This window comes from Bos taurus, chromosome 9, assembly GCF_002263795.3.
Source record: "Bos taurus isolate L1 Dominette 01449 registration number 42190680 breed Hereford chromosome 9, ARS-UCD2.0, whole genome shotgun sequence".
In the NCBI taxonomy this organism is placed as follows: Eukaryota; Metazoa; Chordata; class Mammalia; order Artiodactyla; family Bovidae; genus Bos; species Bos taurus.
Genome location: NC_037336.1, coordinates 70,877,635 through 71,021,813, shown reverse-complemented (window position 1 = coordinate 71,021,813; position 144,179 = coordinate 70,877,635). Strand labels below are relative to the sequence as shown.

The window sequence follows — 144,179 nt, the reverse complement described above, 5'->3', positions numbered from 1 at the left end:
ATGGCTGAGGGAACAAGGTAAGGCAGAAGGTAGGCTTTTCTGAGCAGTACCTTGTCAGGTAAAAGGCTAACAGGCTTGGAGTGCTCTCCAACAATGAAAGCAGACTGTCACACAGCCAATCCTTCAGTCCCCTGAGAACTGTCACTTAGGTGTTTCTAGCCAGCAAGCCTCCTTTAATGAAAAACTTAAAGTCATTAAAAATGAACATTCCATTACTAAAAATTGTGTTCCACAAGACCCTGATCCTGGAGATGTTTAGGAAAAAAGGATTCTGAGCTCAGGTAAATTGGGAATGTTGCATACCACCCTGGGTTTCCCAGGTGGCTGGCACAGTGGTAAAGAATCTGCCTGCTAATGCAGAAGATGCAGGAGGCTCAGGTTCGATCCCTGGGTTGAGAAGATCCCCTGGAGTAGGAAACAGCAACCCACTCCAGTATTCTTGCCTGGAAAATTCCATGCATAGAGGAGACTGGCAGGCTAAATCCAGAGGGTCCCAACAAGTCAGACACGACTGAGCACACAGACACACACACACACATAGACACACACCTCACACACCATCACATCTCCTGGAGCAGAGCATAAAAAGAATCCTGTTGAACTTTGCCTAATCAGCATTTTCAAAATTTAGTTGACTGCAGAACACTTCCTAGCAATATTGTCTACTAATACACCACAGTTTAAACAGTAGTTCCGCTAAGAACATATCTTAAAAATCACTGCCTTTTTTTGGTTATAATATTTAATGTATTCTTAATAAGCACAGTAAACCATAGCATAGAACTACTTTTGTGGAAATTAAATATTCTAACCTAGAAGCTACTTGAGTACAGGATCCATTGTTTTTCATTCTCCAACACTTAGGACAGCACAGATATTGAAACAGTTCTCAGTGAATGTTTGCTAAATTTTAAAAATTCAAAATAGAATCCATTTTTTACATGAGAAAAGATATTCTCACTGTATCATCAAGGATGTGATGAGTATTTATAATGGGTTTTATGTGATGGGTCTGTACATTCAAATAACCTATTTGGGTTGATGATTTGCTACTTCTATAAGTAAAAAAATAAGGAAACATCATCCAAAACAAGAAATGTATACAAGAATACCATCAACCATCATAGTTTCTCAGCATTTATAAAATACCATGTTTCAATATTTCTAAAGAACCAGAAATTTTTTTTAAAAAAGTCTACAAGCAATAAATGCTGGAGAGGGTGTGGAGAAAAGGGAACCCTCTTACACTGTTGGTGGGAATGCAAACTAATACAGCCACTATGGAGAACAGTGTGGAGATTCTTTAAAAAACTGGAAATAGAACTGCCATATGACCCAGCAATCCCACTGCTGGGCATACACACAGAGGAAACCAGAATTGAAAGAGACACATGTACCCCAATGTTCATCGCAGCACTGTTTATAATAGTCAGGACATGGAAGCAACCTAGATGTCCATCAGCAGACAAATGGATAAGAAAGCTGTGGTACATATACACAATGGAGTATTACTCAGCCATTAGAAACAATACATTTGAATTAGTTCTAATGAAGTGGATGAAACTGGAGCCTATTATACAGAGTGAAATAAGCCAGAAAGAAAAACACCAATACAGTATACTAACACATATATATGGAATTTAGAAAGATGGTAACGATAACCCTGTATGCGAGACAGCAAAAGAGACACAGATGTATAGAACAGTCTTTTGGACTCTGTGGGAGAGGACAAGGGTGGGATGATTTGGGAGAATGGCACTGAAGCACGTATAGTATCATATGTGAAACGAATCACCAGTCCAGGTTCGATGCATGATACAGGATGCTCGGGGCTGGTACACTGGGATAACTCAGAGGGATGGTATGGGGAGGGGGGTTCAGGATGGGGAACACGTGTACACTCGTGGCAGATTCATGTTGATGTATGGCAAAACCGATACAATATTGTAAAGTTAAAAAAAAAAAAGAAAAAAAAGCAGAAGCTAATGTCATTCTCTATAAAATAGTGTGGAATGTGAATTGTAATCCAGATGGTCTACAGGGATTTGGAATCACTATTCAAAATTTATAGTCCTTAGTTATCAAACTGCTAGTAAAGTAGAAAAATACATCCAGGGGGCCTTGATTGCTCTAAATCATGGCTGATGGTTCAGCATCACATCCCAAGCCTCTATCTACACTGTGTCTTGAGAGAGGTGTTTGGGGACTGCAAAACTACCAGGAAAAAAAAAAAAAAAAACAGAAAGGGAGGGCTGAGTGTGGAGGAGAAAAAATGCATTCAAAACTAAAACCAGAAATGTGGATGCTGATGCTAACAGACTTTCCTCAAGGAGAGAGCCCTGGGTAAGCACATGTAACTTTGAAGTGACCCACAAACCTCTCCTCTTAAAGAACCTTCTCCATCTCACCCAGATTGTATTTCCCATAAAGGGAAATAAAAACCCTTTGGGTTCTGCTCAAATGAATGATTTGCCACAGTCACAAGACTAAGTGACTAAATATTACTAGCAAGTTCATGTATTTATTGCATCTTGCTTTTAGAGATTCCCCCCGCCCCCCGCAAAACTTGGCCTTGGAAGGATGAGAGAAATCTAACCTAGGAGCAAAAATCTGGTCTTCTTAGGCTCAGAAAAGAATTTGATATAAATTACTCTTTTAACAAAATGCCCTTTGTTATAGCCCGAAGGGGAAAGAAAGGTCATCCAGTGCAAAAGCATTTTCTAAAGACTGTTGTAAGGACCCCATTGGTTTCTCACTAAATCTCAAGGACTGCCTGAGAATGTAACCCCTCTCCCATTTGTTTAAACATCTATATTATTTTCAAATATTTCTTCATTGCTACTAATAATTGAACATCCTATTTTTAGTCTAAAATTTCAAATTTAGCATTTCTTTAGTAATTTTATATATTATACCAGATTGTATACACTATTTAGAGAAGCATTTATATGAACACACACACACATATTTACACACAATCTGTCAAAGAGTGGTGATGAGAATTGGCTTTGGGTTTTCAGATATACCTATTATCACCATAAATATTTATATAAGACAAACAAAATGCTGAGAAAAAATCCAAAGGAGGCTCAAAAAAATATACTTTAAGAACATAGCAGACATTTAACTTCTCGAAACTTCAGTTTTTCAGATGACATAATTTTGATAACCTGCAACCGTAACGTATTATAAGGATTTAAAAAAATGTATGTTTAAAACAGCCTTATAAATGTTAACTACTGTTATTTATGTTGCTGTTGTTTTATTATCATTATTATTTTAAACTTCTTAAAATTAAAATTATTTTTAGTGAATTCCTATAGATTGTTATTTAATAGAAATTTACCAATTCCAAATATGGAGAAGCAAAAGAATACAGCTAATGTCACAGCCTAAATAAGAACTAGGAACAAGGTGTTCTATCTGAATTCTGAGCCTATTCTGAGTTCCATGCTAACCTCTTTTTACAATGTAATTAACACTGACAACTCAGCATTTTTGAAAAGAGAATATAAAGGAATCCACTAGCAAGTAGGTTACACAAGTTTCCTGGTGACCAAAATTATGTTGTTCATATATGAATTGGATTTATCCAAACAATTGTTTGAATTTGAATATTTACATCAAAATTCATATAAAATACAAATTTATTAAATATGTTGTATGTTTATATCCTCTGTACATTGTTGTGAATTTCAAGCAGGAAAAAAAAAGGGAAAATGTATATATTTCCCCAAAACAAGATCTTTACTTTGTTCTGCATTCTGTTGAGAAAATCAAATAAAAATAACAATATTCCAATCATAAAAGTTTCTCATTTTGCTTTCTTGTTGTTCTAAGATTGTGTCTAAGATTCTGGCATATGGGAAATTTTCACACTATTATTTTGGAAAATAAATACAAAGAATTTTCTGCATATTTGCACTCTAAGTTGCTTCAGTTGTACATGCCTCTTGGCGGCCCCATGAACCTTAGCCCACCAAGTTCCTCTGTCCATGGGATTCTCCAGGCAATAATACTGGAGTGGGTTGCCCTCCTCTGGGAGATCTTCTCAACCCAGGGATCAAACCTGCCACTCTTGCATGGCAAGTGGATTCTTTACCACTGAGCCACTATAAACTCTATTGAATTCTAAATAGGGCAAAGATCATTTAATAATCTTTATCTTTGAATCCCAAGGCTGAGCACAATAAATATTTTCAGATCTACTGAACTTGGAAGGAGATATTTAGTGACTTATCATAAAACTCAGATTTTCAACATTTTTATCTATACCTTAGAGGTTTAAGGGCTTCCCTGGTAGCTCAGACAGTAAAGCGTCTGCCTACAGTATGGGAGACCTGGGTTCGATCCCTGGGTCGGGAAGATCCCCTGGAGAAAGAAATGGCAACCCACTCTAGTATTCATGCCTGGAAAATCCCATGGACCAAGGAGCCTGGTGGGCTAAAGTCCTTTGGGTTGCAAAGAGTCGGACACAACTGAGCGACTTCACTTCACTGCACTTTAGAGGTTTAAGGTATAAAGTTTTAATGTGCAAATGATACATTTGAATGGTTAATAATAAAATGCTATGAATACTTTATAATCAGTAGAGCATCTTAATATGTATTAAATACAGCAGTTAACAGGATACAGTAGCAGCAATATTAAGTGAGTGAAGTCAGAACCATTCAAAACAATTATCCAAAGGTAAATTTAGGAAAAATTGAGTTACCTCCTCTCAAACGAGCTTGTTTCCCCCTTCTATATACCATTTTAATAGGCAGTGAAATTAAATAGATAGTGAAATTTAGGTAGAGTCTAAGTAAAGATATAATATATTTAATTATATCTGATTTTAAATTTTAGGTGAATTAGAAAAACATTGAAAAGGGGTTTGAAAACTTGATCTTAAAGCACATGAAGAGACTATTTCACGACAGCGCAAAAAAAATAATTTGGCAGAAACAACACTTACTGAGCAATCACCAAACAAAATGTGCTGGATGATCATCTAATTTTAAAAAATTGATTGTTCTCCGATGTTGTTAAAATTATAGCAAAAAATAGATTTTGATAGGCCTTTGGCTAGGAATGTTCCAAATTAGAACACTGGCAATTTCTGAACCTTAGTCAGGGCCATGAAAACCAGGAGACTCCACCTTACACTTGGCAGCAGTTCTACTTTGTAAGCACGAGGATCTCAGGAGACTTTTGAATCTGTAGGGTGGTGGGGACCAAGATGTGGCATCTGGGTTCCCTGGCCATGATTCAGCAAAGGGTACCCATTTCACATCACACAATTATCACAGTAGTAAAGATGATGGCCCCAGCTTCCACAATTTATTTTTTATTTAAACAGTTTATTTCCTGCCATTTCCCACAAAATAAAAAGACCTATTCAGAGGTAAATTTATGCCCTAGAAATTTCTGACATATGCAGAAATGTGAAAAGAGTTAGATTCTGACTATGTAATTTTATCCTCTGTCTTCAGCAAGAAATTTAGAATTTTCTCCAAACTCATACTTTCTTTTAAAATATTGTCATCTCAACACAATGGCAGCTTGAAGGAGTAAAAAAATTTGAGGGCAGGAAAATTAAAACATCATTTTAAAAGATTAAGGACTGCTATGGAGCAGTCTGAGGAGTTTAGAAAAATAGTCCAATGACTAGCATTTTGCCAGATCATTTGCCAAAATGTTGACATAAGAGTTCCCTGAAAACTTTGTCTTAGGTTTCCAAAAATTTCACTGAGGAAATTGCTAAAAGAATAAACAATCCATTCAATTGCATACGGTGAAGGGTAAGGTCCACATCCAGTGTGCACATTCTCTGTTTATAGCTGGGAAGAATTTAAATTACTTGCCTAGCATTCCTTTCTTCTTTTCAAGTATAAACTAACTCAAAAAATTAAGTAAAAATTGATGATCTAGCAATGTTTCTCTGGCTGCCATACAGTATGGGCAATGAGTTCTAGACTCCAATTTATTGGTTTGTCAGAAAGTTTGGTTATTTTCATCAATTTAGCTTTACATTTAACATTCCTCTGCTTAATTGAAACCATGCGGACACATTTGGTTAGCATCCACATTCCTACAAAAGGAAAAAGGGTACTTTTTTTCAAATTCTGCACAGTTTAGCAGTAAATTTCATTTTTCTTGCAGTAACGATTAAACACACAATTGGCCCTTAATAGCAAAGCCTTCCTAATCCCTATTGTCCATGGGTACAGCCCAGCTCTAGCAAACATCCGGTCAGGTGGAGGGAAAAGCATCATCTATAACTTTGTTTTAATAATTATTTAAATAAATGGTGTTCCAGGGACTAATCCCAGGGTTTTAAAACATGGCCCTTGGAAAATTTAGCAGTTTATTTAACCCCCATTCTGCACTACTTGCTCTTCTGGGACCCCACACCAAAGTGCTGGCTCTAAGTGAAGGACAGGATCTAAAGGGTAAGCTAGTAAGTGTTACACGTTATTACCAACTGTTCCTCTTGCTTTTTCAGTTGTATTGTGGAAAATGACTTGGGACTGGTTTATGAAGTGAGTTTTGAGAGGAACAGGTTTCTAGGATTTGGACTTTCTCTGCTTTGGCAAAATAATTCCAAAAAGCCAAAGATACAGCAGCAGGATAACAAGCGTCTCTAAAATACAACATTCTGAGATCGACTCCGGAATGAAAAAAATGATGTCCAATTGTCTTTACGTGTTAGGGAATACACAGAGAATAAGGAGGAAAAAAAGAGAAGAAAGTATGATCAAACGGATGAATTAAAATGACTGCTAATTGACAGTGACAAGGTTGTAGCAGTTAGAATTGCCCTTGGGTATCTATGGATGTGTCTCCTGTCTGAGACAGAGCTCTTCTTCTTTCAAGCAAGTATTTAATGAGCACTTACTGAACACTGGGATTCCTTGGTGGCCCAGAAGGTAAAGAATCTGCCTGCAATTCGGGAGACCCGGGTTTGATCCCTGGGTTGGGAAGATCCTCTGGAGAAGGGAATGGCAATCCACTCCAGTATTCTTGCCTGGAGAATTCCATGAACAGAGGAGCCTGGCAGGCTACAGTCCATGGGGTTGCAAAGAGTCAGACACGACTGAGCCACTCACACACATATTGCACCGTACTCTCCTAGGCACGACTGCTACTCGTTACCACTTCTGTGGCCAGAGAGATATGGACATGAAATGCCTTCCTACATCGCACATCGGAGTCACCTCCAGCCTCTCCCTCCTCTTTCTCCCCTTCTTCAGGCACCTATGTGACCAAGCACTGAGGCCAGAGTGTCTGTCTCGCCAGGGACTGAAGCAGGGAGGCCACACTGATGTCAAGAAAGCCAATAAGACTTGAGTGGTTGGGTTAGCCAAGAGCGGTCCAAAGGTCAAGGAAAGAGGAGTCAGGGAGAGAGCCGTGTGCAAGAGTGAGCACAGAGACAGGCCACCAAGGAGACAGTTCTTGCTAGAGAACCCACTGGCTGGCCTCTCACCTCTGACTTGCCCATCATTCTTCCCTATGCACAAAACCAGAGCTCTTCAAGTGTGTGAATACAGTCCTGTCACCACTCCTTAAACTCTGTGAGAAATTTTCTATTCCTCATCCAGGATAAAATAAAGCTCCATGGCTTATGATGCTCTTGTGATCAGAGCCTTTCTCGCTGCTTCCACCCTGTACTCAGTACTGCAGCCATTCTGAACTTCTCTCCATCAACTTCTGAGCCTTTGCCCAGGAAGTTCCCTCAGAGAAGAATATTCTCCTACTCCATCCTGCTCTCACCACCTCCTTGCCTACAGATATTAGAATTTCAGATCTTGGTTTAAATGGTACTTCCTCTAGATGACCTTTCCTGACCCTCCAAATTAGAGCTTCTCAGAGGGCAGCAGTGCTTATTTAAAATATTTCTAGGTCCACACCATGTTAACTGAATCAAACTTCACTGGGCTGGGATCCAGGAAACTACATTTTTGGCAAGCATTTTACTTATTCATGTTTTAGGACAAATGATGTTGACTCTGAGATGATACAAGTAAAAATAAACAACCCATATAACACAATTCCCCATCAATCAAAATTGACCAGTGAAGACAGATGCCATGACAGTAAAAGTGCACTCCGGCTATCAAGCTCTCGTATGTACTAGCCTGTACCAACAAGAACCAGCTGCCCCATGCTCTGTTTCACTGCACCCCATCTTTCCTCTGGACTGAAATATATTGGTTGATATTTACTGAACACTTCCTTTGTGCCAAATGTTGTTCTAAGCACTTTTCTTACATCACTTCAATTAATTTTCAAGATAATTCTATAAATTAGATGCTATTATTATTTTCATTTACAGATAGCAAAATTGAGACACAGAAATGTGAAGTCACCTGGCCAATGTCACACAGCTAGTAAGTAGTAGAGCTGGAGTTCGAATGCAGTCTGGCTCCAGAGTCCTATCTTACACTGCACCTTTCATAGTATGTCTGAGGCTTCATTTTACTCCCAGTCTGGTTATTTGACTTTCTCACTACCTTATGATCTCCATGGGGGCAAACCTGATACATAATAGGCTGTCAATAAGGGTTGGGAGAATAATGAAATCATAATAATTTAGTTTAGGATCAAGAAGAGTGGACAGTAGAAGGCTGACCAATTGCTTGCATTATCTCCTAGGGTTCTGAAACTTGCTTTTAAAGAACTTCAAGGACAAGGAGCTTGGCAGCTTGCAGGAATTAAGTTGTGGCAACCATCTGAGGGCACTGAAATCCATGTACCCAGAAAATTCCAGCTGTGGAATTGACTTTCCTGCTCCAAATATTCTCAGCCAAAGTGATGAATATAAAACTGACATGCTTAGTTTGGCAAGTACAACCATGTCAGAAAGATTAGAACCAATATAGATGCGACAGGCCTCAATACACCATGGAGTTAATTTCTTAGAAAAACCTTTCCAGAATGCCTGTTAGTGGAGCCAGTCAGAGCTCAAAGCCTCGGTAATTAGGCTAGTTGTGTCATGAAGATTTGTCACACAAAATCAAGGCACTGAGTCATTTTCTCCATGTAGAATGTAGGTTTCTTCTCCCGGGGTGGAACACCGTGATTGTCACTTCCCAAAGTTCTGCTCATTCTTAATTGAGGTCCCATGTTCACTCTTCATAATTTCTGCAGCACAAAGAAAGTGCTACTTCACTTCATCCTCTTCTCCTTCTTACCTTTTCTAGGCCTTTGCCACCCTCAGTGAGATTTCCGCTTAATGACTTCCCTGACTCCAGTTCTTCACTCTCCAAGCAAAACTGCATTTCTGCTAGACAAATAACTTTCCTAAAACCCTTAATTTATCAGGATGCTCTGGTTTAAGATTTGGTCCATAAATCAATAGTTCATCATTACCGTCAGTATAAAGTTTATACTCCTCAAACTAACTTTCAAACCCAAATATAATTTTACCCCTGTTTTAGCCAAAGTTCCTCACCATCTCCATTAACATAACTTCCCTGTCATCAGAGAATGTATATGATAAGTACCCCTGATCTTCTCTCTGAATACCCTAAGGTCTAACTAGTGACACTTCTTCCATTCAGGGCCCTTGGTCACTCAAGTCCATGGAGTCCATTCTTTTTTCTGAACTTCCATCACACTCATCCTTTGAAACAATCCATTTTGACACTGATCATAGTCTGCGCTGATTTGCAGTTGAACTGCTCCATTCAGCCCACAGCACTCGATTCAGTGGGGCTCAAGGACTACAATACTTGGTGGGTGTAATTCAACTTGTAATGGTCTAAAAGCATTCTCTTAGTGACTTCTTGCTACCTTAAAATTATTCAGATATTTGGGGGAAATCTGACAGTATTTCTTTACTGTAATTCTTTTAATAAAAAATCAGCATCTCAGTATCCATGTCAAAGAAGAAGTCCAGAAATCAGTGCCCAGAAGAATATCTGGTAGACCCCTCAGTTCAGTTCAGTTGCTCAGTCATGTCCGACTCTTTGTGACCCCATGGACCGCAGCACGCCAGGCTTCCCTGTCCATTACCAATTCCTGTAGTTTACTCAAATTCATGTCCACTGAGTTGGTGATGTCCTCCAACCATCTCATCCTTTGTCGTCCCCTTCTCCTCCTGCCTTCAATCTTTCCCAGCATCAACGTCTTTTCAAATGAGTCAGTTCTTTACATCAGGTGGCCAAAGAACTGGAGTTTCAGCTTCAATATCAGTCCTTCCAATGAATGTTCAGGACTGATTTCCTTTAAGATGGACTGGTTGGATCTCCTTGCAGCCTAAGTGGCTTTCAAGAGTCTTCTCCAACACCACAGTTCAAAAGCGTCAATTCTTAGGTAGACCTCTAGGGCTGCAGTAAGACATGGAAGGAGAGGAATTAACCATGAACAGAGTGAGAAGTTTTGATAGTGTTCAGAAGTTATTGCACATTCTTCCAGATACCCAGGGAAGCCACATTCTTTCCTAACCCATCCAAACATCCTCATGGTTCTTGCGCTGCAAATCTTTGGGATTAGGCCCTATTCTCTTTTTTTTCCAAACTCAGTTTCCAAAAGAAATGCTTGAAGGATCCAGCTCTGCCTCTGCACTGAGTGCTCCTAACCTTAATCCTGGACAGCTTCCATTCTAGTCCTCTGAGAGTTCTCACTGTTTTCCATGGCTGGACAGGACCTGGACTATAGTGTATTGTCCCTACTTGGAGTCAGTCTCATAACCGGCCTCTCCCGGGTGGAGAAACAACTAGGAAGAGAGATTTGAGGACATAGGAGTTAGAGGATCCAATTTCTTAATGTCACTTTGATCTGAGAGTCTATTAACTCCTGGCTAGCTGATTTCTGAACCTCCCTTGCCCACCACCACTCCCTACCCCCAGCCCCCACCATTCGCTCACACCAAACTTTGGTGCCTGTGCCACCCAGAACTGGGATCTAAGAAAATGATGGAAAGAAGCACAGCTGATCTAAATAGAGACCATGAATATTAGGAATAACTTAAATTAGTACATTAAACTGTCATCAGCAAGTACCAAAATTGTAGAATTTTTCATTTTTTTGAAGAACCTCCATATTGTTTTCCATAGGGGCTGCATTAATTTACATTCCCACCAACAGTTTAGGAGGATTCCCTTTTCTCCAGATGTTGGTAATTCTAAGTAAATATTGGTTGTTAAAAAGCAGTAATAATACAATTTAATTTATGATGCTATTAAAGTGCTACACTTGATATGCCAGCAAATTTGGAAAACTCGGCAGTGACCACAGGACTGGAAAAGATAAGTTATCATTTCAATCCCAAAGAAAGGCAATGCTAAAGAATGTTCAAACTGTGGTACAGTTGCACTCATTTCACATGCTAGCAAGGTAATGCTTAAAATCCTTCAAGCCAGGCTTCAACAGTATGTGAACCAAGAACTTCCAGATGTACAGGCAGGATTTAGAAAAGGCAAAGGAACCAGAGATCAAATTGCCAACATCTGCTGGATCATAGAAAAAGCAAGAGAACTCCAGAAAAACATCTACTTCTGCTTCACTGACTATACTAATACCTTTGACTATGTGGATCACAATAAAGTGTGGAAAATTCTTAGAGAGATAAGAGTACCAGACTACCTGACCTGCCTCCTGAGAAACCTTTATTCAAGTCAAGAAGCAACAGTTAGAACTGGACATGGGACAACAGACTGGTTCCAAATTGGGAAAGGAGTACATCAAGGCTGTATATTGTCACCCTGCTTATTTAACTTATATGCAGAGTACATCATGAAAAATGCCAGGCTGAAAGAAGCACAAGCTGGAGTCAAGATTGCTGGGAGAAATATTGATAACCTCAGATATGCAGATGACACCACCCTTACGGCAGAAAGTGAAGAGGAACTAAAGAACCTCTTGATGAAGGTGAAAGAAGAGAGTGAAAAAGCTGGCTTAAAACTCAACATTCATAAAACTAAGATCATGGCAACCATTCCCATCACTTCATGACAAATGGATGGGGAAAAAGTGGCAGATTTTATTTCCTTGGGTTCCAAAATCACTGTTCACAGTGACTGCAATCACAAAATTGAAAGGCACTTGCTCCTTGGGAGAAAAACTATGACAAACCTAGATGGAAGAGACATTACTTTGCTGACAAAGGTCCATGTAGTCAAAGCTATGGTTTTGCCAGTGGTCACATATGGATATGAGAGTTGGACTATGAAGGGTGAACACCAAATTGATGCTTTCAAATTGTGGTGCTGTAGAAGACTCTTGAGAGTCCCTTGGACAGCAAGGAGATTAAACTAGTCAATCTTAAAGGAAATGAGCCTTGAATTGTAATTGGAAGGACTGATGCTGAACCTGAAGCTCCAGTGTTTTGGCCACTTGCTGCAAAGAGCCAACTCATTGGAAAAGACTCTGAGGCTGGGAAATACTGAGGGCAGGAGGAGAAGGGGACGACAGAGGATGAGATGGTTGGATGGCATCACGACAGAGTGGACATGAGTTTGAATAAACTCAGGGAGATAGTGAAAGACAGGAAAGCCTGGTGTGTTGCAGTCCATGGGGTCGCAAAAATTTCAGCCAAAAGCAACTGAACAGCCACAACAGGAAAGCTGAGATAGAACAACCTGGTCAGACCACAGTGGCAATGTAAACCTGGAAGAGATTATTGGAGTCAAAAGATTACTTGGAGGTAATGCTATCAATTATCTTTAGAATTTAAAAAAATTTTTTTCTGCTTCAATTTTCTTTTATATTATACTTCAATAAAATTATAAGGAAAAAACTATAGAAGATTTTGGGGGCTTGTTTTTAAAAATAGGTTGCATTGCTTTTAGAACTAGGAAGAGAGGAAATGTCAAGTTTTAAATGAATCATTCTAACTGGATGAAGAGACTAGGGAAGACTTGTAAGTAGCACATGTCCTCTACCATCCAGAGTTCATACCTGAAGATCATCTGTGGCCTACACTTCAGTGTTTGGTTATTTCTTTCCAGAAAGCAATTCTGTTTCCCATACACCTTTAATATAGACATGCCTTTTTAAAAGCAAATTATTATGATGAGATGGTTGGATGGCATCACCGACTTGATGGACATGTGTTTGAGCAAGCTCTGGAAGTTGGTGATGGACAGGGAAGCCCGGCGTGCTGCAGTCCACGGTTGCAAAGAGTTGGACAGGACTGAGCAACTGAACTGAACTGATAATGAAAAACATATATACACTTAAGGAGTTCTTATGTGACTCAAGTTTCATCTAGCTAGTGTTGTTGACATTGATAAACCACTCGGCTTTGGTTTGCTTTTAGCTTACAAGGTCATTAAACAAGTTCAGTGGAAATACAGTCTATTTGTACAGTAGTGCACATTTGAAGACTCTTATAATTTGTCAATAATTAGACTCCTCCAAAGAAATATTTTACATTTGTTAAGGACTTGCTCCCCAAAGTCTTCTGATTGTATTACCTGCTATAAGAATAAAATCTGGGCACTTTATCATTGTCAATAGTTTTTTCCCAAGAGAATAATCTTTATGAAAAATAATATCACACATCTATTTTTGGTAACTTAGCTAGGTATGTGTGTGTTTGTTAGTCATTCAGTCGTGTCCGACTCTTTCCAGTCCTGAGGACTGTAGCAGACCAGGTCCTCTGTCCATGGAATTCTCTAGGCAAGAATACTGGAGTGGGTTGCCATTCCTTTCTCCAGGAGATCTTCCCGACCCAGCAATCGAACCCCGGTGTCCTGCATTGCAGGCAGATTCTTTACCATCTAAGCCACCAGAGAAACCTTAACTTGGCTCTATACCAGATAAATTAGAATTTCTAATTTCTAAATTATCCACGTTAAATAGAGGTACAATTAAGAAAGTTTTGTCAATTTGAAAATTCCAGAATGAGGGAAGAGGTTGGAATAAAACATAAAATGTAAGACCATTTAAAATCTTAAGTAAATGCCTAATGCATTTGTGAGACAAATATGCAGTATACATTATTGCCACAACCAGTTTGTTTGAATATTTAAATGGAAGTTTTTCTAAACTATTGTTTTCTATATTTTTACTTGTGTTTTTGGCCACTTCACTCTCTATAACCAGGACATCAGTTATAACATTTAAAAGGATCATGCTAAGTCACTTCAGTCTTGTCCGACTCTGCGCGACCCCATAGACAGCAGCCCACCAGGCTCCCCCGTCCCTGGGATTCTCCAGGCAAGAACACTGGAGTGGGTTGCCATTTCCTTCTCCAATGCATAAAAGTGAAAGTGAAGTCGCTCAGTCGTGGCCAACTCTTAGCGACCCCATGGATTGTAGCCTAACAGGCTCCTCCATCCATGGGATTTTCCAGGCAAGAGTACTGGAGTGGGGTGCCATTGCCTTCTCTGTAAAAGGATCATACGTAATACATTTCAAAGTTTACTATCTTGAAAATATAACTCCCATCGGGGAGTTTAATATGGCTTTCTTGGATTCTTGCCTTTATTGATATTGCATAAGGGTTACATCCATGAGTGAGGTCTTGGAACTCTGGTAACCAACGAATTTTTCATGACACAATGTAACTCCCTTAGCAATGTGGTACTAAAACCAAGAAAGTGACATTTCCTCCATTATCTTTGGCTGCAGCTATGAGTTTCCTTTCGAAGAGACCACAAAGCAGGACCCAACCACTTTAATAATCCTGATAGAACCAGAGTGAGTGAAAGTAATGAGCACAGACAGAGAAGTCTGGGAAAAGTGAAACGGTAGGGGAGGAAGTCCATGCTTGGAGGCAAAGACCTTCAGTCACCAGCATCAATTTTACACTGGTTTATAAACCAGGATATTGGGGAGAGGGGGGCTGAGAATAGGAGCTGGGAGGACGGTTGTTTTTAATATACTGTTTTTCCCTTTGGTTTTTCCGTTTAATCCTGTGGTGTTGAAAGCACAGCTTTCTCAAAGACAATTTGACCTATAGTCAACATTATAAATCACTCCCTAACCTCGTAAGCTGCGGGTCTGCAATGAAGATCTGTAATCAACACTGTAACTCATTCTTCTAAGCACAGAAGTTAAAAAAATTAAGAAATCCTCTAACCATAATCCTCATGGTCAATTCTAGAAAACAAGTACAAAAATAAGATAGCTTTTTTCTTTCTCAAAAACACTTCTTATACATCAACACTGCTTGAAGCCATTACTATTTCAGCTTTCTAAAATCAATAAATGTAGGGCACAAAGCAATGAGAATACTGTGAACCACAGGGTTAACGATTGTACTACTCCTCAAAATTTAAAACAGAATGAAAATCTTGGTTTTAAAGTTTCAGTGAATGTAATCATTTTTTCCAGTTATCTGGAACTGTTCCTATGTGTAGGATCACATCACCCTACCAGCTTACTAGTAAACTGTGAAGCAGTTCTACCATCAACCATGATCCAAGATACAGAGCAGCCCAAGTGAGGTGCCAGGAAAGTGCCAAAGATGACAGCTCTAAGTAAGAACATAAATAAGAAAATATATGACAGGAATGTGAAATAACAGTATGGTTCTGGATTTAGGAAACTTTTAGCGTCATTCTACTCTGTATAGATCAAAACAATACTAAATGCTTGGATCTGGGCATTACAACTTTAGATGAACAATACAAAATAAATGTCTACTGGAGAACGATTGGTTTAGAAATCATGAGCTATGAGGAAAAGTTGCACAGATTAATTTTTCTGACAACTTGGCAAAAGAAAGAGGAGGATAGACTATGGTGATATATGTCAAAAACTAGAAGAATAGACCAGTCTCTGCAACTTCAAAAAACACAACCAGGCACTTTTGCAAATACAGTATTTTACTCCACATAATGCAGAAACAAAGTGATAAAAAGAAATAGAGGTGGCTGAGTATTATTACTTTGAGCATCCAAGCAGAGATCCTGTGATCATGTGCCAAGGGGGACGATGAAGAAATTCTTAACTTTTCACCCAGCACTATGATTTTGTGGATCTCAATGCATGATCCTTTGCCAAACATAACTTTTTATTTAAAATTTTTAGAGATCAAAAAGCCAGAAGTCACTTAAAAGTTTCAGTGTACATTAAATACTGTTACAAATTATACACTAAAATAATAGGGAAAGGCAATAGAGTCAGACAGCACTTATATTTTGAAACATGTTGATAACAGCTTAGTAATAATACTTCTAGCAGGTGAAGACTATATTGCATGCAGTATAAAAGGAGAAACAATTTAAATATAAACAGTGGCACAGAATTTGAAGTTGGCATGACTGATGCTATCACTAACATTGCCTAGATTTCCATATGCTGTTTCTGCACGTAAAAAACAGGGTCACTTGTTTGCTTAGGTTGGACCACACACACAGAGGGATCATTCAAATCCTCTTGTTCTTCATATTCTCTTGTCCATGTCAATAATTAATCCACTTACTCATCATTTCTCTAAACATATGTTTGCCCTCCTTATAGAAGGGCATCATTTAAATCCATCTCCTTGGACTCTAAATGCTTTAAAAGCCTTAATGTTCAACTAGAACAGGCTATAATTTTAATAATATTTTCCATTACATTTAAGGAATTACTTGGTGGGAATGGATTAGAAGTTTTGAAATTAGCACGTTCCTTTTGCATGACTTATCTGCAACAGCTCCTCTGTCTGGTCATTACATTTCTTCATCTCCACACTTTAGTGACTGCTCCCAGAGTTGGATGAATACTGAGAACAATAAAAATCATTAATGTTTAGGATCAACAGAGCATTGCCTGTTTGTCTCTATCCTTTTTCCTTGATAATTTTTCTTCATAGCACTTTCACAACCCTGATTACAGAGTTGTAACCTTTATCCAAAATCCTTGGTACCACTTGAACTTCCAAATTTATATTTTTAGACTTTTTATGAAGGCCTTATGGGCATACTCCCATCAGGTTTTGTGATGAATCCTTATAATCAAACACCAACATTCCTTCAATGCAGTGCATGGGCATTCATACCAAGAGGGATAAACAAAGACTACAAATAGCTTCACCTTTCCCCAGGTCACGTTCTGCTGCCAGAGAAGTTCAAGTCAGGTCAGGTTTTGCTGCCAACTGAGTTAGGAAATACCTTTCAGTTTGAAGAGCTTTTTGAATTTCAGAATCACAGATAAAAGATTGTGGAATTGTAAATATTTATTCTTGGTCTATTTTCTATCCAGCCTCCCAACTAAGATTTAAGAGCTTTGGAGACCTGAATATTTTGTTTATCTTTTTCATTGTATCTCCAAAGTCCAGAATAAAGACACACAATCTCAATAAACAGCTGTTGAGTGAATGAATGAATGAATGAGATGGTCTGGCACTAGAGTTCTGTCTCATAGAAGAACTCCATAATTTATACCAGATTCTCTCTCTTAAAGATTTTAAATAATAATACAGAGTTTATTATTATTTAAAGAGTAATACAGAGTGGAATACAGGTGACGGACTATAAAGAACCTGAAAAACAAGACAAAACAAATCAACACAAAACTATCAATGGAAGGCATTAAGCAAAAACAGTTAGGCAATAAAAGACATAAGCAGAAGCCATGAGGTAGAACAGAGGAGAGAAGGTCATTCTTTGGTCAGAAATGTTAGAAATAACAGAGACAGTGAGAAAGATGCCGGAGTCCACACAATAGACTCTAAGACTTGTGATTAGTGATACCATACAAAAAGTCCATTAACTAAATCATTATTGTTTGATATTGTTCCTTGCAACTTGATAATATCTTAGATGAACTACACAACTTCACTGAGCCTCCAACCTTCACTTATGAAATGTGAGTTTGGAGAGAAGATGGCAAAATTTCCTTCTAAATAAAACAATTTCTCAAACATTTGTATACAGAGTCACTTGAAGGGATGTTTAAACTCAGATACTGGACTCCACTTCTCAGAGTGTTTTTGTTTTGTTTCGTTTGGTTTTGTTTTTGGTGGCGCCACACAGCTGGATCAAACTCAGCCCTGGAAGTAAAAGAGCCGAGTCCTAACTACTGGACCACCAGGGAATTCCCCAGAGTTTTTGATTTAAGAAGATTTGGGTAATGATGGAAAATTTGTCTTCTGAAGATGAAGGTGATGCTAGTAGACTGCTGATCTACTACATAAGCAGTATCTATTCTACAAAACACATGTGAGCCATTATCCAAATTCCAGTGCCCTTTGGTGTTTGTCCATCTATAAAGACATCTGCAAGCTTCCCATCTACTTTTGATATTCAATTTAATTTCCAACCCTGAAATGAGAAAAACAATGACAGAATTTCTTTTCAATGTGATGCCTCTTTAGCCATAAAGCTAATGTTTTTGAAATTAGATGAAACTCATGTTCAATATTGTCTCACAGAAACCCAGAGACAGCCTTGACAGAAGAGAAATTTCAGTATTTTTATTCCCTTTGGACCTACTTGTGGCAGCTGCTTATTTTCCAGCATTCAGAAATTTTTAACTTCAAATGACACAGCATGGCCAATCTATGTCCAACTGAGTTTAAGACACTCACAAAGTTGCTCACTTCCCTGGCAAGTTTTTATGAACTCAAAACTTTACGGAATAATTTTGATTGCTCTTAACAGTGCAAAAAAAGAAGCTACACAGCTTGATTTTTTAACACTCAGATCAAAATTATCACTAGAAAAAAACATTTTCAATGTGGCAGACTCAAAAGTAAAGTTTCAGAAAATCTAGAACCACCAAATAAATAGAATGACTTCTTTGGGCATAATTATACTTCAAAGAAAGTAAATGCTATTATTCACTTGAAAAGACAAGGAAATAGGTGCAAATCACTGTAAGTGCTCCATAGCTCACTGGAAAACGTCTTGGAAAAATATTTTATTACCAAATGACACCTTGGCAAAGCTAAGCCACCCCACTTTCCTGTGGGAGGAAAATTGTGGTGGGGGCAGAGATAGCCTGGGGCAATGTTACAGGTGATTGATCCATGGGTGATTAATTACTGCATACAAATATGGGTGTGACAAAGCATTTAAAAGGCACTCAAAGTGCACATCTGGGTCACCTGATGCTCTTCCGGAAATGAACAATGGATCCCTGAAGACTGAACTATGCATGGTGCCATAGCAGGAAAAAGAAGATGGAAAAGGAAGGATTAAAAAGTTGACAATGATCCTTTTTTTCTGAAGCCAATTTATTTTTCTTTGAGCTAAAAGGATTCTGCCTCAAGGCTGGAGTAAAGCAGCCTTTCCAAGAAGCCACATTTATCACACCAAAGAATAGCATCACAAAGGAGACAGCATGATAAATACCTGGTTTGGGGATCCCAGGAGAGAGTGTCCAGAAATGAGGATAAGAATTTATTTATTTCCTTCAAGCCTGGGCTCTAGCTCAAATAATAGTCTCAGCAAAATTTGCTTTAAAATGCCCCATCTATTCATTGGTTTAAGACATTAGATACATTCATTACATGATGCTCCATCATATTCTAAAAAGCTTTATAGAGTTGTCCTCTGATCTAAGACACACATGCAAGTTATTTGTTATGGTGATTGCTTGCTTTGCAGGGTCTCTGCCCTTGACCTGATCCTATAGATCAATGTCAGGCCAAGTGAGATCTCCAGCAAGGGATAGCATGAACCCTCTCGCCAAGGTTAGGCTTTTGAAGCTAAAAGTTGGTCCCTGATTCCAGGATCAAACGGACTTGGGTTTGAATTTTATCTCCAAACTTAAAATTGTATGACCTTAAGTGACTTAACCTCTGGAAGTCTCAATTCTCTGCAGTGTAAAAGGAGACTAACTATAAATCATGCCTCAAAGGATGTTTGTGAGTGAAAATGAGGTATGATATATATATAAAGTATTCATGTCTGGCACATAGTAAGTGTTCAATAAATATCAGTTACATTACTCTTATTTATATCCTTATTTTTTATAGTCTAGCTTCTATCAATGACTGTCCATTAACTCATTTGTCAGATTAATTCACCGTATTAATTATCCATTAATTATTTAATTAATTATCTATCCCATTAATTAATTATCCTTTCCTACTGTTAAGCATATAGACTGATACCCAGGAAATTCTGAATGCTCTCAATAGCAATCTACATCTGAGAAGCCTGTACATTGAGTTTTATGCTTAATAAAATCCAAATAAATTTATTCTCAAACTTGATTGTGACCACTTTAATTCTTATTGAAATTTTGTAACTTAATAAATATTTTATAAACTTATAAAGCAAAAACAAAGAGTTATTATCACTGTGGAAGCTAAGTGAAATGCTTTGGAAAGATAAGGAGAAAAATGATTTCTGCCAAATTAAGTGACAAAACTACAGAAGGTTAGGGAGAAAGATCACAATAATCTAGAAAGTTATGTATGTAAATTGCCTCATATGTTTATTTAAGATCATTCTGCATTTTAAAGAAACAGAAGTGGAAATTGTAAAGAAGGCATTTTGGATGTTGCTTATTGAAAGAAAGATACTAGAGATCTCTAATCAGCAGATAAGTATGTCAAGAAAACCTTCTGGCCCTAAATCAAAAGATTGACATGGAATGTCTATACATATTTTTAAAGTTAAAATCAAATGTTTGGTAAATGAATACATTCTTCCCCCTGACTCCATTGGTATATTTGAAAGCAAACAATACAACACCAAGAGTGAACTCTAATGTGAACTATAGACTTTCGTGATGATGATGTCTCATACTAGGTTCATCAATTAATTGTAACAAATGCATCACTCTGATGAGGGATGTTGATATTGGGGAAGCTATGCATGTCAGACTTTATTTTTTGGGGCTCCAAAATCACTGCAGATGGTGATTGTAGCCATGAAATTAAAAGATGCTTACTCCTTGGAAGGAAAGTTATGACCAACCTAGATAGAATATTGAAAAGTAGAGACATTACTTTGCCAACAAAGGTCCGTCTAGTCAAGGCTATGGTTTTTCCAGTGGTCATGTATGGATGTGAGAGCTGGACTGTGAAGAAGACTTAGCGCTGAAGAATTGATGCTTTTGAATTGTGTTGGAGAAGACTCTTGAGAGTCCCTTGGACTGCAAGGAGATCCAACCAGTCCATTCTAAAGATTGGTCCTGGGTGTTCTTTGGAAGGAATGATGCTGAAGCTGAAACTCCAGTACTTTGGCCACCTCATGCGAAGAGTTGACTCATTGGAAAAGACTCTGATGCTGGGAGGGATTGTAGGCAGGAGGAGAAGGGGACAACAGAGGATGAGATGGCTGGATGGCATCACCGACTCAATGGACGTGAGTTTGAATGAACTCCGGGAGTTGGTGATGGACAGGGAGGCCTGGCGTGATGCGATTCATGGGGTTGCAAAGAGTCGGACATGACTGAGTGACTGAACTGAACTGAATGCATGTGTGAGGGCATACATTATATGGGAAATTTACGTACCTCCCTCTCAGTTTTGCTGTGTGTCTAAAACTGTTCCTAAAAAAGTAAGTAAAATGTCTTTAAGAAAAGGTTAGGTAAATGATCATTGCTGGTCCCAACTGAATTTGATATACATGTGTGCTAAGTCACTTCAGTCGTGTCCAATTCTTTGTGGCCCTTTGGACTGTAGCTTGCCAGGCTCCTCTGTCCATGGGATTATCCAGGCAAGAATACTGGAGTGGATTGCCATGCCTCCTCCAGAGGATCTTCCCAACCCAACCTGAGTCTCTTATGTCTCCTGCATTGGCAGGTGGGTTCTTTACCACTAGCATTACCTGGGAAGCCCAAATCAGATATAGCATTATTCAAATACTTAACTCACTAAGCTGGTTTTTAAAGTTCTAAACTTAAATAGGTTAAGGAAAGGGAACTACTTTAGCAAGTAGATAGGGACTTGTTCTTGTGTTTTTCCCACTACCATAGTCAGTCACATAAAATACTATTTCCTTTAATACATGAGATTCAGGCCAAAAAGTGTTGCCATGAGGTAGCAAAAGATTTGGAGCAGAAGTTCTCAAGCATTGTTCTACTAACTGACATCCTCAAAATTATCAGGAGAGATTTCTAAAAGTACAGATTCCTAAGACCCATGTCCATTATTTGGATACAATAATTGGTAAGACCTAGGAAACTGTGAGGTTTTTTTTAAGTTTCCTAAATGCTTCTCATGGGTAACCAGGTTTGAGGAAGGCCAGTGTTGAGCAGCACTGTCTAATCTAAATACAATGCAAGCCACATTTTCTGGTAGCTACATTTCAAAAGGATTTTCTAGTGGCCTCATTTGAAAAAAAAAATTTCTTACTAAGACATTTTCTTTGAATCAGTAAACTCAAAATATTGCCATTTCAACATGTAATCAACATAAAAATTATTAATTAGATATTTTACATCCTTTTTACTTGTACCAAGTCTTTGAAATAGAGTGTCACAGCACATCTCAATTTGGACCAGCCACACTGCAAGTACTCAACAACCACCCATAGCCCAATACGGTTGCCATATGGGGAAGAGCAGATCTGAAGTGTAACGGGGTAAATCATCTCAGCGACGTGGACTATCTAAGTGATGGTACTTTATTTTGATGTTTCACAACTATTAAGTGCTTGAGGCAAGAAAGTGATTAGAAAGGTCAAAAAGGAGAATGAAATAGTATGGAAAATGAAGGATGAATATGATACTTAGCTCTTTGTTAACTGGAAGGTTTTTGTACTGTAAGTTAAGGAAGAGAACATAAATATTCAGAAAAATGAAATAAAACTAATGTCTATGTAAGGAAGAAGGGGAAGGTTGGAGAATTCTATTAAACAAAAACTGTCTACCATACAACTCTAGTTTTTGAGTCCAAAAATAAAATTCCTACAGAGTTCATGCTCATGTTTCAGAAACATGTGGGACAGTAGAGTATGGAATAGAAATATCTTTATGGGAGTTTCCCTGGTAGCTCAGTGAATAAGAATCCACCTGCCAATGCAGGAGACATGAATTCAATCCCCCACCCAGGAAAACCCCACAGGCTGGGAGCAACTAGTAGTTGTGAGTCACAACTACTGAGCCTGTGCTCTGGAACCCGGGAACCAAAACTGCCGAGCCCACACGCTGCAACTACTGAAGCCTGTGTTCCCTAGAGTCGGTACTCGGCAACAAGAGAAGCCTCCATGATGAGAAGCTTGCACACCAAAACTGGCGAGTAGTCCCTGCTCACCACAACTAGATAAAAGACTGTACAGCAATGAAGACTCAACACTGCCAAAAATAATGAATAAATACGTTTTTAAAAAAGAAATATCTCTACGGAAAAAGTAAACTTCCCAGTATAAAAGCAACTTATAGAAGCTTTTCCAAATGTTTTAAGCTGTGCACACACTTTTTTCATTTATCATGCTATAATGTTAGTGAAAACACATTTTGGAGGCAGAAATAATAAGTCTGAACAAAGAGCTTAACATAGAACTGATGCACATTATCCTTTGGGAATTTAACTAATTTTTTTAAAGATTTCAACAGTAAAGTATTCTAACCAGGAATATCACAGCGAAAAATGCTATAAATCAAACAAAACATTTGTGAAGGAAAGCTCCTTAATTCCTCACCAAACACTTGTATCAATGAAAAAACAATCAGAATAGAACAAATTCAATGTCAAAGGTTAATAGAAATGTGTGAAGTATCGGATTGCAGACGCTTATTTTACAGTGTGTAAAAAATTCTATAGGAGCCCCGTGTTTCATCTGAAGCCTAACACTGCACCTCAATGTATATATGAATCTAACATATGAACTGCATTTTTTCATTTTCCTCTTACCTAGTGACATTCAATGGCACAAAATCAGCTTTTGAAGTAACTATAGAGGCATTGATAAAATTCTAGTAATTTGATTTAAAGCTGAACTCTTTCATTTATGATTCATAAATGCATAAAATGATGCTACTGATCCTCCATTTGCAGACACATCTTTTATTTGTTCACCCAGTAGAGGCACAGGATTTTCACTGGTCTGTACTTTTGATCAGGTTAGAAGTGGCCAAGGAAATACAGGATGCAAATTATAAATAAGCAGTAACTTGACAACATGAGCATCTAGTTTATAAATTTATACACGTAAGTCACAATGGCTGTATATTAATGATTGACAGATTAATATAGATTTTTCTGTAACTCCTTTAGCGGTAGATTCAAAAGGTGTATAAAATCACAGCAATTAACTTTTAGCAAAGTAAACAGATATGTATCTCAATGTATCTATTGGGTAGATTTAATAACTGGCTGTTTTCAATTAACAAATTCTAATCAAGACAGCATTAAATAAGCAAAACATTACACTGAGACCAAGTGTTAACTTACTGGGTTGGTCTGAAAGTTCTTTCAGGATTTTCCATTTGAAGTAACAGGAAAACCCATATGAATATTTTGGCCAACCCAACATTAATATACTATAGTTAGTGCTCATTTTTCAGATTTTTATTTACTCATTCAACCAGTGCTTGTATTTTTAACATGCAAAGCCCTTTGTTAGGTGCTGCACTAAGTTAAAATTATAATAAAAAACACTTTGTTCTTTTATAATTTCTAAAAATTGTTTTATTTGTGGCATGCAGGATCTTAGTTCCCTGACCAGGAACTGAACCCATGCCCCCTGCAATGGAAGCACAGAATCCTAACCGCTGGACCCCAGGAAAGTCCCATAATAAAGAACAATTTGTTCTTTATGTTCAGTCTATGAGCTCTGTGCATACTTGCAAATACAAACACAAGGCCAATACACACGCGGTTGAAAAACTAATCCTATGATCCCCTGAGTGCCCAGCCTCCTGCTTTCCCCATCACAGGTGAATATGAGATTTTCTCCTGAATTTCTCTCTACCCTTGTAGAACTGATATAAAAACCTGCCCCCAGGTTCTGCAGCATCTGGTTTTTTTTCCCTTCTGTTTAAGTTCCTCTGACCATGTAAGTGCCTCTTATTTACCCTCCATAGATGGCTTCTCCTTTAGAGCTCTTGTGACACAGGTGAACTTGTGATAGTCTGTTTGTTAATCATATTTTGCACATAAGTATCATGTAAGTATCACAGGACATGCTAAATAAATTTAACAGTGAAGGCGGTATTAAGGTTGGAGGGTGTAGATGCCAAGAAAATGAAAAAATGATTTATTATCATCACCTCTCCATGAATATTTGACTGGCTGGAGTTTGGTAGTGAAGAAAAAGCAACATCAGTCTATAAACTTCTCCAAAATGTATCCTTACTCATGTTGCTACTTTTGTGATGCTCACCATGGACTTGAACCATGTGACATCAGATTGTTCTGTTCTCTATAGGGACTAAGAGGTGACCACATGTTGTCTGTATCTTGAAAGCAACAGGATATTCTAACAGACTGAATGTGGAGTATATAGGAAAGAAAGGAGGCAAGTTTGACTCCCAACTTTTTAGCCTGAGCAATTAAGAGGCTAAAGTTGTAATTATTTGCAATGGGGAAGAATCAGGAAGGAAGGAGGTTTTTCGAGGAAATACCAGATGTTTGAGAAGCCTGTTACATATTCAACCACAGATGTCAAGTAAGCAGTGTGAGTATGCTTCCAAAGTTCAGGGAAAAGGTCTGCAACATATACATTGGAAGCCCTCCACATCTGTGTGGATGAGACCACTAAGAGTGTGTGTGGACAGAGAGGAGATTCAAGGGATGAAACTTGCATTCTCCAACATTGGGTCAGAGACAGGATGAAGAATTGGTGATTCTTCAGACCAAGAAGAAGGAGCCAATGAAGTAGGAAAAAACAGAAGACTAGAAAGTATTTCAGAGAGGAGGGAGTGGTCAACTGTCAAATGCTACAGAGAAGTAAAAAAAAGATAAGGGCTGAGAAGTGACCATTAAGTTTAACAACAAGGACATGAGTTTGAGCAAGTTCTGGGACTTAGTGATGAACTGGGAAGCCTGGCGTGCTGCAGTCCATGGCGTCCCAAAGAGTTGGACATGACTGAGTGACTGAACTGAACTCACCAGTGACCCTGAGAAGTTTCAGAGAAATTCTGAGTGAATATATGACTGGAGTGATTTTAAGATGAACTGGAAGCAGAACCGAAGACAGGGAGTATAAGCAACTCTTGTGGGTAGTTCTGCTCTAAATAAGAACTGAGTAACAGGGACAATATCTGAAGGGGATTTGGGATCATATGCTTTGCTCGTGGACTTTGTCACTCTCCTCTCACCTCAAATCTTCACCTCACCCCACATGCTGATTCTGGCTGGTGACCTTGTTTATTTCAGTAAGAAAAAAATAGAAACAGTCAGGAAGAAACATCAAGTTGCCACCACAATTTTAACCTCCTACCTGCATTCTTATATATTCAACATGAAACCTGTTGGTTTGGCTGTATGCTTTTCTGCAGTGGTGTATGCCTATGTGGTTCATGGATGGACCAGGAGAAGTACTGTATTAACCAGGGTTAGGGGATTGCTAGGTGAGGATGATGAAGGGTGCTAGGGACAAGAATAAAATACTTATAACTTATACATTCCATTCTTTTTGACTCCTAAAAAACAAGACAGCCTGATTGTCAAAGTCAGGCTTCCCTGGTGGCTCAATAGGAAAGCATCAGCTTGCCAACGCAGGAGATACAAGATATGCGGGTTCGATCCCTGGGTTGGGAAGATCCTCTGGAGAAGAAATAGCAACCTACTGTAGAATACTTCCCTGGGAAATCCCAGTGACAGAGGAGCCTGGAGGGCTAGAGTCCATGGGGTCTCAAAAGAGTTGGACGTGACTTAGCAACCAAACGACACCATTGTCAAAGTCAGGGACCTGCCGGTCTAATAGAATAACTCAATCTTGGTAGAATTTGGCAATAAGGAGTTCATGATCTAAGCCACAGTCAGCTCCCGGTCTTGTTTTTGATCACTGTATAGAGCTACCCCATTTTTGGCTGGTATAATCGATATTTTGATATTGATTTTGATTCTGATTTTGATATTGATCATCTGGTGATGTCCATGTGTAGAGTCTTCTCTTGTGTTTTTGAAAGAAGGTGTTTGCTATAACCAGTGTGTTCTCTTGGCAAAACTCTGTTAGCCTTTGACTTGCTTCAGTTTGTACTCCAAGGCCAAATTTGCCTGTTACTTCAGGTATCTCTTGACTTCCTACTTTTGCATTCCAGTCCCCTATAATGAAAAGGACATCTTTTTTGGGTGTTAGTTCTAGAAGGTCTTGTAGGTCTTTATAAACCATTAAGTTCAGCTTCTTCAGCATTACTGGTTGTGGCATAGACTTGGATTACTGTGATATTGAATGGTTTGCTTTGGAAATGAACAGAGATCATTCTGTCATTTTTGAGATCACATCCAAGTACTGCATTTTGGGCTCTTTTGTTGACTATGATGGCTACTCCATTTCTTCTGAGGGATTCTTGCTCTTAAATTAAAGAAAGTAGGGAAAACCACTAGACCATTCAGGTATGACCTAAATCAAATCCCTTGTGATTATACAGTGGAAGTAACAAATAGATTGAAGGCATTAGATCTGCTAGACAGAGTGCCTGAAGATCTATGGACGGAGGTTCATGACATTGTACAAGAGGCAGTGATCAAGGCCAGCCCCAAGAAAAAGAAATGGAAAAAGGCAAAATGGTTGTCTGAGGAGGCCTTACAAATAGCTGAGAAAAGAAGAGAAGCTAAAGGCAAAAGAAAAAGGAAAGATATACCATTTGAATGCAGAGTGCCAAAGAACAGCAAGGAGAGATAAGACAGTTTTCCTTAGCATTAAATGCAAAGAAATAGAGGAAAACAATAGAATAGGAAAGACTAGAGGTCTCTTCAAGAAAATTAGAGATACCAAGGGAACATTTCATGTGAAGATGGACACAATAAAGGACAGAAATGGTATGGACCTAACAGAAGCAGAAGATATTAAGAAGAGGTAGCAAGAATACACAGAAGAATTATACAAAAAAGATCTTCATGACCCAGATAACCACAATGGTGTGATCACTCACCTAGAGCCAGACATCCTGAATTGTGAAGTCAAGTGGACCTTAGGAAGCATCACTACGAACAAAGCTAGTGGAGGTGATGGAATTCCAGTTGAGCTATTTCAAATCCTAAAAGATGATGCTGTGAAAGTGCTGTACTCAATATGCCAGCAAATTTGGAAAACTCAGCAGTGGCCACAGGACTGGAAAAGGTCAGTTTTCATCCCAATCCCAAAGAAAGGCAATGCCAAAGAATGGCAATGCCAAAGAATGTTCAAACCTCCGCACAATTGCACTCATCTCACATGCTAGCAAAGTAATGCTCAAAATTCTTCAAGACAGGTTCAAAGGTACATGAACAGGAACTTCCAGATGTTCAGGCTGGATTTTGAAAAGGCAGAGGAACCAGAGATCAAATTGTCAACATCTGTTGGATCATCGAAAAAGCAAGAGAGTTCCAGAAGAACATCTACTTCTACTTTACTGACTACAACAAAGCCTTTGACTGTGTGGATCACAGCAAACTGTGGAAATCTTAAAGAGATGGGAATACCATCTGACCTGCCTCCTGAGAAACCTGTATGCAGGTCAAGAAGCAACAATTAGAACTGGACATGGAACAACAGACTGGTTCCAAATCGGGAAAGGAGTACCTTGAAGCTGTATATTGTCACCTTGCTTATGTAACTGCTATGCAGAGTACATCATGTGAAATGCCAGGCTGGATGAAGCACAAACTAGAATCAAGATTGCCGGGAGAAATATCAATAACTCAGATACACAGATGACAACACCCTTATGGCAGAAAGTGGAGAAGAACTAAAGAGCCTCTTGATGAAAGTGAAAGAGGAGAGTGAAAATTTTGGCTTAAAACTCAACATTCAGAAAACTAAGATCATGCATCCAGTCCCATCACTTCATGGCAAATGGATGGTAAACAATGGAAACAGTGAGAGACTTTATGTAGGGGGGCTCCAAAATCACTGCAGATGGTGACTGCAGCCATGAAATTAAAAGACACTTGTTCCTTGGAAGAAAAGCTACGACCAACCTTACAGCGTATTAAAAAGCAGTGACACTACTTTGCCAACAAAGGTCCATCTAGTCAAAGCTATGGTTTTTCCATTGGTCATGTATGGATGTGAGAGCTGGACTATAAAGAAAGCTGAGCACTGAAGAATTGATGCTTTTGACTGTGGTGTTGGAGAAGACTCTTGAGAGTCCCTTGGACTGCAAGGAGATACAACCAGTCCATCCTAAAAGAGATCAGTTCTGAATATTCACTAGAAGGACTGATGCTGAAGCTGAAGCTTCAATACTTTGGCCACCTGATGCAAAGAACTGACCCACTGAATAAGACCCTGATGGTGGGAAAGATTGAAGGTGGGATAAAGGGATGACAGAGAAAGAGATGGTTAGAAGGCATCATGGACTCAATGGACATGAGTTTGAGTAAGCTCTGGGAGTTGGTGATGGACAAGGAAGCCTGGTGTGCTGCAGTCCATGGGGTCGCAAAGAGTTGGACATGACTGAGCAACTGAACTGAACTGAATTGAACTGAATCTTGGTGGAACTGCCAAGATGGCAGCAGCTCACAGTAGCTTTAAAGTTCAAACAAGCAAACAAAGGACCCAAAGTCAAAGGGTTTTCAAGGAAAAGACCAAGATTTTCAAAATACTTATTTTGTTTCTTAGGCAAAAACAACAGAGTAATTCTACAGAAATAAAGTGAACACATTGTGTTAAACATCCAGTATGCTAGTACAGAGCAAAATTTTCTTGTTTGGGAAATACTGTTCAGAATAAAAGTTCCAAATGACCACAACCAATGCTCTTAACTCAACACGCATGTTATCTATGGAGGTACAAAGCCAGTTGAGAGCTGAAGCCAAGAATAGAAGTCTGAACAGACATAAACTCCCACTGGGCAGAACAGTTTTCTATAATCTTTTTAAATAATCTTCAGACCAGCTTCTATGAATCCCTTAGGAACAGGACCCTAATAAAGTCCATGGCCTATGAAAGCTATTTATAAAACTTTTCTGAGAAGGTTACACAAATATATTGTCTCAAGCACTGTGTAACGAAAAGTTATAACCTATTCCTTAGAGGATATCTAAGTTTTTAACAGATCTTAAAGCTATCTTTACGTAGGTTAGGGATTTGCAAAGAAAAAGTAGTCTGATTATACTTTTTATATGTATTCAAATCTGCTGTGATAATTCTTTATCATCATAATAACCACCATCATTTATCTTCTAGACACTTACATATATTTTCTCAGTTAATCTTCATACACACACATACACACAAAACTATGAAACAGTAATAGTATTTCTATTTTAGAGAAAAAGAATGGGGATTTAAATAAACTAAATGACTTTTCTAGCATCTTATTATGATAACTAACCAGGAAAACCAGGATTCACACCTAAGCCTCCACCCCAATTACTGACCATAAAGCCAGTGTGGGCTGAGCAATCATTATATGTGTGTGTGTGTGTGTGTGCGCACGCGCGCGTGCACACTGAAATACCCTTATCAAGTAGATTGGTATGGACACTATAACAACCTATACTGACCAATCTGATGCCCAGACATCAGCCTTACAAAAACCAAAAACCTGTCAAATCCCATTTTTAAATTCTTCATCTGTAAAAAGGGATGAAAATTAGTACCAGTGTCTTTGTTTACAATTATTTAATGGGGAGACCCAGCATATTGAAAAAGAAATGTGGAATGGGTTTTAAAATCAGATATTCCCTCCCTACTAAGTATAGGCTCAGTGGTAAAGAATCCGTCTGCCAATGCAGGAGACGAAGGTTCAATCCCTGTCAGAAAGATCCCCTGAAGGAAGAAATGGCAACCCGTTCCAGTATTCTGGACTGAGAAATCTCAAGGACAGAGGAGTCTGGTGGGTTACAGTCCATGGGGTTGCAAAGAGTCAGACACAATTGAGTGCACACACACTAAGTATGGAAGCCAGGATAAACCTCTGACCACATTATGATTAAATGTCTATGGTTTTCATGTATTCAAATTCACACTTAAGTCATTATTTCTGATAAAGTAATCCTGCCAATGATATTAGCTGCCAAGTGGTAAGCTAGATTTCAAGTTCACCTGCTGAATCCATAAATGCTATATTTATGCATTTGTTAACCCAAGATTTTAATGGAAAAAAATGAACATATTAATAAAATGTTCTATTTAGAATACACAAGTCAAATTTATGCCATTAAGGAAGGGTTGCTTTCTCAAAATGGGGCCGGGGTCGGGGAAAGGCAAGCACTACCCAAAGCAGATTATATGCAGACATGAGGAAATTAAAAATGAAAATGAGCAACAGAAATCCATATTTCAGAGGTAAGGTTTTTGGGAAATATCTCCTAAATGAAACTTTAAATAATATAGAATTTTTAAATGAAAGTTGAGGCTGGAATGCAACTCACCAATGTAAAATAATCCTTTGAATCTTTTCTTTTCTAACCAGAGTAAAGACCTAACATAGGTAGCAAGAAAATTTCTCAATTTCGGCCCTCATTTTCTCCTCTTTTTCTTAAAACCAATACATGGTAATTCGCCATGGTTAAATTTCCTGAAAGAAGCTAAGAAAGCATACAAGTTCTTTACACACATGCAAATTTATGTATATAGGTAGATAGATATAGAGATATAGATATTGATATATGTGTATTTCACCAAAATATATCCCAGTTGCACACTGAAGGCTTGTATTCCCTGGAAGCTGCCCCCTCAAGGAAAGCAAACTGGATACTAAATAGAAGTTGAGGTCTTAAGATCTTGAGGTCCATAGATTTACCAATCTAATCTTTTCTCTCCTGTACTAATATTGCAACAAAACAGATGGTAATAGTTCAGATGCATATATGTAATTTTTTCTGCCTGAGATCTGGGTTCCTTATTCCTTATCATTAAGATCACTTTAGAAATTTGAGAAGAAATAAGGAAGATGAGTCTACTGTTCTTAGAAAATCACGACTCCATAGGAAAAATAAAAATAGAGATTAGAAATCCCCCAGCTGGGGAGTCAAGGTCTTAGTTAGGCATGTACAGCTTTCTAAATCCCATAAAAATCTCAACATCTGACCCATTTCATTTTTACAAGGGAAGGGGCGATTGCTCTGGAAAATATGCGTAAAAATCCGCAGCATTCAGAGGCATTAAACAGTTTTATTTCACATTTGTTTCCTGTGTATCCTGCTTGATAGACACACTGCAGCACCTGCTGCTGTAAGTCTGCTCTTCGTCAGCTTCCAGCCTTCTCAGTTCAGAAAGCACTGGTTTGAGCAGCTTTTCCCACAGCTGAGGTCATGCTGCCCTCTTCTGGTCACTGCACAGAATGTCCTGAAATGACCCTCGAAAGGAATGCAAAGTGGAGAACTAGAGATTGTTGTCTCGTTTATAAAGTGTTTTTCAGCCAGTAAATTAAAACCAATTTTATTCAAGATGGCAATGCTATAATAATTTTAAATTTGGTATGTTTTAGATAGAAGCTATTCCTGAGAAGTTTTGAAGTCTTTATCTACACATTAAATTGATAGCTCTGATGTTTTTGAATATGGTTTTCATATTACCTAAATTTTAATGATCTATTTTGTACAATGTGAACATAAATAAAACATTTAAAAATATTAAAAATAACAATCATGTATGGTAAACTGTAATATTGGCTAAGGCATTCTATTTCTCTCCAATGAATCCAAATTTAGAAACACTCAAAGGGAAGCAAGGAAGTGGAAGACAAAAGCTAACAACAACAGAAATTACACTGGAATTTCACCAAAGCACAAATACAAGAAAATACAGGCACTTTTCAAAAGGTTCTTTTTGTCTCTAATTTTCAGAATCTGAAAACATATCCACTAGCATTCCATATCTCAAAAAAATAGTTTTTCTTCTGCTCTTGTTATTACTACAAATCAATAACTGGCATGTTAATGCAATTGTCTTTCCAGATTTTTGTGGACAGGAACTGCATGTTAGTCTAGCATGAGAATCTATGTCTTAGGCTCATTCATCTTAAAGAGATCTTTAAAAAGCAGGTTCTTCTCTGCAAATATTAGCAACGTTCTGTCAACACTATGGAATGGATACCTAATTCTGGATTATTTTTTAAAAGTCCAATTCCCCTAACAACCAATTATAGATAGCAATATTCCTTTATTTATAACTGCTTCCAAAAATTACATTAATTTTTTACTTTATTTGATGGCAAGGCAAAGAACTAGCTGTAATCTTTTGTAAAATACTCTTTCATGATTTCACCTTCAGGCAGGTTTTCTTCACATCACTCATTTCTGGACAAATGGCTCCCCTCGTCTTTCCTTCTCTTTAAAGGCACATCCTTGAATCTGCTAGTTCACCTGTGTATTAAGGGCCCAGCAAGGATTCTGTTGTTAAGTCCCTAATTCAGGAGACTCCATTGTCCTACATCACTGCTGGTGGCCTAAATTAAAGGGAACAAGTGCAGATCAGGAAAATACTGCACAAACTCAAAGTGTATAGTGCAAATGATGGCCTGAGGGAGATGATGCTTATACATATTGGCTTTGTAAAAGAAATTCTTCCACATCTGTACACACCTCCATGGAAGCTAACAAATTGCCCTTGTTAGCTTATTTTTCAGGCACTAAAAAGCATTTCTGGACTCATAGTATGTTTATGATGCTCATCCCTGATATTCTTCACCAATATACCCGTATCAATTTACAAAGTATATTCCTTCCACATATATTAAACAGAGAATATTTTAATCTTCAACAAAATGACAGTTCCTATCATCAGTTTAGCCACATGTCCAGAGGCTTCTTGGAGCATATCCTGGGATATGGGGCTCTGTCCTCTCAGATGGAAAATAAGAGAACCAAATGAGATCATTTTTCAGGTCTTTCCAACTGAAAAAATTCAGGTTCTAACTGCAAGTAGAGTCTGCAATGGGAGACTTCAGGCCTACATTCCCAGCTCAGTCCTCTCTGGTCAAGACAGAGCATCTTCTCCAGAAATACAGGAAGAAAGTAGCAAGGCCACATTTTGGTTGGCATACACAGTTACTTCTAGAAAATAACACAGCCAGTAATGATTCTACTAACTCTAGAGAATAATTTACCACAGTCACCATTAATGATTATTTTAGATGATCGTATTAAAGAATATCACTTGTGCCATTAAATAGAAGACTTTGTCTAATTCCCTAAACTGTGTATCATTTAGAAATAAGCTGAGAGGTAATCATGATAGATATTATAGAAATACAATTTTTTTACACTAAATGATTCATCTTAAATAGAATCCAGAACCCAGAATTACGTAAGAACCCCTTCAAAGAACTAAAATCAAACAGGAAGCAGTTTGGGAACTGCCTAGGACAGCCAAATGCCAAGATAAAGGAAATGTCTGTATTTCTTTTCACAGTTGTTTAACTTTCATTATCACAGTACCAAAGCAGAAATGAAGGAATCATAGAATTATAGGAGTAAAGGAACAGTTTACATGCTGTTCCACTCAATGCTACATAGGGGTTTTGTTTTTGTTACATGTTGTTTATATGTTGGGGAAATTTTTCTCTGGTTATTTTCCAGTTTAGATAAAGCAATAAATAAGACTTTGCATCTCTTATCCAAACTGGTTGGTAACTGCCAAATGTGAATGCCTTACTAGGAAGGCAGAGTTGAACTGTATAGGTAGAGCAAAATATTTTACTTTGCTGCTGAGAAAAAAGTTCAACACATAAGCACAAGTCTGGGGACTGGCAATGATTAAAGCATACAGATACCATTTCAGTTGAGACCCACCAGGGAAAATAACTACTGGGGCAGTACCCAATGCAATAGAAGTGTGACTGGTCAGCTATATGCAACTAAATTATATTTATTTTCAACAAATGATTTCTAATGTTAAGTGAATGCTGACCTTCTAAAATCAAAGGTGAATGTTGACATTCTTTTTTAACTGAAGAAAATAATGTGTAGAATAAATAAATCTTTTAAACTGTTTCATAATAACCTGATATGCATCATTTCCCTCTCTCCTTCTCTTTCTCCCCTCCCCACATCTCCCTCCTTCCATCTCTCTTCCTTTCTGTCTCCTTCTCCACCCGCCCATCACTCCTCTCCAGTCTTGTCTTTCTCTGCCTTCTTCTCTCCTGCATCCCTCAGAAATACAGCTTGCTTTAAAAATGTTACCTTCACTTGCCACAAATAATCTGTAATCTTACCTGAAAATGGAGAGTCCTGAGATTCATCCAACAGGCAGGTTACTGCTTCATTAAAGACACTGTTGTTGTCCACTGTTCTACTAGCCTGATAGGAGAAAGGTCCTCAGAAGATTTACCAAAACACAGAAATTTCTTTGAAGAGAAGCTCATTTCTTAACCTGTCTTATTTTTACTACCACCCAAAGGATAGTTTCAAACTGTAACTGAATGTTAGCTAAACCTCCATCCGCCCTGTAGTCTATTAGCAAGACTCCACAGGGCAGCAATGCAACCTGGGACCCTTTGAATGAGCCTCACTTTACACAGCAACACTAGGCAGGCAATAATAAAGGTAATAACAAGTGTTATGCCTTGACCAGTTATTTAAAAATCTAAAAAAACCTCACAGGTTCCTCTCCACATAGGGCTTTGAACTTTGCTTCTGCATGTTAACATCATCCACATTATCATTTTCGTATTTTCTTGAAAATAAAATTTCTAGACTCTTTACATGACAGAAATCTGGAATCAAATTTTGAACTGGATTATTTTATTTCAAAATGCAGCTTGTGGATGGAGATGGAAAAGGTTTTATTTCTTCTTTAAAATTATACATGTATACTCCCTACTAAATAATGGCATAACTGTATCACTTTATGATCCACATGTGGGTAGGTACCTCCCAGCAAGACACAACACACACCCATTTAGCCACACATCTGCTGACCCCTGGAACTCACTAAAGTATATCCAAGCATCAAATCTAAAAGAGAAGACAGGATTTTTAATTTGCAGCGTTTTGTATGTTAATTCTTTATTTTCCCCTTATGGATCTCATATTTATTTTTTTATGTGCATTTTGCTCCTTTTAACCCCGTGTCAGCCCTACAAAATGTCACAAGCCTTTGACCCCGTATTTCTCTAACAAGCCAACCAGGTTCAAATGGGATTTTTACATCTGTTTGTAAATTTTAGTTGGGGGCAGTTGAGAGATGGAAAAATAAAGACAAATACTACATTTGTGTAAGGTTTAATTCACATCAGTTGTACAATACTGTGCTGTTGGAATGTGTCTCAATAAATAGGCTTCAAAAAGAAATCACTGCAGTGTAAAAAGTTTCCCTGAACTCATGTGCTTTTTACTGTTCCCGGGTCTCATAATAGCTTTTAAAATTATTTTTTCAGACTCTTAGAGCCATGTACCCCATATTGTGATAGGATATGTTTCTCTGCCCTGCTCCCTAGAGGAGAGTTGGAGACAGGGGAAGTTCAGACAATTTGGCACCATCCTAGTCTAGAAGGGGCCCAACTTGGAGTCATCCTGTTGCCAGAAAAAAATAAGAAGAAGAAATTAAAGTGTCAAAAATGGTTGAGGAATTTAAGCCTATGAAGAGAACTCTCATATTAACTAAACATAAATTGGCAGTTCATATCTACTCATCCGACAGAAAATATTTGAATACCTACCACACCAAGCACTATTCTAGGCACCGGAGATACAGCTCAGAACAAAGTCAGTGCTTCCATGGAGCTATACAGTGGGTTATAATCCAGAGTACAGCTGTGGCTTTGCTGCTTTTGAAATTATGCCCATTTTTCAGAATAGGCCTGCTCTGAAACCTTTTGGCTTTCAGATGGCATCAGATAAATTCTTGGTATAGTGGCAGAGAAAGAGGCTTAATAAGAATACACAATCGACTATCACAGAGCAAAACCTCTTCCTCTAGGAACATGTGGAGTTTCAATTTCTTAGTTGTAGTCAGTCACCACTATTGACTTCCCCAGCTAGGGAGTGTGGATTCTGCAATATCACGACAAAAAAGCAAGCGCAACCAGAAATAGTACACTAAAGCCCAACAATTTTCCAGGGGGTGGGAGAATCTTTTTCTACCGGGAGTTTGCAGTATAGTCTATGCTTGTCTTCACACGGATAGGTCGCTCTGACACTAGCTTCTTACCGCCCTCTGCTGGCCAGGTCTAAATTCAGTCTTTTAAACCTGTCCTGATGCATCCAAATGCTATTTTTATTAGACAAACCACGTGTTTGCAAAACATAAAAAATTGTTAAAGCTTTATGTTAATGCTACTTAAAATTAACCCTAAGAATATCTTGTACCATTCTTTCATTTCTTCAAGAATTTTTTACTAAAAATGCAATGCACATTAAAGCAAAAAAAAAAAAAAAAAGCAGCAAAACACCCACCTTTCCAGAAACAACCATTAAAACCTTGATGTGTAACTCTTTCTTCTGCAGGGATGTGCCCTTATATTCCTTTAATTTTTACAAAATGTGGTCTTACTGTACATTTTCTTAAAAAATAAGCAATATTTTTAAGAAAATGCCCTTCCATTCTGTCCTTATAGCACCGAAAAATCCCACTAAGATGTACCCTTTATCATCAGAAAACGCAAGGTTAACGGAATCCTCCAGGTTGGCGGAGCCATGGAATAACCACCAGTCTTTGTTTCACAACCCAGTTTAGCTCCTTAACAGTAAATTTGAGGCTCAGCTTCTACCTACAAAAACACTTCGGTTTCTTCTCCTGTTCACTCCCTTCCCAAAGCCAATGTGCCACTGAAAACAAATTAGGAATGTATGTGGTGAAGGTAGTCACTGAACATAAGTCAACACTCTTAAGGAAGGTACACTTCATACAAATTAGGAGAGAGCTTAGCAAACAGTTGTCCATTTTAGTGCAGGTCTTAAAAAACTCAGGGTAACCCACCTCCCTCATTTCTAAGTCTTTTCAAACAAAACCCAGGTTGCAATGCAATTCTCATCAGCTGACTGTGACTTGGCTTTGTAGGTTTTGGATAAAAAGCTAAAGTATCTTACACGTGATAAAGCATTAATTTAGGTGTGAGGCCTGGCGTGCTGCGATTCATGGGGTCGCAAAGAGTCGGACACGACTGAGCGACTGAACTGAACTGATGCCATCCGAAGTGTAAGCAGTGCTTTTTAAAAAGGGTTGAAGTTTTTGCCGAGAGCAACATCACCACCAGTCCTTCTGAACACTGATGTATTATTTATATAGCCCAAACTGATCACCCTCTGGGAAATTCATCTTCGACTTTGATCCCCAACTCCTCCTCTTCCCCCAGCACTTGAGCACCTGCAACGATTCAGACTTCACCCAACAGGTTCTCACTGGGAGGTTGGGAAGGTGTGATGGCCTTTTGGGCACCTCTACAGCCCAGCCACGACACCTCCGCTGCTCTTAGATATTACTGCTTCAAATTCTGCCTTGCAGCTTGAGCTTCATGAGGACCCCAGCTGGGACAATGCCCATCCTTCTGTGCCATCAACCTGCCCCATCCTCAGCCTGGAATGAAGGCCAAGATCTTATTTCCCCTCCTTGGTTAAATACCCTCTCTTCCCACCATGGATCAAGTGTAGGGTGCATTCAAATTTTGCTTGTGGCTAACATTTTCCTTGAGCCCAGCTCTTTGTACACTCATCTATATAGACAATTAAAAAAGCAAATTCAAGCACCATATTAAGGGTTAGGTTGGTCTTCAGTAATACTAACAGGTATTTCCATGTTTCCAGGCTTTGTAACACCTCTACCTATATAGTGGTGAAAAGTTGTTGATGAATGAAAAGATGGCCAGGATTCTTGGCCTCCGGAGAAAAATTCAGTCTGGGGCCAGAGACATGCTTGGTCGCTCAGAGCTTTGTGTAATGAAGTTTTATTTAAGTATAATGGAGATAGAGAAAGCTTCTGACATAGGCATCAGAAGGGAGCAGAAAGAGTACCCCCCTGCTAGTCTTCAGCTGGATGTTATAGTCACTAGCAGTCTGTTAATTGAAAGAAAGCAATGTCTTAAAACTCATAATGGCACCAGGCCCTTCACCTATAAGATGCATTTTGGGATATCTTGGCACCAAATGGTTCATCTGGGCCATAAAATGATTAACTTGAATCTTGTAGAAGGACAGATTACCATACAAATAGTTTCGTTTACATAGATTAGGGGAACAATATCTGAATATAACATACTGGTTTGTCAAGTAGGTTCTAAGCCACGAGGCAGAACTGACTTGAAGACAGAGTTTGGGGTAAATGCATAGCACATTAGCATAGTTTAAGACAAACATTTCTACAATAAAAATGCATTGGTTATCACCAGGTTTGAGAATAGTTAACTTCAGGTGAAACCAAGTGTCATTATGGCAACACAGTATTTTAAGAGAAACCTTTTAAACTTGTAGAGAAGGGAAAAAATATCGCTCGTTTCTTTCCTCCTGCCACATAAGAGAGGTAAAAATGTTTGACACTTGCAGGCTATTTCCTCCGTTTGGAGACCCCTGGCCTTCTTGCCTGTTACCCTCAGTGGTTTCACTGCCTCCAGGTCTCAGCCTGATACAGCGTTTTTACAGTTTTTCGATGGATGTCCTGGTTGTTCTCTGTTAAGAATTTGAAGTGGCTTACCAAAAATACACATACTAGAAATTTTAATAAAGTCAGGACCAGACAAAAAATTAGGAACAGGAAAAACACTGCCATGGAGGTTTTCTTGTAGCTCAAGTGAACTGACATCTCACTCTCCCTGGGAGAAAAACAGTATCATGTAATGGACTGGCCAGAATTCCTTTGGTAATGCTATTTTCCCCACTAAAGATACCTGCATCTGCCCTGACATTTTGGATGAGCTCCCTCAGATAAACCTGGGCTTCCCTGTTGGTTCAGATGGTAAAAGTGTCAGTCTTCAGTGCAGGAGACCAAGGTTCGATCCCTAGGTTGGGAAGATCCCCTGGAAAAGGAAATGGCAGCCCACTCCAGTACTCTTGCCTGGAAAACTCCATGGACAGAGGAGCCTGGTGGGCTAGTCCATGGGGTCACAGTCAGAGAGTCCGACCCAACTGAGCAACTTCAGTTTCATATAAACTACAGACAAGTCACAACCAGAAATCACAACTAAAATTCTTAGAGCTGGGTCTTGAAGGATGCACCTCAGGAGAGGTAGAACAGATTATGAAGAACATGACTGCAACTGAGCAGTGCAGATCCAACACTGGGGCCATTGAAACCTGGTGTCTATGGACTGTGAAACAAGGTAGGAGCAGAGGACACTCTAGAGATCTAGCTTGGGGAACACAAGCTAGCTAATTACTTAATGAAGAGCCTAGTAAAGCCACTGTCTAGATCAATAGCTCTTCCTCTTGCTCTGAAAGTCACTCAATGTCCAACTCTGCAACCCCATAGACTGGCCTGCCTTGCTCAATCTATGGAATTCTCCAGGCCAGGATACTGGAGTGGGTAGCCATTCCTTTCTCCAGGGAATCTTCCCAATACAGGGATTGATCCCAGGTCTCCCACAATGCAGGTGGATTCTTTACAGCTAAGCCACCAGGGAAACCCCTTACTCTTACACAAAAAAGGGAAAAAATTCAGTTGTTCATTGAGTCCTGCCCAACTCTGCAACCCCATTTACTGCAGCTTGCCAGGCTTCTCTGTCCATCATTTCTTGGTGTTTGCTCAAACTCATGTCCCTTAATCAAGGGCTTTGTGCCATTATACTGCCCCATGATGGACAGGTCCATGGGGTTGCAGTCAGACACAACTTCATGAACTGAGAATAACAAAGGCCAAAGCAAGCCTTCCTAGCACTAATTTCGAGAGCGGCCAGCGAAATCAGTATGAAAATGCACATTGCAGTAATTCTATTTTTCCTAGCCTGAATTACACTATTTCCCATAAAAGATCAAACATATGGTTTTCCCACTGCATAAACACACTCAAACGGCACCAAATATACAGAGAATCTATTAAGACATATAAAGAAACTGCAATTAAAACTAATTCCTTTTCCCATGTGCCCTGTCACTGCATACTTAGACTGGTAAACGAAGAGAAACTCAAAGTACCCCACTTGGTTATCTATACGGGAATTTCATATTCCTACAATCTCAACTTGACTGAGGCTTCAAGTACACAGATCACCATTGCCTTTCCGTGAGAATTTTGGGGACTTGAGTACATGAAAGCACATGTTTCTGTGACTGATATTTAAACAAGAAACCCTGACCTACCCTAATGGGCTGTACAAAAGCACACCTGCACTTCACGTACCTTCTAGTGCCCCACAGCCTAAATCCAATCCAGTTCCCTTTGCATGTTGCTGATTTGTCCAGTTTACTTTTCTAGGCTATAGATTAGTCTGTCAGTCATAAACACCCACCCAATAAAACCCTGACCATCACCAAGCCTATCTTCACTTGGGCTCTACTTGCCAAATGAAATTACTTACTGGTTGGGAAAAATGCTTTCACTTAGAAAGCAGGACAAACAGCATGCATCCAGTTATTTTACAATCAATCTTTTGTCCTTCATTAACACACCTTAATTTTCCTGCCCCAAATAAAAAGCCAGAGATGGAAAACAAGAAATCAGTTTATTTCATCATTTCTTGCATTTGAAGTACTCCTCGATGACATCCTTGGCCTGAGATTCTTTGCCATAGTCCTAAAAAACAAATGTGATTTTACTAAAATTTACAAACTCCCAAGTTGTTAGCACCAGTTAGTGAAGCTTTACCAAAAAAAAAAAAAAAAAAGCACACCTTATTAAGTATTTCCCACCATTAAAATGCCTTGTAGCCATTTTCAGGGACCTTAATGACTTCAATGTCTTTAAGGCTCGTAACATGGCTTTCCTATTGCCAGCATTTTCTAAATTTCTGCAGAAACACATTCAGGTTAGCAGATTCTTTGGCTGGCTTAATTATGGCTTATTTCCTTTTTCTGTAAGAAAGACTTTATGTCTGTTGAGAATTACACATTTGCTTTTAAGACTTATTACAGGGTTAACTCTGTAATTATTGACCAGGAGATTTTTGCTGAAACTAACACCTGTGGCCTGGCCAAAAATTGTTATTTCATTTACACTTTGAGAACTATTACATTCAATATTTATATCTGATACAACTGTATTATCCAGCACCATGAGTTTCATTTTCACTTTCTATATCAGAATCAATCACTAAGATGTTTTTGCTTGTTTTGAATCTGCCTGTAATGTGGGAGACCCGGGTTTGATCCCTGGGTCAGGATTACCCCTGAAAGAGAATGGCTAGCCACTCCAGTATCCTTGCCTGGAGAATTCCTCGGACAGAGGCTCTTGGTGGGCTACAGTCCGTGGGGTCACAAAGAGTCAGATATGACTGCATGACTAACACACTGAAAAACAATCATCTGACACACTAACGTCACTTGGACAGAAGGTATCTACATAAAACTCATTCAAATATTCACACAAAATTCCACGTTGTGTCATTTCTGACAATTTTACCGTAACTTGTTTGTGTTTGTAATATACACAAGGATAGGACAAAAATCTAACCACAAAATTTAACAGTCATACTTTGTATAATGAACCCTAGATCACTTTTAAGCTTTTAAGTTTTGCATGGTAATGTAACTAGTATTACTTCTCCAAACAGACATGGTTACCCAGTACAACATTTATGCCAGACATAAATATCAGCTTACCTTAACCACCACACAACTGCAACCAACCACTTTACGAGGTTTCCCCTCTCTGTCAATTTTACAGAGGCCTACCCATTCCCCTAGTTTCTTGTTGTCATCAACCTATTAGAGGGAATAAGAACAAAAATAAATCACCACACAAGTAGGCACTAATACTACTGACAATACATTAGATGAAAGGTGGCTGTAGTCAGATAGGGTGACATGGCAGTTTCCTCACCACGGTTCAGTAGAGGGAGCCAGTTGTCATCATGTACAGCCCAAAGAAACCTATCAATACCCTACGCAGGTTATTCTGTATCAACGTAAAGCTAGCATTTAAATCTTCAGGAATAAAAATGCTTCCCTAACTAGCTTTAGCATAGCCAACAAATGCCAAGTTTGTGATGCTTTTCAGACCTGCAGAAGAGTTCTTTACAAACTTTCTCTGGTATGACAAAAATTATGGATAACCTTTATGTGGACACACGTCTGTAACTGGCCTAATTTACAATAAGCTGATTTCTCTTTCACAAAAACAAAATCCAAAGAGTAACTTACCTTAATCAGGTTGATTTGATGCTCAGCACAAAGGGCCTCCACCAACTTGACATACATAGGCTCATCACAGTTGGATGCGAGCACACACAGATGGGCTTGGCGCCTGAAATGCAAAATCCAACAGAAGCTAAAATTTGGGTCTAAACCCACCTGCAGTCTGTAAGAGAATTATCTTTGCACTGGATACACTGGCAAAAACCTAACCAGGCATTGGAGAACACAACTTCAGTTTGAAGTAGCTGCCAGAAAGCATATTATTTCTTTACTTCGATCTGTCTATAGAACCACCTAATCTTCAAAAACTTGTAAAACTCTAAATTTCACATATAGCAACTGTTTAACTGTTACCTGTTACTGGGCCCAGTCTAATATTGCACAGTATTTTCCTGCAGAATAGTAAAGTAGATTCTACCAGCTTTCCAAGAAAGGCTGGTTCCACTGGCAAATTTACCCCAAATTAATAGATTTAAATTCACTCAGCTTGCTGCTGCTGCTACTAAGTCGCTTCAGTCGTGTCGGACTCTGTGCAACCCCATAGACGGCAGCCCACCAGGCTCCCCCGTCCCTGGGATCTTCAGGCAAGAACACTGGAGTGGGTTGCCATTTCCTTCTCCAATGCATGAAAATGAAAAGTGAAAGTGAAGTCACTCAGTCGGTCCGACTCCTCGCGATCCCATGGACTGCAGCTTGGTCCTTAATTTTGGCTTTAAATCTTAAACAGTTGTTTTGCCAAGATAACCAGCCCAAAGACCTCACTGAGTAAATTTACAAGTATTTCTCATCCACATTGACCCCTACAGCTACTACTAACTGCTGCTGCTGCTGCTAAGTCGCTTCAGTCGTGTCTGACTCTGTGCGACCCCATAGACAGCAGCCCATCAGGCCCCACCATCCCTGGGATTCTCCAGGCAAGAACAATGGAAACTTCATGCTAAATCCAAATGTTTCTGCCACAGTAAAGTGGTTTAAGTCTCCAAAGTTCAAAATGAAGGTTCCCATCTATTCCCGAACTAACAGTGAAATTAGTCCCCAAATCTACAGGTTTGTCAGACTATGCGATTTCACTCATAGAAGGAGTGAAGGGGTATCCGACAACTTAAGTCATCATTCAAACACTGTAGTTTTACTTCAAGAATCAAACGTTCATCCCCATTCAAAACCCACACACTCAGCGGGCCATTAGAGTTCTGAGCTGATACCTTTTCCTATGTTTCCTGTAGAACGGATGTCATTCAGAACTTTTGTGCTAACACCATGAACTTCACGCTTTCTTCCCTCGGCTGCAGTTTTGCTCCGGTTCCAACAACCCACAGTATTGAGACTGATACACGTACTTGTCTAAAGCTTTCGCAGCTTCGCGAATTCCACGTGCTAAGCCATCGTGGATGAGGGCGGTCTTCAGTACCTCTTGCAGAGCAGTATTAACGTCCATTACACCTCCAGCAGCAATGCTAAAAAACAAAAATTTGAAGTTTTTTAATGTGGTAAATTCTCGCCCACAATCTAACGCCTTGGACTCGGCAGTCATCAGCAAGGTAGGCCAGATGCGCTTACGGCTCCAGGGCACATCTAGAAACCACGCGACTGGGTCCAGGCCCACGCTTTGCCCGCCCCACCACCCAGCCCTGGGCTCACCCTTCCTCGGCCATGGCGGTGGGTTACGGGTGGAGCCGAATCTTGAATGCACTGCAAAACAAACAGCAATAAGTTAAAGAAATGATCCCGATTAGCCCCACATACTCAACGCCAACTCCAAGTAAAATGCAGCCACACTGCATAACCAACACCCTTACTTTGCCTCACTCACCCCGAGCCTCCGCCTCCGCGCGGCTCCGCGGCGGCAGGGAAAGAGAACGACTGCGCCCGCATGACGGTATTTAAGGGTTTCCCAGGACCCCTGGGCGCGTGCGCACTCCCTTCTATGGAAGAGCTGGCTCTGGCAATGCCGGACCTGGAGAATTTCTGTTTCCGGATTGAGGCGGTCCTGAGACAGGACTCCTACTAACTTTCTGACTCTGCTCGGCCGGTCATTGGCTCACGAAGCAGGCACTAGCGCGGGCAGCTTCTTAACGTCATTTCCCGCTGGAGGCGCGGCCTGCGGAGGCCCAGAGAGCTTCTTCTACGGAGCGCGAGAAGGGCCCGGCTCTGCTGTCCGCGCGATCTTTTAAAGCTCTGGGAGCCCAGGCACCCCAGGCTGAGGTGGAAAACTAATTTTAACCCTTGCTGCTGCTAAGTCGCTTCAGTCGTGTCCGACTCTGTGCGACCCCATAGACAGCGGCCCACCAGGCTCCCCCGTCCCTGGGATTCTCCAGGCAAGAACACTGGAGTGGGTTGCCATTTCCTTCTCCAATGCATGAAAGGGAAAAGTGAAAGTGAAGTTGCTCAGTCGTGTCCGACTCTTCGTGACCCCATGGTCTGCAGCCTACCAGGCTCCTCCATCCATGGGATTTTCCAGGCAAGAGTACTGGAGTAGGGTGCCAAATTTTAACTCTTACTACGCAGTACTTGTAATTTCCTGCCGACCCCGCTAACTGGGCCTCCCTGAGCGGCACACTCTCGCTTCGTTTCTAAGTCACTCTGAATGTTCGTGATTTGTCAGTCTGTGGGTGATTGCGCGCGTGCTTGTGTGTCTGTGTTTTCCTGAAACGACAGCCAACACGTTTTCGCTACTTCTGAAGCGCATCTCAAATTCCACTTTGCTGACCACTGTTAAGTGAAACCCCTGGCCAGCCTAATGATTGGTTACGGTTCCCTAATGTAGTTGGTTCTAAAAGAAGTTTTGGTTTGGGGGTTTTTGTTTTTAGGGTTTTGTTTTGTTTTTAACGCTAAATTGCCCCGTGGATTCGTAATCCCGCCCAAATCGGGATTCAGCAGGTGCATTTGAAACACAGTGTACCAAACATAGGGACAGGGTCTGGGAATACAGAGAAGAAAACGTAGTCTTTGAGAAATCCGGCGTTAATTTCGCCTACCAGGACTGGCGGAGTTAGTGGAATCTTCTCTGAGAAGTCAGTTTTAACTTTGACTTTCTCAGAAAGCAATATTCTGAATTTTGCATTGACTGACCATTCCCCCACCAGCATTTCGAACGCTAATGAAATACATGGTAATGAAATACAGCCTGATGTCATTTCTTGTGTTCTAACTTCCTCTTCTGACAAGTAGCCAAGACAGCAATTATTAAGCGTTTGATAGGTGCTGCTGCTGCTGCTGCTAAGTCGCTTCAGTCGTATCCGACTCTGTGCGACCCCATTGACGGCAGCCCACCAGGCTCCCCCGTCCCTGGGATTCTAGCACCCATGAATCCAGCGAACAACGAAGAACAAACAGATAATGTTAAATTTTTGAGTACTGTGGAAAAAAAAACAAAAACAAAAAACAATGAGTAATGTGTTCAGAGTGTGAGGTAGAATTAGCCAGAGTAATGATGTAATGGAATTTTAATCCATGTTGTTCAATATTAACTTTCAAGCTTTTGTTGTATACATGTTGAACCTACTTATTTCCATCCATAGCTCATCCTAAAAAGTTGTTCACTTATTCACTTAACTATTGAGCTTTTGGGAGGTGAGGAACAGAGTTTATAAAGATGAGTATATTTATTCCTGCTGCTTTCATGTTTGTGGTGAGATTAAGATTTGCGCCAAAGTTGATAACACCTGAAGGCCTCAGGGGAGTTAATAGCTAGAGTCACTCTCATACTGGCAGATTATAACGCTTAAACAATGTATACAAATATGTGTCTGAAATACCTATGAAAAATAAATTCTAAAGTTTGTGTGTTTTAGAAACGTTAATGATAATAGGTCATTTTGTTTAGATGTCAGTTTATGTACTAATTATTATATTTTCTCCCTTAAGTATCATCGAAACTTCATATGGTAGTGGTGGTGTTAGCCCTTTTAATGGGGAAAGAAACTTAGGCTTAAGGAGTTGCCCAAGCTACACAGCTAGTAAATGTGGAAACTGGTATTTGAGCCCCATTGACTTCAAAGCTGATGCTTCTAAGCCTTCAGCCATTTGGATGATTGCCCAAATGTGGGACGGAGATCAAGATTTCAAAGATAACTCTTGACATCTCACATTTGGCAATGATACCACTGGTTCTACCTTCATCATGTAAAAAATCACATAAACAGAGAAGGGGAATATTGCAGTGTCAAGCAGAAAAAGACACAACAGTAGAAATCTGAGTTTCTGAATCGTTTAAGTGTAGATGTACTAGTTTGCTAAGGCTGCCATAACAAAGTATGGCAAACTGGTAGCTTAAACAGCAAAGTTATTTTCTCATAATTATGAAGACAGGAAGTTTGAAATCAAGGTATTTGCAGGACTGGTTACCGCTAAGGTGGGGAATCTGTTCCATGCCTTTCTCTTAACTTCTGAGGTTTGCCAGCAATTTTGATGTTCCTTCGTTTGTGACAGCATAACTCCAGTCTTCACAGGATGTTCTCCCTGTGTGCATATCTGTCTCTGTGTCCAAATTAATTATATATAGAATAATTCTATTTCCAAATAAGGTCTTGATATGGGGTGCTGGGGTTGGGACTTTGACCTATATATTTTGTGGGGACACAATTCAACCCACGACAGATGTCAAAAAAGAAGGGGATGAAGAACAGTTTAAATACTAGGAAAGATGTTTGTGTTGAACTGAAAAAAGCTTTACTTAAAAGACCAAAAGTGGGAACAGAAGCTAAACCAGTGCACAGGAAAGATTTTATATCAGGGAGTGGTGGGGCGTAGCTGAGCTGAGTTCAAATTCTGGCTAACTCTGTGGCCTTTGGCAAATGGCTTATTTTTCTGAGCCAGTAAAGTGATAATACTAGAATATTATGAGGAGTAAAAAGAGATAATTGTTAAAAGTGTTCACCACTGCCTGTGAAGTAGTAGCTGTTGTTCAGTCTCAGTCACGTTCGACTCTTAGTGACCCCATGGACTGCAGCACGCCAGGCTTCCCTGTCCATGACCAACCCCCAAAGCTTGCTCAAAGTCATGTCCATCGAGTTGGTGATGCCCTCCAACCATCTCATCCTTTGTCCGCCCCTTCTTCTCCTGCCTTCAATTTTTCCCAGCATCAGAGTCTTTTCCAATGGGTCAGCTCTTCACATGAGGTGGCTGAAGTATTGGAGCTTCAGTTTCAGCATCAGTCCTTCAGTGAGTATTCAGGGTTGGTTTCCCTCAGGATTGACTGGCTTGATCATCTTGCTGTCCAAGGGACTGTCAAGAGTCTTCTCCAGTGACATAGTTACTTACCTTATAAATAACTTCACAGGAGAATACATGGAAAGGTTCTTAATATAACCTTTCTCCTGTCCTAAAGCATCTGGCATTCAGTACCGTGACTTACATATTGGAGTCACTAAACCAGTGTGTACTAAATGAATTCATGAAATGAAATAAGATTAAAGAAGCATCTGGATAGTCAGCACACCAAAAAGAAAGCCATGTTGACATCTACTGTGACAAATTTATGCCTGTTGTGAGCTAGTTGGAGGCTTTGGGAATCCCAGAAAACCACTTTTAATTTGAAAACTTTTAAATGTTTCCACTTTGGGGAGTAGAAATAAATATAATGGATGGAAATGGAAGCTAAAAACATGAAAACAACTCAAAACTATTATCCTGCTGAAGCTCCAGAACATAGGTCTAGCCTTGGCTTATGTAGCATATGATTTTAAACATATTGAAGAAAAATAATTGTAGCTGAAAAATAGCTCTGGCAGAATCCAATTATATCAAAGGACAAATCAAAGGAGAAAGCAGTTGGTGAGAGGAAACACCATAAAAAAGAATAAAATAGATGAATGAGAGTGGAGTGGAATAGATTAATGAAGTTTCTAAGTAGCAGTTTGTAAAAATAATGTGTAAGTTTTCTGAAGTATTACTAAAAATGTTTCCTCAGCCCTTGTTTTTCTTGCTACCAGATGCTACCCAGAGCTGTCTGGGTGCTGTGGCAGCTCACCATAGGCCTGGTTCAGGATTGGTAGGAACGAAACAATTAGAGGCAATACTTAATATTCATGAATAAACTAATTGTAAACCAGCAACATGGGCAATTTATTCACTTGGCCAACATGGAGAACCTGGGTGTGCAAAATTTCAGCTCCCAATACTGCTTCCTATAGACCAGCTCTGCTGTTATCTGTGTAACTTTTTTTTTTTTTTTGAAAAATGGGTCCTGATGCACTAACATGTACTCGACAACTGCAGTTTTTATTGAAGAATCATTGGAATGAAGGCAGGTCTGCTGCTGTGCTTAAAACTTAAAATATTAAAGGGGTGGGGTGGGGGGTGGGGAGTGGGGACTGCTTCCCTGGTGACTCAGACAGTAAAGAATCTGCCTGCAATTCGATTTCTGGGTTGGGAAGACCCCCTGGAGGAGAGCATGGCAACCCACTCCAGTATTCTTGCCTGGAGAATCCCCGTGGACAGAGGAGCCTGGTGGGCTACAATCCCTGGGGTTGCAAAGGCTCTAACACGACTGAGCAACTAAGCACATACATTAAAGGGGAAAAAAAAAGTCCTTCTTACACAACCAGTTTTAACCCCAACAAAGAAGTTAAAAGGCAGACTGTTAGTTAAGAATTCTTCATATAGATTCCACTCTATACTATTTTCTGACTCTGTAGTCTTGGTCAAAGTACTTCTAATCTCTGGGTCTCAAAAGTGCTTCGGCTGTAAAATGAAGCAGAGAATTGATGAGATGCTCTTTAGCACATGGTTTGGACATTCTATGGCATCATTTAAACACTAATTTTAACTTTTAGTAAATGTTGAGCATCTATGTGGTCTGCCATAGTCATTTTGAGATATTGTATGACTTCAGCCACATGACACTTAGCTGTAGTTGCTGTCAGCTTCCCTCCTTTGTCTCTGATTACAAATGGTTTCTTTATTTGTAAATGACAGCTGTTCCTTTTTTATATTAGGACAAGTAATAGAAAATTTGGATAATATTGTATCAATTATAGTTCACTGCATGCAACAGAGTAACCTATGGTCTACCTAACCCTCCCACACCCCCACCCCCTCCCACTACAAAATGAATATACTTTGTAGCAATGAGTTGGCTCTGAGAATAAAAGGGTTTGCTGAGCAATCAGGTTTAGGGAATGATAGAAACAAGGTAACTCCAGAGATTTTGGTTACAGGAACTTTTACAAATTATTTTAAGTTCAGTTCAGTTCAGTCACTCAGTGGTGTCTGACTCTTTGCGACCCCATGAATCAGCACTCCAGGCCTCCCTGTCCATCACAAATTCCTGGAGTTCATTCAAACTCATGTCCATCGAGTCCGTGATGCCATCCAGACATCTCATCCTCTGTCATCCCCTTCTCCTCCTGCCCCCAATCCCTCCCACCATCAGTCTTTTCCAATGAGTCAACTCTTCACATGAGGTGGCCAAAGTATTGGAGTTTAAGCTTTAGCATCATTCCTTCCAAAGAACTCCCAGGGCTGATCTCCTTCAGAATGGACTGGTTGGATCTCCTTGCAGTCCTCAAGAGTCTTCTCCAACACCACAGTTCAAAAGCATCAATTCTTTGGTGCTCAGCTTTCTTCACAGTCCAACTCTCACATCCATACATGACCACTGGAAAAACCATAGCCTTGACTAGACGAACCTTTGTTGGCAAAGTAATGTCTCTGCTTTTCAATATGCTATCTAGGTTGGTTATAACTTTCCTTCCAAGGAGTAAGCTTCTCTTAATTTCATGGCTGCAGTCACCATCTGCAGTGATTTTGGAGCCCAGAAAAATAAAGTCTGCCACTGTTTCCACTGTTTCCCCATCTATTTCCCATGAAGTGATGGGACCAGATGCCATGATCTTTGTTTTCTGAATGTTGAGCTTTAAGCCAACTTTTTCACTCTCCTCTTTCACTTTCATCAAGAGGCTTTTTAGTTCCTCTTCACTTTCTGCCATAAGGGTGGTGTCATTTGCATATCTGAGGTGATTGATATTTCTCCCAGCAATCTTGATTCCAGCTTGTGCTTCTTCCAGCCCAGCGTTTCTCATGACGTACTCTGTATATAAGTTAAATAAGCAGGGTGACCGTATACAGCCTTGGCGTACTTCTTTTCCTATTTGGAACCAGTCTGTTGTTCCATGTCCAGTTCTAACTATTGCTTCCTGACCTGCATATAGGTTTCTCAAGAAGCAGGTCAGGTGGTCTGGTATTCCCATCTCTTTCAGAATTTTCCACAGTTTATTGTGATCCACACAGTCAAAGGCTTTGGCATAGTCAATAAAGCAGAAACAGATGTTTTTCTGGAACTCTCTTGCTTTTTCGATGATCCAGTGGCTGTTGGCAATTTGATCTCTGGTTCCTCTGCCTTTTCTAAAACCAGCTTGAACATCTAGAAGTTCACGGTTCACGTATTGCTAATGCTTGGCTTGGAGAATTTTCAGTATTACTTTACTAGCGTGTGAGACGATTGCAATTGTGTGGTAGTTTGAGCTTTCTTTGGCATTGTCTTTCTTTGGGATTGGAATGAAAACTGACCTTTTCCAGTCCTGTGGCCACTGCTGAGTTTTAGTGCTTCTCAAACTGGCTTACTATATGACTAAATGAAGATCTTTCACCCTATCCATCACAGTTAAATAATTTAATAAAACACAATAAATATTCATCACTAGTGGTTTTGCAAGACTAACCCTCTTGCAGATAACAAGTGTGAGTCTAAAAAGTTTGGAAACAACTACCTGCAGGTCCTGGAGGATGGCCCAAAGCAGAAGTGGACAGTGGGGTTGGAGACTGACAGCTGGGAAAAGGAGTGGCACTGGCTGCATTCCCATGTTTATGGTTTTCAGTATGAGGGGAGCCTGCAGTCAGCACCACGTGGAACAGCTAATAGTCAGAGGGCCTCAATTTTACTGCCTTGAAAACCAGAGGACAGACTTTAGAGCAAACACAGCTGCCGAAAATGGAGGGGAGGGGTAGTCCCAGAAAGGAGAGAGCCAGAAAGTGAAGACCAGTATTCTGTGTAGTGATTCTGTGTAGAGACTCAGCTAAATCTCTGATTGGCCCCTGTACACACGCGTATTGTTCATTGTTGTTGTTCAGTCACAACGTCCTGTCCAAATCTCTGACACTCTGGACTGCAGCACACCAAGCTCCCCTGGCCTTCACTATCTCCCAGAATTTGCTCAGATTCATGTCCCTTGAGTTTGTGATGCTATCTAATCATAAAGTTTGAGTCAAGGTAGCTTAACTCTGCTGAAATTAGAAAAGAAAAAGCAATCAAAACTCTTTGAAAGAACACAAGAGAATCCAGAGTTTCTACAAAGTATTATTCATGATACATTATTTTTCTCTTATTAATTAAAAATACATACACCTATTAATTAAAAATACATACAACTATTTAAAGCAAAAAATTGTAATACTTACAAAAACTAGAACATAAATAATTGGAAGCTGACACTGGATAACTGGACCTATATGGTGGTAAGGTTCTCATGCTTTGCATAAAGTGCTACAATATTAACTCAAAATAGACCAGAAATGTTAGGAATGTGTTTTGAAAACACTAAGCAACCACTAAAAAATAACACAAAATGACATAGCTAGAAACACAATAGATAAATTCCAATGTAATTCCAAAATTTGTTTTCAATTAGACAAAAAGACCATAATAAAGAAGAAACTAATTAAAAAAAAAAAAAACAGATGGGAAGATATAAAACAAATAATAAAATAGTAGACTTACGGGACTTCCCTGGTGGCTCAGTGGTAAAGAATTCGCCTGCCAATGCAGGAGAGATATGGGTTTGATCCCTGGTCCGGGAGGATCCCACATGCCGCAGAGCAGCTAAACCTGTGTGCCACAACTACTGAGCCTGTACTCAAGCCGCAACTGCTGAACCCACGCACCACGACCACCGAAGCCCCCACGCCTAGAGCCTGTGCTCCGCAACAAAGAGTAGCCCCACTTGCCACAACTAGAGGAAAGCAGAAGCATCAATGAAGACCCAGCACAGCCAAAAACAAATAAGTAAATAAAATTTTTTAAAATAGTAGACTTAAATCCCATCCCACCATGTCAATACTCACCTTAAATGTAAATAAGCTATTTGCTCAAATTAAAAAAATAGAGATCATTAGAATGGATTTTTTAAAAATCATATATTCTGTCTATTAGAGATGCATTTTTAATATCCAAGACATGGATAGGTTAAGAGTAAGAGGATGGAAAAAGATCTATACCACACAACCAATAAACACTGGGTGTGGTTTTAGGCATGTAGTCCCTGAGTGGTGTGTACAACCCTCCTGATGTGTTACCAAATAACTTAGGGTAAATTCATTTTCTGCTCAAATGAACAGAAGTGAGTTATTTTAATAGAAACAGGCAACCTGGATTGATACAGATACTAGGAAGAAAAATAAAGAAGGATGAAGAGACAAAGAGTTAAGGGGCTGTATTTTGGATAGAGGGGTAAGACTGAACTCGAGGTAACATTTAAACAAAGACCATATTATTATTCCATTTTAGTTTGTAAAGAAAAAAAAATGTTTCATATGTGTATATATGTCTAGACAAACATATAAAAACATGAATAGATAGTTGTGGTAGGCTGATAATGGATCCTAAAGATATGTCCAAATTCTAAATCCCTGCAGGTTATAAATGTTACCTTTTGTAAAAAAAAAAGGGGGGGGGGCAGGTGTGATTAAGTTAAATATCTTGAGATTAAGAGATTATTTTGGATTTTGTCTCAGTGAAATTGATCTTGAACTATTGGCTTGCAAGGCTGTGTTATTTTAAGCTGCCAAATTCATGTTATTTGTTACAGTGGGTGCAGAAAAATAAGAACATGATAATATTTTCCATGATAACACTAAGGATCTGGAAGGAGGATTGGAAGGAGTGGTTAGATGTGAGAGGAAGACAGGAGTATGAATATATGTACCACAAAGTCTTTATGTAAATTAAAAGATAGTTGCAAAACAAAAATGTACATTTTATGAAAATATATACAAACAAATTTTGTATTAAACATGCAAGAATTATTGTTGATGGGGAGAGAATGGGACTAGGGATACAGAGAAAGAGATGACAACAAATTCAGTTCAGTTCAGTAGCTCAGTCGTGTCCGACTCCTTGCGACCGCATGAATTGCAGCACGCCAGGCCTACAACAAATTAAAAATTCAGTTGAAGGATTGATTGGAAGATGAAGTTAAGGAAACTTCTTAGTAGAGTAATAAGTAAGAGGACCAGTCTAGCAATCCAATAGCTGCTTAAAGAACAGTCTGGAAAGAAAGAACAAAAAAAAAAAAAGAGAGGGAGAAGGCAGTCATCAAATAAGTAATTCAAGAACATTATCTTCTATGGTTTGATGTTAGATTGGAGCAAGAATGTAGAGTAAAATAAGATTGGAGAAACTGGCAGGGGTTAGATCAAAAAGATTTTGGAGTCCACTTTAAGAAAACTTTGCTAGAGCTAATCCTGTTTAGTGTTTCTACAGGCTCTCCTTACCTACTTGCTTTCCCAGAAATGTTTACATAATCTTCAACACACACTGTAATACAAGTAAACAGTTCTTCCAATGTGTTTCTCTTACAGAACGCATTGCATTATAATAAATTGTTAATCGGTGTCTGTTTTATCTGCTAGAAGGGAGTATATATGTTACCTAAGGGCAGAGACTGGATGGGGCTCACTTATTTTTGAATTCACAATGCCTGGCACAGGATAGTAGCTCAATAGTCCTAAGTTATTGTATTTTATCTTGGCCCCAAATTAAGAATTTTCCATTCCTTAAACTTTAACCCTTCCCAAACAGTAAATCAGTTGAAGATAAGTGAAGCCTCTATTTTTTTGTGCCAGAAAATTGTAAGGGTGAGAATAACATAGCAGGCTTCACTTTCCAGAGCCAAGCCCTTCACATACTTTATCACCAGTGCTCACAACCACTCTCCATGACAGGCGTTACAATCCCAGTCACACAGATGGAGAAACTGACCTGTGACGTAGTCACAATCAGCTAGTACAGTCATCCCTGGATATCCAAGGGTATCTGTTCTGGGACCCCCAACACCCCAACACAGATGCTGAAGTCCCCTATATAAAATGGCATAGCCTTTGCATATAACCTATAGCACATCCTTCTATGTGCTTTAAATCATTTCTGGATGATTTATAATACCCAATGCAATGTAAATGTTATAAATGAAATTTAAATAATTTACGAATAGTTGCTTCTGCTTGGCAAATTCAAGTTTCACTTTTTGGAAATTTCTAGAAAAAAATTTAAAAAATATTTTCAATTTCCTTCCTCCTTATTTCAATCCCAGGAATGCAGAAGGAGGGTATGTCCCGCTGAGGACAAGTGCCTGAACTGAACCTCGAGCCTCTCTTTCCAGAAGTGGTTCTCCCAGCAACTCCACCATGTGTCTTCAACATTCATTATAATTCTTGCAATTTTTTTTTTTAAACTCAGAGTACTTCACATCAGTTAATTCATTTCCAGGTTACTAATGTCTGGCTTCAGTGGTTACAAACACTACGCCATTCACCCATTCTAAAGAATAACTCACTCAATAAAATGTCCTGGCTACTCTTCCCTTCTGAGATGGGCTGCATTCTGCCTATGGAATATGCATCTCTCTAAATAAACTTGATTTTACTTAAAAAAAAAAAAAAAGTCGTTATAAACCTAATTTTCTAATTCACATTTGCATTTTTAAATTTCACAGTCGTGTCCGACTCTTTGCGACCGTGGACTGTAGCCCACCAGGCTCTTCTGTCCATGGGATTTCTTAGGCAAGAATACTGGAGTTGGTTGCTATTTCCTTCTCCAGGGGGCCTTCCCCACCCAGGGATGGATCACACGTCTCCTGCATTGCAGGTGCATTCTTAATCACTGAACCACCAGGGAAGCCAGTTTTTAATTTTATGTACTACCTATCTTTTCTGTGTCTACATAAGCTTCCTTTCTTACTCTTGGTATTCCTAAATTTTACTCATTTTAAGATATGGGGTTCAGTTATATGAAATACAGATTCATTTTTATTTTTCTTTCCCATACAGAAAGAAAATGGACAAGACGTGAGTATTTGTGGACAGAACAGGTCCTGGCTGTTGGTGGATAACAGGCTGAGCCTTAAAAAAAAAAAAAAAAAGTCATTGCTCCGCCCCCTCTCCGCCCCGCCTCCGGGAGCTACTCGCTGTTGTCCAGGTCTGCGTGGAATTCTGAGGCGCGCTGTCCTTAGGCAATCAGGGATGTCTAGGCCTCGCTGAGCGGTGGCCGTCTGCGCTTCTGCTCGTTCGAGGTCGAGTCCCAGGGGCTTGGACCCGGGAGCCGAGGCGCCGGAGACTGCGCACCGCATATGGACTCACCGGGAGACCCCGAAGGCCCACGCCCCCAAGGAGGTGACGGAGAGCCGGAGGCCAGTTGCACCTCTGTGGCTTGGGTTCTGTGTCTTTAACAGCGATTGAATTGCTTTTAGCTTGGTTTGTTTTAGAGAGATTGGAAAAGGCAGGGTCCTGGCCGTGGGTATTTTTTCTCCCTGGAAAGGGTTAAAGTTTGGATACTGGCGTGACAGGATGTGGTCTCTGATGACTTTCTGTGGCTCTACTTTTAAGTAGTTTGTGTTTAAGAATGCATTCAAATAAGAATGCCCTTTGGGAAAGCGCAAATGGTGACATTTCCAGCCCCACTGTTATCCCCCTAACCCTTTTAACTCTTTCAGTTCCTTTCCTCGTCCACTACCAAAATTTTTAAAATTTCTTAAGACTTGCTTCTGTCTCACAGATTTAATGGCAACCTCTGAAAATACAGAAAATACAAAATATATTTTCTTAAACTTCTTTTCTTTCAAAACCATGTATAATTTAAAAATTGCAAATAGATTTACTGGGTGTTTGGAACTGAGTAATTGACCTGATGTCTTTAAATTAAATGGTAATTTAGCCCTGGGAATAAATATTAAGTTAATTGATGCAGAAGACCAGTAATTACTGTAAAACACTACTGATTTATAGATTTATGACGCTTGTTTTTCCAGGAGCTGCCACTGTAAGTATTACTTCTCCAATTGAATGATTTAGTTTGTTTTTTCCTACTTACACTTCAATAATTTTTCTGCTGTTCAGTCAGTAAGTCATGTCTGACTGTTTCAGATTCCATGGACTATAGCCGGCCAGGCTCCTCTGTCCATGGGATTCTCCAGGCAGGAATACTAGAGTGGTTGCCATTTCCTTCTCCAGGTGATCTTCCTGAGCCAGGGATCGAACCACATCTCCTGCTTGGCAGGCAGCTTCTTTGCCACTGAGCCACCTTAATAAACCACTAACAGGAAGTGATTAAAACATGATTGAGTCCATGTAGCATATGAAGCTAGTAACCTGTGCATGTGGACTTCCCTGGCGGCTCTGACAGTAAAGGATCCACCTGCAATGAAGTAGACCCGGGTTTGATCCCTGGGTCGGGAAGATCCCCTTGGAGAAGAGAATGGCTGTCCACTCTAGGATTCTTGCCTGGAGAATTCCATGGACAGAGGAACCTGGCAGGCTACAATCCAAGGGGTCCCAAAGAATTGGACACAACTGGGTGAGTAACACTTTCACTTTCCAACCTGAGAAAGTACATTACTTCAGAGGACAGTACCATTTGGAGAGCACCCTGTGACCTCATCATTCTTGAAAGAATCTATTAAAGGTGAAACAAATAAGCCTTAAGGTGAAGGCAAAACAAAGCAGATGGTTTGATAAATTCTGCACTGAAATTCTAATAGGGAATAGTAATGCAAATGAAAGTGATATGTTTTGAAAATTGCAGTGATATACAAGGATTGTGTTACATTAGACCAAATATGCTATATTCAAAATAGCCTTTAGCTCAGCAGATACTACCTTCAGATACTACCTGTGTACATTGTCTGTACACAGAAATGACATTTCTGTACTTTGATCAGTAGCCCCAATAACCGTATTTAATTGCAGCCTATTTGCTTTCAAGGTGATGGCCCTCCAGCAGGTGCAATGGAGACATCCAGGCGGCTTTCAAGAGAACAGATTTTTGTACTGATATCAGCAGCTTCCATTAACTTAGGTTCCATGATGTGCTATTCTATCCTTGGACCCTTTTTCCCCAAGGAGGTAAGACATTTTGATATTCATACGAACTATTAATGTTTTTAAAAAGCCTTTGACAAATTTCACTTGACAGTATGGAGAATGTGAAAACCTGCATGTAGCAAAGATAATGTATAGAACTTAAGCCAACAGAAGAATTCTTATAGAATATTTGATACTAGAAGGAAAAAAAATCAGTCATAATAACATCATCTTGAGAAGTAATTCACCTAAATATAATTGACCTTCTGAAGATTGCTTTGCTCATCATGAAGTTTGATTCATCTGTTTGGCTTCTGCAACCGATAAAAAAGAAAAAAAAAAGGAAGTGCACTGAATAACTGAGATTTCAATGTTATTGCGAAAGATCTATATTAAGACAGTGACAGTTTCCTGGATTTTGGGTTTATGAATATTTTGGAATTAGGAAGGCATGGTCCACTCCCTTTTCTGAGTTGAATTTTGTATGGAATCTAGTTGCAATATTTGTGCCAAGGAGGAATTCTGATTAATATTGATCAGGTCCTTCTAATCATAGCATTTTATGTGATGTTCGGGTCTATGGATAATGGCACAGACATGAAGGAATAACCCCTAGAGAATCCACCTGAAATCTGGAGGTTGGTGAGGTGTAGTATGGAGGAAATGACACTGTCTTGGCTGGGTGTAGACAATATGCCTGTGTGTTCTGCTTCATGCCGTCTTTGAAAGCCTCAGCTCATGATGCAGGGGTCCTTCCCAGTCCTCTGACTTCTTTGATAACATATGGTCCTTCCTTCTGTGTGCTACAAAAGACGATAAACATGGCTTCTCTGCTAAAAGAACAGTAGTACAACCCTGTACCCATTAAGTTCTTTTTAGTTTTCAGTGTACTTCCCAACATGTTTATCCCATTTGGTTTCTGGAGCAACTCTGTAAGATAGGCAGAATAGTCAGAATCTCATCCTATTGCAAATGAAGAAACAGACCTCAAAGTTAAGTGACTGGCCCAGTTCAGTTCTGTTTACTGAATGGGAGTGGGAGGTTCAACCATTTCCCACCTTAGAGTATGCTAGGTATTGGATGTATTAGGGTTGGAAAAAAATTAGGAAAATGTCCCTCTCTCATCGGTCCATTGGGAGGGAAAAAGTATGAAAAGAAAGTTGCAGAGTATTTGAATCTCCTTGAAGAGGATGTCCAAAGTGTAAGGAGACTCTAGGGACGGGAATGGTTAATTTTGTGATGAGTGAGACTGGCAGATGTGGGAGGGAAGGAGAGAAGGAGTAATACTGAAAGGGACTTGGCAGGGTAAGCCCAAGGTGAGTCTTGAGAAATGTTAGTTCCCAAGGTGAACAAGAGAGGCAAGGGTCCTCTAGGTTAGAAACTCACAGGAGACAGTCACGAAATTAGCAAAGTAAATAGCATGTTCTTAGGGAACCATGGACAATGGTGGGGCTTGTGTCTGGGTGCAGTAAGGTCCATGGGAGCTGAGGATCTGAATAGGCAGGTTGGTGCTCAAAGGCAAGGGTCCTTCTATGCAGGTCAAAGATGTCGTCAGTGAGAAGTCATCAGAAATGTTTGGGCAAGACAGATTAGACTGGACAGATATGGATTTGGGGGGAAGAAAATGAGGAATGGAAGCTGTGGAATTAAGACAGAGAAGAACAGGAGTAGTGGCCAACTAGATAGAAAGGCATGTCTGATTCAGCTGGAACTCAGTGAGAGTAACTAGTGTTAGATTCTTCTTAGTGAAATACAGTGGAGAAGGCAATGAGAACCCACTCCAGTATTCTTGTCTGGAAAATCCCATGGACAGAGGAGCCTGGTAGGCTGCAGTCCATGGGGTTGCTAGAAGTTGGACACAACTGAGAGACTTGACTTTCACTTTTCACTTTCATGCATTGGAAAAGGAAATGGCAATCCACTCCAGTATTCTTGCCTGGAGAATCCCAGGGATGGGGGAGACTGGTGGGCTGCCGTCTATGGGGTTGCACAGAGTCGGACCAGACACGACTGAAGCAACTTAGCAGCAGTGAAATACAGACAGAGGAAAAGCAGGCTGTGGATGTGTGCTTTCTTTCTTTTTTTTTAAGCATTTGATTTAGTTTTTTGCTTGCAAGATGCAGGAGAGAGAGCATTCTAACTTTAAAAGGTATAGACATGAAGAGTGGGCTCTTTTTCATTTTTAATAAAAGCATTAGGGTTGACAAACACACTGGCAAAACTTGCTCTTCCCCCTGTGTATTCTGTTTTTCTTTCCTGTTTTGTTTGTGTTTAGTTGCTAAGTTGTGCCTGACTCAGTGCAATCCCATGGATTGTAGCCTGTCAGGCTCCTCTGTCTATGGGCTTTCCTAAGCAAGAATACTGGAGTGGGTTGCCATTTCCTCCTCCAGGGAATCTTCCTGACCCGGGGATTGAACCCTCATCTCCTACATTGGCAGACCATTTCTTTACCACTGGGCCACCGGGGAAGCCCCATCATGTTTCTTATTAACGAGCTAATTAGGTCAAGGAAAAACAAGGTCCTTCTTCTTAATTTGTGGTGTAGAATTAATGTTTCTACTCATCCTTTTCCTGGCCCCCTCCTCCTTTGGCAGAGGATAATGAATTTTGCTTTTGACAACCGTTCTTGCCATCCTAACATGCAGCAGGATCCGCATGTCAAAAGCAGTATTCAGTTGCTGCTGTGGTGTGTGATTCTCGAACATGCTAAGTCCCCATCCCACTTTCACAGAGAATGTGGGAACCTGTGCAAGATGGAAACGGACAGGACTACTATGACCATGACACAAGTAACTTTTGCAAGTCTGTGTCCTCATCTATAAAAAGGGGCCAGCTAAAAGTACATCCCTTACTTGTTTGAAACCATACAGATCAGCATGGCTCATAATGAGGGGCCAATAAATGTTAGTTGCTGTAACTTCTATACATTTTCAGCCAGACTTGAGAACTAATAACTTTCAGATCTATTAAGCAAACAACATGGATATAACTTGACCAATGAATGTTCTTTCCTCATCTATTTTTTGGCCACATCTTGGCCATTGGGATCTTAGTTCCCTAATCAGGATCAAACCTGTGCCTCCTGCATTGGGAACATGGAGTCTTAACCACTGGACCACCAGGGAAGTTATTGTTTCCACATCTCAATCGACCCCTTTGATAACACCTTCCCTTAGAGTTACCTGTTCTATGTGACTAGGGCTGCTATGACAAAGTACCACAGACTGGGGACAACAGAAATGTATTGTCTCACAGCTCTGAAGTCCAAAATCATTGTCATTGGTAGGGTCAGTTCCTTCTGAGGGTTATAAGGAGAGGATCTGTCCCAGGCCTCTCTCTTTGGCTTGTAGGTGGGCAACTTCTCCCTGTGTCTTCTCACATTATCTTCCCTCTACACGTGTCTCTCTGAAGGCACTTCCCCTTTTTACAAAGATACGAGTAATACTGGGTTAGACTCCACCCTTCGTGACGTCTTTCAACTGGTTACTCCCGCAAAGACTCTCTCCAAATAAGGTCACCTTCTAAGTTGCTATGAGAAACCTAGACAGTGTATTTAAAGCAGAGATACCACTTTGCCAACAAAGATCCATATAGTCAAAAGCTATGGCTTTTCCAGTAGTCATGTGAAGATGTGAAATTTAGACCATAAAGAAGGCTGAGTGCCAAAGAATTGATACTTTTGAACTGTGGTGCTGGAGAAGACTCTTGAGAATCCCTTGGACAGTGAGGAGATCAAACCAGCCAGTCCTAAAGGAGATCAATCCTGAATATTCATTGGAAGAACTGATGCTGAAGCTGAAGCTCCAATACTTTGGCCACCTGATGCAAAGAACTGACTCATCGGAAAAGACCCTGATGCTGGGAAAGATTGAAGGCAGGAAGAGAAGAGGGTGACAGAGGATGAGATGGTTGGATGGCATCACTGTCTCAATGGACACGAGTTTGAGCAAACTCCAGAAAATAGTGAAGGACAGAGAAGCCTGACATGTTGCAGTCCATGGCGTCACAAAGAGTCAGACATGACTTAGTGACTCAACAACAACAACAGCTGAAGTACTGAGAGTTAGGACATCGGCATAAGAAGTTTGAGGGACACAGTGAGCCCCCTGGCACCCCCTGATGCTTGGTGTGGTAGAAACATGGACTCCATGTTCCTGTCTACATACAGAATAACCTTTGGCTAGGATGCCAGTGAAGACATTTTTAATAGTGAGAGCTCTCTTTTCTCTATACCGTTATCTCATATGATGATTAGTGATGGAAGATCAGATCAGATCAATCGCTCAGTCGTGTCCGACTCTTTGTGACCCCATGAATCGCAGCAGACCAGGCCTCCCTGTCCATCACCAACTCCCAGAGTTCACTCAGACTCACGTCCATCGAGTCCGTGATGCCATCCAGCCATCTCATCCTCTGTCGTCCCCGTCTCCTCTTGCCCCCAATCCCTCCCAGCATCAGAGTCTTCTCCAATGAGTTAACTCTTCACATGAGGTGGCCAAAGTACTGGAGTTTCAGCTTTAGCATCATTCCTTCCAAAGAACTCCCAGGGCTGATCTCCTTCAGAATGGACTGGTTGGATCTCCTTGCAGTCCAAGGGACTCTCAAGAGTCTTCTCCAACACCACAGTTCAAAAGCATCAATTCTTTGGCACTCAGCCTTCTTCACAGTCCAACTCTCACATCCATACATGACCACAGGAAAAACCATAGCCTTGACTAGATGAACCTTTGTTGGCAAAGTAATGTTTCTGCTTTTGAATATGCTATCTAGGTTGGTCATAACTTTCCTTCCAAGGAGTAAACGTGTTTTAATTTCATGGCTGCAATCACCATCTGCAGTGATTTTGGAGCCCAGAAAAATAAAGTCTGACATTGTTTCCACTGTTTCCCCATCCATTTCCCATGAAGTGATGGGACCGGATGCCATGATCTTCATTTTCTGAATGTTGAGCTTTAAGTCAAAGAAATGGTTAATCCTGAGTCTCATCAAATTATGGGCCAAAATGCCACCCAAGCAGTTTCTAGAATGCTCTAGGTTCAACTTCTCCACTCTCTCCCACAACCAGGCGCTTAGGGACTGCACTTCAGGGGTAGGTAGTGCTTCCCAGAGTGAGAGGGCCTTTCCTTCCTATAGTTTAGCAATGAAAAGTAGAGTTCACCTGGACTTCCCTGGTGGTCTAAGAGTTAAGACTGTGCTTCCACTGCAGGGGATACAGATTCAATCCCTAGTCTGGAAGTTTCACAAGCCATGTGATAGGCCCAAAATTAGAAAAAGATAGAGTTCACCCATCTGGTTTCCCGTGGTATGATGCTTTGAGAAATGTAGGCTTTATTTAGAAACACAATGTAAGAATATATATTTTTAAAGACAAGGATTGAATGGTTATCATAACTTACTATAGGAAGTGATAAACTTATTTTTTATCTTAAAAAATGTAGTTAGAGTGAAAAGATAAATAAATAGAATTAAGGCTGTTGTGGATGACAGATTTTAAAGGGAGTATGTGTGTACACACACATTTCTGTATTCAGAGTAGAGTGATTTGTGGAAGAGCTGAAGCCCTGGCAACGGATGAATCTAAGTCACATCTTCTAATTATAAATATTCACTGCTGGCTCCTATGTGATGCATAGAAGGTGCTGGATAAATGACCACTGACTGCCCAAGAGGACAGATGTGTGTTTCAGACTTAGTGCTTCATGGTTTGCCAAGTTGCCAATCTTATCTCAAAAAATTAAACTCATATTTTAACCTCTTAAATGGTTATAGCTAGAACCTGGTCTAAGGATCCACCATAATTCCAAGGTTTTAGAAAGGTTTTCAAACCTCTGTCTGTTCAGTTGTACAACACAACTAATAGTAGCATTTGAAGTTCAAAAGAAGCAGTTTTAGAATAAACACTATATCATCTATAGTAATTAGAGAATGTAATGGCAACCCACTCCAGTATTCTTGCCTGGAGAATCCCATAGATAGAGGAGCCTGGCAGGCTACAGTCCCTGGGGTCATAAGAGTCGGACACAACTTAGTGACTAAAGCACCAGCAGCAGCAGCACCACCACGTGTAGCAAATTTAGGAGCCATGATAGAGTAGTCTATAAACAATCATAGGAATCATTGATGGGTGATAAATTACTCCAAATGTTTCAGCAGCATGTTGGGAGGAGAGGGAGCTTCTTTCATCTGTGTCATTGATGTCAGGAAAGGAAACTTTATCTTCTATGAACTGTTAGGTAGTTGGTATTAGAAATAGAGAACTGAATGGTCTGAACGGTCCTTGGGATGACTCATGTACTAGCTTAAGGAACTTTCTGTTAGATTTTTTTGACCAGCAAAGTAAAGTGGTTGTTTGGGGGTTTGGGGTTTTTTTAGTGGCATTTGATCCTGTAACTAAATGTGATACTGAGTTGGAAAACCTTCCTCCCATGTGTTTCACCTTTATGCTCACACTGCTACCACACTCACAACACATTTGACACCAGATGTGTAGGTCTTGGAGAAGGCAATGGCACCCCACTCCAGTACTCTTGCCTGGCAAATCCCATGGACAGAAGAGCTTGGAAGGCTGCAAGCAGTCCACGGGGTCGCTGAGGGTCGGACATGACTGAGCGACTTCACTTTCACTTTTCACTTTCATGCATTGGAGAAGGGAATGGCAACCCACTCCAGTGTTCTTGTCTGGAGAATCCCAGGGACGGGGGAGCCTGGTGGGCTGCCATCTATGGGGTCGCAGAGTCAGACACAACTGAAGCGACTTAGCAGCAGCAGTGTAGATCTTTTCCCCACACCAAGCAATTCTCTGTGACACCAGTTGGATGTCCTGCCATTCAATTCAGTTCTAATGCTGATCTGTATTAGGCCAGACCCCACAAATTAAGAGCTCAGTCCCACAAGACTGCCCTCCACTTCAGATGCCAATTGCAAGTAATAGGTCTCCATGTTACCCCCAGCTTCCATCCAACTTGGCTACAAGTAACAGGTTCCCATGTGTTGTGTGTGTGTGTGTGTGTGTGTGTGTGAAGCTTCTTCAGTCATGTCCAACTCTTTGCGACCCTATGAACTGTAGCCCGCCAGGCTCCTCTGGAGAATCCATGGGATTCTCCAGGCAAGAATACTGGTGTAGGTTGCCATACCCTTCTCTAGGGGGTCTTCCCAACCCAGGGATTGAACCTGTGCCTCTTGTCTCCCTCCCATGTGTTAGGGAAATTAAAATGGAGGAAACCTTGTTCAGGCTTCAGAAGCAGGAGAGTGGGCCTCTGACCTACTTCTGACCTGCCTGGACACCGCGGATCCTGCCTCCAAGCACAGCTAGTGCTTAGATAAGAAAAGGAGTGGGTCTTGGAATTCTCGAGCCTCTGAAAATCTGGCCAATCCCTGGGGTCTAACAAAATCCTATGACTCACAAAGTGAAGCAAGCTGCAGTATAAAAGTTAACAAAGAACCCCAAAGCCAGAGCTGCAGCTTTGCATGCAAACTGATGATGATATCAGTTTGAGGCCTGGGATTATAAGTGGGAGACCCCTAACCACAATTTGAAGCCTCACCCATGGGGTGGACACACCACTCAGGACCCTTTCCCATTGTGACTCCAGATTGCTATTAACAAGGGACTTCCCAGCACTGTTCAAGTCTGGATGTAGGTTGTTGGCTCAGTTTGGTGGTGTATTGTCTGTTAGTTCTCTCTCTTGTTTCTATTTCTTTTGTTTTTTTTTTTAATGACTGCATGTTGAAATTAAGTCAAATCTAAAAAATTGAAATTATTTGTGTGTAATGAATGGTTTCTTTTGTTAGCAAATCCTTTGAACTTACAGGTAAAACTTTAGGCAAGACACAATGACCCTCCCACCTCTCCACCTAGGATTCAGTTACTTGCTGGAATGGCTTCCACAACTCAGGGAAACACTTGCTTAACACTATTATAAAAGGATGTAATAAAGTATATAGCTGGGCATGTAGATGGAAGAGATACAGAGCGGGAGGTATGTGGCAGGGGCATGCAGCTCCCATGTCCCCTGCAGGTGAGCCACATTCCCAGATCCTCCATGTGTTCACTGACCCCAGAGGTCCCCAAGTCCCACACCTTAGGGATTTTTATGGGGACTTAATCACATAGGCATGATCAATCATTAACTCAGTTTCCAGCCCTTCTCTGGAGAATGGGGTGTGGAACCAAAAGTTCTAAACTAATCATGGCTTGGTCTTTCTGGTGACTAATCCCCAAGCAGGAATCACCAAGAGTCACCCAGAGATGCCAAGGGACTAGGAGCTTGGTGTCAGGAACCAGGGTCAAAGACCGAATATTAGAACATTATTACTCCTAGGGCTCTTATCGCTAAGGAAGTTACAAGGATAGTCAGAGTTCTGTGCCAAAAACTGGGGGCAGAGATGAATAAGTATATATTCTATGAACTCAAATATACCAAAAAGAAAGCATTTCAAGATCAACTGTTGGCTTAGTTCTACAGGAGAAGCAGAGCTTACCTTTCCTCAACCAAGGCTTTTTGTTTTGTTTATACTCTAATTCTGATTTTGGCCTGCTAAAGCTAACAATTCTTATTTTGGTTGGGGGCAGACTTTATTGAGGTATAATTGTTATACAAAAATTTACACTTATTTAATATATCTATCTTGATGAGTTTAGACACATGCACACCATCTATGATGTCATCAGTTCAGTTCAGTTCCGTTCAGTTGCTCAGTCGTGTCCGACTCCTTGAGACCCCATGAATCGCAGCACACCAGCCTCCCTGTCCATCCCCAACTCCCGGAGTTCACTCAGACTCATGTCCATTGAGTCAGTGATGCCATCCAGCCATCTCATCCTCTGTCATCCCCTTCTCCTCCTGCCCCCAATCCCTCCCAGCATCAGAGTCTTTTCCAATGAGTCAACTCTTCGCATGAGGTGGCCAAAGTACTGGAGTTTCAGCTTTAGCATCATTCCTTCCAAAGAAATCCCAGGGCTGATCTCCTTCAGAATGGACTAGTTGGATCTCCTTGCAGTCCAAGGGACTCTCAAGAGTCTTCTCCAACACCACAGTTCAAAAGCATCTTCGGTGCTCCGCTTTCTTCACAGTCCAACTCTCACATCCATACATGACCACTGGAAAAACCATAGCCTTGACTAGATGGACCTTTGTTGGCAAAGTAATGTCTCTGCTTTTGAATATGCTATCTAGGTTGGTCATAACTTTCCTTCCAAGGAGTAAGCGTCTTTTAATTTCATGGCTGCAGTCACCATCTGCAGTGATTTTGGAGCCCCCAAAAATAATGTCTGACACTGCTTCCACTGTTTCCCCATCCATTTCCCATGAAGTGATGGGACCAGATGCCATGATCTTCGTTTTTTGAATGTTGAGTTTTAAGCCAACTTTTTCACTCTCCTCTTTCACCTTCATCAAGAGGCTTTTTAGTTCCTCTTCACTCATCACTGCAATCAAAATACTAAACTTATTCAGCACCTCCAAAAAATCCCTTGGGTTTTCTTGTGGACTTTTTCTTTCTTCTTCTTCTTTTTGTGGTGAGAACATAACATGAGTTTATCTTACTTAACAGAAAATTTATATCCAAAGAGCTATAATTCCCCACTTCCTCCTTCCCAAAGTCCCTGACAACCACCATTTTAAGCTCTGCTTTTATGAATTTGGCTATTGTAGATACTTGATACAAGCGGAATCATGCAGTGTTTGTTCTTCTGTGAAGGCTTACTTCGTTTAGCATAATTTCCTCAAGTTTCATCCATATTGTTGCAGATGCCAAGATGTCCTTATTTTTGAGGTGAATAATATCCTGTGTTATGTATATACCACATTTTCTTTGTCCATTCATCTGTCGATGGACATTTGGGTTATTTCTATATTATCTTAGCTATTTCTTAGTTGTTTCTGTATTATCTCAGCTAGTGCCACAGTGAGCATGGGATTGCAAATATCTCTGAGACGCTGCTCTCAATTCTTTTGGGTATATACACAGTAGAGGGATTGTTGGATTATATGGTAGTTCTGTTTTTAATGTTTTGGGGATCCTCCATATTGTTTTCCATAGAGGCTGCACCATTCTGCATTCCTGCCAACAGTGTATAAGGGTTCTGATTTCTTCACCTCCTCACCAACACTTGTTATCTTCTGTGCTTTCAATTATTGCTGTCTATCCTAACTGCTGTGAGATGATATCTCATTATGATTTTAATTTGCATTTCCCTGATGGTTAGTGATCTTGAGCAGCTTTTCTTATACCTGGTGGCCGTTTGTATGTCTCTTTTTTAGAGAAATGTCTGTTGAAATCCTTTTCTCATTTTAAGTCATGTTCTTTGTGGTGGTTTTTTATTAATAGATTATTGAATTGTAGGAGAGTCTTACATATTTTGGATATTAGCTACTTATATGGAGATGGTTTACAGATTGCTTTCTCCCATTCTGTAGATTGCCCTTTCACTCTTTTGATCGTTTTCTTTGCTGTGAAGCTTTTTAGTTCAGTGTAATTCCATTTGTTTGATTTGTCTTGTTGCTTAGATTTTTGGTGTCACATATAAGAAATCATTGCCAAGACCAATGTCATGACCTATATGGAAAAATAAATAAGAGTAGACATGTGTATATGTATAACTGATTTACTTTGCAGTACAGTGAACTAACACAACACTGTAAACCAACTATACTCCAATAAAAATAATTTTTAAAAAGTCCCGCATCTGCCATTTTCTACAAAAAGTTTAACAGATTTTATGTTTAAGTCTAGTTTGCTTTGAGTTTAGTTTGTGGGTGGTATAAGATAGGGATCCAGTTTCATTCTTTAGCATGTGGATGTCCAGTTGTTCCGATATCATTTGTTGAAGAGAATATCTCTTCCCCATTCTGTGTCCTTGGCACCCTCATGGAAGATGAATTGACCATGTTTGTTTAGGTTTATTTCTGAGCTCTCTGTTCTGTTCCATTGAGACATATGTCTGTCTTTAGGCCAGTATTGTACTGTTTTAATTATTACACCTTTGTAATCTATTTTCAGAATCAAGAGGTGTGATACCTCCAGTTTTGCTCTTTTTTTCTCAAGATCATAAAGTTAACAATTTGTTTAAGGCTTGGTGAGTGAATTATTTTCATGTCAGAGAACTAAGTTTTACTACAGTTTCCTTTCCTTTCTTAGCCTGTTTATTCTGAAATAATAATCTTTGAAACTGCTTTACAGATAAGATTACAGGAGGATGATCCTCTGATCTAGTAGCTCCATTTTTTCCCCATACTGTTGCTAGTTTATCCTTCAAACTTTTTCTTTTCTGTTTTTTTTTAAAGGCTGAAAAGAAAGGAGCCAGCAATACAGTTATTGGTACAATCTTTGGATGTTATGCTTTGTTTGACTTTCTGGCATCTTTGGTATTTGGAAAATATGTAAGTATTATTTTTTTTAAATGGTGTAATGAGTTATTCTAATTTACAAGTCTAAAATTTCCACTGATGCAGAAATAACCAGCATCAAATGTTATGAACTGTGCTTCAGTTGACAATTCCCTTCTTATGGTTGACTGATTTTTAACTTCTTCCATGTTTGTAAGAATGTGTGTTGTCATTCCACTAAAGAATTACCTTTTGTTAACTGTATATATCTTCCCCAAATCTTCTGTTTCCTGATACAGTGGATATGTTTATGTCAGTATAGACTTGTAGCAGTCATCAATTTACCATTTTCTTTTACGTTTATTATAGCTTGTACATATTGGAGCAAAATTTATGTTTGTAGCAGGAATGTTTGTCTCAGGAGCAGTTACAGTTCTCTTTGGGTAAGTCATGTTCTGATATGTTTGGGAGCCTGAACAGATTTCCTAATTTATCTTCAGTTTAAAATGGTTAATGGTTAATGGTTTCTTTAAATCAATCATTACCATTGATTATCAAATGCCTGGCATATGACTAATGGTGAAGGGAGTTGGATGGTGTGGAGAATGAAATGAATGACATTGATCTTAAGAAAAAAAATCCTCTAGGGGATCACCATTAATTTGGCTGCTGAATCTGTTCTTTAGGACTTCTGTGACTTGAGTGACAGAAACTTAACTCACTTTTCTGAGTCACAAATTTTTTTGGCTCAAGCAAAAAGATGAGTTTCTTGTCTAAACAATCAGCTAAAGAAGATCAGAATATAGATGTTAAGCTAATGTATCAGAAGTCTTTCTCAGGTTCCTGATTTTGCTTTTTTTGTTGTTGTTGTTTGGGGAAGACCTAAATCTAAGTCTTTCTGCATAGGTTCTTGTTAGATTGACTCTACATTTTTCAAAAGACCTATTTAGTATTATTATTTAAGCCATCAAATATGTCAGTAGAAAAGGACAATCAGGCTGTTATTATGACTCAAATTCCTCCTACTAAAAATATAACAAAGAAACTCTTAAAAATTCATATTCTAAAGTGACTTACTTTAATAACTATGATTGAGGTGTTACTGTTTTCAGTGAGTACAGTTGAAAAAAAATAAAATCAATTTGGCATTTGAGGATTGTTTTATTCTCTTTTAGTCTCTTGGACCAAGTTCCAGAAGGACCAGTGTTTATTGCTATGTGCTTTCTACTGAGAATAACTGATGCAATAAGTTTCGAGGCAGCAATAACTGCCTCTTCTTCTATCGTTGCAAAGGCTTTTCCAAACAATGTGGCTACAGTATTGGTAAGTATTTTATACACTGTTCCTGTTTTCCTTTTAGTGTAGCTAAAATGTTTGCTTGACCTTTCAAGCCAAAGCTGGGGCCCATTCTTCTAGACCTGCTTTTTTTCTACTCTCTCTGTTTGTTACCTTTTACCCCAGTTTCTACTTTCAGTAGCAGGCTGTCAATAAATGTACCCTTAGTCTTACTTAGGTGCTTTTCCTGGCCTTACAAGCCCTTAAATGGCAAAACCAAATACTCCTTTTTACCTCTTAAAAAAAAAGCCTCCATAGTAATATTTGCTATCTCTCTGTAGCCTAGATTGTGGCTGGACTGCCTGAAGCAGATTTATACTAGAGTCCTGTTTCCACTTTTCCCAGAGTCATGGAAAGGATGACCCCATGAATCGCAGCATGCCAGGCCTCTCTGTCCATCACCAACTCCCAGAGTTCACCCAAACTCATGTGTATCGAGTCGGTGATGCCATCCAGCCATCTCATCCTCTGTCATCCCCTTCTCCTCCTGCCCCCAATCCCTCCCAGCATCAGAGTCTTTTCCAATGAGTCAACTCTTCGCATGAGATGGCCAAAAGTATTGGAGTTTCAGCCTCAGCATCAGTCCTTCCAATGAACACTCAGGACTGGTCTCCTTTACGATGGACTGGTTGGATCTCCTTGCAGTCCAAGGGACTCTCAAGAGTCTTCTCCAACTTACTTTACCATAAAAATCCAGAGCCTGGTAGCATCATATTGACATACATTCTCATATATTGCCCAAGTGCCTTGACACGGAGTATTGGTGACATAGCAGATTCTTGTCCCAGCTTTTATCTGCTGCCTTCTCTCCTCTGGAACCAGGCATTCCTGAAGGACTCCTGGTTTGTATATGAGAATAGGCACCACCCTCACCTTTCCTGGTGGCTCAGAGGTTAATGCCTCTTCCTCCAATGCGGGAGACCCAGGTTCAATCCCTGGGTCAGGAAGATCCCCTGGAGAAGGAAATGGTAACCCACTCCAACATTCTTGCCTGGAGAATCCCATGGACGGAGAAGCCTGGTAGGCAACAGTCCATGGGGTCGCAAAGAGTCAGACACGACTGAGCGACTTCACTTCCTTTTCTTTCTTTCTTTCACTTTCAGAGACCTCAGATCTAATCAGCTCAGTACCATGTTCCCTCATTTACCTGTATTAATACTACAGTTTGAAAGTTTTGACCATCAGGTAAACTATTTGCTGCATAAATATAAATATCCACACTTTTATTAAGTATATACCCATATGTATTTATACAATTAATGTAAGTACATATATCTGTATATGTATTGTATAACTGGATAAATTCGCTTTAGGTTCTATGGCAATTTGTCATGCCATGGTGGCCACTGTAACAGATACACTATTTCCATTTCCATAAAGTATATTTTTCAGAGGGGTTCAGAAAGATGCTAGTCAGTTGACATGCTCTGTAAAACAAGGTTTTGTGGCTGAACATATTTGGAGTAGGGCTTTGCTGTCCTGCAAGTTAGAGGTGGTCAGTTCACATTAGCGTGAGTTGTTTTCATTTTATGTGTGAACAGACTATAACATCGGAGAAAGCAATGGCACCCTACTCCAGTACTCTTGCCTGGAAAATCCCATGGACGGAGGAGCCTGGTAGGCTGCAGTCCATAGGGTCGCTAGGAGTCGGACACAACTGAGCGACTTTACTTTCACTTTTCACTTTCATGCATTGGAGAAGGAAATGGCAACCCACTCCAGTGTTCTTGCTTGGAGAATCCCAGGGACGAGGGAGCCTGGTGGGCTGCCGTCTATGGGGTCGCACAGAGTCGGACACGACTGGAGTGACTTAGCATAGCATAGCATAGACTATAACATTTGCCCATTTTCCCACAGTACTGCTGATTTGCCTCATTCATTAACAGTTGCTGTCATGGTGCTTTTGGGAAATTAGTCTTTTATCAGTACTTTTTCCCCATTCTTTGTTTGTCTTTTTTTTTTTGCTGTCCATAGTTTTTCATATATTCATGTAATCAGAGTTATCAGTCTTCTTTTGTGTCTTCTGAGTTTTTATGTCATAATTAGAAAATTTGGTTCACTGTAAGGATTAGGAAAAAACTCTCATATTTTATTTTTCTAGTACTTTAATAATTTCAATGTGCATGTTTAAATTTTTGGTCTATCTTGGTGGGTGGTGTGTGTATAAATTGTAAAGTGGATAGAATTTTTTTCAGAACTTTCTATTCATTTTTCAAATGAAACATATTAACTCAATTTTCTTTTGTTTTCCCATTTTTAGGGAAGTCTTGAGACTTTCTCTGGACTGGGACTAGTGCTGGGGCCTCCTTTGGGTGGCTTTTTGTATCAGTCCTTTGGCTATGAGGTGCCTTTCATTTTTCTGGGATGCATAGTTCTGCTGATGGTTCCCCTCAACATGTGTATTTTACCCAATTATGGTAAGACCTAATTTATTGCTCATTTTAAGAATCTTAAATTTAAGTATTTTTATGCCTTTGTAGGAGACCAATTTAACATATACTCACTTTCATTTTATATAATCACTAATAGATTTGTAGTGCATGCTGAAAGAATCAATTCTCTTTTCAGAAATGTTGCAGTGGGCAATTAGTTTATATAAATTGTCATAAACTCTTTCTGACCTATAGAATTAGCAAATATTAAATTTCTTATCATAAAACATATGCAATGCCCACCAGATGTCTTCCTGAATTCTAAATTAAAGATTCTTTACATCTTTTAATGTAAAGAATCTTTCCATTACAAGGCACTATGCTGCTATGTCACTTCAATCGTGTCCAACTCTGTGCGACCCCATAGACGGCAGCCCACCAGGCTCCCTCGTCCCTGGGATTCTCCAGGCAAGAACACTGGAGTGGGTTGCCATTTCCTTCTCCAATGCATGAAAGTGAAAAGTGAAAGTGAAGTTGCTCAGCCGTATCTGACTCTTAGCAACCCCATGGACTGCAGCCCACCAGGCTCCTCCATCCATGGGATTTTCCAGGCAAGAATACTGGAGTGGGGTGCCATTGCCTTCTCCAAAGGCACTGTGACAGGAGGACAAAGTTAGACCTTCCTTCCGAAGGTTTCTTGTAGCTGTGTGTGCAGCATAGCTCAAGTGTGAGGACTCAGGGCCACATCAGGCAGTAATGGAAATCGTCTTGGCTCCGAAGCTTCATGCCCTGTAGGAGTCAACCTATCTCATAACAACTCCATAGGCACAGCTGCCTGGGTCTCCACAAGGCACGTTCTGCGTACAAGAGTCCCCAAGCTCAGGGAGGCACAAAGCGTCGAGTACTGATGGCTGGTTTATAGTTCTTTCTGTACAGATGAAATTTACGAGTCAAGGATTATTTTCATTATAAGCCAGATTGCCTAGTAATGGAATCGGTATTTTACCATTATCAGATTCCTACTGTGACACAGCCACCGAGTTAGCTCGAGAGCTGGAGGAGAGCCTGTCGTCTTTCTGTGCATAGTGATAGTTGTTTCTCTAGTCAGGCATCCCGGACTGGCCTCCTATTGGGTTCACAGGTGAACACTTGGCTGTCAACTAAGAAACTGACACCGGGTCAGATTCTCTTGCAATAGGGGAAAGAGTTCTGTTTACTCTTTATCAATAACATCATATAGGGAGAAAAGATGGCTTACTAGTTAATTGTGAGATGTGGTATTTAGAACTTCTGTGATTAGGTGCCGGACTGGCCCCAGCATCAGTAATTCTTTGAGTCCTGGCCTGCTCTCCTCATCTCTTCCCCTCCCTCCCACAACATGGTATCTTTTGAAGCCCCTTTAATCACTGTCAGCCTAGTTACTTGGTACTTATTTCTCTTTGTTCCTGTTATTCCTCAATTAAAAATTTCCTGCATCTTTAATTAATGTAAAGCTCCAGTTGTTCATTTGCTCAGTCGTATCTGACTCTTTGCAACGCCATGGAGTGTAGCATGTCAGGCTATCTCCCAGAGCTTGCTCAAACTCATGTCTATTGAGTCAGCAATGCCATCTAATCATCTCATCCTCTGTCGTCCCCTTCTCCTCCTGCCTTCAGTCTTTCCCAGCGTAAGAGTTTTTTCTAATGAGTCAGCTCTTTGAATCAAGTGGCCAAAGAATTGGAGCTTCAGCTTCAACAACAGTCCTTTGAATGAATATTCAGGATAGATTTCCCTTAAGATTGACTGGTTTAATCTCCTTGCAGTCCAGGGGACTCTGAAGAGTCTTCTCCAACACTACAGCTCAAAAGCATCAATTTTTCATTGTTCAGCCTTCTTTATGGTCTAGCTCTCACATCCATACATGACTACTGGAAAAACCATAGCTTTGACTATATGGAGCTTTGTCAGTAAAATAATGCCTCTGCTTTTTAATACACTATTTAGGTTGGTCATAGCTTTTCTTCCAAGGAGCAAGCATCTTTTTATTTCATGGCCACAGTCACCATCTGCAGTGGTTTTGGAGCCTAAAAAAATAAAGTCTGTCACTGCTTCCATTGTTTGCCCATCTATTTGCCATGAAGTGATAGGACAAGATGCCATGATCTTCATTTTTTGAATGTTGAATTTTAAGCCAGCTTTCTCAACTCTCCTCTTTCACTTTCATCAAGAGGCTCTTTAGTTCCTCTTCAGTTTCTGCCATTAGGGTGGTGTCATCTGTGTACCTGAGGTTATTGATATTTCTCACATAACCTTGATTCTAGCTTGTGCTTCATCCAGCCTGGCATTTCACATAATGTACTCTGCATGTAAGTTAAATAAGCAGGGTGACAATATACAGCCTTGATGTACTTCTTTCCCAGTTTGGAACCAGTCAGTTTCTCCATGTCTGGTTCTAACTGTTGCTTCTTGACCTGCATACAGATTTCTCAGGAGGCAGGTAAGGTGGTCTGGTATTCCCTTCTTTTTAAGAATTTCCCACAGTTTGTTGTGATCCACACAGTTAAATGCTTTAGTGTAGTCAATGAAGCAGCAGCAGATGTTTTTTCTGGAATTCTCTTGCTTTTTCTATGATCCAACAGATGTTGACCATTTGATCTCTGGTTCCTCTGCCTTTTCTAAGTTCAGCTTGAACATCTGGAATTTCTCAGTTCACGAACTATTGAAGCCTGGCTTGGAGAATTTTGAGCAATACTTTGCTAGGATGTGAGATGAGTGCAATTGTGCAGTAGTTTGAACATTCTTTGGCATTGCCTTTCTTTGGGATTGGAATGAAAACTGACCTTTTCCAGTCTTGTGGCCACTGATGAGTTTTCCATATCTGCTGGCATATTGAGTACAACATTTTCACAGCATCATCTTTTAGGGTTTAAAATAGCTTAGCTGGAATTGCATCACCTCCACTAGCTTTTGTTTGGCCCACTATGCTTTGTTTTGCTTCCTAAGGCCCACTATATTTTTATGAACAAAATGGTTTGGCAAACTTTCTGTTTATCCAAGTAAGGATCTTGTATTTAGATTGAATGGGAGAAACTGATATATATTTTTTTAAATCTCACAATTTATAATGTTAAAGCTATAAATATAGATTTAGGTGTTCCCATTAAGGAGTACCTTTAAAAATTATTGTTTTAGGAAAGCTTATAGGTAAGGCTGGAAAGTTAAATTTCCTTTTATTTTGATGATATTGGCAGAATTTTGTGTTCTATAAGTTCTACTCCACTCGTTTACTTCCTTTTAAACCCATAAACACTGTGGATTTGGGTTACGAAGAGTCGATTTCAGTCCCTCGCTGTCTCTCATCCTTAATTTTTGCTTGCCAAGTCTCCTCTTCTGTATTGTGCTAAAGAAAAATCCTGCACAGCTCCCCCCACCCCCAAACACCACCCCCCCTGCCCCTGCCAGCCATGCTATTTGGCATGTGGGATCTTAGTTCCCTGACCAGGGGACCAGGGATGAACCCATGCGCCCTGCAGTGGCAATGCAGAATCTTAACCATTGGACTGCCGGGGAAGTCCCTAAAGAAATATTTTTAAAACACAGTCATGTACATGACAATCCTCTTTTTTTAATTTAATTTTTTAAAATTTATGTTTTTAACTGGCGGATAATTGCTTTAGAATGTTGTGCTGATTTCTGCCATACAAAAACGTGAATTAGTCATTAGTATACACATATCTCCTCCCTCTAGAGTCTTCCTACCACCACCACTCCCTCCTCCCACCCCTCTAGGGATGCCTGTGTGTGGCGCTCAGTCCCTTCGATCATGTCTCACTCTTTGAGACCCTGTGGATAGTAGCCTGCCAGGCTCCCCTGTCCATGGGATACTCCAGGCAGGAATACTGGAGTGTGTTGTCACGGTCTCCTCCAGGGGATCTGCCCTACCCAGGGATTGAACCCACATCTCCTGCGTCTCCTGCGTTGCCAGTGGATTTTTTTTTTTTTTCAACCACTGAGCCACTGGGGAAGCCCCCTGTAGGGATGACAATCCTCTTAATAAAAATGCCTGAATCCATGAATTGTGAGCTTTACCTTGAAAGCCACTAAAAGCTGTTGTTAGAGGTTTCTCAGGCAAGTCACATGAGCTGGACTGTCTCCCACTTCCACTCTACCAAACTCCGACTCACCCTTCAAAACTTAATTGTATGACCTCTTCTGGAAAGTTTCCCTGAACCCTCTCAATCGTTGATCTAAATGCTGAGTCAGTAGTGCCACAGTGCTCTGCGTTTTTCCTGTCCCTTCACACCTGAAGGCCTCTCAGCTTCCTTACCTCTCAGAGCAGCTTCCTGTGGCAGGCATTGTCAACTATGGAGTCATGTCCTCCAAGAAGAATGTATCAGAATTGGAGGAAGCAGAGAGATTTTTAAGGAGGTTGGAAAAGCTCCCTGGGTGATTCTGCTATGTGTCTCTGGAAACAGGTATCACCCTAAGTTTTCATTACTTGGGCTTCTTCAACAGCTTAGCTAAACTCATGATGTGTTCATTTTCATGGACATTCCCGTATGTTCTTATGGTGATAATCCCCTTTCCCACCTTGCATTCAGAGAAAGGGACTATTTATTTCATAATAGTTTGTCTTATGCCATAGACCCGTAATACTTCTATATACACAATAAATGTAATTGAGTAAAGTTGATCCTTTATCATTGTTATTTTATACATTGGTAATACACAATCCAAAATCCATAACCAGTGAAGTCTCCCTACTGGCCTGCCTCACTGAGCCACATGGTGGGCTTAGCCCTTTTCTAAGTCAAATCTGTAGTGAAACAGGTTGGGTTCGCGTTTGGTTCATCATTGACTATTTGGCTAATAATTAAGAAACCAACACCACAGTTTAACTGTATCCCTCTTATCCTGACAAATATAGCTGGACCACACTTGATGCTTCTTTTGTACTTTGCTTCCTACCAAATCATTATTCACCAAGAATTTATTACATAATGAGTTCTGTTGAAATGAGGATGTGTCAGTGTTGCTCTGGCCCTCAGAGCTTCCTGGCCTAGCTCACTGCACAGTCTCCTAACTCGCCTCCTGTCTCTATTTCCCAGGAGACCACAGGTGTAGCTCTTTGAACTGCAAATCTGATTCTCACTTCTTGTTTGAAACCTCTAGTGATTTCCTGGGCTTCTTAGCCTACTTTACAAAGTCCTGCATCATCTTATCACTACATCCTTCTGCAGTATGATCTCTCCTCCTGACACTCCAAGCTCCACCCTCCTTCTTTACTTTTGCTCTTCCATTTCCTCAAACAGAATACTTTCCCTTCACTTTCAAGTCTCACAATGAGCCATTCCTGGATAATATGCCTGGGTTATTCTTTCCTCCTTCTTTCCTTGCTCATCTCAAGCTCATCCTTTAGACAGTAATTTAGATATTACAACTTTCATAAATTCTCTCTTAAACAGCTTTCCCTCTTTATTAGGCAACCCTCTCGTATGCTCCAAATGCTACCCTCCATCCTGGCTCTCAACCACACCTTTTTGTAAGTTCTCTGTGAGATCAGGATCTGAGTTTGTCTTCTTTGGCTTTGTGTGCCCAGTGATTTGGCATGATATCTGACTCAGCAAAGATTTTGTTGAGCACATTAGGTGGAAGATAGGAAAGTGATCAAACAATAAACCATGGAAGATGAAACGCAGTTTAGGCTGCTCAATTACATGATAATGGAGGTAAAATTTGCAGGATGCTTAGGACCAGAATGAGGCTTTACAGAGTGGCTAGAGATTGAAAAATTAGCAGGGAAAGAAGAAGGGAGTTATAGGATATGATTGGAGGCTTGGGAACAACCATGCCTGGTGCTTGGGACAGTGCAGAAGTTGTGTTGCTGTTGGGGAAATGACAGCACCTGAGGTTGGTGCTTCCCTATAGCTCAAAGGATTTCCTGTAGCTCAAACAGTAAAGAATCTGCTTGCAATGCAAAAGACCAGGGTTTGATCCTTGGGTTGAGAAGATCCTCTGGAGAAGGGAATGGCAAACCACTCCAGTATTCTTGCCTGGAGAATCCCATGGATACAGGAGCCTGGCGGACTAAAGTCTGTGGGGTTGCAAAGAGTCAGACACGACTGAGCCACTGACACGAGGTTGGCTCTCAGCTGACCTTGATGCCAAATTGAATGTACTCGTGATTCACTAGCATCCCTTTCAATCCAGTGTTTTTCCATAAGCAGAAAAAAATTGTCTTGTGTTCTTTGATTGACTCAGATTCCTCCTCAGCACACACACATTGTTGCCTGATAGAGCGTCTGGTTTTTCCTACCACCAAGGGCAACTTTATATGTTCTCTCTCCCATCTGGGGAAAGCCTTCTAGATGATGACCTGTAACCAAGACCACTTCTCCTCATACTCTGATTCCAGTTGATTTTTTTTTGAATCTGAGAAATTATTTTTTAAGTACCTGAAAATGGCCTCTAGGTTTGAATAACTTATATGCAGATGTTGATAATGTGCAATTTTAGGCAAACTCAGAGGTATGGTTGTTTTGATTACTGGATAAAGATGGCCTTACCAATTTTACTTTTGAAAGTAGACTGAAAGATTAAGTTCAGCAATGTTAATTAGTCTAATTTCTTTTTAAATTTTTACCCCCAAAGAGTCTGATAAAGGGAAACACTCATTCTGGAAACTCATCACTTTACCCAAGGTTGCCTTTTTATCCTTTGTCATCACCTCATTCAGCTCCTGTTTTGGCTTCCTTGATCCTACACTGTCCCTCTTTGTTTTGGAGAAGGTGAGTAGCCTGGTGATGAAAACTCCCCATTGTGGTAGATGCACATAATTGCTTGTTCTTAGGCCCTGCTTGCTAGAAAGTCCCGGGTGTGGCTGCAAGGAGGAGGCAGAATGAAATCTATACATCAAGATAGCCTGTACCTTCCCTCTGTGATGTCCCTATAACTAGGGGTCTGATTTGTGTAAATGGTCTCTTTCTCCTAGGCCTCGCTCTAGTCATCATAGATCTGGCTTGGACAGCATCCTGACTGCTTAACAAGGATACTTTCCTCTGTTTTAAATTCCATTGAGGCATATGAGGTTCTGAGTGGCTCATTTAATGTGAGGTGTCCTTCTTTTCTAACAGATCCCCTCTGGGTCCATTTACTTCTAGTCTATTGCATATATGTGAAAGACTATGAACTATACTGATCTGAAATGGGAGAAAGGAACCAGGAGTCTCTATTTTTTTAATGCTAAAAATGACTGAATTTTAAAGTTTGATGTCATACCAATTTGTTCTTTGATATTTTTGAAAAAAGATTATTAAGAAATAATGCAATAGAGTATATTACTGGGCCTGATAGTTAATTATACTAGAGAGTTAAGCTGTGTTTATAAAGACAGAAATCTACTAGCTGCAGCCCGTGTTCACTTTGAGGCCCTAGAATGAAGAAAGTACCATTATCAGAAACACAACCCCTTCAAGTCACTCGACAGTTTAGGGTATTCTACGGGTAAACTTGGGGACTGTAATTTTACTGTCAGGCCCAAGTTTTGGAAAATAATATAATATTACAATTAAGCAGTGAGCATCTATGAGGTAATGCATAAGAGAAATATCTTGTGTTTTCAATGACACATTCCATTCATATTATCAACAACAAGTCTGCTTAAGAGTCACTTTTCTTCCTTTTAAGAACTCTGTCCAAACCTTGAAAAAAATTTTAACAATCTTTCCTAAACCCAGGTTGCTCATGTCTAACTTATAAAAACCTTTAGAAATGTACTTCCCTGTTTTTCTATCACATTTTTTTTTCCTGTTGCCCTTCTTCTGCCTTATCGGTTGTTTGAATTGGCTTTTTACTGTCCCATTATTGGTCGACCAGTCTTTTAGGGAAGGAAGGGGTCCACCCTCTTTTAAAATCAGAAGAGGATATTTCTGACTTTTATATCTCACTACTGTCTTTAAAAGGCTAATTTTTAGCTTGAATTACGTGATAAAAATTGTTAAAACATATACTGACCTAAGTAGATCCCATGTGCTTAATTAAAGAGTAGTATTGTACACGAGAGAGGGATCAAGACCATCCCCATGGAAAAGAAATGCAAAAAAGCAAAATGGCTGTCTGGGGAGGCCTTACAAATAGCTGTGAAAAGAAGAGAAGTGAAAAGCAAAGGAGAAAAGGAAAGATATAAACATCTGAATGCAGAGTTCCAAAGAATAGCAAGGAGAGATAAGAAAGCCTTCCTCAGCCATCAGTGCAAAGAATAGAGGAAAGCAACAGAATGGGAATGACTAGAGATCTCTTCAAGAAAATTAGAGATACCAAGGGGACATTTCATGCGAAGATGGGCTTGATAAAGGACAGAAATGGTATGGACCTAACAGAAGCAGAAGATAGTAAGAAGAGGTGGCAAGAATACACAGAAGAACTGTACAAAAAAAGATCTTCATGACCCAGATAATCACGATGGTGTAATCACTGACCTAGAGCCAGACATCCTGGAATGTGAAGTCAAGTGAGCCTTAGAAAGCATCACTATGAACAAAGCTAGTGGAGGTGATGGAATTCCAGTGGAGCTATTTCAAATCCTGAAAGATGATGCTGTGAAAGCGCTGCATTCAATATGCCAGCAAATTTGGAAAACTCAGCAGTGGCCACAGGACTGGAAAAGGTCAGTTTTCATTCCAATCCCAAAGAAAGACAATGCCAAAGAATGCTCAAACTACCGCACAATTGCAATCATCTCACACGCTAGTAAAGTAATGCTCAAAATTCTCCAAGCCAGGCTTCAGCAATATGTGAACCGTGAACTTCCTGATGTTCAAGGTGGTTTTGGAAAAGGCAGAGGAACCAGAGATCAAATTGCCAACGTCCACTGGATCATGGAAAAAGCAAGAGAGTTCCAGAAAGACATCTATTTCTGCTTTATTGACTATGCCAAAGCCTTTGACTGTGTGGATCACAATAAACTGTGGAAAATTGTGAAAGAGATGGGAATACCAGACCACCTGACCTGCCTCTTGAGAAACCTATATGCAGGTCAGGAAGCAACAGTTACTGGACATGGAACAACAGACTGGTTCCAAATAGGAAAAGGAGTATGTCAAGGCTGTATATTGTCATCCTGCTTATTTAACTTCTCTGCAGAGTACATCATGAGAAACGCTGGGCTGGAAGAAGCACAAGCTGGAATCAAGATTGCTGGGAGAAATATCAATAACCTCAGATATGCAGATGACACCATTCTTATGGCAGAAAGTGAAGAGGAACTCAAAAGCCTCTTGATGAAAGTGAAAGAGGAGAGTGAAAAAGTTGGCTTAAAGCTCAACATTCAGAAAACGAAAATCATAGCATCTGGTCCCATCACTTCCTGGGAAATAGATGGAGAAACAGTGGAAACAGTGTCAGACTTTATTTTTTGGGGCTCCAAAATCACTGCAGATGGTGATTGCAGCCATGAAATTAAAAGACGCTTACTCCTTGGAAGGAAAGTTATGAATAACCTAGATAACATATTCAAAAGCAGAGACATTACTTTGCCAACAAAGGTCCATCTCGTCAAGGCTATGGTTTTTCCAGTGGTCATGTATGGATGTGAGAGTTGGACTGTGAAGAAAGCTGCTGCTGCTGCTGCTGCTTAGTCACTTCAGTCGTGTCTGACTCTGTGTGACCTCATAGACGGCAGCCCACCAGGCTCCCCCGTTCCTGGGATTCTCCAGACAAGAACACTGGAGTGGGTTCCCACTTTCTGAGTGCTGAAGAATTGATGCTTTTGAACTGTGGTGTTGAAGAAGACTCTTGAGGGTCCCTTGGACTGCAAGAAGATCTAACCAGTCCATTCTAAAGGAGATTGGTCCTGGGTGTTTTTTGGAAGGAATGATGCTAAAGCTGAAACTCCAGTACTTTGGCCACCTCATGCGAAGTGTTGACTCATTGGAAAAGACTCTGATGCTGGGAGGGATTTTAGGCAGGAGGAGAAGGGGACAACAGAGTATGAGATGGCTGGTTGGCATCACCGACTTAATGGACGTGAGTTTGAATGAAGTCCGGGAGTTGCTAGTGGACAGGGAGGCCTGGCATGCTGAAATTCATGGGGTTGCAAAGAGTTGGACACGATTGAGCGACTCAACTGAACTGAACTGAACTGAAGGAGATTAAGGAAAATGAGAATGACTCAGATAACCAATAAAGGCATTTATATCATGTTGGTAACAGTAACAGAGTTATGAGGTAGCTTACTATTATAAAAGTCTTTTTAAAAGTGTCATACCATCTAATTCTTTAATTAGATATTAATATCCCTTTGAGATGGATAGAATAGATATTATCGTCAGTGCTTTTTACAGCAATGCACTTTAGTCTGTGGACAGACAGCATACCTGGGATTGTTGTTTGACATGCAGATTCTCAGGCCTTCTCCCAGACTTTTTGAATTAGAAATTCTTGGGCTGGGGTTCACGAACCTCTTGTAACAAGTTCTTCAGGTAATTTTTTGTGTATACTAATGTTTGCAAAGCACAGGTTGACATGTAAAAATGCTGTGTTTCATAGAAGGGTAATTATACAATATTTACTATCAAATGCTAACAAAGCAAAAACATCCTGTATTTCTGACCTCTGGTTAGGTTTCTTCTCCCATAATGAAAAAATAATCCATTTACAAGCGTAAGACAAAAATCATGAAGGATGCTAAGTGTTAGTCGTAGCCTCATGGCAGGTGATAAGAGCTGAAGAGATGTAGAAGGAAAAGATAGATGTTTATTTTTTTTAAATGACTTAACCATGTAACTTTAACACGGGATTTCTTTTACAGTTTAATTTACCAGCTGGATATGTGGGACTGGTATTCCTGGGTTTGGCATTATCCTATGCCATTTCTTCACCACTGGTGGGCCTACTCAGTGATAAAATGCCAGTATGTACACTTCATTGATATTTACGAATGACTTGTGTATGTCTAGACTGGTGGTTGTCCAACTGTACTTCTGGAGTTCTGCAGGGCTACTGATCAGAATGAACATATTCAAATTTTTTTAAATGTTATCTTTATTGAAGTATAGTTGACAAATAAAACTTTAAGATATTTGAAGTATACATCATGGGGATTTGGTATATCTATACATTGTGAAAGGATTCACTCCATCTAGTTAATTAATATATCCATCCCCACAGTTTATCTTTGTGGGGGAGGGGGGGCAGTGAGAACATTTAAACTCTTAAATATTCATTTTTTTTGAGCTGATGGAGACGTTTCAGTGTGAGTTCTCAGTATCTTCCAACTTGTCATCACCCTGAGCAGATTCACTTTTTAATTGCTTCAGCTGGGAAAAGGGGAAGCTTATGCCAAAACTGTTGAAAAACTCCTGGATTAGATTTTCTAAAGGAAAAAATTCCCTTGATGAAAAAAAAAATGGATTGACGTTAATAATCAGGACAGAGCTCAAAGGTACTTACGACTTGACCAACTTGAAAAGATAAAATGTAGTTTTTCTATGAGAATGAAAGGACTGGTCATGTCAATATGCATCGTTATCCCAGAGCCATCCTGAAAGAAAATTTCTTCTATTCTCCTTTAACTAGGTTTAAACGATTCAGTCTAGATGACTAGTATAGAGGCTTAGTACTATTCACCAAGTCTCAAGCTTCTGTGATACTGGTGCTTATTTTCATGTTTCCGCTCTTCGTTGCACATGGGTATATATTTATGAAGACTGATTATGTGGAGATTACTTGGTAATCCAGGTGACAAAAAGCAAGTGTCTTAAGGTGTTTGGAACTTAGTTTTAAGATGTAGCCATATATATAACTGAACGGATATCATACCCTTGTAATGTTTAGCCTGCATTTCAGTAGTTTATAAGAAAACATTTTATTTGATACTTGTTAAAATGTGAATTTTTCTAGATAATGCATCTACTTGGCTGTTTCTTGTGGTGACTGCTTCTTTAAAATTCTTATATTTGAAACAGCTCATCATTTGCAAAATCCAGAATATACTCCCATTCCAAGGGATCTTGTCCTTTGCTCACACCCTGTCCTGAGGTATACTGATTGCACTTGCTTTTGTGTTTACCATCTACCCTGTTTTCTCTTACATGTAAAATTTTGTTTTCTTCAATGTACTGATTTTTTTTTAATATCATGACTTGTATTCCTTGATGATTTCTTTATATTCTTGGATTATGGGAGGTTTTTACCTCTAAGTCTCTTTGGACTTTCTTTCTCAGCACCTGAGGAAATGGCTTCTGGTTTTTGGAAACTTAACCTTAGCAGGTTGCTACATGCTCTTAGGACCTGCCCCATTCTTGCACATTAAGAGGTAATCTTTTTTCTTCTTTGAAATTTTTGGCCAAATACTATTAAGAATTATTTTTAAAAATTTTGGTATAACACTGATATGCTTAGTATCTTTGAATCTTATTATTTAAACAATTATCAGATTTCGGACTATACTGAAATATTTGTTTTACTGACAGTATTACTGGATGCTAGCAATGGTCTAAGCAAACATCAGTGCATAAAATCTATATCAAATGAGAAAAATGCTTATTTTTCCTTTGTGTTTCAGTTGCAATTTGTACTTTATTTTAAAAATAGCATTTGTTATCTACCTTTAGCTGATTGTTCTTAGAATATGCCTTTTCTTTTTTTTTTTTTCCACAACTTCTTGCTCCTTGAGGTAGGAACTAATTTTTTTTTGTTTCTGTGTCATCGTTAGTATGTGGTAGCTGCTTACTAAAGCTTGTTTATTATAATTTCTTTGCTAAAATAAAGTGAGCTACTTAGAGATTTTTAGGTACCTCTGGGACAAAACATGACATGGAAAAAAGCAAGGATTTCAGAGTCCTTCATGTTTGGGTTTGTATTCGGACTTTCTGCCTTTTTTGGTGTGTGAACTTGGGTAACTCATTTAACTTCCAAGAGCCTAGGTCTTCTTATCCACACACACACACACAACAGGTGATAATTGTGCCACTGGAATAACTTTCTAGGCTCAGGATGGAGTGACTCCAGCCCAGGGTGCCATATCAGCAAACCAAAGCTTAGAAACCTTTCATGTCCCTGTAAATGTCCCTCCTGACCAGAAAGCAGTATATCCAGTCAGCCAGTCACCCCCCAGTCGCCAACCCTGCTCTGGCTTTCTCACCCTAGACAAGATAGACTGTGTGGCCCTGGCCAATCAAATGTTTTCTGATTTTCTCTTCCTTGTTCTTTACCCTTTACCTGTAAAAGCTTCCTGCCTTCCATCCCATTTTGCAGTCCTCTGAAAGGAGACCATACACCTCATGAAGTGTTAAGTAAAGTTTGCTTCTATCACCTAGATTGTCTTCTTTAATTGTTTTAACAGACTCACATGGCAGGGTCGCTGCAAGGATTCAAAAGAGCAGTGGATATGAAGTAACTGACATAGGGCCTGGCATAGAAGGAATAGCAGGTTCCTGTCACTTCCTTTACCACATCCCTTTTGTGCCCTTTTTCAGTCAATGGAATTTTAAAACTAAGTGCTTGAAGGAGGGATGTTAATATTGACATTTTAATCAACTTTGAAAGGATTTTATATGGTGATAAGGCAAGTTGACTCCAGGCACGTGACATGTGTGGCCAAAGACCTTGGGATAACAGAATGAATTGATTTTTTTCCCATCAAAATGTAAAGATCAGATGGGAATAAGAATCAGACTAGTCTTGTAATCTGTGAAAGAAACTTCTCCCAAGATCCTGCCTGCCCTTTTTGATACGAAGCTTTGTTGTCTCTTTCAATGTTAATTTTTTTTTTTTTCTCTAAAACTTTTTTGCAGTCAGCTCTGGTTGTTGGTGCTGATATTAGTCATAAATGGTATCTCTGCTGGAATTGGCTTGATTCCAACTTTCCCAGAGATTCTCAGTTGCGCACAGTAAGTTACTTCCGTTGCTTGAACTGTTGTAATTAGCAGTAAACATCACAAGCTTTCTTGAATTTCTCAATTTTGTAGGATTTTGGATTTTTTTTACATTACTAAATCTTCATGATTTCATGTCACACAATATTGTTATAAATATTATAAGCAACTATACAATAATATAAATGATGATATAGAGTAATATTAATACAGTGATAGGTAAAATGGGTTATGGATAGAAGCTTGGCTTGGTTTACACCTTGGTCCAGATTTACTTTTAAAAAGTCAAAGCATATATATATATGTATATGCATAACTGAAGTCCTTTGCTGTACAATAGGAATGAATGCTGCTGCTGCTGCTGCTAAGTCGCTTCAGTCGTGTCAGACTCTGTGCGACCCCATAGACGGCAGCCCACCAGGCTCCTCTGTCCCTGGGATTCTCCAGGCAAGAACACTGGAGTGGGTTGCCATTTCCTTTTCCAATGCATGAAAGTGAAAAGTGAAAGTGAAGTCGTCCAGTCATGTCTGACTCTTAGCGACCCCATGGACTGGAGCCTACCAGGTTCCTCTGTCCATGGGATTTTCCAGGCAAGAGTACTGGAGTGGGGTGCCATTGCCTTCTCCAGTTAGGAATGAATACAACATTGTAAATCATACTTCAATAAATTTTAAAATAAAGCCAAAGCACAGTGGAAAGACCTCAGCATCATTTCCTTCTCACAGTGGAGGTCCATGCAAGGACACAGAGTGACCAGGTAAAATGATTTTAGCACCAATTCCAGTGTGTGTGTTTTCCTCCCTCACACCGCCAAGCACGTCTCTGAAACCAGGTGGGTGTCCTGCAATTCAATTGATTCTGTGGATTCATTTTGATATTTGGCAAAACTAATACAATTATGTAAAGTTTAAAAATAAAATAAAATTTAAAAAAAATTCAATTAATTCTGAAACCACTTAGCTGGAGATAGCAGCAGATCCCACAGGTTAAGGGCTCAGTCCCACAAGACTGCTCTCTGCTTCAGAAGCCAATTTCAAGTACAAGTTGTTACCTGTGCTTCTGACCCACTGGCTGTAAATCAGCAGTTCCCATGACTTGGATTTGATTAATTTACTAGACTAGCTCATAGATCTCAGGAAACCAGTCAGATGACAAGACACAAAGGGCAGTGAGGTCCCAAGCAGTGGAGCCTCTGTCTGGGCCCAGCACTGTGGCACGTGGAAGCATTCTGGCTACCCAAGCTGGGAGCATTCTGAACTCAGTCCCTTTGGATGTTTATGAAAGCTTCATTACGTGGGCATGGCTGATTAAATCATTGGCCAATTGGCAATTGATTTAATCTCCAGCCCCATTCCCATCCCTATGAGGAAGGGGTTTGTGGGGGCTGAAAGTTCCAACCTTCTAATCCATATTGATTCTCCACGCAACCTGGGTGCTGGTCCCAAAATCATTTCATTGATACAACATAAGACACTTTTTTTTTTTTTAATGGCTTTCATCTTTTAGGAAAGTCCACAAATTTTAGGAGCTCTGTGCCAGGAATGGGGAAGAAGACCAAATATATCTTTTTATTATGAAGTACTATGAGTTTGAGTGAACTCTGGGAGTTCATGATGGACAGGGAGGCCTGGCGTGCTGCAATTCATGGGGTTGCAAAGAGTCAGACACGACTGAACGACTGAACTGAACTGAACTGAACACCACATCAGGCACTTGTCACTTGGCCGTCGGTCTTTAGTAGATGTGATGATGAAGAACACAAAGTGAACTTGAGCAGGAAAATAACTGTTGGTTCTGATGTGCCAATTCAACAATCCTCATAGGAATAAGGAGCTGCTTCTGTACTTTCTGAAAGTTGCCCATTGCTCTCTTTACATGTTCATTTCATTTTAAGGTTTCTTAATTGTAAACTTTCATAAACATGTAATGTATGTGGGTCATGATTCTTAATATTATATCCTATATATACAGTAGAAGCATTTCTAGAAAACCCTGGAGTAACCATAACTAGGAGAACATCTTCAAATTAGGTTAACTTTTTATTTTAGAAATGGAGTGCTCTTGCTGTTGGGTTTGTCCAGATTATCCCTGGTTTGGTTTAATTTATCTACCATACGCTATTCCTTTGTTTCATGAAAGTTTCCCTTTTAATCATGAATATACTCTTGTTTCTTTTTGCAGTGAAAATGGATTTGAAGAAGGATTAAGTACCCTGGGACTTGTGTCAGGTCTCTTTGGTGCAATGTGGTCAGTTGGGTGAGTAGCTTTGGAATTTACTTCACGCTTGTCAGTTGGAGACCACTACTCCCACTTTACAGATGGAGAAATTCAGACACTGAGAGGTCAGATGAGCTGCAGGAAGGTGCATAATTCTCTTAGGGCAACTGCTGCAGTTTTGACCCATGCTATCTGACTTCAAGATAAGTGGTTATACCAACAGTTTTCTCATATACTTTGTCTTATTTAAGTGATATTTTAAAGTTCTTTTAACAGGAGCATGTCTCAGGTTTAAAAATGTATTCATTTATTCATTCATTTTTTAAAAAATTTTATTTTATTTTTAAACTTTACATAATTGTATTAGTTTTGCCAAATATCAAAATGAATCCACCACCGGTATACATGTGTTCCCCATCCTGAATCCTCCTCCCTCCTCCCTCCCCATACCATCCCTCTGGGTCGTCCCAGTGCTCTAGCTCCAAGCATCCAGTATCGTGCATCGAACCTGGACTGGCATCTCGTTTCATACATGATATTTTACATGTTTCAATGCCATTCTCCCAAATCTTCCCACCCTCTCCCTCTCCCATAGAGTCCATAAGACTGTTCTATACATCAGTGTCTCTTTTGCTGTCTCATACACAGAGTTATTGTTACCATCTTTCTAAATTCCATATATATGCATTAGTATACTGTATTGGTGTTTTTCCTTCTGGCTTACTTCACTCTGTATAATAGGCTCCAGTTTCATCCACCTCATTAGAACTGATTCAAATGTATTATTTTTAATGGCTGAGTATTCATTCATTTTTGTATCTGTTTTTTAACTCTGTACTGTGTTGTTGTTCAGTTGCTAAGTCGTGTCTGACTCTTTGCAACCCCGTGGACTATAGCCTGTCAGGCTCCTCTGTCCATAGGATTTCCCAGGCAAGAATACTGAGTGGGTTGCTATGCCCTCCTCCAGGGCATCTTCCTGACCCAGGGATCAAACCCACATCTACTGTGTCTTCTGCATTGGCAGGCGGATTCTTTTCCTTTGAGTCACCAGGGGAGCCCACTCTGTACTATACCAGAGAGATAATTATATGCTAGCTGCATAGCTATCATCAATCAGTATGTACTGAGTTATTTTAAATACAAATACCTGGAGAGAATATAATAAAAACTCTTTTGAATGCATGCCATCTTTTTAAAATTCTCATATAAGGCACCAACTTTTCAGAAACAGTCATAATTTTAGGATTGTTTAAACATTTAAAACATCATCCTTTTCAGGTAGAATTATTTTCTTACTTCCCTTGTGGCTCAGCTGGTAAAGAATCTGCCTGCAATGTGGGAGACCTAGGTTCAATCCCTGTGTTGGGAAGATACCCTGGAGAAGGGAAAGGCTACCCACTCCAGTATTCTGGCCTAGAGAATTCCATGAACTATACAGTCCACGGGGTCAAAAAGAGTTGGACACGTCTGAGCGACTTTCACTTTCTATTTTCTTACACCTAATGCCTTGTTCTGGAGAAGGCAATGGCAACCCACTCCAGTACTCGTGCCTGGAAAATCCCATGGACAGAGGAGCCTGGTACGCTGCAGTCCATGGGGTCACTAGGAGTTGGATACAACTGAGCGACTTCACTTTCACCTTTCACTTTCATGCATTCGAGAAGGAAATGGCAACCCAATCCAATGTTCTTGCCTGGAGAATCCCAGGGACAGGGGAGCCTGGTGGGCTGCCGTCTATGAGGTCGCACAGAGTCTGACACGACTGAAGCAACTTAGCAGCAGCAGCAGCAGTGCCCTGTTCAGGGCTTTCCAGGTGGCCTAGTGGTAAAGGATCCGCCTACAAAGCAGGAGACAAGATGAGGGTCTGATCCCTGGGTCGGGAAGATCCCCTGGAGGAGGGCATGGTGACTCACTCCAGTATTCTTGCCTGGAGACTCCCATGGACAGAGGAGCCTGATGGGCTACAGTCCATGGGGTCACAAATAGTCAGGACTGAAGCGACTTAGCATGCATGCACACGTAGTTTCAATATAATGAATTGAAGAGGTCATGTAGTCCGTAAGAAGTAACTTTTTTTGGCTCTATTTAATTCTCTTTCTTTTTTCCACTGTTAGTGCTTTTGTAGGACCAACGCTGGGGGGATTTCTCTATGAGAAAATTGGTTTCGAGTGGGCAGCTGCTCTACAGGGTCTCTGGGCTCTGACAAGCGTGAGTAATTAGTCTTTTCCTTTCATTTTTCTTATGTTTATGGAGAAACATGACTTGGATAATTGACGTTAACCATATCTTTCATTTTGTTAAAGGGACTAGCGATGGGCTTGTTTTATCTGTTGGAGCACTTGAGGAGAAGGAGGAGGTATGGTCAACTCTGGACCTTTTTTCCTCCCTTTAAAATTTGGCTTGTGGGAGATCAAAACAACATTTTATACCCATTCTTCCAGTCTGAAGATCTCTGGGTACTCTGTGCCTCATTACTTGATAGACACATATATGGAAATAGTTGGGTAGTGACGTAGGTACTGAGTTTTTTTTTAAGGTGAGAAATATTGAGATTGGCTTCTTTTTTCCTTCAATATAGATCTGAACTTCAAAATATCCTTGGCACAGAGGAGGAACGGACTGCTCTCTTGTCTGATGAAAGGTAGCCTTAGGAATTTCAACCAGTACAGGACTGGAAGATGGATGCTCCTGGCCTTGAACATTAGTGTTGGACTTTCTTAATTTTTATGCACAAAACTCCGTGGACTCCACACGAGCATCCTGGAAATGTTAACATAGTTTTGGGTGATCCTGTGTTGGGCTACACATCCTGTCGTCCTGAAGAACTGGCCTACTGAACAGTCATATTTGAAATCTTAAAGATGAGAGGAGTCATTGAAAATGAACAGAAGTTTGTGGTTTTGAGTGGCTAGACTTGGCCTTGAAGATGTGTTGACTCTAGGTGTCCTGTTTCATCTGTTTACTTTATTGAGTGCACTGATTCTGTGAATGTACCTTTTTTATTAACAGGAAAAGAAATGAATTTATTTGACATGCCTATAAGTAATGTAAAGATAACTCAAAATATACAGAATAATTACTGTGAAATCAGTTTTTAAAGTAGTTGCTTTCTCTGTGTCCTGAGTTTTTGTTTGTTTGTTTGTTTTTGTTCAAAAAGCAATTTCCAGCCTATGGTATAAAAACTATTGTATATCATGGCCATCAGCTCTTCTAAAAATTTTGCTTGTGTGAAAGATACAAGAATAATATTACTTAGCACTTCCAATTTTGTAACATACTGTGAATTAGGATCTTGACTTATAAATAATGCTTGGTTTAATATTATTCATTTCTCTTAATGTCTCTGTTTTAGTTCTATACTTTAAAAAATTAAATATTTCCAATAGATGTATCCCATTTACAGAGCAAGTGAGTCCACAGGAATACCTATTCTGTGTTAGGGAAGGGGTTCCTCTGACTTCATGTAAAATCCATGTCGTTATTTTGAGTGAATCTCTGCTGAGCAACTCTCATACCTCCTGATCCATTTTCATAGTGTAGTAGCCACATTTACCACCCCCCCCCCCAATTTTTTAGTAGACTAAATGGTTTTTCATCTATTTAGTAATTCAAACATATTGAATGCCTTCTCTAAGCAGACATTGTGCTTGGTATTACAAAGTTAGCCGTGATCAAGATAAACAGTCTAGCCTTTATGGAACTAATATTTCAGTGGAAGGGATAAACAATAAATAAATACCAGAATCTCTATCTATGACAGAAAAACCTGGTGATATGAAAGAGTAATTGGCTGGAGTTGATTAGGTGTGAGGATCCTCCTTTAGATAAGGCCTGTCTGTGGAGGGGCTTTTGAACTGAGATCTGAAGGATGACAATGAGGCAGCCATTGACAGGGAAGAGCCCTTCTCAGTTTGCACAAAAAGGCTTGACATGGTCAGAGAGAAGGCGGCTGTGGTCCACAAGGCTGGAGACCAGTAAACAGACGAATTTGGAGAGGTGGGGAGGGAGTGGCTTATGAATGGAGGATGCCAGAATTTGATTCATATTTCAGAAAGCTCATTGTGTTTGCATACTAGGGATAGAGGGAAATCTTGGAAGCTTTGAGAAAGTCATTAATAGTACCAAGCAAGAAGGTGATGATGTAGAGAGAAAAGGATGTGGTCCAGGGAGTGCCAAGCCAAGCACAAATGGCCTATTACTCCTCCCCCGCTTGCTGGAGCGGCTCTAGGACCACTGTGACCCCAGCCCGCTGCACTCGTGTGCCCAGGCCCGGAGCATCCTGGCTCCATTCCAGTGCTTTTCTTCCAGGGGCGAAGGCTAGAGGAAAATACGGAGCTTCTGCTCCTCCGCGCAGCGGTCAAGGATGCCGCCGAGTGCCTGCAGTTCCCAATTCTGCCACGTAGGGCCGCTATTAAAGCACCGCCGGGATCCGTCAGCGGCTCAAAGCAGGGCAGTGGCGCCGCAGCTTGAAACGCCCCGATCTGGCGTCCAGACGTCACTCAGGACTGTCGGCCTATTACCGTTAGTGCGCTGCTGACTGTTGGAGAGAAGTTCAAAGTCAACGCAAAGATTCCAGGCTGTCTGGCGAGAGAAGTTTTTGTTCCGACTCCCCAAACACCGCTGTCCATACGTGCTGTGGGTACTGGTGTATTTAAACCCACTTTGTACCAAACCAACTTTGCACTTTCCTTATGTTATGATTTTGAAATATTAAAGTAAATGACAGAAAGGTTAGAAGTATGAGAAATGATAGCAGAACTTTGAACAATGAAACCAAGAAGTAGGGCAAAACTATCAAGGGGAATCTTTGTGTTTATGGTTGGTTGGTTTAGTGGCTAAATCATGTCCGACTCTTGCGACCCCATGGATTGTAATCCGCCCGGCTCCTCTGTCCATGGAATTCTCCAGGCAAGAATACTGGAGTGAGTTGCCATTTCCTTCTCCAGGGGATCTTCCCAACCCAGGTCTCCTGCCTTGAGGCAGATAATTTATCAATTGAATTGTGGTCTTCTAAATGTAACAAAATGTAACAAAAGTACCCAGTTTAAAAGAACTCCTTTTTTTTTTTTTTTTAATGAGGCTGAATGTAGAATATAAGTAAAAAATATTTTTATGTTAAGATCATATTGCACCCTATATACATATATGACATAGAGTAATCCAAAGAATAAACAGGACAGATAAAATAAAAATCACAGATTTTTAGAAATTAAACTTAAAAAAATTTGTGATAATTGTTGATTCACATGTAGTTATAAGAAATAATACCCAGAGATCATCTTATTCTTTATCCAGGTTCCCCCAAAGGCAACAGCTTGTAACACATATAGTACAATATTATAACCAGGTTATACTGGTAGATTCAAGATAAAGAAAGATTCCCAGTCTTCAGATTGCCCAGGCTGCCACTTTTCTTTCACATCTACTCCTTCCTTAATCTCTGGCAATCACTAATCTGTTCTCCATTTCTGTAATTTTGTCATTTCAAGAATGCTGCATAAATAAAATCATATAGTATGTTATCTTCTGGGATTGCCTTATTTCACTCAGCATAAGACTCTTGAAACCCATCCACATTGTTGCATGTTTCAGTAGGTCATTTCTCACTGAGTAGTAGTATATGATATGGGCATACAGCTGGGTTGTTCACCCACTGAAGGGCATTTGGGTTGTTTTCAGTTTTTAGGTAAAACAAAGCTGCTATTAACATTCATGTACAGGTTTTTGTGTGAAAATGTCTTCTCTGGGATAAATGCCCAGCAATACAGCTGTTGAGTTGTAAGGTAATTGCATGATTAGTTTTTCCCCCAAATAACCCATATATTTTACATAGGAAATTAGATTTGGACAATAAATATTAAATATTACACATCAATGAAATATTCTATTTACTTGCTTATTAAGTTATCCAGATTTAAATATGTTAAACATACCTTCTCATATCTAGCTGGCAAGAGAGGTGGGTAAACAAATACTGAACTGCCAAATGATTTTCACTAAATACAATTAGTAAGTGAGAAGTAAAGAGCTGGTATCTTTTATTTATAAACAATCATTGCAAAAGGGAATGATTTAAAGACAGTTTTGATGGTTTTTTTCCCTTTGGTATCAGTATCATATGTCTTCAATTTATGAAATAAACATGCAGGAGAGTAAGACTCTGAAACAGCATACTTAGAAAAAGTAAAATGTTATCTAAAGTATTAACAAATGAAACAAAACTTTACATATTCAGTTTTCCATTAAGAGCAACCTGCAACTCTTAAAATATTTGCACTATTTTCTGTCAACTACAAATTGGCACTTGCCATGGGCACTTACCCTCTATCTCTATGAAGATTAAATTATTTGCTGCCACCTCTACTGAGTTTCAGCACCCTCTGGAAGGAGTTCAGTGTGGAGAGCAAAAGTGAGGCACTCTGTGCTCAGGGGGAAAAACTAGCAGGACAGGTCTTCACATTGTTAGACATTTTCAGGAGCCTATTTTATGAGGCCAACTCTTGTATCTCCTCATATCTAGAAAAGCACTAAAATCCTTCATGGTGGAAACTGTTCCTCCTGACTAGCAGCAACTTCTGGAAAAATATGTGCTTGATTGCATGTATTTCCCCCTTCACCAAAATCATAGATATACTGACCTTCCTCCATCTGTCTCTTTGAAGCAGTTTCTCAGAGCTATCTGAAGTGCAGTCTTCCAGGCTGCAGTCCTCATTTTGCCCAAAATAAAACTTAACTGGCAACTTCCATGTTGTGTGTTTTCTTAAGTTGACCTTTCTTTCAGAAAATCGACAGATCTACTTTGAATCCCAGTTTATTTGTAGGTGACAATCTAAGAAACATGATGTTCAAAAATAGCTTGTGGTTTATAGTTTAGTGCCCTTGCATCAGCAGTACAAAAATAATCTGGAATGTTATTTCTTACTGATCATGGTCAACAGTAGCACAACAAATACAAAAAGCAGTACATGATTATCATTTTTAAGTTTTTGTCATTCAAGATAAGTTTGAACACCAAATCAGTTAAGTCCCATTGTTATATGTTTCAAAAATTACAGCCATGAAATCAGTTGTTGGCTGATTTCAGTTTCTTGTTGGCATGAAATCAGTTTCAAATCAGAATTTGAAAAGAGCTTCTTTTTTTCTTTTAAAAGAATTAAAGCCATTGTAGGTAAATATTTTGTTTGAATACGTTGACCTGAAACAAATAGATGGCCAGATATTTCTTCAACAAAGATGGGTTTATTTGGAATCAACAGAGAACTGCAATTCAGGGTTCGTAGCCATGGTGAGCCATGTACAAGTCCCCACACAGCAAGGGAAGGAGAACACTTTTATAAAGGGAAAAAGGAAGTTGGAAGGCCACTGGTAAACAAACAGGCCTTAGGATTTCATTGGGAGAGTCCTTGCCAGGAAAGAAGATGAATTTTTCTTTTCCCCATTGGTCGCTGCTATCCTTGCAGGATATGAGAGCTTCCCCTCTGATCTCCCAACTCTATTTAATTGAGATTTCTGTTTACTAAATTTTTGCAAACATCATATTAATACTTTTCATTCAAACATTTTCAGAATGAAAGTGAAATGAATGGTTATATTCATTTCCTCTGTTGTTTTCTATTGCTATTACTGGTTTGCTGTTGCCTCTTTTATTTATGTATCTGATGACCATCAGAGTTACCTGGTTGTCGGTGTGTCCATTCCTAAGAGCTAGGTCCAACCTGCAGATCTTGAACACGAATAGTATGAGGACAAGGATGTTCATTATGTACCAGTGCCATCTGGTAGTAAGGAAGTTGCAAGATTTAATTGCATGCATGCCACTGCAAACTCTCTGAAAGAAAAAATATACTTGAGGTCAAACACGTTGTTAATTGGAAAAAAATAACTGCACAAGAAAGATCTCCTCACACTTTTTCATTCCTGTGCCTGGTGAATTTATCTTGATTTGTTCTCAGGACTCAGAGGAGCAAGAACTCCCAAACAGATACAGTATATTAATTGATCTTCCATATAAATAAATTTCACTTAGCAAAGCCTAAGATTTGGATTCTGGGTGGGTCAAAGCAGACAAACACAGACTTCAGCTTTTCTTCTCTATCTTTGAATATAGTCTGGTGAATGGCCCAGCTTACAAGAAATGGAAGCTGCTGCTCATAAGGAAATTCCTTCCTCACTGAGACCTTTAAATTCTCCACAAACATTTGTCTGACCTCTTCTAGAACAGGGAACAAGAGGCTGTGGGAGGTACTGTGACCCTGCCCTCCTTCCAAGTATGACTGTCACTCAGGAGGGGTGGGGCTGTGACTAGTTTTTAAAGCAACCCCCAAGTGGTTTTCCAGAGCAGTTGTACCATTTCACAATCTTCCCAACAGTAACGTATGACTAACCCAGTTTCTCAGTAAGTTTTTTTTGTGTGTATGTTTAAATAAATAGGTTTAAATAATATAAAATAAAATAATAGAGTGATGCATGAAATAGGGAGAGTTTATTGATAAGAGAGCAAATCTGTGGGACTGCTAGAGGAAAAACCATCCAGATGAGCTCATAGAAATGGACTTTAAGTTAATAATTCCAAAAGAAGCCATTCAGGTCAGGCTGACTTTAGAAGACAGGAAACATGAACGATTTTGAGAAAATGAGAAAATAGAGAAGTGAACTAATTGACATTCTTTTAGCAAATTAGTTGCCAAGAACAGGTAGGCATCTGACCTGAGAGATTTAAAGACCCATGTCAAAGCTGTACTGGACATTACCCTCACCAAAGGGCCTCCACCTTTTGAGTGTGAGATAATAATAACAGCAAAAGCTATTCAGCCCACTTATCAACACTTTGCAGCTGAGAGAAATGTAAGGAGAGGACGTGTAACTGGCTCATGGCCGTACACACAGGGAGTGGTTCAAACCCAGGAATTCTGTCTTCAGGGTCCATACTTTAGCTATTATTTGATATGATCGTGACACTCAATACAGTGGGAAAAAATTCATGCCATGTAAGCAAATAGTAATTAGATGCAAGACCATGCAGAATTTAGTTATCTCTACCTGGAGGAAGTCCAAGACTGGATATGTTTTACAATAGAAGAAAAATATGCTAAAGAGAAAGAATATGGAATAAATGTAGGAGTCAACTGTAGTTAGGCCTTGAAGGCTAGGAAGTGCCCAGCTTCTATTGTTCTATTACCTCTCCTGGCTATTTTGTCATTGTTCAGTATAAATCATGTATTGAGGTGACCAAAAAATTCATTTGGGTTTTCAGTAACATCTTATGGAAAAAACTCAAATGAACTTTTTGGCCAACCCTATAGTTCCATCTGGCCTCTATGACTGCTTGAAAGAAAAACCCAGTAATCAGAGTTGCCACACTAGAATAATATACCACCTCCTTTTCCTGGTGCCTAAGGTGTCAGCCTCCCCTGGTCACCTGCTCTCTATACAGAAAGTAAACCAAAACAGAAACTCAGAGGTGACTGAAGGAGCTACAGGTCATGGAAAGAAGAAAGCAGATGGGATCCAGCCAGGCGTGGGTGGCGGATTTCACGTAGACCAAACTTGTAAGTAGTTACCTCAGGCAACAAACATGCTTTTTCACATCCTTGCCCATGAAGAACAAGGTAAATTATTGGTGAATTATTGTGGTGCCCTCATATTGCTCAACAAAACAGTAAATGTACCACTGGTTGATGCTTTTCTATTTTTAACCTATCTTTTCATTTTTTTTTCCCCGTGTAAGTACCTGAGATTTCAGTTTTATTTTTATATCCTATCAGATCAGATCAGTCGCTCAGTCGTGTCCGACTCTTTGTGACCCCATGAATCGCAGCACGCCAGGCCTCCCTGTCCATCACCAACTCCCGGAGTTCACTCAGACTCATGTCCATCGAGTCAGTGATGCCATCCAGCCATCTCATCCTCTGTCGTCCCCTTCTCCTCCTGCCCCCAATCCCTCCCAGCATCAGAGTCTTTTCCAGTGAGTCAACTCTTCGGGTGAGGTGGCCAAAGTACTGGAGTTTCAGCTTTAGCATCATTCCTTCCAAAGAAATCCCAGGGCTGATCTCCTTCAGAATGGACTGGTTGGATTTCCTTGCAGTCCAAGGGACTCTCAAGAGTCTTCTCCAACACCACAGTTCAAAAGCATCAATTCTTCAGTGCTCAGCCTTCTTCACAGTCCAACTCTCACATCCATACATGACCACAGGAAAAACCATAGCCTTGACTAGACGAACCCTTTCAAATACAAAAAAAAGGTCTTAATGACCCAGATAGCCACAATGGCATGGTCACTCACCTAGACCCAGACATCCTGGAGTGTAAACTTAAGTGGGCCTTAGGAAGCATTACCATGAACAAAGCTAGTGGAGGTGATGGGATTCCAGCTGAGCTATTTCAATTCCTAAAAGATGATGCTGTTAAAATGTTGCACCCAATATGCCAGCAAAGTTGGAAAACTCAGCAGTGGCTACAGATCTGCAAAAGGTCAGTGTGCATTCCAATCCTAAAGAAAGGCAATGACAAAGAATATTCAAATTAGCATACAATTGGACTCATTTCACATGCCAGTAAGGTAGTTTTCAAAATCCATCTAGCTTGGCTTCAACAGTACATGAACGTAGAACTTCCAGATGTACAAGCTGGATTTAGAAAGGCAAAGGATCCAGAGATCAAATTTTCAACATCCATTGGATCATAGAAAAAGCAAGGGAATTCCAGAAAACAAATCTACTTCTGCTTCATTGACTATGCTAAAGCCTTTGATTGTGTGTGTGTATTCATTTGCTTCAGTTGTGTGCGACTCTTTGCAACGCGATGAACTGTAACCCACCAGTCTCCTCTGTCTGTGGAATTCTCCAGGCAAGAATCCTGGAGTGGGTTTCCAAGACTGTGTGGATCACAAATTGTGGAAAATTCTTCAAGACATGGAAATACCAGACCACCATGCCGATCTCCTGAGAAACCTGTATGCTCTCCAAGAAACAACAGTTAAACCCAGACATGGAACAGCGGACTGGTCAAAATTGGGAAAGGAATACAAAAGGCTGTATATTGTCAGCCGGCTTATTTAACTTACATGCAGAGTACATCATGCAACATGCTGGGCTGTATGAATCACAAGCTGAAGTGAAGATTGCCAGGAAAAATACCAACCTCAGATATGTAGATGATACCACTCTAATGGCAGAAAGTGAAGAGGAACTAGACAGCCTCTTGATGAGGGTGAAAGATGAGAGTGAAAATCTGCTTAAAACTCAACATTCAGAAAACTAATATCATAGCATCCGGTACCATCACTTCATGACAAATAGAAGGATAAAAAGTGGAAACAATGACAGATTTTATTTTCTTGGGCTCCAAAATCATTGCGGATGGTGACTGCAGCCATGGAATTAAAAGACGCTTGCTCCTTGGAAGAAAAGCTAGACAGCACAAACCTAGATAGCATATTAGAAAGCAGACACATTACCTTGCCGACCAAAGTCTGTATAGTCAAAGCTATGGTTTTTCCAGTAGTTTTGATTTTTCATGTACATATGTGAGAGTTTGACCATAAAAAAAATGGATGAACTGATGCTTTTGAATTGTAGTGCTGAAGACTCTTAAGAGTCCCTTGGACATCAAGAAGATCAAACCAGTCAATCCTAAAGGAACTCAATCCTGAATATTCATTGGAAGGACTGATGCTGAAGCTGAAGCTCCAATACCCTGGCCACCCAATGCAAAGAACTAACTCATTGGAAAAGACCCTGGTGCTGGGAAGATTGAGGGCAACAGGAGAAAAGGGTGACCAAGAATGAGGTGGTTGGATGGCATCACCAACTCACTGGACCTGAGTTTGAGCTTGGCATACTGCAGTCCATGGGGTTGCAAAGAGTTAGACATAACTTAGCAACAAAACAACAACCCCTTCAAATGCAGGCTTCTACATCTGCCTATCTAAATAAACAAGTGACTTTGATTCAGGTGCTATGGATTCGTGTCATTTGTGGCAATCATCCTGACCTTACCCAAAGCATTGAATCCATCTGTCTTAGTTCAAGAGAATACCATCAACTGGGTAGTTTAAAACAACAGAAATTTCTTTCTCACAGTTCTGAAGGCTAAGTTCAAGAACAAGGTGCTGGCAGATTCCAGTCTGGCAGGACCCATTTGCTGGTTCACAGATAATGATCCCTGTGTCCTCATGTGGTAGAAGGGGTGAAGTGGCTCTCTGGGGTTTCCATTATAAGGGCAGGGATCACATTCATGAGAGCTTCACCCTCATTGCCTAATCACCTCTCAAGGGTTTCACCTCCTAATGCAATCACACTGGGGTTTAAATTTCAACATATGAATTTGTGAATCTGTTTGTGGGGGGAACACAAACATTTAGTCTATAGCACCAACGAAGAGACATTTCAGAAGTTCCTGTTGGTGAAGTCAATGAACTTCTGGCAGAGTTGGATTAGAACAAAATAAAGGATTTGCAAGTGAAATCATTAAAAATAGAGCTTGTAACTCTTTTTCTTTTGAGGACAGTGTGGGAGCATACTGATAGAAGCCAGATCAAAGAGACTTCTATAGCTTGTCATACCATGGTCCTAAACTTTTGAGAGCAAGAAAACAGAAGGGTAGTTTGAACCATGTGAAATCGCTGTTGCCAGAGGTCAAAAACAGGTGGCGATTAGCAACTTCCTATGCCCAACCCTTCCATCCATTCTAGGAGAACCAGGATGGAATCCTTACTCTTTAAGATTCTCTCTTGGTTTGAGTTGCTTGAACTGTCTGAACAGTTGAACACCCTTTCAAGTCCAGAGCTGGAGGAGCACCTCATTTGGGTGGGGTATAACTCCAAAACATAGTTAAAATTCAGGCTGGTTCTGCTCAAGTTCAGGCTGATTTGGCTCAAGCAGCATTTTCTTTCTCAGAGACTGAGTCAGAGAGGCATGCTGAAGACCAAAGCACAACCCCAGTGAGGACAAAACGTTGTCCTTTACCACTAAATACTTTTTTGGGGGTACAGTATTATCTTTTTTTATTTCCTTTTGGTATATAGTATCAAAAGAAAGCAATTTTAAAAGAAGGGTCTGGTTTTTCTGTTTTGTTTACTTATTTTTGATGCTATCCTTGCTACCTATGAGGAAATGCCATCAATGACTGTACATGATATTTACAAGTCTTTGTTAATGTTATTTCAACCTTGGAAACCAGGAAGTGCTGAGGCTTGAGTCAGAGCCAGGAGCTACTCCTTGCCTTTCTGGGCCTTGGTATTCTTATTGTGCTCTCACTGGCCCATGGATGTGCGTCTGCCAGGTCCAGCTGTGCATGCTCCAGGAGTTGGTGCCCAGGTGCTGTGTTCCTAATTTCATCCTCAGCACAGTGCCCCAAATGGACTAGATCTTCAATTGAAAAATAGTGGTTCTGTGGCCCTAACATAAATTGTCTCCCCTTTTTGTTAATTACTGTCATCCCATCATAATCTTGCAGAGGACTTTCACGTGTCTTTGACTCTCAGGACAACTTTGTGAAAATGATAGAGCATGTATGATTACCTGAACTTTTAGGTGAGAAATAGAGGTTCAGAGAAGTGGAATACAAAGCAGAAACTACATTTCTAGGGAATTCCCTGGTGATCAAGTGGTTAAGAATTGGTGCTTTCACTGCAGTGAGTCTGGGTTCAATCTCTGGTTGGGGAACTAAGATCTCACAAGCTGTGTTGTACTGTCAAAAATGAGAAAAAGAAGAAAAGAAAAGAAACTACATTTCTACTCTTCTTACTTATTAGAGCCAGAAAACCAGGCTCAGTTGAGTACTATTTTGAGACGATCAGATCCCAGTTAGAAACAAATATTTGAGCTCTTGTCTAGTTTTTATAGTGACTCTTCATACAAAACTTTGAATTGATTGGAACTTTTCACCCTTGTAATGAATTACATTAATCACAAACTGGTAATTAGGGAATAGATCTTATTAGCAATAAATTATAATTGATCACTGTTCCCCATGGCCAGGTAACATTATTTTATAGCTGAGTTAAACTAAAGAAGTTAATTCAGCCTTACTTAAGCAATCAGGTTTATGAAGATGAAAATGTAAACTCTTAAAGTTCTCGGTCCTGAATTTAGTGAAGATTTAAAAGTGTATCACCTACTGTATGGCAAATGTTTGTAAAACTCATTCTCTTTTTCTTATATATTATAGATCTTTCCATATTTAAATTGCTGTTTCATTTACTAGTTTCTGACTCTTCCAATATTTTGTTATTCAAATTCTCAATTTTTATGAGACAATTTTGAAATGCTACAGAGAAAAAAGGGAACTTCATCACCCTGACTTTGCATCAGAGACCATTTCCCCTTTCACCCTCCAGCCAAAAACCTCTAATAAACAAAACACTATATCTCTTCTGTATAGCGACAAAGAGAAAAACATCCAGGAAATTTGGAGACACTGAGATTCGAAAGACAAATAAGACTGTTTCTGTTCCTACCCTCCAAAAGTAAGGATTGTTTGTGTATTTTCACCAGCTTACCTAAATACTACTAAGCAAAAAAGATAATGAAGTATTACCAATTGGATGAAATGAAATGAAATTAATCAATTAGATTAAATGACAAGGAAGTAGATCATGACCCAAATTATACTGATAAAAATGCAAGGGCTTAAAGGCCTCAACTATATTGTGGTTTTTTTTTTTTTTTTTTTTTTCAGTATATAGTATCAAGAGAAAACAATTTTAAAAGAAGGGCCTGGTTTTTCTGTTTTGCTTCCTTATTTTTGATGTGTCATCCTTGCAACCTATGAGGAAATACCATCAATGACTGTACATGCTATTTCCAACAGCTACATCAAGTATTTGTGCAATATTTAGATTTACCTGTGATCTTCCTAAGATGGTCATTTTGAATAGGACTCCTTAAAAGATGCAACTGAATGTTCAGACACCTGGATACAGATGTCAAACTAGAGTATGGATGTATGCCTGATGTCTTAGTTATCAGGAAAAGATTCTGGAATAAAGAGTGAGAAGTTCTCCACCCTTTTTTAAACCACTGTCTCTCTATGCCTCCAATTCCTGTCCTATAAAGTGTTGTTTGTGTTACACACTCTCTAGACTCTAAAGGCACTCATGATTTACTGTATGAAAATAGATGATAAAAAATCTCTTCACATTATCCATTAAAAGACTTGAACATTTTTCTAAAAAAATTATTTTCAGTATTCTATTCTATATAGGTAATAAGTTATTTCTTTACTAAACATTTCTATTCAATGCAGAACATTTGGGCAGACCTGGTTTATAACCTTTAGACCTCACCTATATCAAGAATTTTATTTATTTGTTTCTACTGTTTTATGCTGTTTAAAAGTATTTGAAAGAAAGACAGATTAAAAACCAAAATCAAACAGACAAATAAACAAAATGCACTAAATCCTTGTGTGATAGAATTGGACTGGAGAAGGGAGAATATGGATGTCCTAGGAAGGGCCAGCTTCCCTGGTGGCTCAGATGGTAAAGACTCTGCCTGCAATGCAGGAGACCTGGATTCAATCTCTGGGTCAGGAAGACCCCTGGAGAAGGAAATGGGAACCCACTCCAGTATTCTTGCCTGGAGAATCCCATGGACAGAGGAGCCTAGTGGGCTACAGTCCATGGGGTCGTGAAGAGTTGGACATGACTGAGCGACTAACACTTCCACCTCTTTCAGAAGGTTATCAGTGGTCACATAATGTATGTGAATGTGTGTTTTAAAGCTCATTTTTGTGGTCATTTGCCCCTAAAAAAATGAAAATTCCATTTTATCTGAGTTTACAACAGAGATGATCTTTGTAATGACTAGCCCAAGTGAGATACTTCCCCTTCCCTTGCATCTATTTCCAAAGAGAAAGGAAGGAAGGAAATGAGTGGGGGAGGAAGGAGGCTTTGCTCCCTAAGGACAGAGGCTCCCTAAGGACAGAGGCTCCCTAAGGAGAGGTTCTTGATTTCTCTTCTGGCCAAACACCAGGGACCAGCTCCGGGAGGATCAGTGCTTTGGGCACTAAGGTTGCAACAATGAGCAAACCAGACACAAAATCTTGTTTTTATGGAGTGAACATTCAGAGTCTTTAATAAGTAAGTCAGAGTGTTGATCTGGGTGAATTTTGCCCCCAATATCACCCTGTACTGCATTCTCCTAGTAGTAAATATTTTTTAAGTTTTCTCATCTTCTGAAAATAAACACAATGTAGATCCTTCAACAGAACAGAAAAAAAATTATTATCTGGTTTTTGTAATTTTTAAAACTGATATTTATTGTATCATGGTTTTCACATGAGAGTTAATTCAGTTAACTATTTTCTTTCTATTAATAACAGGGTACAATTGTGTTATATTTGAATTCTTCTTTTGAAATGTGTCATTACACTTTATCAATAGTACATGTTGTACAGTCCTTGTAATACTTTTTGATTGTATTCATGGAACTGAAATTTTTTTCCTCCAAAATTATGAGACATAATATTCATGAGATTATAAGATAAGAGCTGGCAGTCACATGTTACACAAATGTTCCTTCCTCTATAAATACTACATGAATGTTACTTTCACTTGCAGAACTCAGGATACCCTGGCCATGATCACTTCCTCTTTACAAACCTCTGTGGCAGTTTTTGCCCTAGTAATTCTACATGTCAGCACTCTGGATACTTTTAAAGCTGCAGTGTATGAACATGCTGTCATACTGCCAAATGACACAGAAACACCTGTTTCTCCGGATGAGGCCTTGTTCCTCATGAACAAGAACATAGATATTCTGGAGAAGGCAATTAAGCAGGCAGCTGAGCAGGTATTCTTTTATTTCTGCTAATCATAATTCATAAGACAGGCATGAGAGCTGATGAAGACTGGAGTGTTGAATTGTCTATATACACAGAGAAATAATTTTGATTTAACTTGTTTTGAGCAGGGTGCTCAGATTATCGTGACCCCAGAAGATGCACTTTATGGATGGAAATTTACCAGGGAAACCATTTTCCCTTATCTGGAGAATATCCCAGATCCTCAGGTGAACTGGATTCCATGTCAAGAACCCCACAGGTATTTGAAACATCCTATTTTTAAAAAAATATTTGCTTATTTATTTAGGCTATGCTGGGTCTTTGTTGCAGCATGCAGACTTCTCCAGTTGTGATGCCTGGGCTTCATTGCCCCACAGCATGTGGAGTCTTAGTTCCTTAGATCCCAAACCAGTGATAGAACCTGCACCCCCTATACTGGAAGGTGAATTCTTAATCACTGGACCACGAGGGAAGTCCCAGTCATAGTTGTTTGTACAAAGTACTGTGATTCTCTAAAATGCATATGCTTACTACAGAAAATGATGGATCCTAACTGTTCATGTATGTGGTATAAGTTTTATATATATATATATATATATATATAGACATTCATTTGATTTTTTAAAATTGTACTTAGATACCATTTAACAATTATTTATAATCTAATATGCTTATTAAATTTGGAGAAATATATAAATATTTATCATTGGGATTAGAAACTAAGGGGAAGACAATCTCATGAATATAAATAGTAAATTAATTTCTGAAGTAGACAGTGGGTTGTGTTCAGAAAATATTCCAAGGTCTCTTGTTGGGGTCCTTTAACGGACCAGAACCTGGTGGTCCAGAGTCGATGATAAGAAAGTGAAAGAGAGAAAGAGGCTGATATTCCCTGGTTTATGCAGAGAACCAATAAAGCCCTTGACACAGGGTTTGCATTGCTCACAAAGGCACTGGGCACCCTCTTGAGGGGGTGAAGGCACAGGGTGCCTTCTTGAGAGGGTCTTAGAAGCCTGGAGAGTGAGCATGACGGGTTTCTATGCTCCAGAGAATTAGCCAGAAAGAGAGAGAAACAAACAACACGAGGACCTAAGCTCTGATGGAGCAAAGGTGCTTTAATAATTTTTCTGTGAGTATATATAGGCTGGGATACAAGAAGTTTCTTTCGACTATGATAAAGATCAGAAAACCAAAAGTACAGTAACCGTTACCAAGGGAACAAGGGATTAATAATGGTCACAAGGTCAGGAGACAATCCATATGTCAAGAAAGGGGATCGAGACTAAGCAATTCTGTCATAAAGAGAATGTTTACTAAAGGAGATTCAAGCCTGTCTCACACAATGACCTCAGTTCCTGGGAGCAGCGTGCTGTTCTGCTTAAAAAGAAACAAAGGACTTGTGAGAAACAGCACGTAGGAATCCTCCTGTTAAACATTCCCTGATAATTCCCCCTTATTTATTTATAATATTTGTAAAAAGAGTTCTGACCATTAGAGTTTGTTTAGTTTTAACAATTTTTGCGTGAAGGCAAAGGTAGATGACAAATATAATTGTCAAGACAGTCACCAAAATTACAGTTCCAGACCCAATGCTGTGAGTAATGCTTTGAAACCATCCGCGTGGGTCTAGCCCAGATAATTGATCAGCTAGTTGTTCAGCTAAAGTTTAAAAATTAGTGGAAGAGGGCAGATTGCTGGAGTCTAGCCCTGGTTGGATCCAGGAATTCCCTCAGGATGACGGCATCGGCGATTGAGGGATAGCAAAGGCTGAGAGATTTATTAGATGCTCAATAATAACTGGTTTACACGGGAAAAAAATAAAGTTCTTGACACCGAACTTGCTCTGACCACGGAGGCCGCAGGCGCCCTCTTGAATAGCGGAAGGTGTCTCACTTTAGGCACCTTCTCGAGTGGGTCTTAGAAGCCCAGGCAAATACGTGGTCGCAGAGGACCCCCTGCGCTCCAAATCATTTTGGCATGAAGGAAGAATAGAAGAGAAAAAGAGGAAAAGGAAACAAGAAAGAATGACACGGGGAGACCAAGCTTCGGTGAGCAAGGCCCATAGCTTTATTTTCAACAGGGGCTTTTATACCCTAAGTTGCACATAGAGGATAATAGGGGATGTGAAATCATGCAAAGTCAGCAATCTTTGATCCTTATCAAAACCAGGGTTTCTTTCCTGCAAATTTATTGTGTACAAATGGTTTAGGTGATCTACATCATCTTCTGGCCAGAAGGCCTATTAACATTTTATGACTCTTGACAAAGGTTTGTCAATCCATAAGACTTATTTTCTCTAAGAGTAATTATTTTAAGGTTTGGTGCCATCCTCCGAAGGTATTAGATAAAGTTGCATTCCTACAGGGCAGAGGTGCAGTGGGTTTACAACAAAGGAAAGAATTTATTACCTTAAGGGTCTAAAGTTGCTAACACCAAGGCCACTACTTATTTTTTCTACATTCCAACTATATTAATTAATACACATTCAAGGATACAATACAGAGTATGTGGAAACTTGGCAGCAAGCATTGGCTCATCAATGAAATCTTTTACTAGTTTTATTCTGACAGTTTCTAATTCTCTGAGAGGCTCTAAGCTATTTGAATATCTTAAGCTTCCCATGCCTCTCGAGGCTGAGAGACTGTAAACAATCATATGCATAGCTGTAGGAGTCCGGGTAAACTTGTCAGGCGAGTTAGAGAGCTATCTGAGGGGTTTGGATTTAAACACACCTAATGCCCAGGAACTCATTAACTGGAGCTGTAAGTTAACTCTTTATCAGAGAGAGCGAGATGGTGGTGGAGACAGCCCCCAGTAAAGTCAGAGGTGAGAGCACAAAGCAGTAAAGTAGGCAGACTCTGGTTTTTGGGGGTAGATGCTTGAGAATATCCAGGGGGACTCCTGAGGCTCGATCCTGCCTTTGCATATGCCAAGCCTCCTTTTTCATGACCTTTGCCACAGGTGGAGCTCCTCACGCTGGCTCCCGACAGCAGATTATTGGAAAAGGTTTCAAATATTTCTTTTTGTAATAATTGTACATTCAGAGAGGCATTATCATGTATGCTTTGTAAATGAAATTTGATTTGTTCCCAGTTGTAGGCACTATTATTGAAATGAACAGGAGTAACACAAAATTGAGTAGAATTCCAATCACATTTTAGCATCACCTGTTTTTGTACATCTGTTAATTGATCTCCAACCAATTTGATGGCTGTTTTTAGTTCCTGTATTTCCTCTTGAATATCCTCATCTATCTAAGCCTGAGTGGCCCACCATCTTTAGTCCAATTTTGAATAAAATTATGTGTTTGAATTGAGGTTTGTAAAGCAACATCAGTGACAGCAGCAGTGGTGCAAATAGCTGTTAATCCCAAAATGCCAAAAATCAGCCATCCAATGAATCGTTTAGATCGTAGGAGCAATTTAGTAAATAACCTGGAAGCAAGTCCAGCCATGGGACCTTCTTTCCAGGGACGCTGGAGATTTATTGGTAACCACAGACTATGTCGAGATCGAAGAATCAAAACGGAGTCATTTCGCAAGGAAATAGAGGAGTTAAGACAAGTATATAACTTACAATTTATGCAAGTTTCAGAACGTAAAGTCTTATTGAATTGTAAATTTCAATTTACAATTTTGTATAGCTACAACAAAAGTAAGTGGAACACAGGTTTGTATACAATATGATTGATTATAGCGAAAGAAATAATTGCTATGGCTACGACTGGTCCCTGTGAAATGTCCCGTCCAAGTCCCAAGTTCCTCGGTGCTTGCAGCAAGTTTCCAGATGTCCCATTGTTCAGGCCCAATCTGTTTATCAAGGACAATCCAAGGACGAGGGGGGGGCACTCCACCGTCAAGCCACCCAAGAAGTCCTCTGTCATGGTAATGCTCCATTGTAGTCTTAGTAACCTTCTATGCTACTTGAGTAACATAATCACACACAGGCTGTTAATATCATCTGAGCAGTTAGATAACCACATACCATCGGGTCCCCAATAGTCAATTGTATGATTAGCCATAAACATTAATTTTCCTAATTTGGCCTGACATTTGTCCCAATGAACAGGAATATATTTAAAGTTCTTATTGGTAAACCCTTTGCATAGTGTTCTTTGTTCTTTCTTTAATTCTTTCCCTAAAGTTTCAGTAGTATAAACATGGTTCATGGACAAAGAAAGGGCAGTAAATAATCCAAGCAATGAGTGGAAGTTCTTTTTTGGAGGCAGGACGAAAGCCCAAGTTTGTTGATTAACATTAATACATAATTGTGTTGGGCCCATGCATAAAGGAAGGATATCATGGCAAGAGAAATGTTAATTAGTCTTCCTTCTTTCTCAGGATGAGACAGCCCCTCCAAGCTCCAAGGAGGGGGCACGTATCATTAGTGGATACGATTGGTCCTATATCTGTCCATTCAATAAAAAAGGGGGGTTAGGTGTATAAGCCCAATAAATGTGATGAATCAAGTCAGCCTGAACAGGGGAAGCAAAAGCAAGCAAAGCAAGCATAGTGGGGGGGGGGGGGGAGGGAATATATATATATATATATATATATATAAATAATTCCAAGGCATTCCCTGTTGAGAAACCAGATTTTCAGCTTGATTAGTAAGAGTTTTTATCTGTCCCCAAGTAGGGAGATCATAAGGTCAATGACGTCGAGTGCGGTGTTTTTTGGAAATTTTTAAAGCTGCCATGGCTTGTATTGGAATTTCTTCTTCCTAGGGTTTTTGTTGTTTTGTCTCTAGTTTGAATGTTGGGGGCCCCCTTAGGTTGAATCTTCCGAAGAGGAAGCCATCTGAGTTCGTTGGATCCATCTGGAGAAATAGAAGCATACCCTTTTCCCTGTAAGATTAGTTTCTTAGATTTCCATTGATTAGTTAACCCATCTTGATACCAAACAGGCAAAGGAATGGAGGTGTCCTTCAATGTCTTGAAATGTTTTTCTGCTTTTGTTAAAATATTTCCTTGTGGTAAGTTTAAAAAATTTAAAACAAATAAAGCTATATTAACAATAGTTATAGAAAGAAAGGAAAGCGATAATGATGAAAATATTCCTAGGAAATATTTCTGTCCAAAAGAAAAAAAAATCATCTAGCAATCTGTTTGGGGACTGGTATTTGGCTGTGGTTTTGAATTATTGGGTTGATTGCCTCAACATTTCATGCAAAGATGGGCTCGATAAAGGACAGAAATGGTATGGACCTAACAGAAGCAGAAGATATTAAGAAGAGATGGCAAGAATACACAGAAGAACTGTACAAAAAAGATCTTCACGACCCAGATAATCACGATCGTGTGATCACTGACTTAGAGCCAGACATCCTGGAATGTGAAGTCAAGTGGACCTTAGAAAACATCACTACGAACAAAGCTAGTGGAGGTGATAGAATTCCAGTTGAGCTATTCCAAATCCTGAAAGATGATGCTGTGAAAGTGCTGCACTCAATATGCCAGCAAATTTGGAAAACTCAGCAGTGGCCACAGGACTGGAAAAGGTCTGCTTTCATTCCAATCCCAAAGAAAGACAATGCCAAAGAATGCTCAAACTACCACACAATTGCACTCATCTCACACACTAGTAAAGTAATGCTCAAAATTCTCCAAGCCAGGCTTCAGCAATATGTGAACCGTGAACTTCCTGATGTTCAAGCTGGTTTTAGAAAAGGCAGAGGAACCAGAGATCAAATTGCCAACATCCACTGGATCATGGAAAAAGCAAGAGAGTTCCAGAAAAACATCTATTTCTGCTTTATTGACTATGCCAAGGCCTTTGACTGTGTGGATCACAATAAACTGTGGAAAATTCCAAAAGAGATGGGAATACCAGACCACCTGATCTGCCTCTTGAGAAATTTGTATGCAGGTCAGGAAGCAACAGTTAGAACTGGACATGGAACAACAGACTGGTTCCAAATAGGAAAAGGAGTATGTCAAGGCTGTATATTGTCACCCTGTTTATTTAACTTATATGCAGAGTACATCATGAGAAACACTGGGCTGGAAGAAGCACAAGCTGGAATCAAGATTGCTGGGAGAAATATCAATAACCTCAGATATGCAGATGACACCACCCTTATGGCAGAAAGTGAAGAGGAACTCAAAAGCCTCTTGATGAAAGTGAAAGAGGAGAGTGAAAAAGTTGGCTTAAAGCTCAACATTCAGAAGACAAAGATCATGGCATCTGGTCCCATCACTTCATGGGAAATAGATGGGGAAACAGTGGAAACAGTGTCAGACTTTATTTTTCTGGGCTCCAAAATCACTGCAGATGGTGACTGCAGCCATGAAATTAAGAGACGCTTACTCCTTGGAAGGAAAGTTATGACCAACCTAGATAGCATATTCAAAAGCAGAGACATTACTCTGCCAACAAAGGTCCATCTAGTCAAGGCTGTGGTTTTTCCTGTGGTCATGTATGGATGTGAGAGTTGGACTGTGAAGAAGGCTGAGCATTGAAGAATTGATGCTCTTGAACTGTGGTGTTGGAGAAGACTCTTGAGAGTCCATTGGAGTGCAAGGAGATCCAACTAGTCCATTCTGAAGGAGATCAGCCCTGGGATTTCTTTGGAGGGAATGATGCTAAAGCTGAAACTCCAGTACTTTGGCCACCTCATGTGAAGAGTTGACTCATTGGAAAAGACTCTGATGCTGGGAGGGATTGGGGGCAAGAGGAAAAGGGGACGACAGAGGATGAGATGGCTGGATGGCATCACTGACTCGATGGACGTGAGTCTAAGTGAACTCTGGGAGTTGGTGATGGACAGGGAGGCCTGGCATGCTGCAATTCATGGAGTCGCAAAGAGTCGGACATGACTGAGCGACTGATCTGATCTGATCTGATATGGCTGTGGTTTTGAATTATTGGGTTGATTGCCTCAACCAGTATATACAATTAATAATATACTGTAACTACAAAAAGGAGAAATTATATTTTTGACACTGAATGGCCATGATATTCTTTAGACTCCAGAGAAAACTGATTAAAATAAAATCTTTTTTGAATTTGCAAAGTTGGTTCTTCTTACACATGCAGTTAGGAAAAGGTTAACTTGTTAAAATACTTTTTTGGAGTTCCAATTCTGCCTGGGAAACAAAAACAGGCCTAAGAAAAAACCTAAAGTTAACTCTTATCATGTCCTTGGGATACACAGCTCACTCTATCTAGGACTCCAAATCCTGTCACATTGGATGTAAAATTTTGGCTATAAAATTTTGAGAAATAGTAGGACTGTTAAGCATACCTTGAGGTAACATAATCTACTGAAATCTTTTATGAGGCCCAATATGATTAGGATAAGGGAGAGAGAAAGTGAATCTCTCCTGGTCTACAGGATGTAAAGGTACATTAAAAAAGCAATCTTGTAAATCAGTAATAATAATGTGCCAATTTTGAGGAATAGTAATAGGTGATGGGATCCCTGGTTGTAAAGCACCCATAGGTTTCACAGATGCATTAACTTTTCTAAGGTCTGTTAAGAGACGCCATTTGTTAGATTTCTTTTTTATAATAGGAATAGGAGGGTTCTAAGGAGAGTAAGATTCCTCAATATGTTTAATTCTAATTGTGTGTCTATAAGTTCTTTGAAAGTAAAAGAAGTCGCTCAGTCGTGTCTGACTCTTTGTGACTCCATAGACTGTAGCCTACCAGGCTCCTCTGTCCATGGGATTTTCCAGGCAATAGTACTGTAGTGGATTGCCATTTCTTTCTCCAGGGGATCTTCCCAACCCAGGGCTTGAACCCAGTTCTCCTGCATTGTAGACAGATGCTTTACTGTCTGAGCCACCAGGGAAGTCCTTAGTAGCCTGTAATTTTTCTTTCATAAGGGGCCATTGCTCTGTCCAAATAGGCTCGTCATTTTTCCAAGTTATTTTAATAATTGCTTTGTTTGTTAAATGAGCAGTGGCCCTAAGAGAAAACGTGGAATGTATGTCTGAGTTTGCCATAGCATAAGTAAGTCCCTTCCTGTTAGATTAAGGGGTGCATCTATCACATAAGGTCTTAATGTTGCAGGCTGGCCTTTTGGTCCTTCGTATGGGTAGATTTGAACATTTTGATAAACTTCTTGTGCTTTGGTTTGAGAAATTTCTGCAGTTTGGCAAGAGATTTTTTGTATAGGTGCCCTCTCAAGGGGGTAGAGGCACAGGGCGCCTTCTCGAGAGGGTCTTAGAAGCCCAGGCAGGACAGTCAGCATGACAGGTTTCTACGCTCCAGAGAATTAGCCGGGGAGAGAGAGAGAGAAAGAGAGAGAGAGAGAGAGAGAAACAAAAATGACATGGGGACCTAAGCTCTGATGGAGCAAAGGTGCTTTAATAATTTTTCTGTGAGTATATATAGGCTGGGGTGCAAGAAGTTTCTTTGGACTATGATAAAGATCAGAAAACCAAATGTACAGCAACTGTTACCAAGGGAACAAGGGATTAATAATGGTCACAAGGTCAGGAGACAATCCATATGTCAAGAAAGGGGATCGAGACTAAGCAGTTTTGTCATAAAGAGAATGTTTACTAAAGGAGATTCAAGCCTGTCTCACATAATGACCTCAGTTCCTGGGAGCAGCGTGCTGTTCCGCTTAAAGAGAAACAAAGGACTTGTGAGAAACAGCACGTAGGAATCCTCCTGTTAAACACCTCTCTGACAGTCTCTACTGATGGTACCAGACTTCAGTTTCATAGTCTCTCTGCTCTAGAATCTGTTTCCCTTTGCAGAAAGACCTGAATCATAAGACTTTATGCTTTGACATTTTGCAGTTTCCTAGGCTCATAAAGCTAAATTTCCTGGGGTAAATTAATTTAGAAACTTTCCAACATAAAATATTTAATATATATGTATATTAATATATAACTTCTACTATCTACTAAGGCTTGAATTATTGAGGTACAGGTTGCACACTTCTATACTTCATACTCATTCTTTCTCAACTCTCAGATCCTCTCACCATCTCTTACCCTTTTATACTTTTTTTTTCACTCTGGTACCTCAAATTAAGTTTATTAAACATTCTTCTGCCATGCTTTTGCTGGCGATTATGGAGACCATGCTTTTTGAGGCACTACTGATAAGTCTGAAGCTTATGTAAGGGTTATCAGAAAACGGCTTTTCTCAGCTCTAAAGAGCTTAACCACACAACGAGGAGACTATTGGGTTCCATGACAGTCAGCAGCTCCACTTTCCTGTTCTTCTTGTTCTGAGCTGATGCTCCCCATGGTGTTTGTTGTGGAAGAAAAGGGGCGACAGCTGGACAGTCTTTCTGACTAGAAGTTTTGAGAAGGGGACAATCCATTTATTTTTCATCTCACAGTAGGATTCTGAGATGGATTTCTTAGTTAAAAAAAAACAACAACATATTTTGCCAATGTATGGGCTAGTCAAATATCACAGTAGCTATGAAAACTGGTGAAGGTTGGCATGCTAAGTTGCCTCAGTTTATCCAACTCTTTCTGACCCCATGGACATTAGCCCACGTCCTCTGTCCATGGGATTCTCCAGGCAAGAATACTGGAGTAGTTTGCCATGCCCTCCTCCAGGGGATCTTCCTGATCGAACCCACATCTCTTATGTCTCTTACATTGGCAGGCTTATTCTTTACCACTAGAGCCACATGATGAAGGTTGGAGGAAAGGTCTATTCCAGGTGGAATAGAGGTATTTACCTCTATTCCTCGTTCATAGCTCTATGAAATAAAGCATTGAAATATCTCTTTCATAGCTCTATGCTACAAAAAAGAAATTTTGAAAGAAAATGGGTTTGCACTGTCATCCAGTGTTCAGTTCAGTTCAATCGCTCAGTCGTGTCCGACTCTTTGCAACCCCATGAATTGCAGCATGCCAGGCCTCCCTGTCCATCACCAACTCCCAGAGTTCACTCAAACTCACGTCCATTGAGTCTGTGATGCCATCCAGCCATCTCATCCTCTGTCGTCCCCTTTTCCTCCTGCCCCCAATCCCTCCCAGCATCAGAGTCAACTCTTCACATGAGGTCATCCAGTGTAGTCACATTTAATTCAATGGCAACCCACTCCAGTACTCTTGTCTGGAGAATCCCATGGAAGGAGGAGCCTGGTGGGCTGCAGTCCATGGGGTCGCTGAGAGTTGGACACGACTGAGTGACTTAACTTTCACTTTTCATTTTCATGCATTGGAGAAGAAAATGGCAACCCACTCCAGTACTCTTGCCTGGAGAATCCCAGGGATGGAGGAGTGTGTTGGGCTGCCATCTATGGGGTCGCACAGAGTTGGACACGACTGAAGCGACTTAGCAGCAGCAGCAATGCCACTTATTGAGCACCTGCTATATACCAGATACTATTTTAAGAATAGGAGATATAGCACTTATTAAAGCAAAGTCTTCGCCCTTCCCATGGCTTATGAATATTCTTGGGGGGGAAGATAGATGTAAACAAATTCATTTATTATGTAGAATGTCATTTGGAGATAATAATGGGGTGTTGATGGAAGAAAACAAGTACAATCTAAAATCATATTTTATTTGGGACTTTACCAAGGCCTTAAGCCTGGGATCCAGTGGCTCAGATACTTCTTTGGACTGTTCCAAAGAGGTAAGGGAGGAGCCAAGATATATAGGGGTTTTTGCAACACCCCCCACCTCCAAGAAAAAACCAAACAAATAAAAGTAAACAAAGTAGTCCAACACCAAAGATTACTGCTAATGGTTAGGACTATGAACTTCTACTTTAGGGGGCTAGCTTCAATCCCGGGTCAAGGAACTAAGATCCTACAAGCCATGCTTCATAGCCAAAACAAAATTCTCCAAACAAACAAAAGAGTGACTCCCAAATGTTTAGCCTAAGCAGTTGGAGACACAAACTTGCCATTTATGGACATAGGGAGTGTTGGTGAACCAATTGGTTCCTCTTGTCCAGGCACTGGAAAGCCAATCTACTGATACAAGGTTGTGGTGAAGGAAAGCTCAGTGTCCAGCCGGGAATACCAGTGGCTAATGCTCAAAAGAACCAAACTCCCGATGGATTTTAGGGAAGGGTTTTTAAAGGCAAGGTAAGGGAGAGAGTTGCAGGGCATGTGATCAGCTTATGCACAATTCTCTGGTTAGCTAATGGAGAGGTAACAGGATGATGTCACAGGGGTTAACATCATCAGTCTTCAGATTCCAGCCAGTCTGGCTGTTACATGCTCATGGCCTTCATGCACTTAGCTTTTTCCGTCTGGTGAGGGTTTTAGTGTCTGCAAAACAACTAGGAATGTGTGTCAGACACTGGTTTTTATGTCCTCAGGGGAAGGCCTAACATTCTGTGCTCCTGTATGCCTGATCCATTGTTTAAATTGTTACCAGTCCTCCTGGCCCAACTGCTATTTTTTTGTTACTATGTCTTTACATTCTTACAATCATTTATTCTTGAATTAAATTTTTGTGACTCAGGGGAGGCCTAGGAGACTAAAGTTTTTCTACAAAAAAGAGGCAGGTAGAGGATATGGCAGGGTGGGGGTGGGGTGGGGAGTCTGTCCTGGTTAGGTGGCCTAGGGTCCTGGTCGGTTACAGGAGCACTGAAGGAATAGCAAGTCTGGGATGGAACTATGGAAATCAATTTTGTGCATCTGAAGTTTGAGCTTTAATTTAATAGACATCCAAGTGGAAACGTAACCCTGGCGGATATATATTTGAGTCTGGCATGAAATACAAGGTCAGGGTTGGAGGTAGAAAATCAGGGAGAAAAACATTTTCAAATTAGATTTATTAACATGGATAAGAGTACTTATCAATCCATTCCTTTTCATTTATTCATTCACTCATTCACCCATGTAACCAGCAAATGTCTAGAGATCTACAGTAAGGAAGCAGAAATGCAGTCATGAGAAAGAGTCATCTGGTGTTTGAATTTAAACTGCCTGTTAAATGCAAGCTTCAGAATACTTGCTGCTGCTAAGTCACTTCAGTCATGTCCGACTCTGTGTGACCCCATAGACGGCAGCCCACCAGGCTCCCCCGTCCCTGGGATTCCCCAGGCAAGAATACTGGAGTGGGTTGCCATTTCCTTCTCCAGTGCATGCAAGTGAAAAGTGAAAGTTAAGTCGCTCAGTCGTGTCCGACTCTTAGCGACCCCATGGACTGCAGCCTACCAGGCTCCTCCATCCATGGGATTTTCCAGGCAAGAGTACTGGAGTGGAGTGCCAGAACACTTAATTGTGCTTTAAAAATCAAAAGTGAATCTTATCAGATTCTTATTGGTGAGGTCATGAATGTACTTTGCCAGTGGCAGTTCAAATCAGGAACCATCTATAAATATCTAAGTAAATCTGGGTCCTCCATAATCTCACTTTTTTTTCAAATCACATTGTGCTCAATGAAACACATGTCATAATGTAGTTTATAGGATGGATAAATAGGTAATTATTTTGAGACATGCTTTTACAGATTTCCTCTTATTTGCTTTCTACAAATAAAGTTCATATTCAAACCTACAAAGCTTTAGGAAATAAAATAAAATATCTATCATCTATAAAAGAATAGTAGTTGCATTTTTAAATATTGATAATCATACTTAGTTTAAAAAAGATATCCTAGCATGGCGCTCACTCTATTCCTTTCACATTTAGTGTGACTATTCTCAAGTAATATTAATTACTTATCAATAAAGCTATGCTGGGCTTCCCCGGTGGCGCTAGTGGTAAAGAATCTGCTGGCCAATGCAGGAGATGTAAAAGTCATGGGTTCTATTCCTGAACTGGGAAGATCCCCTGGAGGAGGAAATGGCTCCCCATCCAGTATTCGTGCCTGAAGAGCCCCATAGATAGAGGAGACTGTCAGGCTACAGTCTATGGGGTCGCTAAGAGTCAGACACAACTGACCATCTGAGCACACACAAAGGTGTGCCAACTCCACACTGGTCAGTAATGTTAAAGAGCAAAACTCTTGGTCCTCAGAGGAGGAAGAACTGTCTCAAAGAATGATCTGTTCACAGATGTAACCGCACGTCTGCATATTCTTTATTCTGGGTAAAACAAGAGACCTGTCAAGTACATTTTTTTATGTCCTTAATCGTCTACAAACTTTGGGAAAAAAATGTATTTCTATAGTAAGAACAGAAACATTAGTTTCATCATGTAGAGTTATTCTGTTCATTGTAAAGACACAGTAGTCAGATTTTTTCAATAAGCCATGCAAGCATTCCTTTTTACACTCATTTCAAATCCAAAGATAAGAATTATAGACTATTTTGCATAACTGCTACATGAGGCCACAGAGTCACAGCTAGAAAGAAAGGCACAAATGGAAAAATCATGTCCCTTCTTTTTTATTCTGCTGTTTGTCACTTCATTGTCTTGGAATCTCCAGAGTCCAAAGGTCACGGCCCTCAGAGCTGTGGTGCAGCTCTGCTGCTACCATTTCCAGGGGGTTCCAGTGGCGTTCCACCACCCAGATAGTAAATGTAGCTTTGGATTGCACCACTAACAAACTGAGACACCCTCGCCTCCACGACCCAGAATGAGAGCTCATTTGCCTATTTCCAAACTACCAAGAACCAAACTCCCCAATACATCTTAAATTCAAGACTTTAGGAGCTGGATTATTGTTGGAAATAATAAAGGAATAAAGTTTCCTTAGAAAAAGAAGAGAAACTTACCTCTAATAGAGAGATAATATTTAACACCAAAATGGCTTCACCTATGGAATGAGTTAGAAGAGAAGAAATCTAATGCTTGAGCCACAGGAAACTTCAGTGTTTAGACTCAGGGCAGAAGAGGAGGAACCAGAAAAGGAGATGGAGAAAAGCACCCAGTGAGTAGGAGAATGAGAGAGTGGGGTCCAATAAGTGGGGTGAAGTGTTGCCAGGAGGAGAGTGTAACTCCATCAGCTGATGCAGAAGTAGTACAAGATAAGGTAAGATGTGGCTGTCATCACTTCACTAGTAGGGGTTTTCACGAGGGATGATAGCAACGAAGCCTGATCTGAGCACTTCCAAAGGGAATGCGAGAATATGGGCTGATCCAGGAAGAGGGCCAGCTCTTTCAGGGAGTTTTGTTGTAAGAGGGACCTAAGAACCTAGGGACCTAAGAAAAAAATAAATTAGAAGGGCATGTGGGGGTCAAGAGAGGTTTTTATTTTATTTATTTTCCACAGATGAGAGGTACCAGTGTATATGTGTGTGTTGATGAAATGATCTCTTGAAGAGATGAAAACCGTTGCTACAGGAGAGTGAATAATGAATTGCTGGAGTAATAGATAGAATTTGGAAAAAAACTCAGGTTTAACTTGTGACTTCTAAATATGATGTCTATAATGTCACATAATTAGTATTTTTTGTGTGTATGTGAGAAAATTCAGACTTAGCTTCATAGCAACTTTAAAGTTTATCATACATGCATATATATGAATATAAGCACTATGTTATGCATTCAGTCTCTGGGATTTATCTATTTATTAGTAACAAGTTTGTACCCTTAAACTACATGTCCCCAATTTCCCACAGTCTAACCTCCAATATCCACCATTCTATTTTCTGTATCTACAAGTTTGACTTTAAAAAGTTCCATATATAAGTGATATCATACAGTATTGGCCTTTCTCTCTTTGACACTGAAATGTTTTAATTAAAATTTCATTTAGATTTGGTCATACACCAGTACAAGCAAGACTCAGCTGCCTGGCCAAGAACAACTCTATCTATGTCGTGGCAAATATGGGTGACAAAAAGCCATGTAATTCCCATAATACCACTTGTCCTTCTAATGGCCATTATCAATACAACACCAACGTGGTGTATGATGCAAAGGGAAAGCTGGTGGCGCGTTACCATAAGGTAAGAGGGGGTGACTGTGTAAAATGGAGCCTCCTTTGAGAAGGGTATATTCTATGTTTAGGAGATAGAGCTTCATTTCCTTATAATACGATGTTTTATTGTTGTTCAGTCGCTAAGTCATGTCCGACTCTTTGCAACCCCACAGACTGCAGCTTGACAGGCTTCTCTGTCCTTCACTATCACTTGGAATTTGCTCAGACTCATGTCCATTGAGTCTGTGGTGCTATCTAACCATCTCATCCTCTGCCACCCTCTTCTCCTTTTCCTTTCAATCTTTTCCAGCATCAGGGCCTTTTCCAATGATTCATCTCTTTACATCAGATGGCAAAGTATTGGAGCTTCAGTTTCAACATCAGTACTTCCAATGCGTATTCAGGGTTGATTTCCTTTAGAATGGACTGGTTGGATCTCCTTGCAGTCCAAGGGACTCTCAAAGTCTTCTCCAACACCACAGTTCAAAACCATCAATTCTTTGGCTCTTAGCCTTCTTTATGGTCCAACTCTCAAATCCATACATGACTACTGGAAAAACCATAGCTTCGACTAGATGGACCTTTGTCAGCAAAGTAATGTCTCTGCTTTTTAATACACAGTCTAAGTTTGTCATCTAGGTTTGTCAATACAATGTTACCAATATTTTTTTAAAAAGAGCAATAAAAAAATGACATTTTAGAAGTGTGGATTAAATTGTAGACTGAGATCTGTAAGAAAGGTTTTGTAAGTCCAGAATCAAGATAAAGTTTTTGCATATATAAAACAAATAATTTTAATATTGATACAAAGGATACTGAGATGACTGCCATCTGGATACCAGTCAGTTCAGTTCAGTTGCTCAGTCATGTCCGACTCTTTGCGACCCCATGGACTGCAGCAGCCAGGCATTCCTGTCTATCACCAACTCTTGGAGTTTACTCAAACTCAAGTCCATTGAGTCAGTGATGTCATCCAACCATCTCATCCTCTGTCATCCCCTTCTCCTCCTGCCCTCAGTCTTTCCCAGCATCAGGGTGTTTTCAAATGAGTCAGTTCTTTACATCAGGTGGCGGAAGTATTAGAGTTTCAGCTTCAACACCAGTCCTTCCAATGAATAGTCAGGACTGATTTCCTTTAAGATGGACTGGTTGAATCTCCTTGCAGTCCAAGGGACTCTCAAGAGTCTTCTCTGACACCACAGTTCAAAATCATCAACTCTTTGGCACTCAGCTTTCTTGATAGTCCAACTCTCACATCAATACATGACTACTGGAAGAACCATAGCCTTGACTAGACGGACCTTTGTTGGCAAAGTAATGTCTCTGCTTTTTAATATGCTGTCTAGGTTGGTTACAACTTTTATTCCAAGGAGTAAGCGTCTTTTAATTTCATGGCTGCAGTCTCCATCTGCAGTGATTTTGGAGCCCCCAAAAATAAAGTCAACCACTGTTTCCCAGTCTATTTACAATGAAGCGATGGGACCAGATGCCAAGATCTTAAATTTCTAAATGTTGAGCTTTAAGCCAACTTTTTCACTTTCCTCTTTCACTTGCATCAGGAGGCTCTTTAGTTCCTCTTCGCTTTCTGCCATAAGGGTGGTGTCATCTGCATATCTGAAGTTATTGACATTTCTCCTGGCAATCTTGATTCCAGCTTGTGCTTCTTCCAGCCCAGCGTTTCTCTTGATGTACTCTGCATATAAGTTAAATAAGCAGGGTGACAATATACAGCCTTGACGTACTCCTTTTCCTATTTGGAACCAGTCTGTTGTTCCATGTCCAGTCCTAACTGTTGCTTCCTGACCTGGATACCATTTAACACTAAAATGATAAAAGATGTTTTCATATTGTATGAATTAGTTTCACAGAAGCTAATTTCTTTGCTTTCTATCAAGTTACAAAAATGATCTTTCTTTTTTAGATTCTATACCAGTTGATTTAATTATCCTTTTATTGATTTAAGGTCAAATTATAAAATTTTTACTTTAAAATCTGAGTAAAATAACCTGAAGGAATAAAATAACTTAATGTCATAATTTTGTACCAAGTTGGGCAGGGAGAGAGATTGACCTTTTACATGAATATGGGGTGTGCAGGTCAGTGTGAATGTCCCTTTTCCTGTCCCATATTCTTTTTTCTAATCATCTTATATTTGAACCACAGAATCTTCTGAGTGGAGAAATTATCTCCTGGAAGTCCTAGGTAAAAAATAAATTTTAGTCAAGAAGAAAGATATGGCATCAATGATTTTCAAATGTTTTTGATCACATACCTATATGGAAAAAAAATTAACACGAGTCCTTAAAAATATGTTTATATTTATTTATGCATTTATTTGTGTGTTTATAAATAAGACCCAAAACTTTCAAAGAGTTTTCTATGTGATCTTATGGGTCTGACAACTTGTTTTCAATTGTAATTAAACTTTTATGTTCTCACAAATGTGTCTCAAATTGGGAATAGGAATGTCATTTTTGTTATTTTGGAGACTGTGTTTACATTGTTAGTATCATTTTAAAGGCTAATTTTGCAGCTACTCTTCTATTCTGTAAGTGTTTACCTAGTTAAACTGATAACATAGTTGATCAATCCACTTAACCAGACCCAGTAAATGGCAGGATGGCATAGTGTACAGGATGTGGGCAGCTAGTGAGGACCTGAGTCATCCTAAAGTGAGAAGCTCTCACTCTTCCATCAGGGTACCTCAGAACAGTTCGTGACCCATATCCTCTGACATATGGATCTGACAAGAGAACTTTGTCGACTGATTCTTAAAATGCTAGTAAATTTCAATTACAAATTTTTTAGACCAAAAATAAACTTTGAGAGGAGTTTTAATAATCTTGCTTCCAACTCTCAGCTTTTCCTGCTTTGCAAATGATTTTATTAAGCTATTGATCCTGATTATCAAATTAGACTAGGTTTGTTTCTCAAGCTGACTTGGAAGAAATCAGAATGAAATAAAACATCTATGTTTAACAACACTTTTCAAAACTGGGTAACAGTCCCTGAGATTACTTTGGAAGGGACATGGTGAAGAGGGATGGGGCCTCCCTTACCTGCTTAATAGATATTTATTGTGTATCTATTACATTTCTGCTTCTCTGGTGACTCAGTGGTAAAGAATCCACCCACCAATGCAGGAGACTTGGGTTCAATCCCTGGGTCAGGAAGATCCCCTGGAGAAGGAAAAGACAACCAACTCCAGTATTCTTTTCTGGGAAATCCCATGGACAGAGGAGCCTGGTGGGCTACAGTCCATGGGGTTGCAGAGAATTGGACACAACTCAGCGACTAAACAACAACAACAATTTTATTTTTAGGTATCAGGGACTCAAAGAATAGTGATGTATATCTTCAGCTTTCAAGAAGCACATATTGTTTGCAATTCATGGGGAGCTATTTGGCCCCTAATTGAGAGAGGGAGGAAGGTAAGGAGGGATAGGAGTGGGGAGAGAGAAAGAAAAGGAGAGCAAGAGAGACAGAGACAGAGAGAAACTATATTTCTCCATATTTTTCTTTGAAAATTAGCTTCCAATCACAGTGGCATTCATCTTCTATATATTTCCCACTGTTGAGCAGGTAATTACTAACTTGGAGGGTCTTCATGTGTCATCTCTTCAATAAATAAGGCTTTTCTGGTTTTATCCTGTGTGTTTGTTACAGTACCACCTCTACCGTGAGATTCAGTTTGATGTCCCCGAAAAGCCAGAGTTGGTGACTTTCAACACCACCTTTGGAAAGTTTGGCATTTTCACGTGCTTTGATATTCTCTTCCATGATCCTGCTGTGACCCTGGTGAAAGATTCCCACGTGGACACCATATTGTTTCCCACAGCTTGGATGAACGTTTTGCCCTTTATGACAGCTATTGAATTTCATTCGGCTTGGGCAATGGGAATGAGAGTTAATCTTCTTGCAGCAAACACACATAATGTCAGCCTAAAAATGACAGGTAATCCCTGACCAGATGAGGTTTGCAGATTATATTTCTAAATGGGGAGAAACTCATGCTTTGGATACGACCAGTTGTAATTTTTTTTAGTCCTTTGTTGGGACTTCTCACTAAGCTTGTATTCATTCACCAAAAAAAAAAAAAAAAAAAAAGAAGAAGAAAAGAACAGCTACTGTTGGTCATAATAGCTATGTCTGTGTTAAGACTTTTATGTGTATTATTTCATTTATCCTCACAACTCTATGTGTGGGCTGAGTATTACCAATCTGGTTTTATGGATTAGAAAACTGATACACACAAAAACGCAAGTAACCTACTAAAGGCATCAGCTAGTAGGTAGCAAGAGCTTCCTTGGTAGCTCAGTGGTAATATGCCTGCAATGCAGAGACCTGGGTTTGACACCTGGGTTGGGAAGATCCCCTGGAGGAGGGCATAAAAACCCACTCCAGTACTCTTGCCTGGAGAATTCCATGGACAGAGGAGCCTGGTGGGCTACAGTCCATGGCATCTCACAGAGTCAGACGTGCCTGAAGTGACTACTCAGCAGCAGTATGTAGCAAAGTAGGAAACTAAACAAGATGTGCTCTAAAACTGGTGAAGGCAGAGCAGTGTATTATTGACATGTTGCTGTACAATAAATTACTCAAAAAGTAAAAAGTGGAAGTGGCTTAAAACCACAAACGTTTGTTATCTCACAGTTTGTGTTGGTCAGGAACTTGGGAGTAGCTTGGGTGGTCATGGCTCAGGCCATCTCTTCAGGTTACATCAAGGTTTTGCCTGGGCTAAAAGTCACTTGAAGACTTGACTGGGGCTGGCAGGTCTGCTTTCAGGATGGCTCACTCATATGGCTCTTGGTAGGGTTCCTCTCTTTTTCAGTTGCTGTTGACAGGAGACTTTCATTTCTTGTCACGTGGGCCTCTCCATAGGGCTATGTGATGTATCCTCATGATATAGCAGTTGACTTTCTCCAGAGCTAGTAATGAGAGAAAGATGGAGAGAGACAGGGGAAAGCTACACAGCTTTTTATGACGTTTCTACCATCATTTCTACCACGTTATATTCATTAGGAGTATGTCACTAAGCCAAGCCCACACTCAAGGTAAAACAAATTAGATCCACCCATTGGAGAGAGGAATGATGAAGAAATTTTGGACATATTTGAAAACCACCACAATGGAGAACAGGAGGGACTGTTCTTTTATATTACCTTCCTTACCTCTCAAAGGGCTAGTGGTAAAGAACCTGCCTGCCAATGCAGGAGACGTAGGAGATGCCAGTTCTATCCCTGGGTTGGGAAGATCCCCTGGAGGAGGAAATGGCAACCCATTGCAATATTGTTGCCTGGAGAATCCCATGGACAGAGGAGCCTAGTGGCCTATAGCCTGTAAGATCTCAGAGGATCAGACACTATTGTAAAGACTTAGCATGCACATCTCAGACACTTCAGTGATTCAGTGGTTTTAATATTTGGCTTAATTTTCTGTTATGGTAATAAATTATGTTCAAAGTTTATTGAATGAGACCATTGATCATTCAATTTAATCTCCTCCAGTGGAGAATAGGAGAAGTACTTAGGTGTTCAGTGCCTTGTGTTATCTTGTAACTAATCTTGTGACATGACCATATGCTCAGTTTTGATGGGGAAACTGGGGGTGTTGGGTTTGTTTTTTGTTTTTTATAAAGACTTGTCTTCCATTCACAGGCAGTGGTATCTATGCACCACACTCTCCCAAAGTCTACCATCATGATATGGAAACAGAGTCAGGAAAGATCCTCTTTGCAGAGGTGGATTCCCATCCCCGAAACTCCTCGACCTACCCACCAGCCATGAATTGGAGTGCCTACGCCACCTCCATCACACCCTTTCCAGGACCTAAAAATTCCTTCAGGGGATTTATTTCCCGTGATGAGTTCAACTTTACAAAACTCTCTGAAAGTGCAGGAAACCTTACAGTCTGTCAAAAAGAGCTCTGCTGTCATTTAAGCTACAGAATGTTAGCAAAGGAGGGGGATGAAGTGTATGTTCTAGGAGCTTTTGCAGGACTTCATGGGAGAAGGAGAAGAGAATATTGGCAGGTAATCTCAACTCAAGTGAAAACGAGTGTTTGGGTGTGAGTAAATTCCCAGGTTAACTTTTCATATTTGTCCCAGGGAATCAAGTGCTTTTTCTTGGCTTGACTCCATGCATTGCCAGCATCACACACATACGCTTTGGGATTAATCATATGATATTTGCAGGGGAGCTAAGTATCATCTGATTGCTTGCTTTGAACACATTAAAATATTAACCTGATTTTCTAATTGACTAATGAACTAGCTTGCATATTTAAGTGGCTTCCTTAAGTAATTTTGCTGACATATCTAAATATAAAGTCTTATTTTAACTTTTAAAACTAACAATAAGTAGGGATATCATTTTTATTTTAACTGCTCTTGTAACCATATTCCTAGTCATTTCCTGCCCTTCCAATGACAAATTTTAAAATGCACATTTTTTGTATCGTGATGGCTATGCATTTGTATTTTATTATTATACTCTGTGCCTCATTGCTTTCTTCTAAGGAAACAGATATGAAAAAAAAAAAAGGTCAAAATTCTAACCATCCTTTTGACTTTAGTATTTCTGTTGCCCAAAGAGTTCCACTTTCTTGGACCAAATGCCATTATCTGACATGCCAGATGAATGGTTTATATCTGATACCAGTTCAAGCTTGTACTGCTCACTGTGGGACAGGCCAATAAATTGAGATATGAGTTGTTGTGGAAAGGAACAGTGACCTTATTTGGAAAGCCAGCAGACTGAGGTGGTGGACTAGTGTCCCAAAGAACCATCTTTCCGGAGGTAGAAGTCAGGCTTCTTTTATATTGAAAGGGAAAAAGGTAAAGTCCTGGTTCCAGTCAGACTCTGGAAGGGAAAGGTACATTTTTTTCTTCTTGTAGTCATTCATAAGTGGACCTAGTCTAGATATTCCCTATAAGCTAAACAAAAGTATTTTAGCTTATTGCATGAAAGGCACTATTCTCAGAGACAGTTCATTATGTATAATTTAAGCTTATAGACAACCTCCATTTAAGCTTACAGGTGACACAGTGGTAAAGTATCCACCTAGCAATGCAGGAGATGTCTGAGACTTAGGAAGATCCCCTGGAGGAGGAATTGACAACCCACTCCAGTAATATTGCCTGGAAAATTCCATGGACAGAGAAGCCTGGCAGGCTACAGTCCAAGGAGTTGCAAAGAGTTGGACATGACTGAATAACTGAGTGCACCAATCTCCATTTAGTGATGGACTTATAGCAAAAACAATAGAATACAAAGGTTAAAGTAAAAGAACCAGATCCAATATGGAGTCGGATTTGTTCTTTCCTATTATGAAAACTGGCTTCTTTCTTTCAATCCACTGGTTGCCCAGGATGTGTGGGTTGGCTCTTAATCATTTGCCATTTCCAATAAATCAAGTAATTGTATGATCCAAATCCCTTTAGCAAATGGAGAAAATATTTTCTTTGCTGTAAACTGAGTCAACAGTTCTAGTACAAGTAACTTAGATTCAAGGTGTTGGATTTTATCTGCATCTCTTCTACACAGGTATGCACAATGCTGAAATGCAGATCTACTGATGTGACAACTTGTGGACAGCCAGTAGAAACTGCTTTGACGAGATTTGAAATGTTCTCTCTAAGTGGCACATTTGGAACAGAGTATGTTTTTCCTGAAGTGCTACTTACTAAAATCAAGCTGGCACCTGAAAAATTTGAGGTAGGAGAATTTTAAGAGTTTCTTCATTTTATCTGTTTTTTGAAGTCAAACAAAACAGGCTAAGAAAACAGTTTCTGTTAACCTTTGCTGTGTAACAAACTTCCTCAAAATTTCATGGCTTTACGCAATAACCATTTCTTTAGCCCTGATAGTGTGGTTGGTGCTGTGAACTGGGTGTAACTAAGCTGTTCTACTGGACTAGAAGGGGCTCAGTTGATCTTGGCTGGGCTCATTCATGCATCTGCTGCTAGCAAGTGAGTTGGCTGGAGTTGGTTGGTTTGTGATGGCCATGTCTTGAAATGACTGGAGGCACATTCTGTGGTCCCTTATCTTCCAGAAAGCCTGGGCTTGTCCACATGTTAAATGAAAAAGTCCAAGAGCATGAATAGAGAAAGACACAATAGGCAAGTTATTTTCAAGTCTCTGCTTGGACCATGTTTGCAAGTATTTCATCCACCATAAGCAAGTCACATGACCAATGTAGATTCAAAGGGTGAAGAAATAAATGATGCAGAATTCTCAATGGGAAGAGCTATGAAATCATATTGTAAAGGGTATGGATAAAGGGCCGGGGCGGTTTGTGACCATATTTGTAACTTACAGCAACTAATTCTTATGTGATGACACCTTGTTGGAATAAGACAATAAGATACCTAAGGCCTATGAGTCTGAGAAACCATTCATTGCAGAATATTTACCTACAGAGTTTTAGTTTCTTTTTTCTAACATGTGAAGACAAACAGAAAATCAAATATTTATTTCATAAACCACAGTGGTCATAGCTAGTTCATCCACAAATTAAGCTGGTCTCAAATTAAAATTAAGATTCTGCAGGTTGATACCTGCTACTTAGTACATGGTGCATATACACACATGTGCATACACACACCCCACAAGTTTGGAATTTAATGTCTTCATCGAACTGTGACAAATGGTGGCAGAGTTTTAGAAACTAAAATGGAATCACTGCATTTTTTGTTTTTACAAAAGAAAAATAGGATCTACGCTAATTAGTCCAAAGCATCAAGCAAGGGAATCTTTAAAATTGCAGACTGCTTATGATAATATATCTGTGTCTGCTTGTATTATCAGATTGGAATATGTCATATTTTGTAAAAATGTTTAATTCTGTGACACCAACAGTTTAACATACAGCGCAGCCTTAAGGCTGGGAAACTCAGGGAACTGGAATCCTTGGCTGCCATAGAACCCAGTAAGGCAGAGAATCTCAGGAGCACATTGAGGCTGGAACAAAAACTTTGGTGCCGCCTGTAGAAAACCATGATCAGATCTGATGTAAGAGATCTGGAACTGAAATCCAATTGTTAAAAGTTGATAGCCTGGCACAAACATGTGTCGATAAGTTGAAATTATCTGCAAATTCAAGGAAGTGAAAGGAGGGAGGGTAGGGTTCACTCAGGTAAGCTTAGGAAGACATGGGATCTAGCGGTATGTGTGCACTGTATCTTGCAAGCCTTGCCATTCATTTCATTTTTTAATTACAGCATAATTATTTTACAATGGTGTGTTAGTTGCTGCTGAACAACGAAGTGAATCAGCTATATGTATACATACATCCCCTCCCTCTTGGATCTCCCTTGTCACCACTCATCCCACCTAGCTAAGCCTTGCCATTTCAACTGAGCACACAATCTAATTTTCTGGGTACTATTTTGAAAAATTTTCCCCATGCCATGTACTCTTAGACTTGTATCTCTTTGAGGAATTACTCCAAAAGAGGACAGAACATTTATCTCACAGAAGAGTCTCATCCATGGGAGAAAGACAAAAAACTGTTGGCGTTTTCCGGATCACGTTAAAGTTCCAAAGTCTGAGATGCCATGTGACTATCACTCTGAACCACATCAATATACTTGAAGAAGCAGGTGGTGCTAGCTGATGAGAATTTTAAACTTTTCCTCACAAATGGTTTCAGGCAGTAGGAAACAATGAGAGAATAAAACAAAATAGTAACTGGTTAAGCACTTAACTCGATACTGTTTGTTGATCTCAACTCAAAATTCTCAGAATTAGTCATGCTACCTCCCATCCTTGGACACTGGCCCTTTATTTTTGGATAGAAGGAGGAAGGAGAGGGAGGGATTGTATCTACCCTGGCTCAGATGGTAAAGCATCTGCCTGCAATGCGGGAGACCCAGGTTCCATCCCTGGGTCGGGAAGATCACCTGGAGAAGGAAATGGCAATCCACTCCAGCACTCTTGCCTGGAAAATCCCATGGACGGGGGAGCCTGATAGGCTACAGTCCATGGGGTCACAAAGAGTCGGACACGACTGACTTCACTCTTTAAATTTAGCACTTACAGAGACTCCCCTGGCAGTCCAGTGGTTAAGACTTTGCACTTCGAATGAAGGGGACATGGGTTTGATCCCTGATCAGGGAAGTAAGATCTTGCATGCTACATGGTATGGCCAAAAATGATACTAAATAAATTAGGCACTTACATTATATTTATCATTTGGGGCATATCTCATCTACTGCAGCTCATTTGCAAAAGGAAGAAATGAGATACACTGTGTGTTGACTCCTCAGAGCAATAAAAGAGGCATTTGTCTGCTGGCAAGCAGGGGTTTGGTATAACAGTTCCTTGGAGGATGTTTCCTAGTTAGGGTACTGGTTTTCGTTTCACAAGTGTAGATTCTCTGTGGCATGACTTTCCCTGAAGTTCATCAGGTTCTAAGGAATAGACACTAAGTAAACACATAAGATAGACAAAAGGAAGAACCAACTAACCAAATGAACAGTAAAAAAAAAAAAAAAAATATATCAATGATCAAGAATTTTATTTTTTAGTTATTCTTTCGCTGGAAACTTTGCAGATCATGTTAACTTGCTGATCTGTTAACTTGCTGTTTCTAGAGATATCAGTTCTAAAACCATAGATGACAAGAGTTTTATAAGAGTCACACCAACCGTGTTTTCCTGAGTGTTTCCCCAGTTTCCCTGGTTATGGACTCTCCATTAACATACATTTTACACATTATCTTGAAGATCACTTCTGCAGAGATTTCAACACATTTACTTCTTATCTTTTCTCCACCCCTAGTCCTAGCTAAGAGAATGAAGTGTTACTAACCACGACTCTGGGAAACATTGCTTTACTATTTGGCTCAGATGGTAAAGCGTCTGTCTACAATGCGGGAGACCTGGGTTCGAGTCCTGGGTTGGGAAGATCCCCTGGAGAAGGAAATGGCAATTCACTCCAGTACTATTGCCTGGAAAATCCCGTGGACAGAGGAGCCTGGTAGGCTACAGTCCATGGGGTCGAAAAGAGTTGGACAGGACTGAGCGACTTCACTTTCACTTTTTCACTGGTATATTATCAGAAGTCTGGTCTCGGAAACTAATTATATAAGTTTGTGCAAGTCAGTTCACCTCTGAATTTGCTACCTATAAAGTGGGGGAATATCTTCCTCACTGATTTGGGAATGCATGTGAAAGCACTTGTACAGTGAAGCATTGTACTAGTATCAGGATGTATTTTTAGTTAGTTACCTCAGAAGGTTTCCCTAGTTAACCATTTATCAACAACTAGAGGAAAATGTTGCCAGAATTAGGCCACATGTACTGAACATAGTGTAAGTATAGGTCAATGTGCAGACAGACTGGAGGAGTAAGAGACCAGGTCCCATTGTAAATCAGAGTCTCTGGGGGTGAGACCTGTATTTTTCCATAGTCCCACATTTTGGTGGGTTGCTTGATTGATTTGATTTTGGTGGGTAAGAACTACCAGTGTAAGAGAATAATCAAAAAGATCAAATTATATTGAGTATATACTACTTAGGAGGTCAATTAATTATACAGTATATTTTAGGAAAATTTGTAACAGGAAACTAGTAAAAATGCTAAGTTCTAGCTAGAACCTAAGAGACAATCACTGATATGGAAAAGTTAATCCCAAGGAAGTTAACATAGACACGATTTTACTATATTAATGAAAAGTCACAAGAAAACTAAATATTTGTGTTTAACTTGTTTCAAACTTTCACCCAACTATAATTTGAAATATACCTTTGGTATTTCATTTTTGTTCCTTTAACGAACAATTTAGTAAACAAGGAACAATTTAGAAACAATGAAAACTAACTACCAACAGTTTGTGCATTTGACAGCTTGTTAGTGAGCTGTGTTTTTATGTTTATGTGTCACCACAGTAATTATCTTTGAGGATATTTAGCTATTTTCTACTTCTAGTTATGAAGCATCTAATTTCTTACCCTCTAAGTTCTTCCCCCATCCAAATTGTCCTTTCCACAACTGATAAATTCATTTTCTTTATTTCTTGTTCTGTTGTCTGTCTATTTGTGTTTCTTTCTATAAATTCATTTTCTTTATTCTTGTTCTGTTGTCTATTTGTGTTTCTTCTTGTTCCATTATTTTCCATACATTACTCCCTTACAGAGAAGCCTCTGTGACTTCACAATTTTTGCATATCTAATCCTTGCTCTTCTTTTAGATCATATGGTTTAGTCTTCTCTTCACTAACCTTCAACTAGTGATGCACTATAAATTGTAACAAGCCACTCTCTAAGGGAGAAACAAAGCTCTGATTTGTGGGATTTGCCAATTATCATGGTATAAATACTCTTACCATGATCAATTTCAAGAACAGCCATGCTTAACAACCAGCTGTCAAAGTTCCTGGAGATTTAACAGTCTGTTGTTGTGAGCTTACATACCACTGCACTGGTCTCTGAAACTAATTATGCAAGTTTGTGCAAGTCAGTTAACCTCTGAATTTCCTACCTATAAAATGGGGAGAATATCTCACTGCTTCTAACCAAATGGCAATGAGAAAGCATGCACGTTGTTTAGCACACTGTGAGTCTGGGGAAGGCCACCCACCTCACCCCTCCCAGCCCCTGCCACACACACATATTTTTATTTATTTATTTTAATTTTTTAAATTTTATTTTATTTTTAAACTTTACATAATTGTATTAGTTTTGCCAAATATCAAAGTGAATCCACCACAGGTATACATGTGTTCCCCATCCTGAACCCTCCTCCCTCCTCCCTCCCCATACCATCCCTCTGGGTCGTCCCAGTGCACTAGCCCCAAGCATCCAGTATCGTGCATCGAACCTGGACTGGCATCTCATTTCATACATGATATTTTACATGTTTCAATGCCATTCTCCCAAATCTTCCCACCCTCTCCCTCTCCCATAGAGTCCATAAGACTGTTCTATACATCAGTGTCTCTTTTGCTGTCTCGTACACAGGGTTATTGTTACCATCTTTCTAAATTCTATATATATGCGTTAGTATACTGTATTGGCCTATTATACAGAGTGAAGTAAGCCAGAAGGAAAAACATATTTGTTTTAGAATGAGCCTTTGCTGCTTGATTTCCACTTGGCACAGTCTTCCATAATACAACCCCAGGGAGAAACTCCCAACTGCTCCTCCTTGTAGCAAGTTGTTTCCCAATTTGGGAAGCTGACCAGTTCAGCTATTCCCTCTCAGACTTCCTAAGCACATACCTACTTCTCTTGCCAAGATACTATTATACTGATTTCTCTCTTTATATTTGGAATCTGCTCAGTTTTACCATTAACTTTTAAGCTTCTTGAGGGAAGAGTGCTATCTGTACTCTTCTGGCTCCTGGTTATCCTGAATATAATTGGACTTGATAAATTTTTGCTACTGATGATTTCTGACTCTGTTAAAGGTTGTGTTACATTTGATTGTGTAAACTCAATTATTGAACCTTATAGAAAGGCTCTAGTCTTCCTTACATATAAAATAGCTGTCCCCTACCCTTCCCACCTGCTCCCCAAGCCCTGGCCCCAGGCCCTTTTCCTAGTAACCTACTTGATCAACTGTGATATCTAGGATGGTTTCAGAATCATGAGTCTGCTTGTAATGTATATTTTAATTAAGTTGGCTATACTCTTCCCACTTTTTCTTTAGGTACTAGAAGATGGGCGTTTGGTAAACAAGAATGGATTATCTGAGCCTGTCCTAACAGTGTCGCTCTTTGGGAGATGGTACACCAAGGACGCACATTCCATCTCAGGCGGGACCAGCAACTCAGCAACAGCGTACCTGATGATACCCACATTATTAATGATCATAACCTTGCGGGATGCTGTGATGGTGTAGAACATTGCTTTATCATATTCATTGATTCATCTCAGATTTACTAAGAAATATTGAATGACTAGCTCACTAGTATAGACCAATGATTTCCAAATATTTTTTCTTCATCAAGGATTATTTTTAAGGGCTACAGTAATTTTGCCTCTTTTTTTGGCTATGCTGAAATGTCACAGTATGGTATAATGGTATGATTGATGTTTGGGCCAGATGGATGTGGATCAGATCCTGGCTCCAGCCTTGTTTGCCATATAACATGTGTCTACTTGTGTGTCTGTTAGCAGGAGCAGAAGAGATTCAGGGACATTTTAAATGTAATGATGGCCTTGGAAGAGAGCAGTACTGATGGGAATGAGGGGAACTGAGAGATTTATGACTGAATTCCATTTGACATTAAAGACAATTTGAATTTATTCAGTTTTCTGTGCTAATGATTGTGGGGGTGATTTGCTTTCTAATCAGATGGAAACAAACCCATTGGAATTCCACTGGAAACATAAACTCCAATGTTTAAGTTTATCTTAACAAAAAAGTTGTTTTGAGATGTTCTAGAAAAACTAATACCCAGTCCAGTTTCTTGGGTAGTCATAGCTCCAAATAGTCCTACTTAACAGCTATGGTTTAATTTAAAGTCACAAATACCATAAAACAAAGACCATGACAGTTAATAGTAACACTATTTTCAACATTGAGTAGTCTGTTTTTAGTGATGGGGAATGTACATGTATGTAAATATTCCAAAATCATCAAAACTGTATGCTCTTTTATCTCTTCATAAAATATAGACCATTTCAGATTTGTCAATTTTGCTTGAGGAAGTTAGACATTATGCAATGGTTTTGTGGTGTGCTTTATGATGCATGCACAATCATATTTCACTTTCAGAAGTTTCAGTGTTGACTGGTAGTCAGCCCCTGAAGTTAAACTCACTGGTTGGAGAAAGATATAAACAAGGATTTCCTCACAGATTCTAAGGGACAGTTCTTCCCCTGATTCACATTTAGAGTTGTCAGCTATAGTAGAATTCATTAAAAGCGAAAGCAAAAATGAAAAACAAATAGCACCAGTCCCAAGGAAAACTAAGAGCACTTAACTGTAAATTGTTTGCATTACAATGTTTTAATCCGTATCTCATCAGTGGTTTTCACATGCACATTTTATTTACCAAACAACTCAAGTGTAGTTGCATTTGGCCTTGATTCAGGGAAATGTACCTAAAGGAGTAGCTCTTTAGAAAGAGCTACTTTTTAAATAAAATGTGCATGTGAAAAAAAATTAAAGTACTAAGAATGGATTAAATTTAATTAAAAAAATTAAATTACTAAGATTGGATGCCCCAGATGGATGTCTGTCTGTATTTGGGACATGACAGTTCTGTAGATCCTACTGTAGGAGATATAAATCTTTCATTGGCCAGACCATACTCCCAATATGACCATATATGAATTCAGATTTACGTGTCTTAGGGATGTATAGAACATATCAGTGAATTAGTGAGAGCAGTGTCACTGGGACATGATGTAAAAGAAATTGCTTATAATTTACTCTTGCTCAGAGACATCTAGTATAAATACGCTCTTGACCCATGAAAATAAAAATAGGAAGTGTGTAGATGGAGAGTAGATGTGTGCCTTATCAGTCAGTCCTAACTCATGCCTCATGACTAGGAACCTATTCGTAAATTGAATATCTTATTAATGTAAAAGAAATCCAAATATACTAGAAAAAATAATAAAGGGATAGTACAAGACATTAAGTGAAAGATATGTACCTTCTGCCCAGTTTATGGAATAAGATGCTACGAACAGAGTGGATACTTTTTGTATTTCCTTCCAAATGCATTCTTCTCCTTGCGTTGTCTGTTTTTATTAGAGGAAGTCATTATCCTAAGATTATTTTCTATCATTCTTATGACTTCTTGGTAGTTGATTACATGTGCATAAAAATATCTGAGTACTATTTTTCATCTTTTTAAACTTTGTATATATGGCATCAAATTACACATATTCTGCGTATTTCTTATTTTTGCATAAGGAATTATGAATTTAATCTATGCAAGTGAGCATCAGTTTACTTCATGCATTTTCACAGTGTCTGTTGTCCAGTTACATTAGTGTGCTAGTTAGCTATTGTCTCGGCTCCAAACCCACCGCCGTATTCTTCTTTGTGATGATGAGGTTGAGGGTAGGCAAACACATTTCTCCTTTGCCCCCTGGCTCCCTGTTAGGTTCTGCCAATAGGCGGCACTAGAGGGACACCAGAGACTGGACAAGGAGTAGAGGAACTTCTGTTTGCCCACATGACAGTACAGTGTACCTGCGCCTGACAGCAGTCATTTGTTCCAGTGCCAGTTGGTTCTAGTTTTTAGTTCTGCTTTTTTTTCCCATACCCAGAACTGATGTCATTGCCCTCCTTCAAAAATAACAGCAGCAACCATTATCCCCTTAAGAGATGAGTCCCAGCTCTGTTGGGGCCTTCCCCTGAGGAGGTGGCTTATTACACCAGCTGCAGAGCACCCCACCCTAGGGCTCTGAGCCTCAGCTCCACAGGGTTCTCTGGAAAGCTTCTAGCTCCTACACTCTCCTTTTCCTTTTGTTCATGAGTGCCAGGAATGGTAGTTATTGCCTGTGTTACCCCAGTGTTCCTTTTTGTCCTTCAGTCACCAAATACCTGTTTAACCAAATCCCTACATTAAATTCTCTTAAAATAGCTGGTGCAGATTCTGTTTTCTTGGTTGTATCTTGTCTGATACAACAGATAAGACAATATTCATTTGTTTTCTTTCCTACTGATGAATATGGTGGGCATGGCAAACCTGCTGCCCTGAAATCTTGGGTAAGTTTGATAATGTGCGTATATGCTAAGTCGCTTTAGTCGTGTCCGACTCTTTGCGACCCCATAGACTGTAGCCACCAGGCTCCTCTGTTCATGGGATTCTTCAGGCAAGAATACTGGAGAAGGTTGCCATACCCTCCTCCAGGGGATCTTCCCAACCCAGGAATTGAATCCGAGTCTCTTTAAGTCTCCTGCACTGGCAGGTAGGTAGGTTCTTAACTACTAACTCCACCTGGGATAATGTAGTAAAGAACAAAATGTGGAAGCGGTCAGTGGTGATACAGTGGTTGTCCCAGGCATGTTCTCATGCCCCCTCACCCAGACCTCGGTAAAAAAAAGTAACAGGCCCATCCTCTGGCTTCTTCTGAGCTGCCATGTTCTTCACTTACAGGAGGGTTGCTGAAACTATAAACTTTGGGTGCTCCTGTGTGAGAACACAGGCTTTGTGGCCACATATCTTTGACTTTGAGTATATACTTTTTGGGATTTACATGATTTTTCAGTGACAAACTGAATCAAAAGGTAAAGTCAGCTGACTCTGAATCATCAGTTTCAATAGTCTTTGTCCCTACATTTGTTTTTGTGGTTTTGCTTAGGTTTTTTATTTTGGGGATATAGACTTATTGGAGAAGAAAATGGCACCCACTCCAGTACTCTTGCCTAGAAAATTTCATGGACAGAGGAGCCTGGTGGGCTACAGTCCATGGGGTCACAAAGAGATAGACACGACTGAGTGACTTCACGACTTCACGATACTTATCATTAATATTATTTCACATTATAAATAAAGGTTCTCTGATCATTCTTGGGGATGTCTCTCTGTGCCCTTTAAGAAGTCCAACAATGTTTTTTTAGATTCCTACAGCTGACTGGGAAGATCCTGTGCTGGGTGGTAATGAGGAATAAAACAAAAGCTACTTTTCCAAGAATCAGTCTAGAAGAGGAGACAGAGCATCATCTTTATCACTCATCATAATAATCAAATATTGAGCAAGTGGAATATGCCTCACACCTCACACTGTGTCATGCATTCAAGCATCTTATTTAACACATATGATGAAAAGTATAGAATGTAATGATGGATTAATTTTTCCTTGGGAGACAAGAGAGTTGTCAGCTACCAGCTGGGTAAGTCAATCATGACGTTCTAGGCAGAGTTAGTCATGCCAGCAAAGACGAGGAAGAATGGCATGCTGTAAGCAAAGACCAATATATTGAGGCTGCTGCTGCTGCTGCTAAGTCGCTTCAGTCGTGTCTGACTCTGTGCGACCCCATAGACGACAGCCCACCAGGCTCCCCTGTCCCTGGGATTCTCCAGGCAAGAATATTAGAGTGGGGTGCCATTGCCTTCTCTGTATATTGATGCAGGGGAGGGTAAAAAGAGGAAGAATAAGGAGAGATAATGAAAACATATGAGGCCAGGAAGATAGGCAAGGATCATATCATTGAAGAACAAATGAAGTCTGAACTTTATTCTGAAGCTAAAAGACCCATCAAGGGATTTTAGAGTATCATGACGAACTAAATAGTTTTAAAAATTACTTTGCACTTTTATATATAGAATGGATAAGCAACAAAGTCCTACTGTAAAGCATGGAGAACTATATTCAGTATCCTACAATAAAGCATAATGGAAAAGAATATGGAAAAGAATGTATATATATATATGTAACTGAATCACTTTGCAGTACAGCAGTAATTAACACAACATTGTAAATCAACTAGGCTTCAATTAAAAATTATTTTGCTAGTGGTTTGGAGGATGGAGAAGAAGGGAAAACCAGGAGATTGTGGGGGAAGAAAGTGTTCTAAGAATGAGGTAGCCAACATGGCAATGAAACTGGGAATGAGAACTGAGCAACTGATTTAGTAAAGGAGAGGTCAATGATGACCTTGACAAGGTGATTAAGTCAGAGGCAAAATCCTGATGGGAGGGAAGGAATTAAGACAGAGAATCAGATCAGATCAGTCACTCAGTCATGTCCGACTCTTTGCGACCCCGTGAATTGCAGCACGCCAGGCCTCCCTGTCCATCACCAACTCCCGGAGTTCACCCAGACTCACGCCCATCGAATCAGTGATGCCATCCAGCCATCTCATCCTCTGTTGTCCCCTTCTCCTCCTGCCCCCAATCCTTCTCAGCATCAGAGTCTTTTCCAAGGAGTCAACTCTTCGAATGAGGTGGCCAAAGTACTGGAGTTTCAGCTTTAGCATCAGTCCTTCCAAAGAACATCCAGGGCTGATCTCCTTCAGAATGGACTGGTTGGATCTCCTTGCAGTCCAAGGGACTCTCAAGAGTCTTCTCCAACATCACAGTTCAAAAGCATCAATTCTTCAGCACTCAGCCTTCTTCACAGTCCAAGTCTCACACTCATACATGACCACAGGAAAAACCATAGCCTTGACTAGACAGACCTTTGTTGGCAAAGTAATGTCTCTGCTTTTCAATATGCTATCTAGGTTGGTCATAACTTTCCTTCCAAGGAGTAAGCGTCTTTTAATTTCATGGCTGCAATCACCATCTGTAGTGATTTTGGAGCCCAGAAAAATAAAGTCTGACACTGTTTGCACTGTTTCCCCATCTATTTCCCATGTAGTGGTGGGACCAGATGCCATGATCTTCGTTTTCTGAATGTTGAGCTTTAAGCCAACTTTTCCACTCTCCACTTTCACTTTCATCAAGAGGCTTTTGAGTTCCTCTTCACTTTCTGCCATAAGGGTGGTGTCATCTGCATATCTGACATTATTGATATTTCTCCTGGCAATCTTGATTCCAGCCTGTATTTCTTCCAGTCCAGCATTTCTCATGATGTACTCTGCATGTAAGTTAAATAAACAGGGTGACAATATATAGCCTTGACGAAATCCTTTTCCTATTTGGAACCAGTCTGCTGTAATTTTGTTGTACAATGGAGCCAGAAAATGAGGCAGGAACTGGAAGGTGATGTCAGATCAAGAGAGGGTAGTTTTTTTTTTTTTTTTTAGGGTAGGGGATACAACAGGATAATTAACCCAATAGACAAAGAAAAATTGATGGTGGGAACAAAGAGAGAATTTCCAAAGCACTGTCTTTGGGATCTGGTGGACAAAGACAGGGAATGGACTTAGAGAGGGGCATGAGCAGTCATTGATAGTGAGAGGATAGGAGACGGAATTGATAGGTATGGATGCTGGCAAGTGGACTGATGCTTTGTAGGAGCTTGTGGAAGTCTATTTAGTTGGATAAACAATCCTGGAGTTCAGGAAAGAAGTTGAGCTAAAGATAGGGGCAGTAGTTATCAGTTCATAGAGGGAAGTTAAAGGTATGAAGTAGAAAAGGATCTGCTGTAGGGGCTAAATGATAGAATAAGGAATGGAAACTAATTAACACTGTGGCTATTGACCATGAGTGCATTCGAGTTCAGAGAAGTGAGCAACAACAAAGGCAAGAAGTGAGAAATTTGAGTTGGAAGGGCAGGGGTTAGTGAGGAATCAATCCAGGATCAGAGTGGTAGTATATGTATTAAAATATAAAAAGAAGAGTGGTCTTGGCTAAGACTAGGAAAGATAAAATGGATCAGAGTGGGAGAAGGCTCTGACTGTCTGCCTTGATTTGATATACACATGGGGAAGCATTTTACTTAATGAAAACAAGGGTTAAGGAAAGTTTATGGTTTGCAGGATTGATGGAAGTTTAGGTTACTAGGAGTTAAATCAGAAGGGCTGATGGTGAGCCTGGTAGAAACGGTTGGCCACAGAATCAGGATTTTGACAATAAAAATGGAGAGCAAGTTTTGTAATGGATATCGGAACTAAAGACCTGGGGAGAGCCAATGAACTCTCAGAGACATTATTCCAGGGGTCCTTCTCTACTTTAAAATTTTGCGACTTAAATATTTATTAATAAAAACATAATTATATTTATTTAATATGGAACTTTAGATTCTAAATATCCTAATGCCATAATAATTTTGAACTGGCATTCAAGTTAGGTACTTGAATATTTAAGTTCAAACCTTGTTTAAACAACTTGTATCCATAATCACTTCCTACTCATATATATATGAGGCAAGACATTACTAACCATACTTGGTAACAAAATATTTGAAACATGTTTCTATTGATTTCAAAATAATAAAAAGTTGGTATACTTCCTGGAATTAGGGAGTGTGAAGGGAAATTCCTTTGTTTCTTTTTGATTCTATTCAGAAAGTCAGGTCAACTGAAGCAACAGGTAGAATTTCAACTTGACATGAAAATAAGTTCCTTCTCATTATAAAGCAATCCATCTGTCTTATGTAATTCTAATACTGTCCTCGATTATTTTTTTCTGTAATGAATTTGTACCTGATTGATATTATTATTTCAGGACATAAAGTTACATGGAAACTCAGTAGAGGACCTGGGAAAATGAAAGCATATTCTGATAATGAAAAAAGGTTATTTGAATTAAAGGGTTTACAATTATAGAACTGAAGCAACCAAAGAAACAAAAAAGACACAAATATCCAAAACTTGCCAGTTTCCCTACATCAGATGAAGCATAAGGAAAAAACCTCCTGAAGATTAGATTTTGAGTCATGTATAAATATTTAGGGAAGAAGGCCTCCCTTGAACAGTGAGCAGATCCTATAAAGAGGAATAAATTGTATGCCCCCAAAGCCCAGCTCTTTGGTTTCTGCACATAAACTTCACAGCATTGGCTGGGTCCCAGAGAGGCCCAGAGACTCAGCCAGGTGGGCACTCACCATCACTGACCATATTGTCATCTATATATATTTTACACAGTGTTCAGGTAAAGTTCCAATATTTCAGACTATTAGGCAGGCTTTCCAAGAGAAATCGTCAACTGCGGTTTCTGCTGATAGCTTCTTATAGTGCAAACACTTCAGGGCCACTGGTCATAAACATTGAGTTCAGTCATTAGCATGTATACAAATGTTCTCTCCTGTTATTTTGGGAGCTCTATTAAAACTGAGGCTTGCCTTAGATTCTGTTTTGTCTGTCACAGCTAACTATGCAAGTTTTCATGAATTGTTGCTATGATAGTTCCTACTACAATGATTCCACATTGGTCCTATTAATGGAAATATTGAGCCATTTAATAAAATATTTTGGTTGAAAGCATTGAAATAGTTTAATAAAATATTTTATTAAAAGAAAAGAGTTCAACCCCAAGTGTGTTTTGGAATGGGGTGGACTCATCTGCTTGGCTCACTGCTTCCAATTCTATATTTGTGTGGACCTCTTAATAGTGCCAACAGTAGCATCACGCACTAGAGTCAATCCAATTATGTACTTCTTGCACAATATCCTTTCTCAACACTGTGTTGTATAATCTATTCCTGAGATAGTATAAGTAGCGGTAGCAGATAGGCAGGTCTTTAACATAAAAGCTCTTCCAGTGATACAAAGTACAAGAATCTGAGTTTAATAAAGCGCACTAAATTTTATCTATGATTATATCATATTTTCCAAAATATGTGGCCATTCTGGTGCTCTTTGTCCTGAGAGTTGGTGCACTGGACACTTTTCTTGCTTCAGTGTTTGAGCATGCTCTTATATTACCAAACAGAACAGAAACACCTGTGCTAAAAGAAGAAGCTTTGCTCCTGATGAACAAGAATATAGATGTTTTAGAGAAAGCACTTAAACTGGCAGCCAGGCACACTGGCTGGGACATTGGAAAGAAAATCTGAAACTTCATAAGAATGTAAATGTTTCGACTTCAGTAAAAATTTTTTTGCTCCTTTACTTGTTTTGAGCAGGGTGCACATATCATTGTGACCCCAGAAGATGGAATTTATGGCTGGGTCTTCACAAGGGAGACCATTTATCCCTATCTGGAGGATATCCCAGACCCTGAAGCAAACTGGATTCCATGCAGAGACCCCAGAGGTGAAGTCATTACCTTTTGATCTTTAAACAAAAAGTTGTGATATTGTAACATAGCAAATATTTAAGCTTGACTAGTGTTGTTGCTGACAGTCTGTGGCACCCGACTTTGACTTCTCTAATTCTTCGTATTGTGCACCATCTGGCGTGTCTCCTGTTTGGGAAATAATTTATGATGATGTCTGGTTGGTTATTTATGGATGAATAATATGTGTACACACAAGTTTTATAATAGATGTAATTAACTGGCTTTCAACAAAGTGAGAAAGTTGTGAAATCTAGGACTTATATTTGTAAGTAAGGGTTCCAGCCTCCTTTGCAGGAATGGTAAAAAGATGAGTGTATTTATGTTCCAAAGGGCTTTGATATCGGCATGCAATGTCATCGGTATGGTGAGTGGAAATTGCACAGGGCTTGAAAATGAGATATTTTTTCTGAGACTACATCCTACCACCTCTTGGCTGAGTGATGTGGGACAGAAAACCTTAACTCTTAAAGTAAAATAGAGATAATATGATTTCCTTTCCTACTTCACTTTACAGAGTAGATGTATGTGTAGGGAATTTCCTGGTGGTCCAATGATTAGGACTCTGAGCTTTCACTACCAAGGGCCTGATTGGCTCCCTGGGGCCCTCCCCAATCACTGATTGGAGAACTAAGATTCCATAAGCCATGCAGCATGGCCAAATCCCTCCTCTGACCTCACCCCACCCCCACAAAATGAATGTAAAGTGAAATAATACATAGAATCTATACAGTATGGTGCCCTCTTGAGTGCTAATTATTACTTTAAAAAAAACAACTATTCCTTTTTTTTTAAAACAGGAGCTGGATCTGAAATTTT

The 144,179-nt window shown here is 39.8% G+C and overlaps 3 protein-coding genes, 1 long non-coding RNA gene and 3 other non-coding genes across 19 annotated transcripts; 2 read left to right on the top strand and 5 right to left on the bottom strand.

Moving 5' to 3' along the window:
• Positions 1-41,429: 41,429 nt before the first annotated feature.
• Positions 41,430-44,936, bottom strand: RPS12 (ribosomal protein S12). 3 transcript variants are annotated; one of them, XM_005210931.4, is made up of 6 exons: positions 44,878-44,936; positions 44,720-44,770; positions 44,419-44,535; positions 43,085-43,187; positions 42,545-42,646; positions 41,430-41,519 (listed from the first exon to the last, which is right to left on the bottom strand). In XM_005210931.4, exons 2-6 carry the CDS (start codon positions 44,731-44,733, stop codon positions 41,457-41,459), a joined length of 399 nt encoding a protein of 132 aa, XP_005210988.1. In that variant the 5' UTR covers positions 44,734-44,770; positions 44,878-44,936; the 3' UTR covers positions 41,430-41,456. The 3 variants fall into 3 exon arrangements, with proteins under 3 accessions (XP_005210988.1, XP_005210987.1, NP_001014409.1); XM_005210930.5 differs by having other exon boundaries at positions 44,892-44,936; NM_001014387.2 differs by lacking the exon at positions 44,878-44,936 and having other exon boundaries at positions 44,720-44,771.
• On the bottom strand, positions 41,646-41,775 carry LOC112448169 (small nucleolar RNA SNORA33). Its single transcript, XR_003036562.1, has one exon. It is a non-coding gene; the product is annotated as a small nucleolar RNA SNORA33 (small nucleolar RNA).
• On the bottom strand, positions 42,728-42,804 carry LOC112448170 (small nucleolar RNA SNORD100). Its single transcript, XR_003036563.1, has one exon. It is a non-coding gene; the product is annotated as a small nucleolar RNA SNORD100 (small nucleolar RNA).
• Positions 44,126-44,198, bottom strand: LOC112448162 (small nucleolar RNA SNORD101). Its single transcript, XR_003036555.1, has one exon. It is a non-coding gene; the product is annotated as a small nucleolar RNA SNORD101 (small nucleolar RNA).
• Positions 44,937-45,191: 255 nt separating the features above from the next.
• Positions 45,192-92,578, top strand: SLC18B1 (solute carrier family 18 member B1). 8 transcript variants are annotated; one of them, XM_024997012.2, is made up of 15 exons: positions 45,192-45,539; positions 56,123-56,140; positions 58,053-58,192; positions 69,436-69,531; positions 69,847-69,920; positions 70,653-70,800; positions 73,073-73,229; positions 79,815-79,951; positions 83,971-84,072; positions 85,385-85,476; positions 86,957-87,052; positions 89,219-89,293; positions 91,369-91,462; positions 91,558-91,610; positions 91,833-92,578. In XM_024997012.2, exons 3-15 carry the CDS (start codon positions 58,076-58,078, stop codon positions 91,897-91,899), a joined length of 1,308 nt encoding a protein of 435 aa, XP_024852780.1. In that variant the 5' UTR covers positions 45,192-45,539; positions 56,123-56,140; positions 58,053-58,075; the 3' UTR covers positions 91,900-92,578. The 8 variants fall into 8 exon arrangements, with proteins under 8 accessions (XP_024852780.1, XP_059745881.1, XP_059745882.1 ...); XM_059889898.1 differs by having other exon boundaries at positions 45,192-55,940; XM_059889896.1 differs by lacking the exons at positions 45,192-45,539; positions 56,123-56,140 and adding exons at positions 56,248-56,464; positions 57,302-57,644 and having other exon boundaries at positions 58,037-58,192.
• A 347-nt stretch (positions 92,579-92,925) lies between these two features.
• Positions 92,926-101,326, bottom strand: LOC101906317 (uncharacterized). Of its 3 annotated transcripts, XR_009495841.1 has the most exons (6): positions 100,071-101,326; positions 99,590-99,743; positions 98,985-99,475; positions 96,930-97,082; positions 95,893-96,083; positions 92,926-94,223 (listed from the first exon to the last, which is right to left on the bottom strand). It is a non-coding gene; the product is annotated as an uncharacterized lncRNA (long non-coding RNA). The 3 variants fall into 3 exon arrangements; XR_009495839.1 differs by lacking the exon at positions 98,985-99,475 and having other exon boundaries at positions 99,537-99,743; XR_009495840.1 differs by lacking the exon at positions 98,985-99,475 and having other exon boundaries at positions 92,926-93,791; positions 99,537-99,743.
• A 2,318-nt stretch (positions 101,327-103,644) lies between these two features.
• On the top strand, positions 103,645-135,039 carry VNN2 (vanin 2). 2 transcript variants are annotated; one of them, XM_059889774.1, is made up of 8 exons: positions 103,645-103,721; positions 105,816-106,047; positions 106,168-106,298; positions 120,625-120,817; positions 124,456-124,744; positions 126,447-126,820; positions 128,334-128,504; positions 134,441-135,039. In XM_059889774.1, the coding sequence occupies exons 2-8, from the start codon at positions 105,835-105,837 to the stop codon at positions 134,630-134,632; spliced, it is 1,563 nt and encodes a 520-aa protein (XP_059745757.1). In that variant the 5' UTR covers positions 103,645-103,721; positions 105,816-105,834; the 3' UTR covers positions 134,633-135,039.
• The last annotated feature ends 9,140 nt before the right edge of the window (positions 135,040-144,179 follow it).

Excerpts from the sequence above, each read along its gene's own strand:
- RPS12 (XM_005210931.4), bottom strand. Across the intron at positions 42,647-43,084 it reads ATCAAATCAACCTGATTAAG|GTTGATGACAACAAGAAACT; the intron begins GTAAGTTACTCT and ends TCCCTCTAATAG. Across the intron at positions 41,520-42,544 it reads GCAGTTGTGTGGTGGTTAAG|GACTATGGCAAAGAATCTCA; the intron begins GTAAGCTGATAT and ends TTTGTTTTTTAG.
- SLC18B1 (XM_059889896.1), top strand. The coding sequence starts at position 57,546 with ATGGCTGTCCACTCTAGGATTCTTGCCTGGAGAATTCCATGGACAGAG. Across the intron at positions 87,053-89,218 it reads GAGATTCTCAGTTGCGCACA|TGAAAATGGATTTGAAGAAG; the intron begins GTAAGTTACTTC and ends TTCTTTTTGCAG. Across the intron at positions 91,611-91,832 it reads CACTTGAGGAGAAGGAGGAG|ATCTGAACTTCAAAATATCC; the intron begins GTATGGTCAACT and ends CCTTCAATATAG.
- VNN2 (XM_059889774.1), top strand. The coding sequence starts at position 105,835 with ATGATCACTTCCTCTTTACAAACCTCTGTGGCAGTTTTTGCCCTAGTA. Across the intron at positions 106,048-106,167 it reads TTAAGCAGGCAGCTGAGCAG|GGTGCTCAGATTATCGTGAC; the intron begins GTATTCTTTTAT and ends TGTTTTGAGCAG. Across the intron at positions 124,745-126,446 it reads TGTCAGCCTAAAAATGACAG|GCAGTGGTATCTATGCACCA; the intron begins GTAATCCCTGAC and ends TTCCATTCACAG.